Consider the following 144,179-nt stretch of genomic DNA (forward strand, 5'->3'; position numbering starts at 1 on the left):
TTTACTTTCCGCTCATGTTAATTATGAAGCATTCTTCATAATCCACTGACTACAGAAAGGCTTGAAGTCCTTTAACAGCACTGCTTTGGGCCTATATTAAGGTTTGGAATCATTGATCATGCCCTTAAAATATGAGACATAGCTCTGCATGACTAATGCAAATTTAATTGTTTATATACATGCACTGATTAGTACTTTAACCTATGTGAGAAATTTGGGATAGTAAAAATTTATTTTGTTACAACTCTTTTTTTAATTTTTGCTGTGTATGTATGTATGTACATGTATATGTGCCCAGCACAATGGGCCAATGGTGAAAAATTTCTGACTCACATGTTCAGTCCTTATCTCCAGTCACTGTCTATGTGAAGTGTTGCATGTTGCTCTTGTCTTTGTCTTGGTACTCCAGTTTCCTCCCAGTCAAGCAAGCTGACTGTTTATGTTAAAGAGCCCATATTTGTTGCATGTACCCTTATGAAATTTGCCTGAAAATAGTCCACAATAACAAATTCACTTAGTCTAGCCAACAACGGCATCACATGGTGAGTGACACTCTTAAAATATCTGCAAATGCAGAACTGTACTTGTTACAATATAGATGCCTAGAACATATGTGAATACATTACTGCTAAGCATAATTGCAGTTTATGAACATTTGAATGTATAAATATTTAAGCAGCTCAAGATATTTGCTGATGCCTGCTATAGCAATCTACTTTTGCTAGTTACTAATATCCATACTGCTAAGCTCTTAACATTCAAATTATCCTATGAAGGACCTGTGCTAATTATTCATAATGCTTCAAATAGCTATACTTATTTTTGTGTTTCACCTCACATGCCCCTTTAAAAGTGCTTCTGGCACAGTGGGACAACCTTATGGATCTCACTCTGAAATTAATTGTAATTATTTAAATTGAAGCTAAGAATGCAGTCTCATTTTGCTTGAAGTAGTTTTATTTTTTTATATAATCTGCACCCATATTATTTTTTGATTAGATTAGTATGAAGTAGATTATGTAGTTCCTTCAGAAATATCTTATTAATTTTCTGAATTTTAATGTCTACAAGTTTATGAAAATATAAAAATATCTTACCTATTTTAAGAGTTCAGTCTGAGTTTTGTTATGGTAAGCTGAAATACATTTGTTGAACAGATTCTGTTTTACATACCTGTATTATCTAGTAAAGAAATGGAATACAGTAAGGATGATTTTATTGATTACTAGCTACTGTAAGCATTTGGATTAAATATATTTAAACAGAAATTATTTTTTTTTTCATTCTCTAAAATGTGGTCATATGAAATGTGAGTGAATACCTTCTAGTAGAATGCCATTTTGAATGAGAAATGTTCAAAATGGCATGCAAAGTTTACAAGTCTTTTGTGTGTATATGTGTGTCTGTGTGTGTGTGTTTGTGTGTGTGTGTGAGAGGCAAGGTGTCCTCCATTCCCCCAAGGGGTGGTAGCACCAACTTTCCTTTTTTGCTGGGGCACAATAGGGGCACAGTAGCTAGCTGATGAGGCATGTAGAACAGCTGAAGACCCCAAAAAAATAAACACAAATAAATAAAGTATAGAATACATGGTAGCAATTCACCAAAAATCCATTGTTAAACATGAAAGACCAATGTCCCTCTGAAATCAATAAATGCCAAAGTTTAAAAACATTTTTAAATATCTTGTACATCCTGGCAATATGCACAACAGATAATAACTAAATTTGTTGTGCTCACAGATAATGGTTTGAATGAAGTGTTAGTGTACTACAGTTTAACAAATCAAGTCGACAGTAACAATACAACAGAAGTAGGGAAAGGGGACAAAGACATTTGTGTCTTAGTAAAAAGAGAAAAATAATCTGCATTGCTAATACTTTGATCTCTGACCTATACACAAACAAATACACGCACACATGTACATATACACACACACACACACACACACACATACACACAGACAGATGTGACTATTAGTTACAACCGCTTGTATGACTGAATACACTCAGGCATTTGTTTGTGATCAGATGAATGAAAAAATACATAAATAATAATGAAGTATATGTCAGCTCACTGCTGCAAGAATCATAGAGTATCCCCATGCCCACTCAACTCCTTACCTCAAGAATCAGAGACAAAGACTCAAAAATCACTAACATATTTTAAATATTTTTCTTATATATTTAGAAAGTTGCTTTGCATTAGTAAGCAATCAATAATTTTTGGAAGGATACAAAGACTGAAACATATATACCTGTCAATATTTGGTGAGTGCAAACCCCAACAAATTGCCTAAAGTGGCAAGGTTTGCAAGGAAGAGACCAAAATACATCTCATGTTGTTCTCTTAAGAATTTTTGGCAAAGTTAAAATAATGGGGGGGGGGGCAGAGGAGCTAAAAGGAACAATGAGGCAGTTTTTAAATATTATTTTCTTTTATCTAATTGTTAAACACATACACCCACTGAACAAAATGTCCCTTTTCAGGGGCAATCCAGACAAACTGTCTGAGTGACTTGCTCAAAGTCGCTATGATCAGGCTCGCTCTGCGCCCCACCCTGCCCCCTATTCTCACCTGCCCCTAGTACTGTGAAATTTATACTGTCCTAGCCACTCTGCTTCTTCCTCCCAACCAGTATCTCACACATCGTCAAGTGACCCTCCATCTCTACAACCCAACTTTTCTCCTTCCTTTCCTGCCAAATCCTGGTTGAAAACTGTGCCCTATAATGGCCAGGCCCCTGATGCTCATCCTTTATCTCCTCACCGCCTATGAAAACCAGTACCACCATGGATTCCACTACCCAGAATGTCAAACTACCACCCCAGACTTCTCTTACAAGTTAGCTTACCTAACTATCCCCCACACATCCAAACCTTCATCCGCTTTACCTCATCACCCAATTAAAACCTTAAAATCTAATCCAAGGGACAATCACTATCTAAGACTTATTCACAAGTTTCTAAAGCTTATAATCAGATTTCAATATAACTTCATTACAGATGGAGACATCCATCCCAACCCTGGCCCATCTCCACCTGGTGACAATAGCACCTACACCACCAACCCCATCAATAAACTACCCCTTAACAGTCCTGCAAATACTCTGCTGACATTTTACTTGAACATTCGAAGTATAAATAATAAAATCCCCAACCACCCTCTAGCAATTCATTCCCCACACATAATGTGTCTTACAGAAACCTGGCTTAAACTTACTCCTGCCAATAATGAGGTATTACCTCCGAGCTACATCATACACCGATTAGACTGAACAGCTAAGAAGGGAGGTGGGCTAGCAGTTCTTTACAAAAATACATTAAGTGTTAATAGAGATCCAGTTCAACTGCCTCCATTTAATAATGCAGAAATCCTCATTACTAAACTGCAAATTAACAATAATAAGAGTATAAATACTGTCTGTGTCTACATTCCCCCAGGCAATAAAATAAGCACTCTGGAAGATATCATCCAATGGCTATCCACTACCTACTCCCAAGAAACCATTGTTCTTGGTGACTTTAACACCGACTGGTGCACCTGCTCAGCTGAATCCCGTCACCCATATAAATCTGTTTGGGTTCATACATATAATAACCTCTCCCACTAGGATTAGTAAACCCATCAACAGGGAAAGTATGTTAGATTGGGTACTTAGCAATAGCCACCCAAGCTTGTATACAGCTGGGAGTCCATCTGATGACCTAAGTGATCATTCACTGACTTATACTATTAAGCATAAGGCAGAAACCCACCACAAGACTATGTACAAAACAATCAGAAATAATAAAAACTTCAATCCTACTAACTTTCTAAATAAACTTAAATCGGTCATCTGGTCAGTCCTAAAAAATCTACCACTAGATGAAGCCGTAACTTACTTTAACAATAAATTCCTGAGCATCCTTGACTCCCATGCTCCTGCACGTACTATAAAGACTAAATCTAATACTGCTCCATGGCTCACAAAGGAGGCTAAGATAAAAATCAAACTTAGAAATATAGCCTGGACCAAATGGCGAACAACTAAAGCCCCCCTCGACCAAGTGAGATATCTTCATTTTAAAAATTATACAAAAAAACTCATTTTGCCAGACAAAAACAACTACTACCAGAACCTCCAATTTAAACACCAAAACAATCCCCAAAAGTTTTGGGCAGGTATTAACTGACTTCTTCATCCAGGACAAACTACTATCCCAACTCCATCAAACTACACCCATAAATCCCCTGAAACTGTTGCCACTGCCTTTAATAACTTTTTCACTGAAACTATTCAGTCCTTAGCTAATCAACTTCCTCCCACCCACTCTAACTCTACCACTAACACACCCACTTCTCATCCCCCTTTAACGTCCAACCTGTCTCTACCACTTTTATCCGATCCCTTATCAAAAAACTAAAACCAACCACCCTTTCAGCTGACACCTTTCCTGCAGAGTACCTACAAAAAGCTGCCAATGCCATAGCATTCCCCATCTCTATCCTAATCAATAGAATACTAACTGATGGAACTAGCCCCTCAGTCTGGAAAATATCCCATGTTATCCCACTCCACAAAGGTGGAAGTTCAACAGAACTGTCCAACTATAGACCCATTGCTAATTCTCTCACCACTAGCCAAATTAATGGAGAAGTGCATTCATAAGCAGTTTATGGATTACCTCATTTAGAATGGTCTGCTTGCCAACTCTCAGCATGGCTTTAGGCCACATCATAGCACCTCCTCCACCCTCCTTTCTTTTACAAATACCATATTCCAAAATAGGAACAACAACAGGCTATCTTCAGCCCTATTTCTAGACCTGTCGAAGGCCTTTGGTATGGTCAGCCACAAATTACTCATCCATTCCCTAAAATCCATCTCCCTAGATAACCATGCTGTTCAGTGGATCATCTCCTATCTGAATGGCAGACAACAGGCTGTATTATGGCAGGGAAAACTATCCACCCTGCTACCTCGCACACTTGGTGTTCCTTAGGGCTCTATTCCAGGTCCTCTACTCTCTTCTATCTTAATCAACAATCTTCATGCTGCCATCCCTGATGCAACCTGCATTCAATATGCAGAAGATTCTACCCTGATCTGTATGGCCTCCTCCCATTTAGACCTGCAAACCTTAACACAAAACACATTTAACACAGTTGAAAACTGGCTCTCTAATCACTGTTTGTTATTAAATTCCAACAAAACTAAACTGCTCCTCTTTACCCCCACCAGTAGATCCACCCTAATTTCCTTCTCCATAACATCCAATAACAGTACCACTATCTCTCCAGATGACCATATTAAACTTTTAGGAGTAATAGTGGACAATAATCTCAAATTTGATCTCCATATCAATAAAACTATAAAAAGCATTAATAAGAAGCTTGGCTCATTATATAGAAGCAAACCTTTTCTAACTCCATTAGCTAGGACTGCAATCGTCCACTCCCACCTACTCTCTACCCTTCTATATGCCTCCCCCATACACTCCAATTTGAGCAAAACTGAACTTAGTAAGATCTCTCACTGTTACAACCATATTGCCAGATTTTCCATAGGCTCAACATATAATACACATCACTGTTAAAACCTCAGTCTTCTCGGGTGGCTAGAACTGCCTAGCCTACTTCTGTTCAATCAGCTTATAATAGCACACTAAATTCTGTACCATCCTGAAAATACCCTGGCACTCAAAAATATCATAAAGCCATACAGTAATTCAAGGCAACTATGATCATCCAAAAAACTGTTGGTCCAAACCCAGAAAGCCATTTACTCAGCTGGCAACTCCGTTTGCCAATGTAGTTGGTAAAACTTGGAATTCACTTCTGTCTAACCTTACCCTCAAACCTTCTTTAAGTCTCTACAAAATAGGTGTTGCATAGGCATGTATTTTCTAGACAAGTAAAACTATGAAACTTGTAGTATTATAACAATAGAGTTAACTACCAAGGCTGAATAAAATCGTAACAAACTTTAATATCAAAAAAAGGTAAGTGCTTTCATGATGATAACTGCTTCTTCAGACATAATACAAATACAGTCAAACAAAGAAACTTAAAATTAAGAATCTAAACCAATAAGAAATATTCTTCAAAACATGATTAAAATATAACATCAACAAATGTTCTATTGAGTCATAAAATCACATAAACCAATCAAATTACTACTATCTAAACACATGACCATTTAGAGAATGTTCTAAAAATGAAGAAGTTAATGAAACTCTGGCAATTTGTGCAGACAATTAATGCTCTAAGCTCTTAGTGAGTTGGTTCCTGTAGTCATGGATACAGGCTTTTATTTTTTTCTATCTCCATTTGCTTACTTTGTGACTTTGAGGAAGTCATTTAATCAGACAGTGCTCCTGCATTTCTCCTATAATTGGTTTAAAAAACAGAAAAAGAAAGATAGTGCATATGTATGAGGCACAATATTCATGTGCAGAGTCTGAGCAATAAGAGCAGAGTCAGATCATGGACAAATTATATCCTACATATGGTAATGGACCCGCTCCCCATACAGCCATACCAATATCCCATTACTTTGCTGTCTCTCCCCCAGTTACCATGAACCAATATTCAAGAATGTCAGAGTGCAAACTATTTTCCTCTTTAATTTTACAATGATTACACAGATTTGAATTTAAAACTTTTATGAAATTTTTTTTCAGGAAAAACACTGATTGTTCTTTGATGAACAAATCAGAACAGCCTCACAATGAAAACGGACTTGACTTGAGCAACAGTAAACTTGTCTTCCTTTTCAATTCATATTTATTGAAAATATGCCTGGCAATCCATTAAACCACAACAGATATGCCGGGAGTTCTAGTCAAACTACATATAGTGAAACACAAAGCTACCAGAAGATTGCAGGAATTCAAAAGAAAACTGTATATTGCATTTACCAGCACCTTGGGAAAGCCTACATGGTACAAGTTTCACTTTTCAGGGTAGCCCAGGACCACTGTCTGGCAAAGTGACTTGCCTTGACTCACACTAGGCCACTGAAGACTTAGGAAATCAAATGCTCCACTACAAGAAGCTGGTAATTAACAGCACCATAGCTCCACTCATCTACACTAAGCACCAGGCAGACCATTGTAGCTCAAAACAATGCATTTCACAACCATGTGCCTGCAAAAACAAGTTAAATTAGAAATGCATTCATATTTAATATTTTAAAATTACTTGTAGACTTCATGCTGTCCCATTTATTTACAGCCAAATAATAAACACACTGTCAACTGTCAGAAAAACAAGAAAACTAAGGATCATACCCAAAGACCATGACTCATATGATGAAGCTCATGTTTATTACAATCAGTCCCTTCCTTTATACCATAGCTACTTTGGGATGCAGGACACACACACACACACACACACACACACACACACACACACACACACACACACACACACACACACGTGAACATCAATTACAGTTCTTTGTATGGCTGTATACATTAAGATGTTTACTTTAAGCCTGCTACAGTGAGAACAATACAGTGCATCTCATTTGTATCCCCCAAGCCCTCTCAATCTCTTAAAATATAAAGGGTGACAGACTGTCCAGAACACAAATCCATGTTTATTTTAAATATTAAAACACACCATTAAGAGCTTTTGTCATCCAATCACGACTTCATCACAATAAAAAAGCAATACAAAGCCAAACTTAAATAGTTATGTGCTTTTTTTCATATTTTATTTTATATGAACAAGATGTTATTTTGTTATATAATAGTTATTATTGTTTGTGTTATTAGGAGGGTAGGTGATATACAACATTTATTAGCTTGTATGTTTTTTTCAAAAATGGTTAATCTATTATTTATATTGTATATAAGTACACTGCTAGTTCTATGTGAGTGAAATACTCCTGTCTTTTTAAAAATGTAAGTGGAATCTGTGTATGTGGGGGTTACTTGAATAGCTTAATCCATAACTATTTGTTTGGCTTTGTAATTTTTTTTATTCTGATGAAGTTGTGATTGGATGATGAAAGCGCTTAATGGTGTCTCTTAATATTTAAAATAAATGTGGATTTGTGTTCCGAACAGCCTGTTGCCATTTATGTTTTTTGAGCTTTAGTTTGTGTTTGTTTCCTGGCTGCTCAAGAATCAGACAGAAAGACCCAAATGTCAGGAACAGAGTTTAAATATTTCTCTTATTTACTTAGAAAGTTGCATTGACAATAATTTTCTGAAGGACATAAAGTCTAAAACTCACATGACATGACTGTCATTAATTTGTGACTGCTATCTGCAATCATTTGCCAGAAAAAAATAATTCTTTACTTCTTTGCTTAATAATTCTCGACAAAGTAAAACATAACTGAGAGTGGGGGTCAAAGGCTCTAAAAGGGACAACTTTTAAATGCTACTTTCTTTTATATATTTGTTAACTGCATAAACCCACTGGAGAACATGTTCCTTTTCAGTGGTGACCCATTAGCATTGTGTGCATAACTTGCTTGAAGTCAGAGTAGGGAAATGGAGGTGGAAGGATTCAAACTCTACTTTTTTTTTACTCCAGGAAGGAATTTGTTAACAGCTCAAAACCTTAAATGTCAGACAATTCTAATTCACTTAAAAAAGTTAACAAAACAACAATAGGTAATTTGTGAATAATAAGAACTATAAAATTCTGACTGACATTATTAACTGAACTTTAATCCTCACTAATTTATGAAAAGAAGTTAATGAAGGTCTAGCACTTTGTGTGGAAGATTAAGGCTCTGAGTTTCTAGAATTACAAAAACTTAAACTTTTACAGTGGGTAGGACAAATTGTAATCAATGTTCAATAGTAGGGAGCAGCAGGGACAGCAGTACTTAATATATCAGTAGGGCCTGGGAGGTCTGCAACAATATAGCAGATAAAAGAACAGGGGAAAACAGTATCAACAGTAGCAAATATAGCAAACATAAAGGAACTGGAAGGCAACTTTAATCAGGCAAATGATAAGAAGAATATTACTTTAGCAGCAAAGGTAAAATACAAAAAGCCATAGACGCACAGAAATAAAACTCCTGCATCAAATATTACAGTACTGCTACTACTGCAATCCTGACTACAGACTAAGGCATCAGACTAGGCAGAGATTTCCTGGTAACACTACTTATAAAAAAAATGTAGCAACAAATGACTAAATGAAGCTTAGATCCTATGAGAGTTCATAATTCCCCCACAGCTGTGAATGAAACTACAAGACTAAGATCCTATACTGACTTGAAATCCAAATGGTTAACTTTTACAAGTAATTCTACTTAAGGAGATAGAAGTCAGAATAATATATTATGTTCAATCATGCTCAGATCTTGCTGTAATTCACAATTCTCCCACAACTGCAAATGAAGCTAAAAAGAACAAAGTCCCATAACAAGTTACTTTTGATACAAAATAAGGCAAGAGGCAGAAAATGCAGAAATAAAAGTATCAAAATGTAGTCTACTGTAAGTACAATTTAAATATGTAATAAGAGCCTGCAAATGTATGAAACAGAGGCTAACTCAAACTAAGGGGAGGGCTTTCCTTGTCTGGTTTTTCAATGCTCAGTGAAATGACCAGAGGAGATGAGACTGGGAGGAGATTCCAAGGCCAAGTATACAGGAGATGAGACTGGGAGGAGCTTACAAGGTCAGATATACAGTAAGGGTGGACAGCTGAAAAACATACGAGTTTAAAAGTACAACAAGGAAAGGGTGGGTGGGAGGAAAACAGCAAACTGATTTAAATGGTAACATAAGTGCAGTAGTTTAAATGTGCTATTCTGGATGCAAAATGGAGTCCAAATGCTTTGTTTGGTTTTAGCTTCAAGAGAGCTTTCAGCTTCTAAGAGTTTTAAAGACAAAGGTGGCTGACTGCTCATGTAATTTAAAATATCAAGGGCAAATGAGGCTGGAAACAACTCAAAGCTTGAGGCAATAGTCCTTATTTTCCCAGAACTGCAGAAATACCCAATGTTAACTGTTTTAATGACCACACGCTCTAGATAAACCTCATACAGTTGGCCATAACTGGTCGTCTGTTCTAAGTTTGAAAAGTGATCATAGCAAAGTAATTAGATGCAACAATGGTGCACTTAAGAGATCAGAATTATAATAATGGAAACTGTATAACCCACATCAGTTTATAGTTTTAGCTTTGGATTCAGAGAAGAAATAATGAAACTACAGAAAAATGAGAAGCCCACTCAAAACTGATTTAAATACCTAAGCATAGCACAGATCCAACTCAAAAAAGCACAGCAAACTGTAAAACACCCTCAGTTAAAAGCTTTATCTACAGATTCACAACAAACACAAAATAGAAACCACACAAAACTAATTTAAATGGTAAGATACATGCAGTACTTTAAATGTACTTACTTGGATGCAAAATGAAGTCCAAATGCTTCGTTTGATTTTAGCTTCACAAAAATACCAGTCACTAGCCTTGGCAATGTAAGACATGCAGTATGTACCATTTTGCCTTTATCATGGACTAAAGCTAAATGCCAAAAAAAGTTTTAGAAAATCCATTCCCCCAAGAGAGCTACCACATTGACAACACACCGCTAAGAGCTAATCCAGTAGTTCAGGATTTCTGAGTGTATGTGGATAGAGACCTAATTTTTGACCATCTTGTGTCCACTGTGGTAAGAAGGTTCTTCCATATTGCTCAGCTCATAGACAAGAAGATTGTGTTGAGATTTATGGATGTTGTTTTCCCACTTTACTTAGCCTTCTTTAGACCAGTCATCAAGTATAATGTCTCTCTTAGCATGTATCTGCCCAGGCGCATGGAATAACTGAAATGCTTGCAGATATACCTCACAAAAAGGATACATGGCCTAAACAATTGTCTACATGGACTGTCTAAAAGCCCTATTGTTATATTTGGTCTCTTACAGACTTAGAGTATACCTTTGTCTATTATCCAAGACATCTTCTGACCCATTACTGATGGACGTACTTCATATCTACATGTCAAATGGTATCAGAAATACTTTATGTAGGGAACTTAACCTTTTCAGAAACATTAACAGAATGTTTTGGAGGGACAGGAATATCTCAGAGAGGATACCAGTGCTTAGGAACAGATTCGCCATTCATGTAAAACACACTCAAGCGTAACTTCGATCAATGGATGGGAAATATGGAATTTATCCAAGGACTCCTCCCTGTATTACTAATGGACAGAGGCAGATTCTTAATGCTTTACTCCAATGCATGGGTCCCCTCCAAATATCTATGTTTGGATCTACCAGTTATCACTAAAGTAATATATGAATATAGATCTTTGAAAGAGTTAAGTCAATATAAACTTTTATGGGGTAGGCTAATTGTAAGTGCCAAATAGGATAATTGGCTAGACTTAAAATGGCCGTCAAGGGCATGAGGCCTAGTACTAACCTATGAACCTATATAAACAATTTTCCTCCACACTTCCACTGTAAGAGTCCGTCTGCAAGAAGAGGTCTTTCACACTTAATTTAGACTTCCTCAGACCCCAGTCACCTGATGTAACCCTAGCCAATGGGAAAGGACAATTAACCTGAAATAGCAGGGCAATCTGTAAAAATGTGTAATCACTTTATTTTGTTCTGGGGAGTAAGTGTAAATGCTACAGTCCAGCCAAATAACCTAACTTTTTTTTCAGACAACGGAACTGTTCTCTGAGTCCCAGCAACTGAAAAGTTGATACGGATAAACCAAATAAAAATATATTGAAAACAAAAATGTTCATCTGCAGCTGAGTAACTCAGTACAACAATTTGGTCCTTGTTCATCAGTCAGGCTACACTAATAAATCTATTACACGTAAGTTAGTTAATTAGTCAGGCAGGCATGTATTCTGAAACATTCTTGACATTTAAATATGTTCACTTATAGAACTAATAGAAGTGAATGTATACTTCAGAAAACTGATACTAGTAATATTTATTAGCAGAATCTGACTGTGTGTCTACAGTTTATCTGCTAGACATTTTTCCCTATAGTTCTGCCATGATCTTTGAGGTTATCATCCTAGGCACTTTGCTGGTCTATTTACTCCATATGGTTGAAACTCCAGTGTTTCATTCGCTCCCTGGGGTAGGGGTTGAGCATACTTAAAGTAGGACTATCATTCTGGGGGGTGGGGGATTAATGTTTTTTATTACAGTTCTGACTTCCCAAACTTGTTCATTAGCATCCTATGAGTTAACATGCAATGTGCCTTTGCAGGGCTTGCCATGCCACCTTGTGGTATAACCAATTAGCCCCATAATCCTTGTGCAAAAGCCTATCATCCATCTAATCCCTGGTCTGTATTAGGGATTTTGCCATGAGGAGTGAGCCCATGAGAACAGGCTGTATTGTCATTCCTTCCACTACCAGCTGCACCTATTAGAGGTTTGCTTGATAAATTATTACATTAAAGTCTGATATTTTGCCTGCTTTTGGAGTAGAGTATGAGGCAAAATCAGTAAGCCATCAGTGTTACTGCAAAGATGTAGGTCTAAGTATGAGTTTTCAGGAAAAATGATGCAGAAAATCAAATTTTGTCTTCTAGATAATTTAACTTTGTAGCATTTATTAATTCTTATTTCAGGCCACTTAGAATGATGTATAAATGATCTTACAAAGAAGGTGCAAAATTTTATAACTGTACAAGGGCTCTGCCTAAGGAAAGTAACACTGCATCCTAGATATTCCACTGTGTGAAAATGTAGACGCTTAAAGAGAAAAGACATTTCCTAGTCAAGGCACTGTTCTTCAATGTTTAGTGCTTTGGAAAGATATTATTATGTGTCTAAAAATTCTGATTACTGGATTAAATTGTTTCCCTAATGTGGGCAAAGTAAAGTTGGTTGTCGTGAGGGACAATTAAAAAAAAAATAATGTTTGTACTGATCATATTGAAAAAGAATCTAAACTGTATAATATTACTAAGAAATTAGATCATAACAGTATGTCTGAGAAAGCTAAAAAATCTTATTTTAAATGAAAATGATGATGTACATCAACAATTGACTTTTTTGTCTGCATGATTCTGGTTTAGCAGATTCCATTAGAAAAGTATATCTGGGCTGTATCAACATATATTATAGACTGTGTATCGTGTTACATATTATTTTCTTTTAAATCAACTGCTATTTTCATAATGACTAGAAGGTTAGCATGGTTAAAGGGTCAAAGTCATTTGAAGAATATGATTTCTAAGATTAAACTGCTTCTTATTTCGGCTGACAGTCTCTCTTCTCTTGCTACAGCATTTTTGATTCTTGTTTAAATAGGAAAGGTATTTATTTTTATTAACCAGATAAGACCACTGCTTGGTTAAGTTATGATCTAAGAGTCACTCAGTTTGCAAATGGAAGCTGTGGAATCAACTCTTTAGCAAAGCTCATTAACATTTTGCAGTCTTAATCTGCTGAGCTACCATACCAGATAAGTGAAGCAATCTGTTTTATTTTTCAGTTAAGGTACCTATTTTGGTAAGGTCAGCTTGCATTCTGTTTGTCTCAAAGATTTTGTTAGATTCAGCTGTCTTGGTCTTTTAAGAGGAATGCCATTTCAGTCATTTCAGTCAGCTTAAAAATTCCTTTCTTCAAATACTCTCTTATCGGGGGCAAACAATTCAGTAAGAGGAATTTCAGAATTATAGGCTTTGCTGAAATGGAAGTTAGCACACAGGACTAAAGCTATGAGCTGTTAATAGACTTCATCTTGTAGTCTAGGGTTTGATTCCTTCTACCTCCAGCTATCTATTATGTGAGTCTCAGCAATTTTCTTGTGCTGAGTCTAAAAAAGGTCCATTGGGGATCAGTGCTCTAATAATAAGTAAATAAAATGTCTCCATGCAAATAGTTTCATGTAAGTAGTATAGCTCTCATAGCAAATTTATTTTTCATTCCTAAGATAGTGTCTTTAGTGTCCCTAACCTCATTAATTTAGCACCCACTGTTTCTTTATCCACAGCAGAACAACAAAGAAAAATATTGTCTCACTATCTGGCTATCCAGAGGAAACTCATCATATGTAATGAACACTTGGAGCATAAGGACACCTTCTCATCATCACCTTTAGCCTCGGTTTTCCTTGTATATCCTGATTATATAACTTGTATATAAGACAAGGTATATTATATACATTGTATATAATATTGGGCATATTTAGTGTTTCATTTACCAGTGTTTTGAACTTAAACATCATTACTGTTATTCTTTATATGAGTGTCTCCTTTGAAGAATTGAAGATGGCATGGGACAATGCCAGTTATGTTTGGAGCATGTACTAATCAGCACTAGTGAAGCAGTGCCCTGGGACTGATAATCCTTCTTGATGACAGAGATGTGGGAAAATGGGCCAGATGTTTGACTGATCTAAAGAAAAGCCCATTTGTTATCATACTGCAGCAAGATTCCCTTCCTCGATGATCTTAGACGTACAATTATACTTTTGAAGGCAGTTAAGGTTTTCCTAGTAGTCATTCTGCAAGATACAGATGCCTTTAAACATGCAAATATTTTTTATGCAAAGCCAGCTGAACTAGGTTCCTAAATTTACACTGATAAACAACAATCACTGGAGGTACAGGTTCTGAACTCAATGTAATTCCAGCTTAAGGAATAAGTTACCCCTGCAGGTTCAGAAAAGTGCTACTTTGGCTACTTTTAAGGATTGTCTTGATAACTTGATAAGTACACACAGATTTACACCAAGGGTTATTATGTATGCCCCCCCCCTTTGATTTAGGAGATGAGCACAAGTGAGTAATCATTATCAGTTGCAAGAACGTTTAAGAGTGTCTTCTGAAAGGGTCATATGTCAAGGCTTGTTATGCTCCTTGTGATCTCCTCCTAGCATTGCTTCTATGTACTTGTGTTTTCTGTAACAAAGGAGCTAAGGTATTTGAAGCATTTTCATTTTTCCAGTTCAGTAAGGATGACTCCAACATCCATATCCAATCCACAGCATGAACTATTACCCTCTGGTTACATACAGCACAGCACCAAGGAAATGCTATTATAATACCCAATCCATTTCTAACTCTGCACTGACTACACAGCTCAGTAAAGAACACAGTACTCATACTCAGAGCAGTCAGTTCACCTCCTCCAACAATCCATGTTATTTGTAAGACATTAAGTATAGACTGCCTGAAACTCACAGCCACCACCCTTCAGATCATCACAGCTATCCTTGCCACCTCAGGTCAACAAGAAATACCTTCTAGTGAATGGGTGCTTTTACAAATAAATATTTTAGTAATAACTTGTCAATGGTATCCAGTTCTTTTAAAGACTTTGCTGGTACTGACTGGGGCATCATCAAAAGACTATGAAATACCTTCTCAGTGAACTCATTTATAAGCCTATAAAATTTTATAATATCCATAATATATGCATTTTTATTATTATGACAGGTTGAAATGTCAGTCATCAAGCTTGGCTCCCATGCCTGCTAATCAGCAATCCTTTGAAGACCAGTTTGTAATAGACTGACTAGTGTCTGCCCCTACAATTCCATTACTTTCTTAAGCTGTCCCAGATTTGCTGTGGTTGCATCTATATCCTGTCTTGTTTGATTAACTGGTATTGCCTGCAGCAGTGCCAGGTTTAGATGTTTTTATGCAAACTAACTTACTTTAAAACATGGAGTTTGCTTCAATGCCGAAGTATTTTATTGAACTGTTTGTCTGTATTTTATATTAATTTATTCACAAGTGCTAACAATGTGCCCACTGCCATGGGAAGAGAAGAAATGGAGGCATAGCTGCAGTTTTGACAATTATTCACTTAACCAAACACAGACAAAGTGTATGTGTCTGTGTCTTTAACAAGAATAAATGCATTTGTGGAAAGTGACCATTTCGCTAAGTACTCCATGCTATTCTTAGATGCCTACTTTAAACTAAAATCAATCCTACTTAGTTATAACACTTCAGACTGCCGAGACTTTAGCTTTATGCAGCATCTGAAACATTTAATTGATTATCACTTTATGCATGACAAATCATGATGTGTCTCAAGATGCCTGGTGCAATGAGCTGGAAGTAGTGCAGAGAATTATCTCTTAATCTTCTAAAATGTCACTGAAAGTGTAGACAGGAAACCATGTTCTTTAGAAAACAGAATTAAAAGGATCTTGTGGTGCTCATCATTTCTTTACTTCACTGAGCTTTTTCCTTGCCATCATTTTTTGTTCTGTTGAGTTGCTTATCCTCATTATAGGTGCTCAGTAAAATTGCTTAAAATTGTTTGTTAATTTATTTGTCTGCATTAATTTTATTTATTTTACTTATTAAATGGCTCACGTGACTAACCAGCCATGTTAGTTCTTCACTACTATTTTACCTCCCTTCTTACTGTCTACAATTTTTTACCGTTGGTTTGGACAATATGATAAGAACAAGACTGGTATGACATTTACATGAAAAGTGGAATGAATTAGTGCTAGCAAATGAGAAAGCCACCATTTCAAACCCCTTTTCAGTTATCCTCTCTTCTGTCCAGGCAAGTTGTTATATCAAATGCACATCGGAAAGTGTATCAGAGAAAGTGATGCAAAGCTAGTGCAAATCATTGATTTCCAAGTGACCTTCTGACATCTATATTTCAAACCCATGTATAGAATCTGTTATTTTGTTGGCTCGTATTTCTATTTTGAGTCTAACTTGTAAAAGATCTCCTCACTCTGAGTCCAAAGTTTACATTCTGTTAAATGATTCTGCTGCATCAATATCTCTGTGGAGTGGTTCTGAGTAACCTATCAAATCATGGTGTGAGAAGGCCGTCTTCTGATATGGGAATGACTTGCGACACTGGACTGTTTATATACCATATTATTGTTAAGTTACCCGAGAAAAATCAAAATAGGCTTTGGCAAGGTGAAGCTATAAGATCCAATGCATGAACCACAACTCTGTGCTTTTTCTGTGTTTTTTTTAAGGTGGAAACATTGGTAATATTCAGTTACTTCTTACACTTTCAGTATGCATCCTTCTCTGAAGTCAGCATTTTCATGTGGCATTTTCAGCTCATTCCCTTCTGGGGCAGAGTGGGCAATCACTGCCTTGTAAGTGTGTTATCCCTTCTATCCCACCACTTTCACTCTGACCTGGCATTGAGTGGATTTATGTCTGGCCTCATGGTCTGAGATCGCTGCAGCCTTCCCCACTATTTTTTGAACCTGTCTTCTATCCTTAACTTTAAAACTTATGGGCAACATCAAAGGAGCTGTTGTAACTGTCTCACATTTTCAAGCTGTTCTAGCCTTATTGGCCTGCAATCCTCCCCACAAACTTCTTAAAACATTGGAAGTGAGGCAGGAAGTGACAAATAGCTCCTATGATGGCATCTGTTGAGCTTGTGAATAATTGTCTGTGTAAGACTCAGCTCTTAAACCATGCTTACTATTGCAGCATTTTGTTTTTACAGTCATTACTTTTTGATCAAGCAGCAGAAAAATCTAGACACCCGGCAGTGAAAAAACCTTGGCTCAAGATGATTGTCACTGCTGAAGTGATACCCCGACTCCATGTTCAGAGGTACAGGCAAGCACAGGAGGACTATGGCTGACCAAGTTCGCAGACGACTGCAAACTAGGGGCTATAATTGACTCTCCAGCTGACACACACATCCTCCAAAAGGGTCTCACTGAGACAGATACCTGGTGTCAAAACCATGGCCTCAAGCTAAATGCCAAAAAGTGCACAGTCATCCCCTTTGGAGAAAACAAAGTACCCACAAACTACCACATTGGTGGTAGCCCTCTAAATACAGAAGACATAATAAGGGATCTGGGGACCCAAGTAGATAGTAAACTCTCCTTTGATAATCACATTGCCAAAATGGTTAGAAAATCCATCTATGTGGCCCAGCTAATCACAAAAGGGTTTGCATCCAGATCGAAAGAGGTCATTGGGCCCCTCTATGCATCACTCATCAGATCCATCATAGAGTACAATGCCCCATTTGAGATGTACCTTACAAGACACCTGCAACAACTGGAAAGACCACAGAAGTACCTGACCAAGAGGATCACTGGCCTCAAACAGATGCCCTGTGCAGCTCGACTGAAGAAACTCCAGCTGTATTCGATTGCATACCGCCTACTCAGAGGTGATCTCTGCCTGACATACAAGACCATGGCCAACCCAGAATTGATAGACATGCTCCACCTAAAAAAAAAGCCATATCTCCTCGAGCCACATGCTCTAGGGATCTAAACCTCATCACAACAATAAATAGGACATGCTGGATGGATAGATTCCTGTCCCAGAGACTTCCCATGCTCTGGAACAAGATTCCAATCTACATTAGGCAGAGCTCCTCGCTAACCCTCTTCAAGAGAAACCTTGATGAGTGGATGGGAAACAGAAAGTTTACCCCAGGGATCACTTCAATGGCTCTGCTGGACAGAGGCACAGGGAACTAATCTAAGGGGGTGGTGAAAGCCAACACATTCCAGCTAGGCTTATAAATGCCTCCGGCAGATATCCTAGTACCCACCTATGAACCTATGTGCAAAACAGGAAAATGGGTTGAGAATGGATGGATGGAGAAAAATCTGAATGCTTGAAACACTGACTGGTTGTTAACTTTGCTACATAGCTATACAAAATCCTTCAAAGAGGCAGTTATATCATTAATGCCTTAATACTCAGCTACTGATTTGGACTTTATCTTACATTCTAGTGTTAGAGTTCCAGGTTCTTTCATGCCATTTCACTGGTCACTTAGTCACTGTAGCTTAATTTTTCTCCTTCTGGAAACATTGTTGACAAACATGCATTCCATGTTCATTTTCCCCACAGCTGCTTTCTTTCAGTTCCAGTTTTTGGTATTGTTACAGAACTTTCAGCTCAAGACTCCATAGTTCTAATGGAAGGCCGATCCATTCAGGTATCAAGGTATTGGATGTCCTATGTAGTTGTTGTTGCCCCCCAATACGCCTGTCCATTGTTGTACCATTTGTCCCACTAACTTTCAGCAGCTGGATCAGCTTAATCCATTTGTTCTTTCAGATTCAGTACTTTGGGTCTCTGTTATCCAACATGCCTTTAGAAGACACCCCGTGGTTTATCAATTACAATGGACTCTTTCCCAGATTCCATAGTAACAGAAATCTAGGGTGCTTATTTTTGATAATGAGTACAATAATCTTGCTAGTCTTGGGATTTATTACCAGGTGTCCCTCAAACCTTCACTGTGTACCAACTTTTAACTGGAAACCAAATTCATACTGATGAAAGAAGCGTGTAAAGCTGTAATCAGGGATTGGTAAAATGATCTTTATTAAACTCCCTTAAACTTTTAAGTTACTTTTCTCCTTGACATCTAATCCATTGTTTCACACATTTCCAGTGTTGTCCTTACATAGGTTGATAGGTGTTTACTAGGCTAACAACCACAAGGGCTTTTTAAGCCTAGCCATGCATCCCAAATCTCTGACAAGTTCTGCTACCCTTGATAAGTGTAAGCAGGGGCTTAGGAGATGATACCTTAACAAGCAGAGGCCTTGGAGATGAACCATTTACAGGTTGGCTGTGTCCATTAGAGACATAGGTGTCAAGGAAGGGATAGATTTCCTGTTCCCTATCCAATTGTCCAAGATCCATTTGAATTGAGTTAGGGAGGAACTCTGCTTCATCTAGATGGGTAGTCTGTTCCAGGGAAAGGGTACTCTCTGGGATACATACCTGTCTCTCTAGAAGGTCCTATTTATATCACAGGCAAGGTGTTAGTCTTTAGAAAGGGTAATTCTGGTGCTGTTTATTTTGCAGATATGCAGGAGTTCCATCAGAGTGGGGTCTGACAGTGTCCTGTATGCCAGGCATAGATTTCCCCTCAACAGCCTGTAGGAGACAAAATACAAGGATAGTGCCTTGATGTGGTCTGCATAGGACATTTTACTTATGCCCTATATTCTTTTAGTGAGGAACCTCTGTCGATGTTCCATTTGTTGGATGTGCCTGGCTAGGTACATACCAAAGGGGGCATTGTATTCAATGATAGGTCTGATGAATGCCAAATACAGTGGAACAATGAATTCCTTGGACCTAGATGCCATACCTTTGTTTATAAGTTGTGCAATATAGAGTGATTTCCTAACTACTGTAGACACATGATGGTCAAAGGCTAGATTACTATCTATGTGTGTCCCTAAGTCCCTGACTACTGGGACAACTCTGTGTGTGTTGTCAATATGATAGTTAGCAGGAGTGGATGACTTCCTAAAGGATACTATTATGCATTCGTTGGCCTTTAGTTTTAGTGCATGGCTCTGACACCAGTTGTTTATCTGTGTTAGCATTTCCTGGTGAGCATTTGTGTTGGTGTGGGATTCAATGACAGTATCTAATTTGCAATCATCTGCAGATTTAGTCATCCAGAGACCAATGACATTGACCTTAACTTCAGGGAAGTAAATGCCAAAAAGGAACTGTCCCAGGACTGATCCTTGAGGGACTCCACTTGTGACTGGCATCTTTCTAGAGGTGAACTCCCCAATTCTAACTTCTTGGGTCCTGTCTGTGAGCCAGTTGGCTATCCATTGGGTGACATAAGGATTTATACCAAATCTCTTGAGTTTGTCAACAATGCCTGAGTGGGTTATTATGTCAAATGCCTTGGCCAGGTCAAGGTAGGAAGTGTGAACCATTTTGCCCTCATCCATTGCTTTTGTGACCTTCTCAAATAAGTCCACCAGGTTAAGTAGGCATGACCGGCCATTAATGAAACCAAATTGGGTTGGGTTCAGAGTTTTGAGCTTTGCTATTTCATTATTGATAATTTCCATGATAATTCTTTCCGTGTCTTTGCATATAAGACTAGTGAGACTTATGTGTCTGTAGTTTCCATGGTCTGTAGATGGTCCACCTTTGTGCAGAGGAATGACCGTTGCTGTTCTCCATTCATGAGGCAAAATGCCTGTTTGGAGGCTACAGTTAAATAGCAATTCCAGAGGGCCTGATAGGCCATGTTTCATACTATTTAGAAGGCATCCTGGGATATTGTCTGGGCCCATTGATGCAGTGATCTTGGCCTTAGAGAGAGCATTAAGGACATGTTCCCTAGTGATAGCAGGGGGAGTTATATTTGATGGTATTTTCTGAGGAAAGGTTGAGGGGGAGAGAAGGAAAGTTGGAGCTGAATTTGTCGGCCTGTAGGTTTGTTATATCTTCTGGCTCAGTATAGGTGGCTCCATTTACAATAAGCTCTGCACACAATTGTATATTGCCTTTGAGGTTGTGGACATAGCTAAAGAATGCCTTGTGGATGTCCTTGGCCTGGGAGGCCAAATTTACCTAACATTTGGCTTTGGTAGAATTTATTTGTCCCCTGACTTGCTTTTTTACCTTGATGAGAGTGCTTTTATCCTGCTTGGTGCTGCACCTCCTAATTTTTGCCATGATGTTCTTCTTTCTGTTATACAGCCTATAGATTTTGTGATTCCACCAGGTTGGCTTGTTTTTTGAGTTAGTTCTGTACTTCTTCCTGGTGGGTACAATTGCCTCTATGCAGCTATTAACATGCTTGTATAGGGTTTCTGTGAACAGTTCTGTGCAGGCGGTATGTAGTGTTCTCAGACTCCCACCTTGTCAAACAATATAGTGACACCTCCATCTAAACAGGCAAGCTGATCTAAAGAGGGCAGTTAATACAGAAGAAAAGTTTCAGTGGAGTAATCAGGTTGTGAAAATATTAAAGTAAATAAAACAAGTACAGCTTATATATACACAAAGTATGCATTTAATAGAGAGCTGATCATAAAAGAACAGGACAAAATGCAAGACAGCTATACTCTTAGCTATCTAATTAATGTATGTTTTACACAGGCTACCTTTTTTTCCAGATAAAATAGATAAATATGCTAGTCTGTGCTTGAACAGAATGCTGATATAGGGAACAAAATCAAGCAGAATACATGAATCAGCCAGAAGCTTGACATTTGTCTTAATACCCATGGGCAGCACAACAAATAGTTCATACCTTTTGTCTCCCATTAAATGACAACTACAAGCCGAAACTGAAAAGAAAATATAGGTTTTTGATCCTATATCAATGTTCTGTGCAGTCCTATTATCCCGGCACGAATCTGAAAGGTTAGCAGTATTTTATAGTTTATGTTAAACTAAAAATGACACTGGTAATGGTGAAGTGTGGGAGTGTAGTTTGTGTGTGTGTGTGTGTGTGTGTGTGTGTGTGTGTGTGTGTGTGTGTGACTCACAGCTCTCCAACCTCAATCTTCCAAATGTTTTTTTTAATAAGGGCTTTAGCTAGGATGCTTACAGCACAGTTAAAAGTGTTACTTTCAGTTAGTTACCATGTACTTTTGCTGAAAAAACACTGAATATGTAGCAAATTTTTGTGTGGAGCAAAGCTTCTTAAAAGATAAACTAAGGAGGTGTTCCACAAAACAAGGTAGTTATGAAATATGGCCATATTTACCAACAGCACTCTTATAGCAGACATATAAAATCACAGCTCATAACTATAGCCTGGTACTGTCGGGCTATGGTCATACTGACACTATGTTTTTCATTCATGTCTTCTTCCCACAGTGCACTCTGAATTCCCACATATTACAGTATGCTGACTCTCTTCTTCCTTCATTTCCTCTGTCTGCTGAATTAAAATGACAATGGCCTGCATGTGACAAATCCTAAAGGAAAATAACATGAAATTTTAAGAAAACAAAATGGTATACAAATGTACTGCAGAATCAAAGGAAATGTCCACCCAAAAGCTGAAAAAAAAATATTTAGAATTATGTCTTAATATTCTGTGTAGTACTTATGCATCAGAATTGCTCTTTCTTATTATACTTTAATTTCAAATACTTCAAAATATCCATCAAGCCATTCTTATGTTGTTTTCGTTTGTAGACTTTTTATCCTCCTCCTCTGAGAATGGTGTTTGGGTCCCTATAATTTGATATGGCCTAGACATTATAAAGAAGGTTTTTTTCTTTCCATTTTATTCCATCAACAGTGCTGTGAGTCACTGGATTTTAGGTGGTCTGTGATTACTTCTTTCTTAAAGGAATTATGAACCAATCTTTTTTTAAAGGAATCATCCTGCCTTAGTCCCTGCTTAAAACACCCTATATAGAATCAAGCAGATAGAAGGGGAAGTATACTAATTACCAAGACTGGGTGGTACCTTAAAAACAACCTTTATTCCCCATGAGCACTGTAGAGCCAGAGCTGGTTATCAAGACAAAATTTGCAGGGAGACTGACTACATATATAATAGTGTAACTCAGCCAGTTTAACCTCTTAGATGCATTGGGACTGTAAAAGACAGTTGTGCTGTACCTAAATATTTTGTAGAATTGGCTGCAAAAGTACTGTGTTTCACAGATGCGCCTTAACTATATAGTATTTTGTGTTGGGATCCAAGGATAGAGCTTCTAAATTGTAGAGCATAAAATGTTTTGGAGATCCGAATGCATCCTACATAGCAGACATTAAGCCAAAGTCCCATTTGCTTAAGTTGGTGGTAGCTCATGTCTATGTAAAAGATTCCATAGCTCTTATCGAAAAGAGTAGGGGAATTTCACTAGTGCTATGGCCAAATTTCCCCTAGACAATATGAATAGACCATCAGGCCCCCCATGAAAAAAAGCCACAGTTTAGTGGGACTAGATTGTTAAGCAAAATATAAATAAATAAGTACAGAAGCATGCAATAACAAAGCCACCCCCCCCCCAAAACAAAATGACTGTCAGTTTATGTTTGACTAAGTTCACTTTAAATTTCTGAATTCCGTCTATCAAAACTCAGAGTTAAAAATATTACACCATATGCTTCACTATATATACTTTGCTGATGTAGGTCGTGCCATATTCCTAATGGCTGTTGTTCTTATGTGGGTAGGACAAACATATAACATTCTTTTATACTTAGCTAAAAAGCTAATAATGTTTCATGGTGTGCTTAATTCACCTCTTCTTTTTTCTGTATCTAGGGTTACTGAGCAGTTGCTAAGATAAAACTGGGAAGGGATTCATCATTCATTCATAGCTGAATACTAGGCTAACTACTCTGAAGGGTTATTTCAAGCCTAGCCAACATATTGAGGTCAGAATCAAACCCTGTACCATATGCCTGTGAGCTAAAGACCTTAATCATCATGCCAAACCCATCCCCTCATTACACTTTAAAGTACCATGGATCAGGAATGGCACATTAAAACGTGTTATTTAAGTTGGGCTGCTCCTGTCAAATGCAGAATGGCACATGGAGTTCACAGATTTGAAAGTATAATTCAGCATCTCAGTCAGGTAGCCATACATGCAGTGAAAGCCAATGGACAGAATGATAGTCTAAGGAATAAAGAGAACGCGTGACTGATCTGAAGGGAAAGCTTTCTAGTAATACTAAATAATGAGCAGTGTGTGTATGTATTTAGGATTAATGCAGGTATGTTTGAGTGACTCATGCTCTGAAAATGGGAGGTTTATGAATTGGTGTGCGAATGTATTTAAATCAGTGGAATAGCTAACAAATAATTGTCTAACAGCAATCCAGTTGATGTGCCAGTGACCAAGCTGAGCGGATTTGTCCTTAAAACATACTGTTATATTGCTTATAGTTTAATATCTACATGCTAAGTTTATGAAACCCTGGCAAAAGCATTCTATTTGCCTGTTGGTCATACCTCTCAACTGTCCAGATTTTCACCTCATATTTTAGGTCTGTTCTCATAAAATTTGTGATTTTCTGGCAAATCACTGGGATGATCTGAGGAGTAAAGTCACTAAATAATGACATACATTTGAGTTTCAGACTTCAAGTCCTTCAGCAAATACATGTTAAATCAAACCTTGTTACTCCAGCAACTTTCTAAGTTGACAAGAGCACTATTTAAAATATGTTGGGCTTTGTCCAGATTTCTTGCACTAAGAGGTTGAGAGGTATGCTATAGATGGACAGTTGTTTGTGAGTCACCTTCCATCTGAATAGCTCTAAGCTAGCTGGAAAAAACTAAAAGTGATGCCATACCATCTAATTTATGCTTCACATTAAAAATGATTTTGAATGCAGGCTTATTTTGGTACCAAATATACTGTAACTGTAATACAAAGAATTAAGATTTAAGTAAACTAACAGAAGAGAGGCAATGAAAAGAGGGTTGAACAAATATTATAAGAAACAAGATAAGAAAGGCACAATGCTATGACAAAGAAAAGGAGAAATAAATAAATAAATAAATAAAAATCAATACCTAGTGCAAAGCAATAATGTATTCATAGTATATATAAATCAAATTCATAAAATACATAACTAAAGAGACATAGTTAATGACAACTGTCAACTCATTAAAGCCTGTTCAGTTAAAACTAACAAATGCAAGGGCTAGTGTTTGGAAATGTTATATCTTACCCCAAGACTTAATGACCTCAGATGACAGTTATAGTAGCTGCGGTTAGTGAAAAGTGCTTTTCCATGCATGGGGAGTGTGGAAAGCATTCTTCAATGTAGGGATCTGTTCACATGGGCAGTTAAGACTGTTAGTTTTTTCTTAAGATTAAAAAAAAACTTTTATTCATAATTATATAAATGTGTTTTACACACCACATTTATTTTCATCACTGAAATAGGAAAAACACAACAGCAACAGAAAGATAATCATCGTCCTCAGCCATACTTTTTCAACATATAGTTTGGGCATTTAGACCACATATGTTACAAATGCATTTTACTTATATTGTGAGCCTGTTTGCTTATTTCTGCAGATGTGTAAAATTGTTCATTTGATAAGAATATGCACCATATTATCATGAAGTTTATTACTGTTTATAAATTGCATTTGTAAATTTTTACCGTACCCCAAAGATATGCTGTGCGGTATGCTGGCAAAATGAAATGGCTTAGTGTGAGTGTGTGTTTATGTGAGTGTGTGAGCGAGAGATAGAAAGAAATAGAGCATGGGTGGCCTGCAATGGACTGGCATTCCACTAGGGAATAATTCTAGACTTCTGACCATTGCTTCCATTGTTCTGTTTGCCTCCAAATCATATTGCAGATGGGTGAATTAGCCAGGGACTTAGTTGTTTGGTAGTTATTTGTTGTTTAATCTGCACTTGAAAGCTGCTTTTACTGTGCTTTACAAGATGAAATTCTAGTATAATCCATCTTGTGACAGAATACTTTTATCTGCTCTCATAGTTGGGAAGCACTCCAGGGCACTCAAAGTGTGGTTGTTTATAGGTTAGAGGGCATGGAAGTCAGTGTTCAAGCTTTTGTTCTCTGCTATAAATCAAGCAAGTTCGAAAGGCTTTGTGTCCACTTAGAGAGAACACTGCAGAACTTTTTAAGTGTTTCAACTGCATCCTTTGCCATCCAGGCTAAAATAAAAATATTTCCTGGTCTGTTTTTATTGGGCATTGCCTGAAAAAAAGGTTCTAAGGGGGTGGATACAATTTTGGCCAATATCTGAAAGCCTAAGGGGGGGCAGATGCAGCCCATCCTCTGCAAAGAAACGTGGTCTGTTGACCATGTTGCCCCATGCTGAGAGATATTGGATCCCCTCTGAGTCATACCAGAAACTAAGTTGATTATTAAAATCAATCATTTTGTGCTTATACTATGGCATCAACCTTGGTAAAGGTAAAATGTTGCTCAATGCAAGTCATGTACCTATCTTTGACACATAGACTGAGAGATCCATTATTTCTGTTTTCATATAGTTCAGTGAGGAATGTCTCAGGACATTTATACCCGTGTGGACTATGGTCGAATCATATTGGTACCTGGGGTACAGTGACTTGAGTGTATGCATGATATTGTGGATCCGGGTCCAGATAGGCAACTAACTCTTATCTTCTTGTCCAACCAATTACTACACTTTTCATTCCTAAGTATCTTTTACATGGGCTGTCTGATGATTCTCTACTACTTTTTGATAACCCCAAACATTCCCAGATGAAGTTATCTCTAATGGCCCTGCATACCTGAATCTTAAATATGTATATTAGACTCTGTAGAAGTTCAGATATTTTAATCTTTGATAATAAATTAAATTTTCCCATATATGGATGCCCTTGGTATATTTCCGCTGTACTCTTTCCAGTTTACTCATGCTTGTTTTCTTATAAGGTTTCCATATTGTTATTCCACACTCAAGTTTGAGTCTAATATAACTAACAGACAGTGACTTCATCATTTCTAATTTCCTAGGCTTTATACATTTTTTTATAGTTCTATAACTATCATTAACCAATTGGTTGGTCTTCTTCTTCTTCTTTCGGCTTTTAGGGGTAGCCACAGCGGATCACCTGTGATATGATAAGAAAAACTCAAAGACGGATCTACCCATTCACCCAGGTTCTTAAATGAATCTGCAGTTTAAATCACTGTGTTCTGTATTAAGTATTCACTTTTCAATTTATGTCCCCCAAAAGCCATATACTTAGTTCTTGATATATTTCTCAGCATATTTTTCTCCTGTGCCCAAATGATAAATTTAGTCAAATTCTTTTGCAGACATACCGTATCTGTAACACATGTAATCAGTTTACCCATTTTCAAATTATCTGCATACAAATTGTAGAGCATCTCATATGAAAAAGATAGATCTGAAAGATACAAGCTAAACAAGTAAGGGCTTAGGATAGAGCCCTGTGGGACACCCTGACTGTAACCTCAAATTTCTCCTGTCCAGTTGGTGCATAATACTTGCCATGATGTTTTGTAAGCCATGCAGCTATCCATCTTATCAAAGTGCATCAATACCTAGTTGTTCTAATTTATTGATCAGTGTTTTGTGTATGACCCTATCAAATGAAGTTAAATCTATATAAATTACACCATAGCACAATTTTTCTTTCATAGCTATTATATTGGTATAGAACATCATGTTAGAGGTGGTAATGATCTATTTTCAAGATATGCATGTTCGTATATGGTTTCAAGTCCCAACCTTTCCAGTTCTGACAATAATTTATCCAGTATAACCTTCTTCATTATTTTTCCACAACATAAAAGTAAATTTATGAGTCTATATGACTTTGGGTTTATCATATTTCCCTTTCCCTTAAAGACAGGTTTAACAAGTGCATGTCTCCAATCATGAGGACTCTCTCCATATTTATATGATCTAGTAAATAACAAATATAATGGCACTGTAAGTTCATGTAAAAGTGTTCTCAGGTAATTATTACTAATTCTGTCTCCTCCACATGCTTTGTTTGGATCCAGTTTGCATAGTTCTTTTTCAATATAATCTAATTTGATTTCAATATCTGAGGTTGCCTGGATGTCACTAGGACAGTTTATCATCCCCTTTGTGTAGCCAAACTGCTTTCCATAAGATTTTGTAAATATATCTATAATCTGTTATATATGAGAATACATTTTAGAATCTATACACAGTTTATAAATGTGCATATCATTACCCCTACCACATCTTATGTATATATAAAATGTTTCCTACTATACTCAATATGTTTATATACATTTTCTTCAATTTCTTTCATAATCTTGTCTCATACTGTGCTCAGTTTGTCTGTCCAGCATGCTTATTTCAGTTTATAAAGTTGTAGTTTGACCTCTTTTCTATTTCTTATATTTTTTCTCTCATCTTAAAAGTATCTTGCTCTTATGGAAATATATTTTCCAGACATTGTGTGCCTAGATCTTGATATTTCACATTTTTTACTTTTTGCACTCAATTTCTCTTTTAAAACTTTTTACATTCCTTCTGCAAATTTTCCACTAAATGCATCAATCCTTTAATTTTATATAGTGACTGTTTTGCTCCCATACATTTTCTGTGCATTGGTTTAGGTTTCATTTTGGCAGAATTATCTAGCAAGAAATGAACCATTATAACTCCATGATCACTGCACATCAACAGTGGTAAAACTTGATGTGAAATAACAACAATTTCTAGTATGTTCTCTTCCCTGATAGGCTTTTTTACAATCTGAAGCAATTATTGTTCCTGAACATTCGCTGTAAATAATTTCCTTGCTAATGTTGTTGAATCAATATTATTCCAGTCTGTTTCTGGTAAATTTAAGTACCCAGACACTAATATTCTTTCCTCCTGTGTTTCATGCAAGAAATATATGAATTACAGGTCTCATAAAAGTATCTAATCCCTTTCATAACACCTCTAGCTGATTTTTTGTTAGAATGTCTGTTACAGTAAAAACATTTATACTGACAGAAATGATTTCCAGTCATTGTTCTTTAACTGTGTTTCACAAACAGAAACATCGATATTATGGGATTTAGCAAACTCTCCCATAAAAAACACTTTATTATTAATGCTCCTAGCATTAACAACCATCAGAGCTGCATCAAAAGTTATCTGTGAACTGTTAAATTTTCAACTTGGCAAACATCTTCTCTTTTGTTTGTCAAATATTGCAAAATATCTGCTGCAAAAATTCGCCTCCCTGGTCTTGACAAATGCATGCCATCTTATTTAAACTTACATGTGCCCAAAATTAAGCTTGGATGCTCTACACAGTTCCATTTTGAAGAACAGGACATTTTTTAATAAACGTATTTACCCAAAATATCTTTTCATTCATGGTGACCTGACTCTCCTTTCTATATGTGATTTGTGAAAAATATATCCTAACATCAGTACAAGCTATGCTGTCTAAGATGGCTGTAAGATCCCTACTAACAGTCAGAGAGTCTTTGTAGATGAGATCATTTATACCAACAAGATAAAAAGAGATCTGTACTTCTTTACATTAAGGTACTAAGGCCTTTCTCACATCCTCCATTTTTTCTCCTGGCATGCAGAACACTATTCAGTATTTATTATCTTCTCTGCCAATGTAAGTAACAGTTCCTCTAAGGCCTTTCTCACATCCTCCATTTTTGCTCCAGACATGCATAACACTATTCAATATTTATTATCTTCCCTGCCAATATAAGTAACAGTTCCTCTAATAATTGAATCTTGAATTACAAAAATATCTTTTTTGACACCACAATAAACAGGACATGCTGGAGGGATAGATTCCTGTCCCAGAGACTTCCTATATTCTGGAACAAGCTACCCATCTATGTCAAGCAAAGTTCTTCATTAGCACTCTTCAAGAAAAATCTTGATGAGTGGATGGGAAATAGGAAATACACCCCGGGGATCACTTCTGTGTCTCTGCTGGACAGGGGCACAGGAAAATAACTTTCTTGGGTGGCGTAAGCTATGGAACCTTGCTGGCTAGGCTTACGTAGGCCCTTGGGACTATAGCCTAGTACCTACCTATGAACCTATGACCAGATAAGAATATTCAACTTCTAATTTAGTAATATCTGCCCTATCAGATGTTAGAAAGGAATGATCTTCATTACCGTTAGTCTTATTAATCCCACTAATTTCATTGCTTATGACATCTGTAAACATATAGTTCTCATCTAGCTGGTTTTGTATACCCACAGCTTCAGCCATGTTGGCAATGTCTTTCTTTCCCCTCTTTTTTCTTACGGTAATGTTCTTCAATCCTTCCATGTTCAGTATTCATTTCCTCCTTTTCGGCTGTTCCTTGCCACTTTTTCTATCTTCTCTTTTGGAAAAATGATGAGTTTTTTGTAGACTGATGGTTTTCTGGTAGAAAAAAACATTATCATTCCTTGCAATCTGTGTGTTACATAAAGTGGTGTCCATTTTAGTATGTGCTAAATTTGCTTTATAGGCATTAATTAGTTTCTTTTTCCTTCTTATCTGTTGTGAACTTATTTCTTTCTTTCTTTTTTTTTTTTTAATTTTCTTCTATATGCTCTGAATCCACAGATTGTTGAATGCTTTTATCCAGAATTCCAAAACTGTTAGTGATATTATCTTGTTCAATAGGGGTTGAATGATCTATACAGGCAATAGACACATCGTTTCCTGAATGTGTTCTATTTGTTGTTTGCCTAGCATTATTTATCTTATCAGCCTAGTCATTAATTCATGTAACAAGAGTTCTCCAAGCCATACCAATTGCACAAGTGAAATCAGCATCAGTAAGTCCAGCTTTGCTACTAATAATTGTAAGGAAATTATCCAACTTTTGATTTGAAGAACACAGTTCTCCAGTATTACCAAGTATGACATACAAATGCACATAGCATTTAGTACACTGCACAACATACTTGAACTTTAAGAAATCAGTAATAGCATACTCATTTTAAGGAATCCATTTTCAGCTGCAAATAAATAAAGAATACTAAAAGAAAAGGATAATTAAAATCAGTTGCCACAGAATTCACAGAGCTTTTAAATCAACTTCTGTGAGAATAAATCACACAAACAATATACAACTAAATAATAAAGTAGAATAAAATCATTGCTCTGACAGTGCCAGTTAAGAAGGTATACAAAAGCTGAAATTTCTTTGCCTCGTGAGCAAATACACACAGTAGCTTCTGCTCACTGTCACTTGCAGTTGCTCCTCTTTTTAACAGTAAAGATCAGGAAATTACAAACCAGCACTCTGGTATATCTTCTCACCAACAAGCTATCCCTTTCTTCCTACAAAAAGTGAAAAAACGGAGGTAAAAAATAATCTACAAATCAAAATAAATCTATTAGCAGACAACTGCACAATCAATCACAAACCAACACCGGATTGTTTAGATAAGCTCTGGATGAGTGAATGGATGGATTTGCTTTGCTGAGACTATCTTGTTCACACTATAATGATGACAGCTTTTAATATTTGCTTTTTGACCTAATAGATTAGTGCATTTGTTAAAGACCAGCTGCATTCTGGCTATTTGTTTTGTTATTCTATTGTGAGGTGTTCTATTGTGATGATTTGTACATTACAGATTTCTGTCATATGTTACTGTGGTGGTGGTGCTGTGGTAACGTTGTCGCCTCACAGCATGACATTGTCTTGTTCGATTCTCAGCTACAGCATCTTCTGTGTGGAGACATGCGTGAATGGGCGTACCTTCATTGAAGGTTGTGCGTCAGAGCTGGCAACTCGGCACGTAAAAATCTACTGCCAATCATTAGCGGACCAGAGTTCCACTGTGGCGACCCCTAACCGGGAAAAGCCGAAAGACACAACAACAACAGATTTCTGTCATATAATACATTTGTTTTAACTAAGATTATTAACATGTAGCTAAGCCATTATTATACCTAACTAAAATATATGTACCTTTCTGATGAGGAATAAGGTGACTCCAAAACTGTTGAGAAGTTATGTGTACGTAAGTTAGGCAAATTATATGTACGTAAGTTAGGTAGACTTTTGAGAATACAGGAACAAGCCCAAAGCTGAAAACTATGCATTGTGAAGGATATGGCAATGTGCTGTATACTGAAAAGCAAAACATATGCTTTGAGAATTACAGCTGTGATTCAAAGCACAGACATATTTTTTTATGCAAAATATATTGGCTTTTAAAGATTATACATTGGAGTTGTGAAATTCTGTAATGAGGTTTGTAAGAATAAACAATTCCCCAAGTAAATTACATGATAGAAAAAATAAACCCTTCTGGGAATGTTGTAGCCTTATCATTGTTCTGAGCTAGAACAGATGCTATTACTGCAACCACAGTTTCAACTATAAAAATAAACAGCTGCCATTTCAAAACTGTGACAAAATAGGCAGCAAAGATAACATCTGCATGCTACAAAAATTACATATTTTATTGCTAACGTACCAGATGTACAAAAGCTTGATTTATAAGTCACTATCATGTAAACAAACACACATTGGTACCCTAACCTTAGTACTGACCCTTACTCTCCTGTCTTCAACACCTTTAAGTATGGAAAGTTCAAAAACTGTACGTGACCTTCATCAATGCCCACTTTAGTAACTGCTGCCATTGGATCACCATTTTGAACTTCAGCAGCCTTGTATCATCGATCCACTGGAAGTATTACCCAAGCAACAGAAGCTTCCATGCATTAACATATTTATAAATATGTAAATGCTCATGGCATATGCTAATGAGTTTCTCATTTACATTTTCAAAATGGCATAGCTTTTCTAGTATGTTAGAGCTGAAGTAAACTGCCTATGTTCTGTAAGGTACATGGATGTTGTGTGAATAAAGTCAAATGTTGTACCATAAAAACTGAAACCACTACCTATGACCCTATAGGAAATTCACCCCAGAGATCAATTCTGTTGCTCTGCTTGACAGGGGCACAGGAAAATAATTTTCTTGGGTGATGAAAGCCAGGGTACCATCTGGCTAGGCTTATATAGGCCCTAGGGCCAATAGCCTAGTACCTACCTATGAACTAGGAGTAATGAATAAAATTAAATATTATCAATGCATCTTTGTTCATAGACCAAAGTCCAAAAGATAAATTCATGCCTTTGTACACATTTAAATATTTTAATAGCAATAATCTGTGGTAGTGATGTTCTAGGCTGTGCAGCTATACAAATGTATGTGATTAGGATGACGCTATTCATTGGTGCTGTTTGCAGACATGGACTGAAGTAATGAAGACTGATATACAGAGAACTAAGCCTATGTGAATGGTGCACAGGTTTGCATTGTGTAGCGAGATGTTTATATCAAACCAGATGGGGAGAAGTGGGGGTAGCACTGTGTTGCATGACAACACTACATAGTGCAGCAGAAAATAGCTTCTTACTAGAGTATATTATATCTTAATAATAGCGTTTCCATGTTGCACTGTGTGTCATCATGCCTAATCATGAATGACAATGGAGTTAAGGACATTGCTAAAGTAGTATGGGATACAGAGCTGCGGGATCTGCAGCATCACTTTGTCGGGGGGGGGGGCAAGGATAGGTGCTGTTATAGCAGATCTGCTTGCACTTCAGGGAACACCTATGCTGGCAGAGTTTTAATTTATACCACCAGCACATAGTTAACCTATTCTACCACATGCAATAGTCTGGATTTTGTTGGTTTAAGCTTTCTATTTTTTGCCTTTTTGGCATACACATCTTGATCATGTGAATTTCAATACTGCATTAATTCAATCTTCTATAGTAGACCCATATATATATATATATACACACACACACACACACACACACACACACACACACACACACACACACACACACACACACACACACACACACACACACACCAAGACCTGCTAAATGTAAATGCTGATTTTAGAAGGGGCAGTATGACCAGAGATCAAAATATCAAATTTTGCTGGATAAAACAGAAAGCAAGGGACCTGAAGGAAAAATAATATTTACTTTGGCTGTGCAGACTATAACAAACTGTGTCAAGTTCTTAAACAAATGTACATTCCAGGATTCATTATTTACCTCTTGAGGAATCTCTATGCAGAACAAGAAGAAACATTTCTAAACTAATATGGAATAACTAATTGGTTCATAGTGGGAAAGGAGCAGGACAATGCCAGATACTGTTAGCCCATTTATTTAATTTGTATGCTGAATATATCATGCAATATCCTGGGTTAGATGAATCCAATGATGGAATCAAAACTTAGATATACAGATGAGAAATTCTGATCTCAGAAAATAACATTTGAAGAGCTTGTTGATAAAGGTAAAAATTAAAGCAGAAAATCTGGCTTGCTGTTTGTTTATTCAACAATTCTTTGTACATATATTCAACAATTCTTTGTACATAAGAAGAGGAGTCAGTCATAGATTTTATTTTCCTGGGGTTAAAGTTTTCTGCAGATGCTGACTGAAGCAATGAACTTAAAAGATGCTTGCTTCTTGAGAGGAAAGTTGAGGCAAATCAGGATAAGACATTAATGAGCAAAGACATATCATTGTCACTAAAGATCCATATAATTATAAAAATAATCTTCCCTGCAACAACGTATGACTGTGACAGTTGACCTGTAAGTAAAGGCATGCGCCAGAAAATCAATACTTTTGAGTACTGGAGAAATATTTTGAGAATTATGTGAACTGTAAGAAGATCAAATCTGTCAACTCTTAAGGAAGTAAACCAGATAGTTCCCTGGAAGGTCTGACAGAAAACCTAAATGCTTTAACCACAAAATGATAAGATGGAATTCACTGGAGAAGATGCTGATGCTGGAAAAAATTAAAGGCAAAAGAAGAAGAGGAGTGTCAGAGACTGAGATAGATAGATGGCATTATAGAATATAATTTTGCAAGAAATTAAAAAATCAGTAGTTGATACACAGGCCTGGTGTGCTAAAGTCCTTGAGGTCACAATGTGGTGGAGTTGATTAATTGGCTAAACAACCATTAACAGCACAGTCAATAACTCTTAAGAATCTCAGCTGGCTCTGTGTTTTTCTTCCTGTTCATTCAGTGTGCTTTAACATTTGTGATGCACTAAGCCGCTTAACTATTGAAGTGGAATTCTGGAGGAAATGCAAGAGTTCATCTGAAATAATTTTAGAAACATACCAAGAACACCGTGCAACACAAGAAGGTCACTGGCGAATAGGTTTCTTTGGAAGATATTTTGCACTTTTTGGAAGTTATCTTTTAGTGGCATGTAAATATGATCGCCTGAGTATAATCCACCTGTGCATCTTTGCCATAATGTGTTATTTGAATCACAATCTGAATTTGCAGTAATGTGTTATTTGAATCACAGTAATTTCCCCTGCACATATCTATGACTGCACAATACCAGTCACCCACACAGAATGTTGAGAACATGGGTATAGTGCTGGAAGCCTTGGCATGAGTGGTCTGTATTTCTTGTAACTCTTCTCTTATGTTGCTGTGCCATTGTTGAGACCTCTTACGTTTACTTATGGAGCATTTCCCTTAAGGACCTTATACTGCCTGCAATTCTTCTGGTAATGGTCCAGTTTTTGGTTTCCTCTTTATCACACTATTGCAGTGTACTGTATCTGGGACTTCTTGACTCACAGCCAGAGCTCTTACCGCTTATGCAGATTTCTGCAGCTCAGTTGCTGAAGGGAATTTTTTAGTAACATAATGTGTAGGGTTAGGGGCAATGTTTGGGTTAGCACGTATGAGTAAAGTGGTGCAGAGGTACTACCTTAACCACTGACCATAATCCTAAAGCTAACCTTAACACTAACCCTATACTTTATGTTATTAAAAACCCTTTCCTTAACAGTACCAGTACCAAGATAACATTTTTGTAGATGGGGTTTATTATACAGGACGTTTTTTACTGGGTGTGAAGTGTTCAGTACTTTATGATTCACTCAGTAGTCTTTCAGTGTTTGATGGTTCTTTTTTCTACCATTTGTGGTTTTCTCTTTTGAGTATTCAACCTTTCATGACAGAAACTAGTAAACCACACAGAAAAACTAACTCAAAGCAAAATCCGCAGTGTACTAGCTATCTATGAACTGCCAAATTTAGCTCTGAACTGTATTACAGCAAATCCAAAAACATCAGGAGCACTTCACAAAAAAATAAGTTTATTAATTCAAACAAAGGCTTTCATCCCGTATGATAGCGGGACTTCATCAGAGTAAACAATCCTCAGTGAAACAAGCATTTAAATGCAAAAGCCCACAAAGTTACAATGTTGCACTTCCCATCCCCTGATTTAAAGTGACAGTACATGGTAACAATTTAAACAAGTAAATACCAAGTATGAGGATTCAATACAGTTCGGCGCTAACTACAGCAGTTCATACATTTCTGGTACACTGTGGATTTCCTCTCATAACAGAATCCAGTGGTTACATCTTAAGCACAAAATGATCATGAACATGAGCTATATATTGTGCTGTGTTTAATCTTATTTTCTTGTGCCCTCCATTTGCTGACCATCAAAGAAAGTAGGTTATGTTAATGGCTTGGTGTCAGCAAGGGTTGTACAACCCTAAAGATGTGTCATAAAAAGAAGATTCTGCAAGCATTGGGAATCAGCGAGCTCCAGAGCCATTATGCAAACCATTGACAAATGCAGTTATTGACAAACTGATAAATCAAGAAAAAGAAATATGCACTCTAATGTTCAGGGATCAGGTGACTAAGGAAGGGGTAATTAAAATTAATGTCTTTGTTATGAAAGAAAATAGCATTGCAAAATATCTTTTGGATCCTGAATGTTCATTTTGCTTGTACAACCTGGAAGACATTGAACAGATTATTTGTTTAAGGAAAATTTAATTCTTACAGCCCTGAAAATGGAATTTAATCCATGGACAATATACTTATCAGGTAAATGTGAAGCTCATAGAAGTGGGACTGGATGTTAACTTAATGTTTTTGCAGTAAGTGCTCTAGAAATTTCTAACAAAGTCTTTCAATTTTGTTGACCTTCTCTGAGCTTGACCATCTTTGTCTCACACATTTTTCCTCATCCTAGCTGTTTAGCAACCCTATCACCCCATGGGGTGTTCCTTTTTCCAGATGAGATTTGTTTTATCAATTTTTTTTTTTATTCAGGGGTCATTACTGGGGATTAAAAGTGCAAGTCACTGAGGCATCTATATTAGATGATCGAACTTTCAAAAGTTTGACTGTCTTATGGTCGACACTATATGATCGAATTTTTGAAAGTTCAAATATTTTAACGGAGATCCCCGTACAGCGCAGAATGAGAAGATTTCCCTTTTCTACACTGTAGTGCGATCTCGGAGTTGGTATATTTAAAGAGCGGGGGGGGTGTGTGGGGTGGCTTGCTCCTCTTATTAAAACATTCAGGTAGGTTATTTGTGCAGTTTATTTTTTTTTATTAGATTTTCGAACTTTTAAAAGGTTGATTATATGGTGTTGACCATATGACAGTCAAACCTTTGAAAGTTCAATTATCTAATATAGACCTGTGACTGAGTATGCAGTTAGGCCATTACTCCACTGAGCGTCAATGCTGTCTTATAAAGTTACTTAAATCTCTTTTCCTAAATCTTCTAACTAAAAACCCATTTTGGGAAACAATCTGTATGTTCTTGTTTTACTGACAAAGGGTGAAGAGACCAAACATGTTAGCCTACTTCAAACACCTTGATGTACCTGCTCTTGCCTAATAATATAAGTGATTGAACAATTGTACATAAGTTCACCTAACAATTCAAGTCTTTATTCCCCATGGTATAAATGCTTGCATAGCTTGTTTTTACACCTTGACTATTATTATTGCTAACCTGTTTGTATTGTCATTGTTTTTGCATAATAAAACATGCATATTGCATGCTTAACATGTTGAATTTATTTTTATTAATCATGGCTATGTATACAGATCTTCTGACTGTCTAGCTGAAGTGTTTTTGTCTCTGCCTTTGTTCAGGCTGTGAATGAAAATTGTCTTCAGACCAGCTCATTCACCTGGTATGAAATTCAAATAAATAAAGAAATGAATGAATTGATGAATGAAGTAAAGGTGTTTAGCACATGTGTCTTCACCATTATGTATACATTTCCCTGACAGGTCCTTTACAACTTATCAGTGTAGAAAGGTGTCTCAGCACAATCAGAGCAAAAGCGAGTTCGCTGGTAGCATCCCATTCTTTTTCCTGCTTGTTGTTTTGCAAAGGATATATGTTCTGAAGGCATGGACATTTTGCAAAGGATATATGTTCTGAAGGCATGGACGTTTTGCAAAGGATATATGTTCTGAAGGCATGGACATTTTGCAAAGGATATATGTTCTGAAGGCATGGACATTTTGCAAAGGATATATGTTCTGAAGGCATGGACATTTTGCAAAGGATATATGTTCTGAAGGCATGGACGTTTTGCAAAGGATATATGTTCTGAAGGCATGGACGTTTTGCAAAGGATATATGTTCTGAAGGCATGGACATTTTGCAAAGGATATATGTTCTGAAGGCATGGACATTTTGCAAAGGATATATGTTCTGAAGGCATGGACGTTTTGTAAAGGATATATGTTCTGAAGGCATGGACATTTGGCAAAGGATATATGTTCTGAAGGCATGGACATTTTGCAAAAGATATATGTTCTGAAGGCATGGATATTTTGAAAAGGATATATGTTCTGAAGGCATGGACATTTTGCAAAGGATATATGTTCTGAAGGCATGGACGTTTAGCAAAGGATATATGTTCTGAAGGCATGGACGTTTTGCAAAGGATATATGTTCTGAAGGCATGGACATTTTGCAAAGGATATATGTTCTGAAGTCATGGACATTTTGCAAAGGATATATGTTCTGAAGGCATGGACATTTGATCTGAATGATGCAAGCAAATGCATCATTACAGTTGAAGCTGACTTTGTGGCTAAACAGTAGAACATTAAGACCATGGAGAGTGACCGAAAGTTGTAATGACACACTAGTATAAGTAATTGTTTGGGATGGGGTATGATGTACCTCTTAGATGTGCTGTTACTTTTGGCTTTTCATCATGCATGTTGTTATGTAACACAGTAATACTTGCACTAGTGTCAGAGGTTTTTAGTGCTGAGACTTGGATGTAACATGGCTTTTGTTTTTTATATATATATATATATATATATATATATATATATATATATAAATATATATATAATGGTTTAAAAGCTGTGTTTTTATCCTACAGGTGTGCATGGTGCTTCTGAAATTCTCCTTAACAGCAAATATATTCTTTCTTTTCTGCAGTATTGTACAAAGTAAAATAAATTTCCTATAAACAGAGAATGATGAATGTCTAGACTGCACAGATAACTCAATCTGCTATGTGCTAATAATTTCTGTATTATGGACTATACTACAAGAAATGTCTTATGCGATATACCAAACTCTGTTGCAGTTCTTTTTTTTTTTGCCAATGTTTTTTTTTATGAATTCACATTTAGGTGGCATTGCATGAAAAGTATTTTCCAAAGTCAAAACCTGAAGTAATTTGATTAAAAAAAGATGTTTAACTTGCACTTTAAATATGACATTGTAGCTTGCAAAGTACGTATACACAACCACAATTTATTGGTTATATTAGCATGCATTGAATTAAAATCATTAAATCTCTCAGTCCTTTACTCCTGCTTGTAGAAGTTAGTCAGTATAAACCTTCCTAATCTTTGCATTCACTCTTTAGCAGAATATTAATGTGGTATTATATTCAGCACTATATGATTTCTTTAGATTAATGACTTACTGTGATTTGAAAATCAATAAACAGGAGATCATTTCAAGCTAATTGCTCCGCTACATGCAAAAATTTGTTGAATGTTTAATTTATAACACCCACTATACTGATAGCTTAATTATATTCTGGGGAAAGACATTCATATCAATTATGATGCTTGTAATAGCAGAACTGTAATTAATGGTAAATATGCAATGCTCAATTATCCCTCTTCACATTCCTGTTCCCAAAACAATACAGCAGAACCAGTTCTACTCAAATGATTGCATGACTTATTTTTGTTTTCATAGGTTCATAGATTCATAGGTTGGTGCTAGGCTATCAGCCCTAGGGCCTATACAAGCCTAGCAATAACTATTCCCTGGATATTTCTTCCCACAATATTTACTTCCCTGGACCCCTGTCTAGCAGGGTGACTGATGTGATCCCCCAGGTGAAATTCCTATCTCCCATCCAATCATTAAGGTTCCTTTGGAAGAGGGCCAAGGAGGCACTCTGCTTAACATGTATGGGCAGTCTATTCCAGAGTCTGGGGAGTCTCTGGATCAGGAACTTATCCCTCCAGCATGTTTTGTTCATTGTGATGACAAGGTTTAGATCCCTGGAGCGTGTGGCTCTGAGGGATTGGGATTTCTTTAAGTGGAGCATGTCCAACAGCTCAGGGTCTGACATGGCCTTGTGTGTTAAGCAGAGATCACCTCTGAGTAGACAATATGCCACAGACTTTAGCTGGAGTTTTTTTAGATGGTCAGCATAGGGCATCTGCTTTAGGCCTGTGATTCTTTTAGTGAGGTATTTCTGCGGCCTTTCCAGCTGTTGCAGATGTCTTGTGAGGTACATACCAAATGGGGCGTTGTATTCTAAAATGGGTCTAATGAGGGATGAGTACAGTGGGACAATGACTTCCTTTTTTCAGGATGAAAAGCCCTTAGTGATGAGGTGTGCCACATAGAAGGATTTCCTGACTGTTGTGGCGATGTGGTTATTGAAGGTGAGACCACTGTCTACCTGTGTCCCCAATGTTTATGATATCATAGTATTAATGTTATGAAGAGAATGTGATGTCATAACTACTTTGAGTGCATTTTACAGGTGGCATAGTTTTTTTGAATCATGCACAAAATAAATACTACAGTGCCATATTTACTAGACCAATAGCTTCTGGATAGTTTAATAAAATAGAAATATTTTCAAACTATTGACATTATGGAAATGTTCAACAGACAATGTTGTCTTGAGGTCTCTTTCACTCTCCGTCCTCTATTTCCAACCGACAGGGAGGAGATGGATCTAGGTGGGCAAGGTGTCCGTCACTAAGCAGGGGAGATGAAGTTGGGATCAGGGTGGGAGCAGGACTGGAAAAGGTAGGCAGATACTGCAGCCTGTATCTTGAGAGCCCACTCTCTTTGATTACGTGAAACAAGCAAATTAAGCAACTGCAGCTGTGAGCTTCAATCATTTCACTAGGCTAGTGTAGAGGTGAGGCCCATGCAGCTAAAGGTTGAGGTAGGACTAGTATCTAAGTTATGATATGGAATTTGCTGAGGTTGCTTTAGATGTGTGCAGTTGTACAGAGTTTGTTGATGAATATAAATATCGATGGCTGCAAACAGCAATGCACTCCTGTTTAGGAAGTTATAAGCATGCTATTAATTTTGTCAAGTAGTGTTTAAAGTGAACATTTTCTTAGCATTTAGTAGTTTATTTGGTATAGTAATGGTTAATGCTGGTGCTGATACATACTTATAGGATGCATACCTTGGTAAACATTTTTAAAAATGCATTTCACTGTTGTAAATTCCAGTCACTGAGTTTGCCTCTTTATGTCTTTCTCAAGGATGATATTATTTCATTAGCAGCTTTCTGAGATGCATAAGGTTTAAGGAGTTGTTTGATTTAACACTGCAGTGGTGGTATGATAAGCATTTTGAGTAGGCATTTCTTACATGGGGGTAGCAGAGTTGGTTTTGTGTTGGGTAATTCCTTAAGAAATTCTTTGGTGAAGTGGCTTTTGCATGTGACTAATGAGTTTGTTTTAGTGGCTAGTCTGAATTTTGGGTGTTTTGCAGTAGTTGGGGGCTTTTCTTGTTTCTCTTTGGGGGCACTTTTTGAGATAATTTAGGGATATTTTATATAGTAATATATAAAAACGGAAAACCTTTGAAGAATTGATAAAACATGGTTGGTAGAATTAGTAGAGAGAAGTTTAAAATGGGCAGGGACATTTGGTCTTGCCTCTCTTAAGATTCTTTACAATGGGATGTTTGCCATGAATTATCGAGTATTCATAGGTATATATGCCGGCCGTTATAAAACAACAGTAAGAAAAAAAGGTGATGGATTTAATTCCTAGTACATCAGAAAAAAATGTGTTTATGGATGCAATACAGTTGAATGGTTCAGATGGTAATAATTCTTATATGATATATTTAAATAAAAGTTGGCCCTGAATTGGTAACTTGCTCTGTGAACCACAAGAGCAGAAAGGTACTTGTATGTGACATAATATAAGTATCCTACTAGAATATGTACAGTCTGACAGTTGACTGACACAGAGGTGTATTTGGCTATTCTGCCAGTTTAACCAAGACAATTAAGATTATGATCTGCTAATGAACTTAATTATCTGCTAGAATATAGAGGTTGGAAGAGAATTAATCTGGGAAGTTAAAGATGCACACTTTGCATATAGGTGCCACCAAAATTTTTGATGTACAATAGACATACAAAAAGAAAGAGAAAATGGGGAATGTCCTGCTTTCTCTCCCCATCCTGTCTATCACTCCTTCCACCTTTTAGTCTCTGGGCGATTCCATGCTTGTTAGGATGTGTGGGGGCGTGAGTATGATGTGGATACATGCACCTTTTCACCAACTGTTACTCAGTAGGGAAATTTTTGTGATCAGGAGATACCCAATTTGATTGCGTTTTGTTGTAGTAGGGCAGCAACTAATAATTATCAGGAAAGATGGGAAGCTATAGCATCATATGTGATGGCTCTCCTGTAGGAAATATGTCTATATATAAGTATGGCACTAAATGTCAGACCAGAGCAAATACCTAAGACAGGCAGGACAGGAATTCATAGGAGAGTCCTGTGGTCTGGTCTTCAGTGATCAAATCAACAGAACAGACTCTACCAACCACAAGAGATGCAGGTAATGATCTGACTTGTCCACATAATGAGGGGGTAGTGCAAAATGAGTTTGGGGGCCTTGATGACTATGTTGTAGGTTTTCTGTATTCCTTGGGCTCAGGATGATTTCACAGACTTAAGCAGCTCATGTTAACAATATTTGGCATGGCAACTAAAGTTGGCCAAATACCATCTAATGTCATTGATTCTATGTGGGATGCATAGAGTAATCTAGCCCTTCATTTTCCCTCACTACCTTTGATGACATTATATTCATGTGGTGCAAATTCATCCATTATAGCATCAATAAGGGAGTGTTCATAAGCCTTTTTTGGGGTTAAGGAGATTTTTAACAATTGTTACAGATTCAGCATACTACAGTTTATATCACTCAAGCTGTAAAGGACGTAATTTGGAAGGGGGAATATGTGGACAGTTATTTGTCTACTTTAGACTTTGTTGCATATTTGAGAGATATACATATATCCTCCCATTGTCTCTTTGTGAATTGCTTATCCAGTTTCTCTAGCCAATCCTTTCCAAGCTCCTCTGATTGATTCTTATAATTATCATGCAGTATATTATATGCTTTACTAATCATTCCTTTTTAATGGCAGCTTCTTTTCTTGATTCTATTAAAAACTCTACCAGAGCTGGTCTTTCATTCAGGATCCCCCTATTTCTTTCTCTTTGCCTATACTCTAATATCAATCCTTAATAGGGAGGGCAATCTCTAACCTGCAGTCATAAATTCTTGGCCTCTTCCCATTCTATTACCTCTCCCTTTCTAGTAATTTGCTCCCAATTCCTTGGTTCCTTTGTCAGTTTTCTTCAATACATTCTAGCAGCCTCTTGCCTATTAACTCTATCCCTGACCTCAGTCATCCCTATTGGCAAAATCTCTTTTCTCCATTCTTGTGCTGGTTTGGTTCTTAGAATACTCCCTGCTATTTTATGAATATAATTCTCTGCATGATTTTTGTTTTTCTCCTTAAGAGTCTGTCTCCAAAATCCCAATCTCTCCTTATTTCTTGAGCTTCCTCCCCGTATCAGCATCATTCCTTTCCACTTTGAATTATAGATTTTTGCTTGTGCTATGTACTAGAGCCTTAACTGAGTTGCTCTAAAACATTCCCTCAAATTGCGTAATTCTAGTCTGCCTTGTTCTATTGGGAAGAATCAGCTTATCCCACTTGACCTTTGCTGTCTTCCCTTCCCAGATAAAATCCTTCAACTTGTTTTTAATTGCTATACACAGCTTCTCCTCTGGTTGATAAAAATATGACTGACCTGTGTATAAGATTAAAAGGACTAAAACATTAGGGTTCCTATTGTATTATCGACAGCTTAGGTTGTTGAATGCTTAAACATTGACACCTAAGCATCAAAAGCTTACAATAGTAAATGGCCACATAATCAAAATCTTTCCTTGGGAAAGAATTTGCATGGCCATCATCAGAGTTTTGCCCTTTCCCCAATATAGAGTGATCTCGGAGTTGGTATATTTAGTTGGGGGGTGTGGGGGGCACAGCCCACCACATCAGATGGTGTGGGGGGCAAAGCCCCCCACTATGTTTTGGTGTGTTTGTTTATTTTGTTTACGGATGGCTAGTTCCAACTTTTATGTTACATGTATATACTGTTCGGCAGGTTGGTCTTTTATACAGTTGTTTCTTGTCATACCCACTTGTGCCTATGCCACATCTAATATAACTTTTTTTTTGAAAGCCCTCAAACAGAACAAACAACCCCCAAAAAACCCTCTTAAAACCTATTAACTTAATAATAGCACACAAAACTATGTAGATCTTCAAATATTGAAGTTTTTGCTTCCTAATAAGAACATAAGTACTAAGTTGATAGCTACACAGACAGGCTAAAGTTAACCAAAAGGAAAGATTATTCAGACTAAGATGCATGGTACAGCCTGTGCTACTAATAAGTGCTATTTGATTTTGTATGTTTTTATAGCTTTCCCAGTTGAAAAAAAACATTTGATTGTTTTAGCAAGTACTTTCTCCAAGCCATTTCTCTTTATCAAAGTGTCTTTTAGTGACATGCAAACCAGACACAAAACCGCTATGGGCACCCTGTTTATCAGAAAAAAAAGCCTTACAATATTCAATATTATTTTCATTTACATGGTTTGTAATAAACTTGTTACTGAATAATGTCTAGGGTTTTAACCCAGTCACAAGCATGGGAAAAAAAGCACACTGATTTTTCTTTTGTCACACTCTCTTAACCAGAACCTTCCTTTATCCCCATCTCCTCCCTTCCTCCTTTTTCTTTTCTTTGTTTTCATTGCAGTGCCTACATTTCTTAAAACTGAACAAAGAAGAAGAAGAGACAAAGGTGAAAAAGAAAAAAAGCACCTGTTTATTATAATATCCCATTGCATTTTAAATGTATTGGTGCAGAGTCTGAAATAGTAATTGGGTGTGCTTCAAGACCTTCAATTAAGTGCACATGTTCCTGTGAGATATGAAATCTATCTAACCTAGCCCGGTTTTTGTATCTCGGTGAGTAATATATAAATTCACTTTGAACTCCTAGTACTAAATTCACATCTTCATGCCAAACATTTTCATAAATTTCTTCAAAAATCTACCCCCCTTATTATATTTTCCCTTCTAGTCCCACAGACACAGCTTCAAGGTTGCAAACCGAATTCCAGTCTCCACCCGTAAGTAATATTCTTTGCTGAAAACTGATTATTTTTTCCAGAATTTTCTTAAGCTCCATTATAGCAGTTTTAGGGAGGATGTAAATGCATACCAATGTAATCCTCCTCCCTAGCTAGTAGCCCCTTAGTGCTATGTATTTTCCATTATTATCTTTTTTTCCTCTTCTATCCCTATTGGAACCCATCTTGCAATTAATATAATCATCTTTTCATTTGCACCAGATATTCCACTGAATAACCATCCTGAAAACCTTTTTGTCAAATTCATATGTTCAGTTTTTTCCAGGTGTGTCTCCTGTAGTATAACTATTTGCACTCAACATTTTTTAATATAATTCACTACTCTTTCTTTTTGTATGTTTGTCTGTAAGACCATTCAGATTCAAAGACATTACAGAAAGCATCATTTTCTTATATAGTTATTATTACCACCTTTTACTTATAACTGCTTTTTTGTTAAATGTCTAGTTCCAACTTTTATGTTACATGTATATACTGTTCGGCAGGTTGGTCTTTTATACAATTGTTTCTTGTCATACCCACTTGTGACTATGCCACATCTAATATAACTTTTTGTTTTTTTCTGAAAGCCCTCAAACAGAACAAACAACCCCCCAAAACCCTCCTAAAACCTATTAACTTAGTAATAGCACACAAAACTATGTAGATCTTCAAATATTGAAGTTTTTGCTTCCTAATAAGAACATAAGTTCTAAGTTGATAGCTACACAGACAGGCTAAAGTTAGCCAAAATGAAAAGTTATTCAGACTAAGATGCATGGTACAGCCTGTGCTACTAATAAGTGCTATTTGATTTTGTATGTTTTTATAGCTTTCCCAGTTGAAAAAAAACATTTGATTGTTTTAGTAAGCACTTTCTCCAAGCCATTTCTCTTTACCAAATTGTCTTCTAGTGAAATGCAAACCAGACACAAAACTGCTATGGGTACCCTGTTTATCAGAAAAAAAAAACTTACAATATTCAATATTCTTTTTTCATTTACATGGTTTGTAATAAACTTGTTACTGGATAATGCCTAGGGTTTTAACCCAGTCAGAAGCATGGGAAAAAAGCCCACAGATTTTTCTTTTGTCACACTCTCTTAACCAGACCCTTCCTGTATCCCCATCTCCTCCCTTCCTCGTTTATCTTTTCTTTTTTTTTTTCATTGCAGTGCCTACATTTCTTAAAACTGAACAAAGAAGAAGAAGAGACAAAAGTGAAAAAATAAAAAAGCACCTGTTTATATTAATATCCCAATGCATTTTAAACCAAGAAAACTTTACTTCAGGTCTAATTGGTTCTGCATTATCTTTAAAGCTGTCACACCTGGGAAAACCCCTGATTGTTTTCAGAGAACATTATTTCCTAGCCAATTTCTCTGTTTTTTTTTCTTTTTCCTTAGCCAATCCCCTTCCACAAGGCTGACTCCAGTTTCTCTTTATCAGATTGTCTCCATGGAGACATGAAGACCATCTGCAGAAATGCTACTTAGTATACTTACATGCACCTGCTAGAAAAAAAGCCTCATATTATTCTATTCTTTTTCATTTACTTGCCCTCTCTCTTAAAACAAAGGCCCTTAATCAGTCATTTCCCCATACAAGAATGACAAAAGCACATTAATTTTGAACTTTGTCATGCATTTTAACCAAACTCCTTTTATTTCTCAAAACTGTACAAGGAGAAAAAGAGAGGAGGGAAGAAAAAGAAAAACAACACCCATTTACAGTCCCCATTACACTTACTATGGCATGCAAAGAAAACAATGCACCACAAATACAGTACTATTAAGACAAAAAAGTGTTTTTTTACTTACAGTTACTGTTCTTCACTCTCTTCCCCTCCCCAAAGCATATTTCTGAACACTAATGACATGAAGTAGGGCATATGCTTTAGAGTCTCCCACACATCAAACAAATTTTGAAAAAGTCCTCTGGTTCTGTCATGTCACAAATATAATTTTTGGATTGTAATCCCCCATTAAGTTACTGAATTTATTGCTGTTCTTCTCCATCACCCAAATCCTGTCTCTGGTTCATTAACAATGTACTCTCAATTCTTCTAGTCAACTCTCATGCTCCCTTCCTTCTCTCCAACATTTTCCATTGAAATGCTGGAAAATGTTTTACAGGTGCAGTCTCTCTCTGGTATTTATTACCTGAAGAACAAGAAGCAGAATCTCCTTCAGTTTCACAGCTCAATTTTTGTTGGACAAACGTTTGTATTTCCTTCTTACCATGCATTTCATCAAAAAATGATTTTGTCCCTCCAGGGAAGAATACCTTGAAGACAGCTGGATAAAGCAGTTTGAACCTCACACCTGTGTCTTGATATTTTCTGAATAGTGGAATGAATTTACTTCTCTTTTGCCTAGTGTACAATGAGTAATCATTCTCCACAAACATTCTGCTATCTCCCGCTTTTAGTATTTTTGTCCTTCCTATATAGTTTTGTTAGAATCATCTCCTTCTGCTGGTAGGATTGCATCTTTACTATTATAGGTCTAGGTTTCTTTCCTATGGCTGTGGAATATTCAGCCAACCTTTTCTTCTTTTCGACCTCTGATTTTTGTAGCTTTATCATCTCATCTGAATATCTGTTTAAAGTTTCCTCCATTTGTTCCAGCCTTTTGTTGCTCATGTTGATATACTCTACCAGTGTTTGGTTTATTTTAACCAGGTCTGTATGCAGTTGTCTTATATCTTCCTGTAGGTTATTGGAAGTCATGTCTGAAGGTTGCATTACGTTTTGCTGAACAGCTGCAGAACTCTCCCCTGGCAGTGTTTCTTCCTCACTTTTTATAGCTGATATTTTTCAGGTCTTCTGTATTTCTTTATTTCTGGCATCCAGGCAGTGTACTTTCTAGCCAGTTACTGAAATTTATCCATAAACACAAGTCTATTGACCTTCTCTGCTGAAATTCTGTTTTCACACTGGAAGAGCTAGAAACAAGCTGTTCATGTGCAGCCATCTTGGAAGTCCTACATCTGTTTAGTTTCTGTAATTTATTTTCTATCTGTCCTTTGTATAACATGGAGCTTTTCTCCCTGGGCCTCCACTAAAAATGGGCCTCTGGCTCAGTCAGACACTCCTGGTAAAGAAATGGAAATAAATAAATGCATACATACATACATACATACATACACACATACATACATACATGGCAACATAAAGGTACCATAGCAAACACTCCCTCTTTTTGACTTGTGTCATAACTATTCAAGAGGAGCAAAACGTAAGAAAGGATTATTATGACTATGGTATAACCACTATTTTCATAAGCTTCATGTCTTGGATGCTTCCTTTAAGTGGAAGACAAAGCATCTAGATACTTAACTAGATGTGATGGTAGAAAGATGATAATCCAGTGCAGGAGTTTGGAGGAAGTGGAAGACCTTGATGGGCATTTGACTTGGGTAAGTTCAATTGGTCAGTCTACCATTTTGGATATGTCTGTTCTTATTGCAGAGGAGTACATCCATTGCACAGCTATATCAATTTGGAAGGTTTGTCAAAGCAGAGAATGCTGGCTGACTCTTGGTCCAGAGCAATAGCTTTTTTATAGTAGAGGGTGTTTTGCCACAGTGATTGGGACAGTCCATCAGTTCTGAGGTCTATATCCCAATAAAGCATAAAGTTCTTCAGCACTTGATAGAATGTTGATGACAGGACTTATTGAGTAGTTTAGTGTAAAGTATTTGATAGGCTTAACTCTTAATGGCTGATCTACCATTACAGAGCAGATTATACAATAATTTTTGATTTGCTGAGGAAGAAAGAAGATTGCATGGTGGCTACTGAATAAAAAAGTACAGTTAGGGAGGATGGTGTGTGGGTTCTTTTGACATTCCTTTTGCTGCTCGTGTAAAGATTCCTTGAGAAGTTTGGTCTCCAAGAAAAGGATTAGGGAATTCAGACTAATCCATCACTTGTCATTTCTTGAAGGGGCTTCTGTGAATGAGAGCTTTGATAGAGCAGAGATGAGGGTGCAGTATGTGTTACTAGATGATGCAGTCCAGCTGATCAAATGTGCGCAGAAACACTGGTTAGCAAAGTTAAAGAGACAGCGTTCACATTTTGTCCATAAGAAAGTAAGATTGACATATATTAGGAATACATTTGTGTGGAAATTTTGTTTTTGATAAGGTAGTGCTCATTGGCTGTGCAGAGGCAACTGTGACCTTCATGAGGTACAGCACAGTCTTGCAGTGGATTTGGTTTATAGATTAATAGACAGATGCATAGATATTCCAAGGCCACCGAGTCTCATGAACATTCTCACCTTGTCAGTAACTTACCTGAGGCAGCAAGTCCTTTCTTCATGCAGGTACCAATTAGTCCTGGAGTAAACTTGCTGATACACATCCAGTTATCTAGTTTATGTTAAAGGAAAAGACTGAGTCACACTGCTTAACATGCAGGTACATTTATTCTAGAGGTTTGAAAGGTGCTGGGTATAAACCTCTCAATTCACTGTACTTATTTATCTATTGCTGAATATTTATTTCCTTGGTTCTGGTATTGATAAAGATATCATACTTGTAGAGAAACAAGAGATCCAGGATGATCGGGTCTCTGACTGCATGGTAAGTGAGAAAAAGATTGCCCCTGAAATATCTATAAGACAATGAATAGAATAAAGCTTATATCCTGTCTTGGTTGTTCAGGGACTTTAGGTCTGTGATCTTTTTGTTTAGGAAACTTTGGGGTCTTTCTAATTGTTTGATATGTTTAGAGAGATACATAACAAAGGGGGTATTGTACCCAATAACTGGCCTGATCAATGCTGACTACAAAGAAGTGATTTTCTCTTTGGATCTTGATGATGTATACTCTTTTGGCAAAGTAAATGAAAGGATTTCCTGACAACCATTGTTACATGATGGTCAAAAGAGAGGGAGCTGTCAACCCAAGTACCTAGGTCCCTAAATACATTTTCATTTAATAGACATGTGTTGCCTAGACAGTATGTTGAGAAGAAAGGTTGTCTTCCAAAAGTGATGATACTACAAGTTCTATCACTAATTTGAGCCCATTTTTGTACATCAAGAGTTTATTAGAGTGGGATCATTCTAGATAGTTTGGGTATCACATGGTGACTTAACTACAATCCCCAGTTTGTAATCATCTGCAAACATGTTCATCAGAGTTATTGGCTTTCTGCTTGGAGATACTTAAAAGGAGAAGTCCTATTACTGAGCACAGTGGAAAATCACTGGCCACTATCATACTTTTTGATAAGGCACATGAAACTCCCACTGTATAGGTTCTGTTTTTCAGCAAGTTTGCAATGCATCTTACCATGTATGAGTTAATTTTTAAAGCATTTAGCTTTTGCATGATGCCTATATGGAAAATGGCATTGAACGGCTTGGCTAGGTCAATATACACCACATGCAGAGCACGGCCACAGTTTACTGCATTTGTGACCATTTTGAAGAAGTTTACCAGATTAAGTAGACAGGATCTACCCTATAAAAAAACAAACTGTGTGTGGCGGGTGGGGGATGTCAAGTCTAATAAGATTCTTTAAACTGTAGTTTATGAGGTCAGTTATAAAACACTTTACTGCTTTGTGATGTGGCTTGTAAGGCTGATAGGTATTTAATTACCTGGTTATGTTATTGTTTGTGATCTCTTCTGGTATATTTTCAGTTTCAGCTTCATTTGTTTTGTACTATTTTGACTTTGATTGCAGCTCTGTGGCTTTCTGTTGGCACAGTTGTGATATTTATCACGTAAACCAATCACAATATTTGCTTTAAGCAGGACAATTATTATTAAGTAGAAGCTTTAGTTGACAGCTTCTGTATATAGAATTGCCATGTGGCTTTTGATTTCACTGTCTGCATTACTATGTGTATTTCTTTGCTGACTTGTTATATGGAATATAGGATTGCCCAGATATTTTTTAGCTTTTTTGCTGCTTTCTCTTTGGCTGTCTCTCTCTCTAAGAGCTCTAAGGTTTATCTATACTCCAGCAAGACTTTCGGTAACAGGTTCTGCTTCCATGAATGAGTGCATTTCTTCTTTGTTTAGTTGTCTGGCATCTTTGAATTATTTGTATCTTCATTCCACTACCTATGTCAGTGAAGCCATGTTTTTGGACAGTGTTGTCGATTGGGTTTCATAAATATTTTACATCATTGTACTTCACTGAATTATTTTAAATTTATAAACCTCAAGACATGTTATTTTCTTTGGCTCAGAATAATTTGTAAATCTGGTTTTAGTCTCTTCACATTTTCATAACTCTATCACCAATGTGCACAATGTGAGGAGGAACATTTATTATTATTTGTTTATCAGGTAAGTGGGATCGACTATTGACTCGCTTCAGCCATGACTTGAGCTCAAAGAGCTGAAATTGCATTAGAATCTTAGTAGTCAACAATATTATATACAGAATGAATAAATGGTAAAATGCCATACATAATGATAAGATTCAATGCACACAGTATACAATTAAGAATATTTTCTATTCCTTTTGAAGTATCATGGCTTTTAAAATTGAATTCCACTCATATCAATTGTAATCATGCTAGTTTCATTTCTCATACATTTTTGTGCATCTTTAAATCTCATGAATTTGCTACTTTTGATTTCCTCATCTTTGTCAGCATTTTATGTCAAAAATTGACAAGGCTAGTTTATGTTTTGAAAACTTTCAATAAATGCATACATATCAGTTGTGGCAGCTTGAAATATTACTGTGAACATTTTTGTCTGATATTTTCATCTGTCTAACACCAGAAGGGGAGAACAGAAGGTGACTATCCTGTATGTGTGCATACATGTGTGTGTGTGTGCGTGCATGTGAGTGTGTGTGTGTGTGTGTGTGTGTGTGTGTGTGTGTGTGTGTGTGTGTGTGTGTGTGTGTGTGTGTGTGTGTGTCTGACTGTGTAGGAGCAGCAAGTTGAAATACATTAAAGTGATCATCATTTTTTCAACTTCTTCACAATCCTTACTTATATTTCATATGGATTCAACTCTCTTCAGTCCTAACTTGCAGTGCACTTTTGTGCTCTTAATTCTAATCTACAGAATCAATGTTGAAATGCAGTATAACACTGTATATAGATGATTTATGGTTTATATGTAAAGAGAATACCCATTAATCACTGAATCTATACAAAATCTGTCAGCCAATGGTTTTATTTTCTGTTGTCCTCAGTTAGTATCCTTAGATCCCCTGAAAGCTTGATCAGGAAAATGTCTGTTGGATTATATAGAGCACCTGTTCCCACTATGCAGTTTTACAAGGGAGCCATTGCTGTTCCCTACAGTTACTGTCACCATTTCCTTATAAGTAAACCATTAAGAAACAGAAAGGTTTGTAGTATAGATATATTTTTCCAAAAGAAGCTGACAAAGCAGTAAAAACATTTCCAGGCAGTGGTTATAGACTTAATGATATAAAGCATTTAGTCTTTGTAGAGGAAAAATGCTAAGTATATGTATGTTTCTAGTTCCAGAGCATCACTATAATGAGAAATACATGTGCACTGACAATATGAGACAGGACTATTTTGTTACACATAGTTTAACTTCCTAAAAGCTAGAATAGTAGATATAGTTAAAAAATGTTAACTAGTTTTACCACAGGATGATTTCTTTAACAATTATTTATGCAAATCCACTGGAAACTCATAGTACTGGACTGTTGGGCTGCTGCCATCTCAAAGGAAGTAATTGTATTTCTTTATTTGTAACTAGTTTTTATTCCCTTTTTTTAAAAATGGTCAACTTTTTTCATAAGGACTTAGAACTCCAGGGTTATTTTTAAAACAGATCAGTATTTATGCATACACACAAATAGAAATAGAGAATGTGAAGATGTCTTATTCTGGGCCTCCCTGCCATTCCAGAGGCATAGGAGCAATGTTTCAATAGGGGTTGCTTGGACTGCTAAGTGAAGCAGCAAGCAGCAAGCAGCCTTTCCCCATTGGCCCAGGCTGTGTCAGATGCTTGAGTTGGCCTGAGCCAAAAGTGAAAAACATTTTCTTTAAATAGTATTCTAAGTGATCTGGTTGAACTTCCAAATAGCCTGTAAGATGATATTATTTAACTGCTTCTTTGTGCATGCATGCATGTGTGTGTGTGTTTGTGTGTGTGTGTGTGTGTGTGTGTGTGTGTGTGTGTGTGTGTGTGTGTGTGTGTGTGTGTGTGTGTTTGTGTGTCATATCGCTCAACCTCTTAGAGCATAAAATCTGGACAAAGCCTAAAATGATGGCGGGACAAACAGGGACAGATTTTAAATATTGCTCTTATAAACTTTGAAAGTTGATAGACTAATAGGTTTTGTACTAGCATGAATTTTCTGAAGGATGTTCAGTGTTAAACTGAAATGTTTGTCATTATTTAATGACTTCAATCCTCAGCTATTTTTCAGAAAAGTACAGATTTTAGGAGGAACACACCAAAAATATGAGGCAAAAATCTGGACATTCTGTGTAATTCCGTACATTTGAGAGGTATGTGTTGCAATAAATTCTGTGTTCATTTTTTATTTTATTATATTTAGATATCTGATTAATTTACATTTAACAAAGTGGATACAACTACTGGGTATAAATGAAAATGACTGACACTACTGTATTTTGCTCATAATAAGCAGTTATTGCTCTGGCTTTGCAGGAGTGTCTATTTGTTTAAACAAATTTTAATATGTTGTCTTCATTACTGTTTGTGTGAAACTAGTTCAATACTTTACAGTGTCTACTTTATTGCAATCAGACATCCAAGGTGTACACAGTCAAAGTGGCTACAATTGCTGAATACAGGGGCTGCCTCTGGAAGAATGTTACTGACTATGATGTCATTTACCCAGACTAAAGAGATGTTAATTTGTCTTAGCAGGATTACTGGTTTAGTGTACATTTGTGTAAAGCAAGTTTGAATACTTTAATGTGGCTACTGTGTCTGTGTGAAGCAAATATGAATCACATTACTATGGCTATTTTTTTATCTCATTCAGATATCTAGGGTATACATAGTCAACAAAGTGGCAATAATTGCTGGGCACAGGGGCTTACTCTGGATAAAAATGACTGCTCCTTCTGTTTGAATCAAACTAAACATTCTTTAATCAGGCTTTGCAGAACTAATGCACATCAATTTGAAGCAAGCTGGAATACTTTACTGTCACCATTTTTAAAAAAAAATAACAGACATCTGAAGTGTGCACAATGTTTAAGGTGTCTGTAACTGATGGGCGCAGAAACTGTCTATGGATAAAAGTGAATTACCTCTGCTGCTTAATCACAGTTAAACAGACACTGATCTGGTCCATAAGAGTCATCTCAAGCAATGTATTGTGTTTGCTAAAAGCAATGTATGACCACTATTACTATGGTTTGTGTGTGTGTGTGTGTGTGTGTGTGTGTGTGTGTATATGTGTGTGTGTGTGTGTGTGTGTGTGTGTTTATATGTGTATGTGTCTAGGAGCAACAAGCTGGAACAGATTACTGTCATTATCATTTTCCATCTTCCTCACAATCAAAAATCAGTCATGCATACAGGTGGCTATTTTTATGATAAGGGTAATTAGCATGCTGTGTATATACATACATAAGTTGAAATATTATTCTCTGCTCATTTGTTCTTTCACTTTCATGCCAGTCTAACATCTGAGGTATACATAAAAGTTGGCTGTCTTTTGGGGTCAAGGGTGTGGAGGTACCAGAATGTAGATGGCTCATCTAGTGCCTGGTGCCCATTCCAGATATTATGTCCCACTTGCTTAGCACTTCAAGAGTAAAGCAAAAAAAGGACAGAGGAAATAATGAAGAAAATGTACACCTGGACTTTTCAATCACAACCCTTAACATTTTATAATGGGAACCCACCCTTGTTACTCTATTGGGAGGCACGTTATGCATATATGGTAACAGCAGAAGCAACAACAGCAACATAATGAAATAAGACTATGGCTATTTTTGTCTGCTACTTTCATCTCAATCTAATACCAGAGATGGAGAACAGAAAGACTATTTTGAGATGGACAGGGGAATGTAGGCACTGCCTCCAGATAGAAATTAAGTATCCTCTCAAACATTTATCTTTTCAGTTTCTTATACACTACTATTATGTCTGCTTTGAATATCAAAGTTTGCAAACATCTTATTCCCCCTAGGAAAAAAAATAAAATTAAACTAAATTCCTTTCCTTACCTTTGATTTTTTTTGCTTAGGCCATTACTGGACCAAAGAGTTGGAAAACAATTGAGCCTCAAAGCCTCTAGAACATCATATTTTTGTGGCTTCCTGACCCTACCTATTATTGTTCATTCTTGGAAGTAAAATGCATTGAAAGTAATCTGTCTGGATGGTATAGGGAGGCCAGTACTGGATAAGCCTGAGAAGTACCAGAGCTGGCCAGACTGGTGGGCAGTAGGGCTTCCTTTCACCCAAGACTAGTCCTGATGATTATAATCATACATCTGAGATGTAAGTAATCAGTCAAGTGGCTAGAATGAGGGAATCTTGAGGCAGTCTATGAATGAAAGTAGCTGAACCCCAGCTGTTGGCTGATCCCAAGTAAATGGTGATTGACGTGCCCCAATATAGCTAAACCCTATTCTAGTTAGCCCTACCAATTCAGTTACTCCTTGCAGCAATTAAATAGTCATGTTGTTTCTTATCTTGGTGAAACTGTTAAAAAATGTAAAGCATGTTTTCAGCAACACATAAGCTATCAAGAACAAGAGACTGGAGAACAAATTACCTATTAATTTTTAAGACATATGTGGTAGTAATATAAACTGTCTTTTAAAGTATATGCTTTGGATTGAATAACCATGAGATACATAGATAGTGTTAAAGCTATCCAATTTAAGTACGTCTTTATCCTTAAGTGTAGATATTTAAAACACATTATTCATACTCCAGAGTGCAATAGAAAGTACTCAGTTGATTGCGTAATTAATGAATCATGTTTCTTTTAAAACAATGGATCTTTTTTTTAATTATTCCTTATTCTGCAAGGATTATAATGTTATTGCTATATTTCTCCATTTTAAGGACTAAGTCTGAGGAACAAAAAGTTATGATGTGATGAAAGAATACATTTACAATTTTTATCTGAAGCTGCTGTGTTGTCATGTTATTATTGTTCTAGTTATTTTGATATTTTTGGTTGTATACATAATATTGTATGCCCCTTGATACAAAGTGGAAAGCAACGTCATTCTTTATTTCTGAGTATTTCTAGGGTTGATTGCAGTGACTGTCAATATTGTACTTCAATAAAAGTCTATTATGCGTCTCTCCTTTTATGAAAAAAATTAACTCAGGATGAGAAGTCTTGTTTCTTTAGTCATTTTCAAATAGCCCCTTTTTCCTACTAGCTTTATTAGTACAAATCAGTTCAGTTAAAACTAATGAAAGATGCAAATTGTATTTATTTGAAACTATTTGTTTTATTTCTTTTATTTTACACTTTGTTAAATGAGACCCAAGCTGGTATTCAGACTGATTAGGTGTAAGTTTGGAAAGAACTCTTTTTTTGTAATTGCCATGGATCTTTTACATCCACCTGATTTATGATCAGCTCAAGCAGGTGGGGCCACACTTTAATATCCCATCCAAACCCTGCTTTTCTCTGGTATTTTATTCCTCACTCATCACCATTGTCACACTGAGTACTGAAACAGAGGACACATAAAATGAGTTTCACAAGACAACATTCAATGGTTCATTAAAAGATACAATGTTAGCAGTGGCAAAATGATTCTGAACATAAATCACTTGCAGCCTTCCTACATATATCGCACATTGTTCACAACTGCAGCAGAATGTGTGCTCATTGAGATGACAGATGTGACGTAGCACTGTTTTTCACATATCTTGGTCATATCAATACACTGGAATAATTTTAGGTCTCTTGCAGGAAACACCATGTATTCTTTGGTTTTCATGTAGTTTCAAAGCAGTGTAATACCTGAAATGTGCAGAAAATACAATGGTATAAATTGTAGCTTCTTGCTTCTATTGCCTTTTTTACTGATAATTGCAATCAGTAAAAATATGTCTGTATAAACTTATATAGTACTTAAACTACATTGCCTGTTTGTTCTGCCAAGCTGTGATGATATCCCTTAAATGACAAGAAGCCCTAATCCGCTGATCATATGCATACTCATACATTTTCCTGTTAGTTAAGTAGTTGATTTTGTTTAATCAAACATGGAATGTAATATCTATCAATTTTTTTAATTATTTTTAACTGGATAGACCCTACCCATAATTCAAATTTGAAAACACTATACCTTGAACATTTTAATACAAATAAAAGGAATATACTGAAATCAGTGATAAAATCAATGATAAGAAAAAATCCTGACTTCCGTTCAAGAGATGAGAAGAAGCAAAGATAAAAAAAGCAAGATATTTCCTCTAATATTTTCCAAGAATCCGTGGATAAAAGCTTTATCACTAATTACATTTTTTTCAAGACAATCTCACCTGTATATACCAGAAGAATATATAAGTAACTTAACAAGTTTTCGTTAAGCAACTTCAAACTCTCATTTCAATTTTTTATACTTGTTTAGTATTAATCCTACAACCTGTCCCTACAACCTATATCAAATCACTTCTTAGCAAACTTAAAACTTGGTTTCCATCAGCCGACATTCCAACTCAGTTCCTTAAAATGTCTGCAAATTCTATCACCTACCCCATCTCCATATTAGTAAACAGATCCATCAAGGAAAACATAGTACCCGACATCTGTAAGACGTTTTACATCATACCTCTTCACAAAGGTGGTATCTCAACTAATCCCTCAAATTTCAGGCCAATTGCTAGTCTATCTCCCCTGTAAAAAAAGTTCTGGAAAAATGCATCCACAAACAGTTCCTTGATCACCTTCTGCAAGAAAATCTCCTTACACCCACACAGTATAATCTTCACCCAAAACACAGTACAGCCACTGCTCTGACTGCTTTCACAAATTCTATCACTAACTTTTATGATAACAATAAGTTAGTTTCATGCCTGTTTCTTGACCTATCTAAAGGCTTTGACACAGTTTTCCACAAACTACTTCTATCCAAATTAATTACCTTTGATATCTCCAGCTCTGCTCTTTCTTGGTTCTCCAGCTATCTCACCAACAGATTCCAAGCAGTTAAATGGCAATCAGACTTTTCTACATTATTACTGGTACAAACAGGGGTACCCCAAGGCTCCATCCTTGGACCCCTGTTATTTATTATCATTATTAATGATCTCCACTCTTCCTCTTCACTCTCCTCTATTATACAATATGCTGATGATTCCACAATCATCTCCTGCTCTGACATCTCCAATCTTCACACCCTCACTCAAGAATCTCTGCACTCAATTGAAAAATGGCTTACTTCCAACCAACTTCTACAAATCTTGAGAAAACCAAACTTCTCCTATTCCTCCTTAAATCTCTCCAACACAATAAAGCTTCCTTTACTGTCTCCTCCCTAAACAACACTATCATCTCTGTTGAAACTCACACAAAACTCCTAGGAGTCATTATTGATGACCAGCTGAAGTTCGATCTCCACACTCAGCAGTGTATTAAAAAGACTCATCAAAAGTTAGGCATGCTCTGTAGGCATAAAAAATACCTCACAAATGCTGCTAGGTTCTCCCTTGCACAAGCTTTCTTACTCCCCACCCTACTCTATGCAGCCCATGTCCTTAGCTCCAATCCAACTTTCTGTCTGTATTAGAACTCACCTATAATAAAACTGCTAGATTTTTCCCAACCGTTCCTACTGCTCTCACCACTATCTTGCCTTGAAAAACCTGCAATGACTAGAATTTCATCACAGATCCTACTACCATAACTTCTTATGACTCATTCTGTCTTATATGAGCCATCCTTCTGCCTCTCTGTGTCTTCCCTCATACACACCTACTCTCACAACCATACCCTCTCTAGCTGTCAACAGCATCTCCTGCAGGTATATGCACAAAGTAAAAACATTGGCAAACTCCTTTACAGTTATTTAGTAGCAAACACTTGGAATAAACTGCCACTCTCTGTTAGTTTGATCACAAACCCTTACTCTTTTAAAACAGCTCTAAAGGATACCATTTGTAAATCATGGTCATGCCTATGCAATCACCCAACATAACACTATCTTCCCCTCCCTGTATGTTCTGCCAATACCTCTGTTGCAACCATCTCTGTTCTCTCTCTAATAGCATATCAATCCTAGTGCCCTGTAGACTAGGATGGTAAACTGTACCTTAGGATTACTTTCTGAACATAGTTTATATATATATATATATATATATATATATATATATATATATATATAAAATATTTTTTGCATGTGTGTGACCCTCTTTTTAGTTGATCTTTCTTTGCACAGTATATAACTTTTTGAACTCTAATATGTTTTAATTCACTGTACATGTCTAGCATGTATTTTTTCTCTGACTATATTGTATGCTTACAAACTCAAACATATTTATGTATACTCTGGGATTTGAATGTTATTGTTACTTGTCGCGGTTGGAGCTTTACTCCTCGGGCCTCCTCTAAAAAAGGGCTGCTGCCCAGTCGGATTAACCCAGTTAACAAATGTCAAATAAATAAATTAATTAATAACAACCTCATTCTTTATTTCAGATATGTGTATATACTATAAAAAGTTGACATGTTACTATTTGGATTTGTTATATTTTATATGTTCAACTGCATAAAATAAAAATATCGTACAGGTGGAAGATAATCTCGGATGCACTTTACAAAATCGGGTACACTCAAAACCACCTTAAACATGACTACACTTTATTAAAATATTAAAAGTAAAAAAACTGAGCACTTTCGTCCCTCTAAAACAGGGACTTCATCCGAATTAATCCAGTAACAGTTGGAACTTGCTTAAACTGTGTAGTTGTTCAATTATCGTACACCAACATTTTACTATATTTTATATGTTGAAAATGTTTGTGTTCTTTTATTAATATGCATATCCTTTATATGTTTTGAGCAAAAACAAAAAAAAAAAAGAAAAGTGGAATGTAATGCAGACATGAGTGTCTGTGTGTGTGTGTCCTGTATGAATAGAAATTACTGAACATGATACTGATATTACAACACAACATAAGGAAAAAAAGCCTAAGCATGTTATCCAATGAAGCAGCGTGTATGTGGTTATTGTTTTTCTGGGAGGCAAACCCCGAAACCTCTTATTACAACTGTTAATTCTGAGGTCACAAAATCTTGAAGATACATGACATACTTGTTTCATATTAAACTGAGTAGTGCTTGTTTGACTTGCTGTTCTCTGCCTATTACTGAGCTCTGTCTGCATTTGATTTTTCCCAACCTCCTGCCCTTCTGGTGTTGTTCTTTTAAATGTATTGTCTTTTGAGTTGCCCGCGCCTACTATAAATCTGATTACTTGCTGAGATTTTGGGATCTGAGAGTGAAAATATTTTATTAGGGAGTGTCTGGGTGTGGAGTAGAGTTTTCTGTATGACAGGTTATGGTAGACTTGGTTCCTGAGAAGTACTTATGTTATTTATCTGGCTTTGTATCAGCTTAGTGGACACTGATAGCCTAGGAGTTTTATGGCAGAACTTTGCATACAAATAAGCTGAGAACTATATGTATACTTAGATTTAAAAGCCAAAGATGTGATTACTGATATTTGTATTGTACCTAATTGTTTTATTTTCCTTCATAAAATACAAGACATTGCTTAATTTTCTAACATATACAATTATGTGTTACTACATCTCCTTGAGATCCATCTGCTTGAGCAGTATTCTGTTGCAGCCAGATTTCTATTGCATAGTCATCCAAATATATAGACACCTAGTGTATTTCAGTTCAAGCATACTTGAATTACACCTTTGTGCTGGGTGAACAAAAGCATTGAAACATCATGGAGTTACCACTGCTGTTGTATGTTTGGCTGTTAAGTTGCTGCGATATCATTTGCCCATCTGCACACATGAGTTATATGAGGTAGAATCCAAGCTGACCCCTACAGATGACACAATACAGTGGGAGATGTGCGACATCTGTTGTCTCATACCTTCAATATGAGGAATGTTCCTCATTTTCAGTCTTAAAAAGTTCATGTTCTACACTGTCTGATGCTGAAAAACTTGTCATATATTCATTGTTCAAAATTGTTTGAAATATATACTGTACAAAAATTGGCAGCTAGCATTGAATAATATGAAATCACATGAATGATTTTTCTAAGTATGAAGAAACTCTTAACTATACTATGAGATTCCTAGTGGACATTGATTGTAGGTGTTCCCCAGCAAAATTTGTTCTGCATTATGAAAAGCTGTGTTCTACGTTTCAAAGATGGAATGTTGAGAGCTATAGCTGGGGTATTAGGACCTGTGAATGTGTCCATTAGTGAAATCCTATCAATGTGAAAAGTACAGGGAAACCTAAGACAAGCTAACAAGTGCACACATAGTATGAGTTAAGCAGGCTGAAGCTCTTATAACTTCAGCAGTCTCCTCTAATAGAATACAAACATACACTGGACAGTACAAAAAAACAGTCAACTTCCTAATCCCTAGTGGGTGTGCATTGATTTTTTTCTTGTAATAGCGCGTATGGCTCTCCTATAGATGTTTTCATAGGAGGGGATCTTCTAATCTGCTTGATTCCCAAATGCTGCAAATGTGCCCAATACTGGAAAAAAGAGAGCACACAGAAATATGACAGAAGCAAGTGAATGCACATCTAATATGACCAAAGCAGACTGAAGCTCCTTATGACTGTGCAACACTCATCTGCTGGCTTCTTAATCTTGTGTACACAAAAGAAGTACATATTTATAGAAGCAGTCAGCCTATTTAGTCTATGTTGTGTGTACATAGATTTGTTTTTAATATGTTGAGTAGTTCTCAGTTTAATTTTTCCAAGTCTTTTGAGTTTCTAATACCATGATGGGAATGGACCCATTCCAAACTTGAAGTTTGATTAAAGTTCATGAAATTAGTATTGTTTCAATCTTTGATGTTAGCCAGAAGTGTTCTTCACAGCACCTGCAATGTGCCCAGAAATGACTCCTGCAATTCATAAGGAGCTACATGTATTAGTAACATATCTACTGTCAGTACGATTGTAAATTCTTCTTTATATAACTATTGCTCCTACTACTATTGGAACTATCTGGCTATCCTTCTTCCACACTGCCCTTGTTTCTGCCAGTAAATCCTGGTATTTTATGACTTTGTGTCTCTCTGTACATAAGACAGTATAGTCACTGGGTGCAGCAATTTCATTTAGCAATGCTACTTTTGTCTTCTTTTTATGGACTACTATATCTGGTTTTCTCACATCTTTTTTTTAATAATGCTTTGTAGCTCATGTTTCCAATGCTTCTTAGCTATTTCAATATTATGTTTGCACAATCCCCAATACAACCATCTTTCCACATTATTATGCCTTTCAGTATACAGTCCTTCTGCCATCAGTGTATCACACCTAGCAGCAAGATGTGTGACTGTTTCCAATTCTGCATTACAAAACCTACATTTGTCTGTTTCTCTCACATGTTCACTGAACTTTGTAAACCAACGCATGTGTAGTCCACTGTCCTGGGCTGCCAATATTAACCGTTCACCTTTTGGTTTAAATTCACCTCTCCTTAACCATTCCTGTGTTGGGTCCTGATCGGCATGAGGTTGTTCCAAGAGTTTTCTGTATTTGCAACTATATTTATGCATTTTCCACATTTTTTGCCTTCTCATCTGAGCCTTCACCTTATATTCTTTCTTTCACTTTTGGTCACATTCAGTTGCTGCCTGATGTTTATCTACTTCTGGTTTGATTTCCATTCCTGCTTGACACTGATGTGCTTCTGCTAAACTAAGCAGGGAAGTCATGTTAGACTTATTCTCCTCATGTTTTTAAACTTTCACTATGTTTGGATCTTGTGAGGTCAGCAGATATGCATGCAGCCATATGATTGTAATCAATTTCAAGGAGGCCCATACCTCCTTCAGAATGGGGACTATATAATCTTGGTATACATTAATTTTTATAAATCATTTAATAAGCATGAAGGATGTTTTTTGTTTTCCTGTCCAACTGATCCAATACCTTTTGGGGTTAGTCAGTCACTCCAAAACTGTAAGTTAGGACAGGAAGATAAAAGATCTGTTTTCAGTATTAATTTTAGTTTCCTAAAGTATTCATAAGTTTTATTTGCATTTGTTCATGTTTTATTGTTGATCCTTCATCATTTCCCATATATTTATGTATTCCCTCTTTCTCAAGTTCTTTGATATCATGTTCCTGTCCCAAACTGATATTTTCTTGGTACTGCAGTTTTCCTGCTTTAAAGGTTGCTTTTGCACATTTATCAAGACCAAATGACATTCTTATATTATCTGGGAAAGTTTTGACCACTTGTAGTTGTGGTTTTAGTTCATCATCTTTTGAACTATCCAGTTTTAAATCATCCACAAGAAGAAGATGAGAAGTCTTTAGACTTGGATTTTTTTTTCTGGGAGCCGAATTTTTGCCATAACCTAATCTGTTAAGTAGACAGCTTAGTCAGTTAAGGGCAAGATAAAAATGCAGCAGTGACAGAGTCACCCTGGAATATCCCCCTTCGTAGTTTTATCCCTGGAATAATAATTTGTCCTTTATCATGACTTAACTGCAAAGTGGTTTGCCACTGTTTCATGGTCGCTGTAACATAATCAATCAGTGTAAGGTGTATCTTATATATCTTTAAGCACTCTTATCCACAAATGTGGGATGCTGTCAAATGCTTTTTGTAGTCTATCCATGGCATACTTAACTTAGATTCTTCTCCTTTTTACAGTTCTCTATTATGACTTTATTTAACAACAAATGATCCTTTGTTCCATATGACTTTTTTGTTACCCTTTTGTTCTATTACCATGATTGAGTTTCTTCCAGATGATTAGAAACACTGTCATCATCATTTCCAGTGTATAGTTTATACATCATCAGAAGGCAAGTTACTGATCTATAGTTTTTAGGACAGCTTGCAGTTTCACTCTTAAAGAGAATTGTTTTTCCTGTTGTTAACCAGGTTGGCCTCTGTTCGGGGTGTGCATATAAATAGTTCTTGCTCACGGCTAAATCTTCATGTAAAGATGTTAATACTTTTAGACAGAAGTTACAGCTTCATGGCATGGGGTTTTCTAGATAGAAGCTTTTTTTAAATTTGTTTCAGTTTCTCTGGCTGTTACTTCATCCCATTTCATATCTTGTACATTTGAACCTCTTATTCATTCTTTCACTTTTTCTGTCCATTCAGCATCTTTGCTATGTTCCACAGGATCTTCATAGATGTTGCAGTTGTTTATCTTTTGTCTTTTCCCGGTTAAGGGTCGCCACAGCGGACCTCCGGTCTGCTAATAATTGGCAGTAGATTTTCACGAACGCCAAGGTGCCAGCACGACGTCCAACCTTCAATGAAGGCACGCCCATTTACACATGTCTTTCGAATGCCCACCCAACCATGAGGAGGACATGCAGACTCCACACAGAAGGCACTATTTCTGCAAAATGTGTCTATTTCTTCTTTTTTGGTGGTGTTTCTATTCTTTTTGCCTTGTTTTCCAATTCTCTATAAAACTTTTTTGAGTCATCAATAAATTGCTTATTTTGTACTTTTCCTTTTTATTTATCTGCGTATTTTGTAAATTTTTCTGTTTGTGCTGATATCTTTACTTTATTATTTGTAATACTATAAGATAGATCTTGATCTGTTCTGATACTGTGCGTTGCTTTTATCACATCTATCTTTCTGAGTATTTTTGTTGATCTGTTTCCTCTTCTATAGTCTTCTAACAGTGACGCTTCTTGTCTTAATTGCTTTATAGTTTTCTCTGTTCGATAATTCCATGATGGCATTTGTTTTCTCCTCTTCCTTGCCCTTAGTCCTGTGTTTTTGTGGTAAGGCTTTATCTTTATTAATTTAGCTGCACGTTAATATATCCTATTTACTTTTGTTATATCACATGGGTTTCTATGGACAGTTCCGATTACTTTGTTTATTTGTTGTATCAAACTTCTAACATTTTGGGTCTTATTGATTTTCTGTAGTCTATTTGTTTCATTGATCTTAATCTTTCTGTCCATCTCTATTAAATCAAGCAACTATTCCATGAGATCATTTTCTTCTAAACTGAGAGCACATTCTTTGTTCTCCATTTCCTGTGGGTATTCTACAGAAAATTCCAAGCATCTTCCTGTGCCATATTCTCTTCAGTTTCATCCTGTGTCATCTATTGCTCTTTCATATGGGAACTCACTGGCCTATCACTCCACAACATTGACTGTGTTAGAGTTGCCACACTTTCCTGTTTCTTCCCTAGCTGTGCAACTCCAACTGAATCTTTATACTGGTTTCTTACTAAAGGTTCCGAAGTATCTTCATATGTCAGCTGTTCAGATGTTTCCTGCCCCACTGGTTTCTTCTTAATTTGGGGACTCATTATTCAATCCTACTGTAGTTTATCAGAGTTAGATTTTCTACAAAAAATCCTTCACTTCACAGGTAATCCATAACTTCTGTTTCTTTAACGTCTCCATTATTAATTCTCCTATCTACTTTCTCCTTTTGTTTTCTTATTTTTTGTTTTGCAAACTTTTCCATTTCTGTATGCTTTTGCCTGTATTTCTTTTCAAATATCTTTGGTGCTGCTCTTTTGTATTGATTAGTTTTGCTTTCTCCTTTCCTTTTACCATATTACATCTCTTTTTTCTTTCTCATGTCCATATTTCTTCTTCAGATGTGTCCCGCTCCTCCTGTTTCTCTTTACACGGGGGACTCATCGTTTCATCATATTATGTCTACACTAAATCCTTCACTTCTCATGTTTTCCAAAACTTCAGCTTCTATTTTTTTAACTTCTACTTTAATAATCTTCTGTTCTGTGTTCTTATTTTTTTTTTGTATTGTGAAATTTTCTCCTCTGAAAAAATATTGCACCATATCAGATCTCTCTTTCTTTTCCATGTCCATATTTCTTTTTTTTTAATTTTCACAAGTCTCTAGATTTTGTTCTTTATATTTTTGCACTTCAGTCAATTCTTTTTTCCAAACTGCACAGTGTTTCCTGGTCTACATAATGCTTTTCATGAATCTGTTGTATTAATGAAACAAATTTGCATTTGAAGCTTTTGACAGTTTTTCTTGTGCAAGTATTTTTCTTTCCACAAATTTGTCTTGTAATCTTTTTCGATATCTTCTGTCTGGAAATTCTGGGCTTCTTGCATAATAGTAGTTACAATAATTAATTTCTTTCTTATACGCAATAGTCCAATCTATCATGTTATGGCTCTTTTTTGGCTTATCAGTTTTTGTGATTTTTGGGACTACTTCTTCCCTCTACAATGGGGGGGGCATCCTCCTCCCTGAGCCTGACCTAACCCCATTGAAGGAATGTTTCTGTGTCTTGAGAATTCTACACTGTCATTTTTTTCCAGTCCTGACACGAGTGTACCTACCAGGATTGGGCATTTTTTTATCTTGGGACTTGTGCACCCAGTTGTCTTTTTTATCTAACCTACTTCTGTCCATGATATGTAAATGATATGATACATGATATGTAAAATACAATCTATATATCAGTATTGTCTTGGTGAGATTTTGTAAAAAACAGCTCCTACCTCATGGGTTGGGAGGGTGGCCTAATCATTAAGGTGTTTGCCTTACAAGCACATGGTGCAGGGTTCGAGTCTCACAAGGGATAATTGGCTAGGCTTAAAATGGCTCACAAGGGCAATTAGCCTAGTACTAAATTATGAACCTATGAACCTATGAAAGTACTCACCAAGACTTCAGGATGAATTCAGTTCCAGCAATACTCTTCGTTGCTTGCTGATTTTATTATCTCTCCATTCAGACCCCAAATAGTTCTTCTATGTGACCCTGACACATGCAGATAAGGCTTCCTTAAGCTCAGTTGTGCAAATGAGCCTCTGGCAGCAGTTGCATTTCTGAGTATCTGACAGTAAGCAGGTGAGACTTTAGCACACAATCCCTGAGCTGATGTATTAGAACCTGAAATTATTATAAGCAAATGAAATGTTCTCTTGTCTTCATATCTACTTGTTTGTCTCATTTTTGGTCTTTTATATATTATGTCATTGTGCAAATATAGACACTGAAAGTTGAAGGTATAAAAAATGTCTCTCTTTTGGAATTAAATTCTTTGAAAATGTGCATTTTGGACGTTTGAGCCTCAGATGTTTTGTAGTCCGTTAATTGTGATTTTGACTTTCATTGCTTGATTTCCACCTTGCTTTTTTTTGTCCAATTAAAGGAAATATAAGTTAATGCAAGTATCTGGAAATGCAGGATTTCTCAGATATTTTCTGCATCTAACAGCATGCGAGTTGCCAGTCAAAGATGAACAGGTAGCTCAGGCATGAAGGAAAGGAAACTTGACAGATGTGCCTAACAGAGTGAAAGAATGAGGGAGGAGTTTCTTCAGCTAAGAAATTCTTAACTACTTCTTAAAGTGAGCCAGTTCAACAATTATTTGTAATTATAAAAAAGAAAGTGTCCATAAAAGCACATTTAAGAGATGGTAAAAATACTTATCTATAGCTGTCACTGAAAAAATGCATTAACACTCTGTTTGGAGATTCTAAATGAAAGAAATGACTTGGATGACCCTCACTATAAGTGGAGAAAAAATAAGGGAAAGGGCACATAATGACATATTCTGGGTACGTGAGTGCATTGTGGGAAGAAAAAAAAGCTTTACCTGAAAAACAGAATCCCCCTAGTATGATAACCACAACTATCCCATTTTGGAAGAATAAATGAAACAGTAATATAAATCAAGTGATGCAGGTACATTAATACTGACTGACAAAAAATCAAGATATGATTCAAAATATCACTAAATGATTCAAAATATATTTTAGTTTCAAATCATGGGGGTCCTTAATCTAGGCCAATAAAGAAAAATAGTCAGAAAATAATGTTCATCGTAGATAAGATGAACTCCAGATGTCATTAATGTAACCACTACATTCTCATTTACTAGATTCTTGCTTTATTTTATCTGATTATATAAAGGTTCTGTAAAGCTCTACAAAGCTAAAAAGAGAAGGTAACATTACAGAGTATACATGATAATATTATAACATGGATCTTAAAATCATGCAGCTGGATTCTTTATTATTATAAATGGCTAACATGACTCATCTTGGCAGGTGGTTCTTCGAAACAGCAAAACTCTGCAATAGCTTTGCACCCATTAACAAAGCCAGCTTAATTACCAATAAAGCAAAATTAATAGTGTTACTGAATGTGAATTAAACTGAATTCCTTTCATCTATTTGACTTTTTAAATAATTTAACAACAATTTAACTTGGAGCACCAAAGTAATGAAAAACAAAGATATTTCCTTCAATGGAAAGAACATGGTTTATTGTATATTCATTTAAGTCCCCCTGTCCTTTTAAACCATTCTGATAAAATGTCACTCTAACAATACAAAGCATTGTTGTGAATTAGTGTTGCAGAATGAATCACTCAAGTAACTTTTAACTAGGTACGTCATGTAATTACATATTTCATTTTGAATTATTTCATTTTGACTGGCCACTCAGGGACATGCTGGAGTGGAAACCCACACACCATTATAAATTCAGACCTTGTTGATAAAGACTTGTATAGATAGAACTGGTCAGTAGTTACTCTGAACAGAATACAGAAGTATACAGTATGATTTGTCCATGATATAAATTATAATTATGAAAGCTACTTGAATATATTTTTTCTGTATTCTCAAATGTCTTTCAGTGAAAAAATCACACAATACATTTCTATGAAACTCACTGTCTACATGGACACTGCATTGATAAGATGAGAAGCAATCCATTTTGACAATTTGGAATTTTACTGCTGAAGAAATATAAACTTTCATCTATTTTAGAAGTCTGTAGGGACTAAGAGTATTAACTATTGAATACAATGTAGTTGTACAATGAGTGTAGTTTTAATTAAAAAAAAGTATCATATCTGGTACAATACATTTTAGGTTGAAGTATGTGCAGGTATGTCATTACAGTTTAGTTTCTTCAATCATTAAAGGAACATTACAGTCAAAAGCTGATGAAATATTAGGGTGGGCAAGATAGATTCACAGACATTTTTCATGTGGAGTACCAAAAGAAGCATGAATGTCTTAGGGGTGACAGATGGTCATAAACAGAATCACATATGTATCACCCCCTACTTAATGCATGTCAGACAGAACTGAGAAGAACACCCATACCATGTTCTGTTTAGTCTGGCTATACTGTGTCAACCATAGTGGACATCTGTGACATGGGGATGCAATCCAGTTCTGAATGTTGGAGTGTGAGAATTCACAGAAATCTTCATGCATCCCAGTCATATTGGTGCATGAGCAAAGATTTTATTATTTATTTATTTTTCTTTGTTGACTGGGATAGTCTGGCTGGGCAAAGCCCTTTTCAGCAAAAGCTTGGGGAGAAAAGCTCTATCGGGATTACATACATAATTGCATTTAGATTATACATTTAAAGTTTCAGACATACAGTTGCTGCATAGCAGAATCACAGAAAGTACTGTTTACATTGATAAACTATTAGAAGTGTTTTTGTAACAGAAAGCAGACTATGAAGAGTTTATTTCACTAGAAATAGTCTAGATGTATTTTATTAACATACTGAACCTTAGCAGTGAACCATATACAATGAAGAGATGGGTATCAGGTATGGTAGTAGTTGAGATATGGCTTTGGTGTATCAGGACACAGGGCTATGATTATAGGTAGGAAAACATGATAGGATTAGTCCCAGAAAGCAGAAAGGCTAGTTGAGAGATAAAAATATGTTAAAGAAGCATGGCCAAGATGGTGAACTGTTAGCAGCACACAATGTTTGTTCTGCTTCTTTTCAGTTTTTCTGACATGATTTAATAATACAAACCTATTGAAAAAAATATTATATAACTGCAATTTGAAATATTTAAACAGGTTTACAAAAGTATTTGAAAGAAAAATCAAGTTTTGTGATTTTTCTTTATCATTTTCCTGTCAGAAGTTTTGGTAAAATGAATCACTCTAAAGTTAATTCTCAGGAGATCTTAATGAAGAAAGAATTACAATCTATTTTAAACAGCATTCAGGACTTTCTGCTAAAATGGACAAACTTAAGATTAAAATGGAGAATATAAAGAAAGACTGTAAGAAACAAATTGACTTGTTAAACAAAGGTATAAAACAACATTAATAAAAGGTATAAAACAACATTCTGTTAAGACCTCAACAATAGAAGAAGCTGTAATTGACTTGGAAAGAAGAATGTCGGAAAATAAAAAAAAACACAGAATTTGTCCTAAAACAGAATACTTTGCTTTTGGGGAAAAATAGAGGATTTGGAGAGTAGATCTAGAAGGAATAACATCACAATATATGCAATTCTAGAGAAGGAGGAAGGAGAAAATATGACACAATTTCTGAATAGCTGGCTACTTAAAACTTTGAACTTGCTTGAAGATCTGTCTTTTGGCATTGAAAGAGCTCATAGACCTGTTTTGGACACTTCACTGAAAAAAATATCCTTTTCCAGGTAAGTTATTGTTAACTTTCTTTCCAGTCAAGATAAGTACTTGGTTTTGAAGCCTGCTTGGGCAATTGCTCCAATAAGAATAAAATGGACTGGTCTCTGACTAATTTGAAGATTTGAAGAGACAAGCAACTAGAAATGGCTGGACATTAAAAAATAAATAAACAAATAAATAAACAATAAAAAACTTTGGGAGAAGTGATGATATAAATTGCTAACCTTTCCCTTATTTTATGTTATTGTTTTTGAAGTTCTTTTATCGTCTTTATAAGAATGTCATTCATCATAAGGTAATAATCTTGTTTCTAGTAGAAAGATTTTCTTCTTATAATTAGTAGTTGTACTTTGCAGTTTTATATTGATTTCTATCTGTCTCTCTAATGGAGGTGGTAAAAGTTTAACTGAATATTTTATAATTGTAATATTAGGTATATCTTTTGGGTTTATATAATAGAATATCTTACTTTGTTTTTATTATTATGATATAGCTATTATGTTATTCAGGATAGCTTCTGAGTAAATGTTAATTTTCTGGCAGTGAAACTTCACTTAATCTAATTACTGTAGTAGTAATAGCTAGTTCTGTGAAGGATGTGCCACATGATTGATTATTTTATTTTGCTTTTATTTGTTTTACTTTGGGGTGTTTGGTGTGTTCATTGACTATACCAGTACATTATTTAATTGAAAAAACTTGTTTACTATGAAAAGCCATAATTTTCTTTTTAATTCTGGCTCACTTAATGGAATCGTGAGCCTTTTTGTAGTATAAATGATTCTTTTTCCCACTCTGAACACTGTGAAGTTAAAATAATGCATTTTTAATATGTCTCAAGCTTATTTCATTCACTGCAGCTGGCTGGATTCATTCTTGAACTGCTCCATGAAGACAGAAGTGCTTCTTGACCTTTGCCTTCCTTGGAAACATGAATTAACTGAACAGAATGCTTAAATGAGCTGCAAAGAAGATCAAGCAAGTAGAATGAAACTATACATTTATTGTTTAGGGATTTGATTGGTTTCTAATGTCCTGTTAACTTTTGTCTTTACATTTCTTTTTTATAATGTATTCTGCATTAAGATGATTTTAGCTTTAGGCTTGTTAGTCCATTAGTAAATTGTTTTGCAACACCTTTTGTTATCTAAGAATGTTCTTTGTTTCTTCATTAGCACAGTTAAGCAAATAATAGCATTGATCTGTGTCATTTAATATTTATCTTTTGGGTTTTGTATGTAGATTTATGTTTTTTTAAGTGTTAATGCTTTTATTCACTTGGCTGTTAGTTTTTTTTAAGGTTTGCTTTACATGGACATATATTAGTTAAAAGATTTGGGTTTATGATAGATACTTATAAGAATACAAGCAATTCATTCATTGACTGTTAACCAAATGTCATCTTATTATGAGATTTCTCATATATTTACTAAAGGAATTTTGCTAATTATTTTTCCAGATATTTAAACTCACTCAACAAAGGAGAAACCAGTGCTAAATGAATCCTATGAAGCAGGAACACCAATAAAGCACCCAATAGCATTGTGGAATGAGCAGTCAGTCAAAATGAATCACCAGCCTTTAACATAAACATAATTAACTTTATCACCCAATTTTCATCCCTCAGAATAGGAACTTTATCAGATGCAAACAGAAAGAGACATATTCACAGCTTAAATACACAAAACTCCACCTCCAAATAAAAACCCATTGTTTAATTAACAATAATAGTTAATATCATCCAATTATTAAAAACAGTACAAAATTAACACTTAAAATATCAAAAAGTGTATATTTAAATGTACTAAAATCTGGCAAATTATTCTTCATTTAAATATAATTGCTAAATATTAAAACGTTCATTCTTACCCCACAATAAAATTGCCCAAAATGTACTGGAATGACCCATTGCTCAAATTGTTGGTTAATAATACTGAAAGTAACCTCAATACATGTAGAGAAAAGTGCACAAGGGAAATAAAAATATGCTTAATAATCTAAGAAGTTGTAATTTGTATTTTGGCAGCCTTCATCTTCAAAACCGGGGCTAAAGATACCCATTCATTAAGACCTGATGGTTTATTTGCTTGCAAAATGATCTGCCAATATAATTCTCTACAGTCTATTATGGTCTTCCATGGGCCACCCCTATTGTCCTTCGGTATTTCTCCTACCACAAAGAACTGGAATTTAGCCTGCCTACACGTACAAGTGTGCTTGTACAAGGCATTTTTTTTTCATTTTTATTTTTAACCTCATAAATATGGTCATAAATTGTTTTCCTGAACATTCGTTCTTTTTTCTCAACATAAAATGATTCACATATCACACATAGGGCAATGTAAATGACTCCCATGCTGTTGCAATTAGTATACGTCTTATCCCAAATGTGTATGTCCCTACTTTTACTATACACCCTTTCCCCTTGTAATATGCAGGAGCAATATCTACAGGCTCCACATTTATATGTTCCAGTCTTCTTATGGATTTTTATATTAGAAGTTATCTTATTACATTCCAGTATATCCTTTATGCACTGCCCCCTCTGAAAATAACTTTGTAAGGGTTTTTGAAAACATGTTCCAAATTAGAAAGACTAGCAATTTTTATCCACTCTGTCTGCATAATCCTTTTAATAATAGGAACATTACCATTAAAATTAGTAACAAAAGACTCCCTGAAGCTAGCCCCTTTCTCTTCCCCAATTACACAACGACAGACTTCTTTGTTATTAATACCAAGAATAGGTGCAATTCTACCTTTCCTACCACTCAGGACCTCTGTTCTAATTTATTCAATTAAATTGAGGGGATAACCTCTTTATAACCTCTTTCTAAAAACATATCCCTCAACACATCACACTCCTTCAAAAACTCCTGATTATCAGAAGTCATCCTACAGACTCTGACAAACTGTTCTTAAGTATACTTCTTTTTTGTTGGAATGGGTGGACACTTGTAAAATACAAGTATGAATTAGAATATGTGTTTTTCCGATATACATTTGATTTAAACTTCTTCACCCATGTTGTTTTATGGATGGTACATCTAAATAGTCCATCCTATGAAAAGAAGCATTCACTGTAAATTTCAAAAAATCTGTAGTACCATAAAAATAAGCAACTAATTCCCTGAGCCCCTCCTCTGTGTCACACCAAAAAATACAAATATCATCAAGGAAGAACTTATATAACTTCCAACAATCTTTAAAATGTGAATTTAAAATGTATTTTTGCTCCCATACAATAATATAATGTTGGCATATGTGGGGTCTTTGGTCTAAGTATCTATATATGATTTTAGGTCTCTTTATTTGTATCTTTTAAAATTCTACTGTTACTAGGCTTTTAGATTAATAGGTAAATAATAAATTTTCATATACACAATGGTTTATCACCCTTGGTTATTTGCTGTAAATACTTTCAGGACATTTGATGCTGATATTTTCTTATTCTAGTGGATAGTGAGAAATATTCATTGCTATAATAGAACATTAACTCTTAATATTTAAAGCTTTAACAACATTATATGATAAATAACCAAGAAGGAAGGGAACGGATGACATTTTATAAGGTAGGTATTTGAGTATAGGATGGTTCTGCCTGCATTTGTTTCTTCATTACACAATCTTATGATACATTAAAATGTTTATTGAGTGTGCTTTAATTATTTGGTTTATGATGATGTTATTTGGTTAGTTTTAAGAAGCACCAGCAAATGACTGAGTTTAAGTAGTGTAATACACTTGTTAGTGAGGGGTTTGTATGATAATATTATCAAACTAGGATTTTTTTATTCCATGTTGGGGGGTATGAATGTTTTTAAAATAAAAACTTCATTGTTAGTTTTAGTGTATTTGTCCATAGCAAGATATATTACAATGTGTTTTTTGCTCCTTGTACTAAACCACTGTATATTGTCTTCTATTGTATTTTAAATTATTAGTGTTGAATGTCAATTTATAAATGTATTTCATTAAATATTAATGGTCTAAATAATCCATTAAGGAGGGATAGTTTGTCTAAATACTTAAAGTTGCTTAAACCACATACAGAAGGTGCCGGAAGCTTTTGAAGGCCTGGAGGGTGAAGGGTGAGAGGGGCACTTAGTGATCTAAAAAGGGCAATTTTTAAAAAAATATTTACTCCCTCAACATAGGTTCACTTGGAGGACATTTTAAACTTAACCAATTTCCCTTTTGATAATTGAATTAACATTTCCTGATTGATCTTCCCCATCCCATGGCTGATAACTGTATATTAGTCCTAATGAGAATAACTGTGATCATACCATAAATAATTAAAGGGGACCTATGTAAGGGATGCAGCATTTAGGAACTGCCTCTATCCATTACTGGCATGAGGGGCAATCTTGGGGTGCAGTCTGTTTAGATACCTGGACTGAGTATTTCTGATGCTATTTGACTTGCTGATGTTCAGTAGGTCCATCAGTATTGGGTCAGAGGATGCCTTGTATGCCAGACACAGGTCACCTTTTAGTACTCTGTAGGATACCAAGTATAGTGATAAGGCTGTGAGGTGGTCCATGCAAGACCTATTGTTTAGGACTTGTACTTTTTATTAAGGTATCTCTGTAGGCATTCCAGTTGTTGCATGTGTTTGGACATACCAAAGTGGGCATTATACAAAATGATTGACCTAATGAGGGCTATGTAAAGGAGGACGATAACATCTCTAGATGTAGTCGCAATCAATTTGTTCATAAGCTGTGCAATATAGAAAAACTGTGTTATGACACATTCTGATCCAAAGTTAGGTCATTGTCCACACAAGTTCCCAAATGCCAAACAACTGGGTTGACTCTCAGGAGGGTATTGTCTGTTTGGTAGTTCCCTAGGGTAGATGACTTTGCAAAGGATATGATAATGTATTTTCAAATCATGATTCTGGCACTGATTACTGTTTGGGACAAACCTTGCTGCATGAAGGTCAAGTCATTTGAGGATTCAATAACTCCTCCTAACTTGCAGTCATTTCAAACTTAGTCAGCCAAAGCCCTTTGGTATTAGCTTGTACATTCAAGAAGTAGATGTCAAACAGGTAAAGTCTCAACACTGAAGCCTGGGGGACTCCATTACTGACTGGTCTTTTTCTAGAGGTAGTCTCCCCTATTTTGATCTCCTGGATCCTACCTACTCTCCCTCATAGCATCACACACACACACACACATACACACACACACACACACACACACACACACACACACACACACACACACACACACACACACACACACACACACACACACACACACTTTCTCTCTCATACATATATTAAATTACGCACAGACATGCACACACTTACCTTCTTTCTCACTGAGCTACTGCTCCTGCTCAAACTTAACTACATGTTTGGGTTAAGTGAGGAAGCCATGTGGAGAGAGTGGTGTTACCACACCTTGTCTTGTGAGGGGTTGGGAATGTGGCTTAACAGTTCTGGCAACAATGTGGATGAGGTGTTAGGTTTACAGAGTGAATGAGGGAGTTTAATGTTTGTGGAACATGAGGGGAGTTTTAGATTTAGGGAATGGGAGAGGAGCTTTAGTTTTAGGCAGTGATTAGGGACTTTAGGTTTAGGGAGAGGGGAGTAGAGTTTTAGATTTAGAATGAGATCAAGGACATTACATTTAGGAAAGGGGATTGAACTTTGAGGTTTAAGGATCGATCAGGGACTTAGGGAGGAGAGAGTGGAGTTTTAGGTTTAGGGAATACTTGGTACTTTAAAAAGTAGGAGCAGATTTTTAGGTCTAGGGAAGGATGGAGAACTTAGAGTTAGGGAGCAGAAGGGAATTGTTATGGTTAGGGTTAAGGAGAAAAGTTCAGATTAAGGTTAGAATTAGGAGTCTGGTAGGGCTAAGCAGTTCAATAGGGTTGGGTTGTGACAGGGCTAGGTAATTACACATCATATTACTAGCGGAGGTTAGGGCACTTTCATTCAGTGCACATGACCACTTGTGGTAGACCAGTAAATCAGCTACCATTCAGTGCTGGGGCATTCCCTGTTAGCACTTATATGAATTTGATGGTCTTTAGCCGGACAATTTACAGTATCTTACTGCACAATTAAAATCAATCCATTGGGCTTAAAAATAAGAGAATCTAGGTGGTCAGATTACACAATACAGCGCATCTTGTGGGAATACCAAACTCAAAGCAATGCACTACAGAATCAGCGCCACAAACTAGGGCATCCCTAGACAGCAATGCATAGAATTTATTGGTGTTCAGTGCACATTTTATAGCACTCCATGCTTGCTCTGTTATATCTTCACACCATGTTAACAATAATTTTTATCTATCTACCTGTGCATCTATATGTGTTTTGTTTACATGTAGCTTCCCCTGACTTGAAGGATATTTACAGTAGTGACCCAGAGAGAAATGATCCAAGACTGATGCATACTGTGATGACTGTATATCAATACAGCAGTTACCAACAGCCAAACATCAGGTCAGATAAAAGGCTAAGAGAAAAAAAAATAATATTGCAGCTATTTAAAACAAGATAGATGTGAAAAAATTAAATATTCCGACAACAGTTTACATGACAAGTTTAACTTGGTTATGTTTATCTTCTCTCTTGATGGAACTGCTAGCTTAAATTCCGCACATGAGCATGGAATGTATTTACATCTGCTTTGGCATGTGTGCATGCAACATAAGCAAGGTCTTCCTTAAAGGAGAAGACACTTGCACCACAGAGTGAAGACTTTTTTTTTTGTTTGTTTTGTCAACCTGCAGCTGTAAAAGTGGGAGGATGCTCACCCCGTTAGCCCTATGGTTCTGGTGCCTATGAGCACATATAAGTTTTTACAGGAAGCACATTTATTGACCCAAAGACTTAGATTGTTGTTGAAACACTATTCAGTCTTAGTGGGCTCTCATTTTAGATCAAAAAGAAGAGGCACACTTATTCTTTGGAAAAATACAGCAGCTATGCTTAAAGTAGCTGATACATACTCTGATAAGAATGGTATGTTGGGATTAGTGGTGGTAGAGATAAATAAAAAAACTTTATGCATTCATGAATACTTATTATGGATCCCTGGCATTGGTGCTAAAGTGGTTAAGAAATATCTAGACATTATTCCATTGTATGCAAATGGAGAAATGGTTATAGCTGGGGATTTTAACTGCACTTTATATAATAAAGATACTACTAATGCCAGAATTCCCACATTATCTACAGTTAATAAACACTTAAAATCATTTCATTAATTCATTGAATTTGAGACATATATGTGATTTAAAGTTAGTAAACTCTCTTAATTATACACATTATTCATATAGATTTGGTATCCAAACTAATATTGATAAAGTTTTTTTTTCTTCTAGTGGTCTATATTCCAAAAGAGAGGAAGTATTGATAACATCATGTCCTTTATCTGGCCACAATGCAATTACTTTACTCTTACTTTAACACCTAAAATTTTAATTTATTATCAGAGGCTTCCTGCATATATAATCAAAATTAATGGTTTTAGAGATTGTTTTTTCAATGAATTAAATCAATTTATAGATTTTAATAATAATGGTGAAGTTACAGAAGCTATTCTATGGGATGTGCTAAAGGCTTATTTATATGGTGGAATTAAAAATTGTTATAGGTTCATAGGTTCATAGGTAGATACTAGGCTATCTGCCCTAGGGCATTTATAAGCCTAGCCAGAGTGTATTTGGCTTCCGCCTCCCTATTAGATTAGCCTACTGTGCCTCTGTAATGTAGGTCACAGAAGGTACCCTTTTAAGATTAGTTTACTGTGCCTCTGTCTAGCAGGGACACAGGAGAGATCCCAGGGGTGAATTTGTGATTTCCCATCCACACGTCCAAATTTCGCTTGAAGAGGGTCAGCGAGGGGCTATTTCTAACATGAATTGGGATTCTATTCCAGAGTGAGGGGAGCCTCTGGGAAATGAATCTGCCCCTCCAGCATGTCCTATTTATTTTTGTGCTCAGGTTTAGGTCCCTGGAGCGTGTAGCTCTAAGGGACTTGGATTTTTTGAGGTGGAGCATGTCCATTAATTCTGGGTTTGACATGGCTTTGTACATCAGGCATAGATCGCCTCTGAGTAGGCGGTAAGCAACTGAGTAGAGCTGGAGTTTCTTTAGTCGAGCTGCATAGGACATCTGTTTATAGCCCATGATCCTCTTGGTGAGGTACTTTTGGGGTCTCTCCAGTTGCTGCAGGTGTCGGGTAAGGTACATCCCAAAAGGGGCATTGTATTCAATTATGGGCCTGATGAGTGACGAGTAGAGGGGCACAATGACCTCTCTTGATCTACATGCGAACCCTTTCGTAATAAGGTGGGCTATATAGAAGGTCTTTCTAACCACTTTGACAACGTGATTATCAAAGGAGAGATTACTATCTACGTTGGTCCCCAAATCTCTAATTATTTTTTCCGTACTTAATGGATTACCACCTATGTGGTAATTTGTGGGCACCTTGTTTTTCCCAAAGGGGATGACTATGCACTTTTTAGCATTTAGCTTGAGGCCGTGGCTCTGGCACCAAGAGAACCTTTTGGTGGATGCTTGTGTCAGCTGGAGATTCGATTATGGCCCCCAGTTTGCAGTCATCTGCGAACTTTGTCAGCCATAATCCCCCGTGTTAGCCTGAACCTCAGAGAAGTATATACCGAACAAGAGAGGTCCCAGAACTGAGCCCTGTGGGACGCCACTTGTAACTGGTTTGGATTCGGACATGGCACCTGCGATTCTGACCATGTGGGTTCTATCTCTGAGCCAGTTTGCAACCCATCTTGTGATATAGGGGTTGATATTTAAGCTGGTAAGCTTATTTATGATGCCCGAGTGGGGTATTTTGTCGAAGGCTTTTGCAAGTTCCAGGTAGGCTGTGTGGACTACCTTGCCCTCATCTATGGCTTTGGTAACTGTTTCAAAGAAATCAACTAGGTTTAAGAGGCAAGATCTGCCCTTAACAAAGCCAAATTGGGTAGGGTCCAGTGTCTGGAGGCTCCCAATGCTTTGTTTATGAGTTCCATGATAATACGCTCCATAGCTTTACAGACCAGACTAGTCAGGCTTATGGGGCGATAGTTTCCAGGGTCTGTTGTGGCACCACCTTTGTGGAGTGGGACCACCGTAGCTGTACGCCATTCTTTGGGTACATATCCTGTAGTAAGGCTAAGTTTGAACAGTGACTTAATGTGAGGGTTCAGTTCTTCTTGGAGGTCATGTAAGACACAGCCTGGGACACCGTCCGGTCCCATAGATGCTGTGTTTTTTGCTTTGGAGAGGGCAGCTTTCACCTGTGCATCTGTGATGTCAGGGAGGTTACATTCAGATGGGATAGGCATTTGCTCCTTTGGGGGGGAAGGGGGGGGGGAAGTTTGTGCTGAATCTGTCTGCCAGGATGTTGGCTATATCTGCAGGTTTCGTATATTTTGTACCGTTATGCAACAATTCAGAGCATATCTGGGAGTTTCCACCCATGTTCCTGACATAACTAAAGAAGGCCTTGTGATTATCTTTAGTGTCTAGGGCAATTTTTCTTTCGAAACTGGCCTTTGATGATTTTATGAGGGATCGAAGTTTCTTGCTAATACTGATCAGAGATGCCTTCCTTTTTGGGATTTTGCTCTGTCATGTAGCAGCTTCCTCCTTCTGTTGTATAGCTTATTTATGGCCAGGGTCCACCAGACCAGTCTCCTGTTTTTGGAGGAGTGAGTCTTGGTTTTATTTGGGATAGCACGATCCATGCATTCCTGCAGGTGCTCATAGAATGCATATATGTGTAAAAGGAAGGAGTGGGATAAAGAATTAAATTCTATAATCTGAAATAGATAAATTAAAGATAAATTTAAAAACTAATGATAAGTCTGCAAATTCTAAATTGAAAATTTTGAATCAGAAATATCTTGAAATTCTTCACCATAAAATCCCAATAAATTTGGAAAAAATAAAATTTCAATTGTATTCAGTAAACCCTAAAAGTTTACATAGATTAGCCATTAGATCAAAGTATATAACTCAAATCATATTAAAGAAATTTATTATAAACTTGGGAATACAAATAAAAACACAACTGATATAAAAGATATATTTGATTGTTTTAGGCATTATTATGAGCAAATAAATAACAATAAGATAATGTTTGATATAATACTTGACTAACGGGTAGCTTTTTGAAAGATAATATACATTATAAATGAACCAAAGAGCAAAAGCGTAGAATTGATAAGTCTTTTTCTTTTAAAGAATTAAAAGATCAAATTAAAAAAAAAATAAAACTGGTAAGGCCCCAGGTATAGATGGTATAATACCTGAGTTATATAAGTTAATTCCTGATAATGCATTAAAAAAATTGTTAGGAGCTTTTGAAGAGATTAAAACTAGTTCAAATGCTCTCCTTCTTGGAGATTTTCTTTTGTTTCTACCATTTTAAAACAAAACAAGGACCTAAGTTGTGTTCTTCATATCACCCCATTTCATTGATAAATATGGATTATAAAATATCTATGTCTATGTTAGCAAAACGAGCAAATCCTGTTTTGCCAGGTTTATTAAAGGATGATCAGACTGGTTTTATTTTGCATAGTAGGGTTCAAGATAAAAAGTTTAGTTATTTGGCCTTACTTGTTGAAAGTACTCAAAGAATATAATTTATCTCTAGATTTTATTAATCTTATAAGAAAATTATATAACAATGTGTTCTCTTTTGTTAAAATAGTTTCTTTTCTATCTAGTTCTTTTAAAAATTTTACTCTGCTTCTTTTCAGTTTTTCTGATAGGATTTAGTAATATTTTTTATAAGGGGATCTTACTTTTTGGTGATCTTTTAATGGTTTGTAATTTATGTTGTTCAAATTTGAGGTTATTATTTTTTATAATACCTAGTAGTTTATTACTAGTTACTACTTCAGTTTTGGCATTTGATGATATAATTGTGAATGGATTGTTTTTGGTTTTGATACTGTTTGTGTGTGAAGATCATAAGTTTAGTCTTTTTTGGATTAAGAAGCAAGTTTGAATTTTTAGTCAGGTTTTGACATGAGAAAGAATCTTGAGTTTTGACAGGGGAGAAAGAATAGCAATAGGGCATAGGTTCATAGGTGTTTACTAGGCTAATGATCATAAGGGCCTTTTAAGCCTAGCCATGCATCCCAAATCTCTGACAAGTTCTGATACCCTTGTTAAGTATAAGCATGGGCCTAGGAGATGAGCCATTTACAGGTTACCTCTGTCCATCAGAGACATAGATGCCAAACCAGGGATGAATTTCTGGTTTTGCATCCAATTGTCCAAGTTGCACTTTAATTGGGTTGGGGAAGAACTCTACTTTACATGGATGGGGAGCTTGTTTCATAGACTGGGTAGTCTCTGGGATACATACCTATCTCTCCAGCAGGTCCTATTTATACCACAGGCAAGGTTTAAGTCTTTAGAATGGGTAATTCTGGTGCTGTTTGTTTTGCAGATATGCAGGAGGTCCATTAGAGTGGGGTCTGACAATGCCTTGTATGCCAGGCATAGATCTTCCCTCAAAAGCCTTTAGGAAACAGAATACAGGGATAGGGCCTTGAGGCTGTCAGCACAGGACATTTTACTTACACCATGCATTCTTTTAGTGAGGAACCTCTATGGATGTCCCAATTGTTGGATATGCCTGGTTAGGCAGATACCAAAGGGAGGATTGTACTCAATGATAGGTCTGATGAATGCCAAATACAGTGGAACAATGACTTCCTTGGACTTGGATGCCATACCTTTGTTTATAAGTTGGGCAACATAGAATGATTTTCTCACCACTGTAGACATGTGATGGGCAAAGGCTAAATTACTATTATGTGTGTCCCTAAGTCCCTGATTACTGGGTTAAATCTAAGGGGTGTGTTGTCATTATGATAGTTACCAGGGATGGATGACTACCCAAAGGATATTATTATGCATTTCTTGGCATTTAGTTATAGTCCATGGCTCTGACATCGGTTGTTTATCTATGTCAGCCCCTCCTGGAGAACATTTGTGTCAGTGTGAGATCCAATGACAGCTCCTAATTTGCAATCATCTGCAAATTTAGTCAGCCAGGGACCACTGAAATTGGCCTTCACTTCTGAGAAGTAAATGCCAAAAAAGAGCGGTCCAAGGACTGATCCCTGAGGGACACCACTTGTGACTGGCCTCTTGTAGAGGTGGACTCCCCAATTCTAACTTCCTATGTCCTGTTTATGAGCCAGTTGGCTATCCACTGGGTGACATATGGGTTTGTACCTAACCTCTTGAGTTTGTCAATAGTGCCCAAGTGGGATATTGTGTCAGATGCCTTGGCCTGGTCAAAGTAGGCAGTGTGAATGATTTTGCTCTCATCCATTGCTTTGGTGATCTTCTCAAAGAAGTCCACCAGTTTGAGTAGGCATGATCTGATCTTGATGAAACCAAACTAGTGTCTGAAGGTTTACTATATCTCTATTGATCACCTCCGTGATAATTCATTCCATGGCTTTACATATAAGGCTAGTGAGGTCTATAGTTATTGAAATCTGTTGATGTGCCTCCTCTGTGTAAAGGTTTGATTTTGGCTGGAATTTATTTTTCAGGTATGAACCTATTTATAGAAATAGAAAAGGGAAACCTATGACATCTGCAGCCATTTTTAGATATTTAGAAGCAAGTTGGTCATCTGTTAAGGAGGTTGGTTTTATCTTAGGAGTTTTCTGATGGTGGAGGTAGATAGAAGGCTGAAGTCGAAAGAATGTGGGTGGTTAGGGCAGAATGAAGGTAGAAAAGGGGATAAATATATTGTTGTTTAAGAGATTGTACTGCTTGTATGAATTAGGAGTTGAACTGAGTGGGAATTGAATTAATATTGTTGGTAGTTGTTAAGAATGTAGCAGTTTGGCCTGGATGCAATAATTTATTTAAGGATGACTAAAACAGATTTGGGTTATTTTGTTGTTTGCAGTGTAGATTAGTGTAATAGGTTTATTTGTCCTTTTTGATATGATATTTTGTAAAGTTTCTAAGCTGTCTAAATAACTGATATCAATTTTGAGTTTTATTTTTGTGCTTCTCTTTCTAGGTTTTATCCTTTTGTAGCATCAACATTTTTGTTTCCTTTCTTGGCCATTGTGTGTGGGGTTGGATTTGACCCTTACTATGCACAGGGTAAAGTTTGTTAAAAGCTTTTTTAGGAAAATGTCATTGAAATATGATACAGTGGCATTTAGGGGCATGGACTTTAATATTCTCCAGTTATACTGTGTTAATGACTTGATAATGGTATCTTTATTTAATTTGGTTGAGTTATGAACTTGGTTGCATATGATTTGCATGTACTGAATTTTGTAACGTTTAATGGTGTAAGTTGGCAAATGGTCACTTAGGTTGTCTGAAAGACATTCTGCTATAATTATTTTGTTGGGTTTGTTAGTTAATGTCTCATCTAAAATTGTTTGCTGGCCTGTTTTATGAAGCTTCAAGCTGCAGCTGTGATTAGTTATGTGAATCCATACAGGTTTATAAACTCACATTTTCCAGTTATAAGCTGCCAGTCTATGTTTATGTCTGCTAGTATTAGGGTTTCATGGTGGATCTGATAGGCTAACCAGTGGAGAAAACTTTTACAGTTGCAATGCTTTTTCCTGGAGGGATATAAATAGCTGACATGCAAATTGTTTTTTCTGTTGTTTGATTTTGTGGAGAAGTATCAGGATTTCTGCATTATTAAAGTCTGATACTTCCTGTGAGAAAGGAATTAGCTTAAGGGAGTTTTTGTTGATGATTGCAAAGCTGCCTGCCTATTTATTTTCTCTATCCAGTCTGAGTATATTAAAACTAGGTGGAGTGATTTCAGTGTCAGCTATATTCTTTTTAAATCAGGTTTCTGTGCTTATGGATATAAAACTGAACACGACCACCACGAAACAGTAAAAAGCCAGTCTTTATTTAAAATAATGAGCACTTTCTCGTGCAAACCTAGCACGCTTCATCAGATCTTACTACAACTACCAAATCTCCACATCTAAATACTGAAGCTCAAAAACATTTAATTGAATAATTGCAACAATTAATCAAAAAAGGGAATAAAACCTTAAAGTAGTAAGCTCATGTAATACAGTGACAAAATAAAACAAAAACAAAACAAAAACTAAATGCTCATTAAAACATCAGTAATAATAAATATACAACATTCCACCTACCATAATGACTATATATTAAGAATAATTATTAAAAATGTGTTAACTAAATTAAAATTCAATATCTAATATTTACGAGCCTCCAGTATTGGCTTAATATTAATATGTTGGTTCAATCCCGGTTCAACGTGAGCCCTTAATTTGAAAATCCATGAAAGTTCAACATATTCCAAATAATTCATGTTTCTGTGCTTATGCCTGCATGCATATCTTGGATTTTGTTGCATATGCTTCTAAGTTTCATATTTAAGAAGAGAAGGTCTGATTTGATTGATGCATGGGTATAAGTAGTTTTCAAAATGCCTTACTGGTAGGGGGTGTTCTGATGTTTTGGAGAGCTGGCGTTTGGGTGAATGTCTCCACTGATTTCACTTGTTGACATATGTAGTATTGTTTTGGTGATGTGGTCTGTTTTCTGGTATCTGTAGTATTAGTGTGCAGTGAGGTGATAAGATAGCTGGTGTGAAGGGTAAGAATGGTAGGAGACAGATTAAGAAAGTCTGAGTGAGGGTTATTTTGTGTAGTTTTTAGGGCACATTATGTTACGGGTAGGTGTGGTTACTTTTACGGTAGGGGTTAGAAGTAGATGGTGTAAAATGAAAGAAGGTAGTAGGAGTGGTTATTGGTAGAGTAGGAAAAAGTGTCTATTTGGTAGAGTGATCAATTAAATCAATGCAGGGATTGGTTAATTTGGTTTGGGATGGAGCTTGGAGATTTTAACTGATCAACAAGTTAAATACAGAGATTGGTTAGTTTGGTTTGGAGTGAGATTTTGAAAGTTTAAGTGTAGTGTAGTAGCAGTGGCGGCTGGTGACTTCAAATCAAAGGGGGGCTGCAGGAGACAGCTGAATGGGTGGGGTCAATGGGGGTGGGGGTGGCCAACTAGAAAGGGGAGGAGCTATGCTCAAAACCACAAAAACTGTAACTTTAATTAAATACTCTGTCCTGGGTGCCAAACCATCATTATGAGAGTCCAATCAAGACAAAATGAAGTGTAGAAGAAAAAACATATTTCAATCCATTGGCTGCATGACAGCTTACTTGGAAACAAAAAGGTTGTGAGGCATGAAAAAATAAATTACTTCTTTTTAAATGCATTACTGGAATGCTAGTCAAAATCAAGTATAAGAAAAACAAGCAGCATTCAACTCAAATCACTTCTCCTTGTACTCCAGTTCTAATTATAATTTATATTCAGCTTTATTAAAGTATCAAGTAACATGCTGAAAGTAGCAATCTCTGTGATACCCCCACTTGTAAAAATGTTTCTTTTCCAAAAATGACCTACTGCCTGACAACTATCTACTTGTTTCATGGGGAAAACATGATCAAAGTAAAAAATGAAAAGCAAACAGGAAACAAGCTCAACATAAATTGCTTAAAGGATTACTGCACAGGATATTGACCACACATTATAGATTGGCATTCTGTTTAGTTTGCAGGTAAAGCCTGTAATGAGCTCTTAAAATAATGTAATCTTGTTCTTTATTACAAATACTGTCATATGCATTTCAATACCCAAGGTTTATATGTTATCTAGTTATGCAAGTATTCTCTGCATGGCAACAACAGAAAGGCTTTCAATGTTGGCAATTCTTTAACAGTTTGCTTATTAAAACTTACTTGCATCTTACAATCTCAGACAAGCTTACCAGATGGTCATTAAAGCACTGCTACTTAAACACAGAGCAACAGGCACTTTCTGAATAATAATAAGCATAAATCAACAGTATAAAAATATGACAGAAACCAGAACATTCTGCAAAATCAAGGACAGATGAAAAGCCATTGTAGTACTTGTGTCTACCTTAGATGGGGGGATAGTCTGCACATTTACACTGCATAACTGCTCCTTGCCTTGCTTGGACACATCCAGAGACACTACATGGGGGAGTGGTGTGCAACAAGTATGTCACAATTTGAAATGTCTCTGGCTGACTGTGATGACCCTGACACATTTGTCATACCTCTCAACCTCAGAGCAAGAAATCTGGACAAAGCCATACATAGAAGTGGGACAAAGGCCCAAAAATAAGGACAATTTTTAAATAATGCTCTTATAAACTTAGAAAGATAATAGAATAGTAGGTCTTGCATTAGTATGAATTTTCTGAAGCGTATGAAATCTGAAACTCAAATGTCTGTCATTATTTTCTAACTTCAGTCTTTAATGATTTGCCACCAATTTGCCAAAAAAAAAACACAATTTTATGAAAAATGGACCAAAAATGTGATTCAAAAATATAAAATAGCCAAACAATATAGCTGGGAACCTGTCAACGAAGGGACACTTTTTAATATTAGTACTGCTAACTTGAGCAGTTGACAAAATAAAAGAATCTACATGCATTTCTGAAATATAAGTAATCTATAACTGATTATTACAGTTATTTATTAATTGTAAACTCTCCATGGTTTCTTCCAAAATTGCCATTTTGTGGAGGGATTATTAGGGGAAGAGCAACATTTTGAGCCAAAATCGGGGACAGTTGAAAGGTTTAGATATGCCTAATTCTATAAAGCAATTTGCATGTACCTCTCAACCTGTTAATGCAGGAAATCTGGACAAGGCCAAAGATATAGTGGGGGGACATATAAACAGTACTAAAATTGCTCTTGTATAAAATGAGACAGTTGATTGAATAACAGTTCTTGCTTTAGCATGCATTTTACTGAAGGTTATGAAGTCTGAAACTCAGTGTCTGTCATTATTTAGTGACTTCATTCCTAAATGATTTGACAGAAAACCACAAATTTTATGAGGAACAAATGAAAAAAAAGAAGCAATAATCTATTCATTCTGCAAAAATTTGGACAGTTGAGAGGTATAGTTCAGCCGGGGCTGTCTTTGAGTTTGCTGCCCTTCCCCCCTAACAAAATCATGGTCAAATAGAGCTTCCCCCCTACAGCCATTCCAATGAGCCATTACTTGGCTATTTCACCCCATTTACCATAAACACTAATGTGCATACTGCTTTACTTCTGCGATGATTTGGACTTCATTTAAAAGTTTTATTTTGCATTTTACAGTGCAAACACTAATAGATATCATATCTGCTAAACAAACCAATGCAGTCTCGCAATGAGAACAGACTTAGCATTAAAACTTCTCTGCCCTTGAAAACTCACAATCACTGAAACAGCATTGAAACCCACATTCAAAGAAAATACATTTTGCCAGTGGCAGATTAACTTTGGGTTTGGACTGTTTTCAAATCACAGGCCCCTTGCACACGAAACATACACATGCTCTTTCATACACCTTCCTGATTGTATTAAATGATATTCCTTGTACATTACTCCCATCTACATGGTAGCAGAGTGACAGTGAGAAACTATTTTGGCAGATCCTTAGTCAAAGTGTAGTCAAAATGTTCACATTCTTCAACAATGTTAGCACTTCAAACACATCAGTGGCAGAGATGTTTGGAAACACAGGTTAATTAAAAGAAGAAAAATATCTCACTAGACATTTCAAAATAATGTTTCCAGAATTATATACAATATTTACTGTAACTTGTTTTATGATTACAGTCTATGAGGGTATCTACATCACACAGTTTTAGTTTCACCCAGAATCTCCAACAGATGGCCTATTTTAAAAAAATCTCGGCTGTAGGCCTTGATAGGCCTTTCTTTTAACTTGCAACAAAATCCTCACACTGCATCCACACAAAAAATAAATAATTAAATAAACAGGGCCAAATGGGCCATCCAACTTCAAAAAACACCATTCTTCACTTAGAGTCTCTACTAAACTCTCAATGATCCTCCAGCTAAGGAGCCATATTCTGGTCCTTAGCCCTTCAGCTTCAATTCTTCTAGTCTAGCTTAAGTAACAATCACATTTTCATTATTTTCAATAGCACAATTATTTTTTTTTAACTAGATTGTTGTGAGAACTTCACACAAAGACAAAAGGCACACTTGAAGAATATATCCTGGTGTCCAAACACAAGATGTTACAACACATGCATATGCTGCCATTCATGTTTGCAGTTACGTCTCTATGGTATACATTACATTTATTTCCAGTTTTTCTTTACTTACTTTTTACTTGAATGAAATTTAAAAAATAATTAATCCTTTGCCTCTCTGCAGTTGGTAGATGATTCAGATTCACAGAACTCCAGTCCCGACTCCTAACTTGCCTAGAATCTGGATGCCTCGCTCTGTGTAAGTTTTACACGTGTGATGCACAAGCCAAAATCAATCCCTAAACTAGCCGAAAACTGACTGACTGATTCTCGCTCTATTCCCAGCACATAAAGCCCGGGAAGAGAGCGACAACCAATCAGCAGCATTTGCCCAGCAAGCACATCATGACGTGCCTGCGGACGTCGCAGTCCGAGCCCCTTCCATGTCTATGCGGTTTGTGTCTCAACCGCATAGACTTCTGGGAGGTTCTCGGCATCACAATGATGCCTTCTTTGCTCCTCCGGGCTGCAATGAAAACATTGCAGCAAGAATTAGAAAAAAAAAAAAAAACTCTGTTGCGATTGAAGCGCGCAATGCGCATGCGCATAATTTCGAGTCGCGGACTCGAAATTTAAAAGTACAAAAACAGATTTTTTTTTTTTTTTTTTTTTACATAAAAAAAAAAAACAAAATAAACTACTCAGCTGTCTAGCTGAGGGGGCTGCAGTCCGGCAGCCCGATGCCACGAGCCTCCCCTGTGTAGTAGAGTGTGAGTGGGAACTGGGGGTAGGGTAGGAGAGAAAAGTGAGCTTCAGTGGTAATGAGGATAGATGAACTCTACAGGGCACAGCCAGAACAGGCTGTACATCCAGTATAGATTTAGTGCCACTGGTGGATTGAAAGACATAGAACACATTGTGTGGGCCCATATAAGTGTACCATACATCAGAGGAATACAGCTGTATATGCTATGTAGGTGCAGGCCATACACAACCCAGTAGGACAGCATTCACTGTCTGTGCACTGATTCTTTCAACAGAGCAGTCAGTGTCTATCCATAGGATAACAGCATTGTACCAAGTACAGAATACATGCATCTTATGAATATAGCAGAGGTGGGTACATAGGTGTGCATGGTATATTACTATACTACTATAGTAATATACCATGCATCTTATGAATACAGCAGAGGTGGGTACATAGGTGTGCATGGTATATTACTATAGTGGTATATGTTGTGTAGTGTGTGTTTGTTGTGCATACATCTTCCCTGAATTGGTGATTGCTAGGAAACTGGTCCAGCATAGCCAGGGGAGAAACAGGGTGCCTGCACTGGTTCACATTGTCACAGTATATGTCAGGATATGCTCCACTTTTGCACAAAATAAAATTCATTATTGTCCAAATGGCATGACAACTAGGGCTGATGCTATGTTATACAGTGGCACTGTGGATGTGACCTCCAGACATAAATATGCCCAAACTCTTATATATAGAAAGAAATGATCACACACAGGTGTGTGTGTGTGTGTGTGTGTGTGTGTGTGTGTGTGTGTGTGTGTGTGTGTGTGTGTGTGTGTGTGTGTGTGTGTGTGTGTGTGTGTGTGTGTGTGTGTGTGTGTGTGTGTGTGTGTGTGTGTGTGTGTGTGTGTGTGTGTGTGTGTGCGTGCGTTTGTTTTCTGTTCATGTTGATCAGGATGCAAAATATCGACAGATAATGAATACCTGCTACGCAGTGATGACAGGCACAGCTCAATAAATATGTTTACTGCATTATCCTCATTATCCATTCAACAGAAATCTTGCATATGCAACGCTGATGCATAACATAGTCACCATATGCATACAATTCAGTCAATGTTAGATCAATTTGTGTTCAACATCATACATGCTTTGTGACCCAGTCACTCTGCTGTCTATGGATCTCCTTTGAATTTTTGCAGGCCTTCTTTCTAAGCACTACATGTGTAGAGAGTAACATGTTTATGCATCCTGCTCCTTGAGTGTATGTGCATTGTTGATGTCCCTGTGTCACTCCAAGAAATTAACATTATATTATAATTTACTATACCTGTGAAATGGCATAGCTATGTCTACTACACTGATGACCGTTTCTTTTTTAAATAAAACGTAGTTATCTTGCAATGCATTTTGACTACCTCAACATGGTATTTATTACAATTCCTTTTCTTTTGAGATATTCTTTCCATTCACTTAGAATGTGAGTATGCAGTATAATATTTACAATTCGGACCTCAGAAAAAAGTGCCAGTGTATTTTTCAATGATTTTTCTATTTCTGTTTTGTATTCCCATTTCATATACAGACTTTTGTGTACATTTTATTTGCCAGTTGTAAGTTGTAAACAATGCATTTACTTTTGTAAAAAGGATGAATGTATTCCCCAGCTAAGTGGCAGCATTAGGCATCAAGTTTCCTGTTTTTCACATCTGAGTTGCCTATTCATTTGTGATTTGCACTTGACATTGTTAGAGATGGCTTGTCTGCGTGCATCATATTTTATGCTGTATGATCCAACAAAGGTTTGACTAAGCCTCTGTTACAGACATACTACTTGGACATACCTCAACTTGGATAGACAGAAAGAAGGTAGAGCCACTAGTTCCTTGCTGGGTAGTCCTTTTCTAGTTCAAAACTTTGTACAGTAAGTAAGCAATCAGTTGCATGAGTCAGTGACACACGTTCATAAAGAAGATGCAAAACTTCATCCAAGACTGATACAGTGTGCACCAAGGAAACTGAATAGCAAAGCGTTGAACATGAGGGGAGAAGCAGTGAAGTCTTTTTGTATGTGTGACAAAATGGGGATTATTTTGGAGGCAGGAAACTAAACTTAGGGATGAGGAAGAGTTGTTCTTAGTGTCCTTCTGCCCTTTAAAAAAATAATAATCTTTAGCAGCAGATATATTGCACTTCACAATGGTAATATAAAAGACTTAAAGTGAAGACACTGAAAAGCTGGTGAACAATAAAAGCTAACCTACAAGCGGTATATGAAAATCCTAGGTTTGTTACCAGGCATATGTCACAAATGCAGTACATGTAAGATAAGTGAATGTGGTCTGACAGGTGGTCATCACTTGATACTAGTCCAGATTTTGAACATGTTGTTGGATTTAGTATCGTTTTACTATAGTATCAGACTTCAGAAATGAGGAATACTGAACCAGAATCCATCTATCCATCTATCCATCATCCATGCATCCATCTAGCCTTCCAGCCAACCATCCTCAACTCCTTTTTCCCATTTTTGCACATGATGTTGGGGTGTCAGAATATCTGTACTTTATTGAAATTAACTTTTTTCCTAGGGGGGATTTCATCCCACTCTCCATATACAGAGGAGCTTTGTCATCTCTATAAGATTTACTGAATATTATTATTTTTGAAACTCATTGCACCTTAGATATGAGCCCTCTCCTATTATAATTCAGATGTAAGGTTTCAAAATGTTGTCATTCAGAATTCTGAGACAAGCCTAACTGCATGGCTCTCCTTTCTGGCAACCAATAAGACCCAGCTCTTCCATATTAAAATGTACTCATGCTACAGCATGAGTCTTAGAAAAAAAAAGAGTATAGATTTTCAGACCGCTACAATCTGGCTTTTATTTTAGGAATGTCACACATGGCCTTACAGCTCAGAGGTGTTCTGTAGTGTTAACATTTTAAAACAAATCATTTTGATACTGATGGCTGACAGAACAATTTACTTTCGGACTATGTATTGGCGTATCATCCCAGATGGATATAGTGACAATGGATAAGATTTATGGATTCTTACCAAGAATGTGATTTAAAAAATGGACTCTGTAAACTCAGGGATCATTGGCATGTGTGTTTTCACATCAAAATGTCTTTATATCACAGCTTTCAAACTTCTGTAAATAGACCATTTTATTAAGGAAAGTTTATCACTACCATTTCTATCATTCTAAGCTATGCATCGCTAATAAAGGTTCACATTCTGCTGTCTTACATCTGATGTCTTGAAAGCATTTGTAATAAACTGCACCAGAGATAGCCAGCATTCTGACAACATATGTGATTTACTACAACAGCCTGCTAGTTTTGCTTGATAGCTTTCTCTGGTAATCTATAACTGAACAAGATTTCCTTAACATTTACTTTTTAAGATGTAGTGTGCTAATAGCATAGTGATGAAAATGAATAAATGTATAACATTAAAAATAAATTACTGCAGGTAGAAAATGAAAACACAAGCTATTGTTTTCTTTAGCTGTGACTACTAATTTTCTGACCACAAATTTCATTGCAACATGCTAGCACAATGTAATGTTTTATGAAGATCAACCCCATTTTATGAGTTGTAGAAGACAAACAAAACAATTTGAAAAGGGAAATTATTGAAAATGTCAAGTGCCGTGTTTATTTGTTTGGGGCTGGATGAATGTTAATCTATTTTTTTGGCTTAGACATGAAATTATTGCAAAACATGGCTAATATCTAAAGTGCAATTTTCAAAACTTATTTTAAATTTCAACTACACATGTTCCAAAAACAAGTTAATGCATCATGTTGTGAGCATGATTTTCATCATTTAATTTTGTTACATAACTGTAAAACTGCTGTAACCAATGTGGTTCATGTTGGATATGAAATGCTTCTGTATGGCCTAAAAGAACAAAATATCAGTCATGTTAATTGCATAGTTATTACTTTTGTTCTGACTTAAACATTTTGATCTTGTGCATACAGATGTCTTATTTATTTGTCTTTATCCGAGCAGCATTTAGTTCCTCGAATAATTCTTAGGAAGCAAGAAAGGGTGCAAAAACATACTTATGTAGAAGGCCTTCAATAACATGTACATAAGACCAATTAAAACTTACCCTTGGTATCAGTGACAGCAGAATATAAAGGTAAAATGCAATGAAACAAGAAATCCAAAATGTTGAACTCAAATGTCTGAAATTCCTAAAGGGAAAAGTCTTCTGCAATAAGCTAGTTGTGTGTGTGCGGGGGTTGGGGGGGTGGAGGCAAGCTACGCTGCATCTTAAAGTTATATATACCAACTCCATTTCTGCTTAGACAAACATTCTCATAATTCCAGTGCTCAGTAGTTTGTGATTCTGGCATTTGATGCTTATGGAATTTCATCTCAGCAATATGTATATATCCCGTTAAAATTATGTAACTGCACTGATCATAGAACTGTTTTTAATCAGTACCTCCCCCCATTTTTTTATATGTGGACACGCAACAATTACAAGGTTTTATCCAGTAGTGTTCACTGTCTAAAAGAGTGTAGGCTACTAGTTTTAGTATTGTCCCATTTCAGATTTTCTGTCTTTGGGCCTGTTTGTTTTTGCAGTGATTGTTCTTAGCACATGGCCAGGCCATCTTAAATTAGCAGAAGCCTTTCTTTACCTTCATGGCAGGATTGTGTTGATTGACTCTTGGCTAGTAGGGGTTGTGTGGTCTAGGGCTTGGAGTAAGCACTCATTGGTTATTTTGAGCTTTTTTTTAAAAAAGTTGTCTAAGGTTGTATCGTTTGGTATTTAAGCCCTAACTTTGAGAGGATTTCTGTCTATACACACACTGAGCCGAGTGGAGGAGGGGCATTGACTACAACTCTGATCTGAGATATATAACAATAAGTATCCTGCTTTTTTGGCATATTTATACTGGTTATTGCTTCTAACAATTTATATATAGCACGTTTTACTGCCTGCTGCATACTTTTTACTGTATTTTATTGCTATTAACTAATCTGCATGGTTAAACTAAAATAGTCTGCCTTACAGTGCTTGAAAAATAAGTTTTTTACTGTCACACTGTTTGTAAAGCTTTATAGCTAGCTTCACAGTATTTCACTGTGCTCCTTTATCTGTTCAAAAACTTTCATTTTGTGGTATCACTACTGTGATAAACATTTCTGTAGTGTTTACTGTCGAAAAGAGTGTAGGCTACTAGCTTTAGCTTTGCAGTTGCCCCCCCCCCCCACTGTAAATTTGATCTTGGACACTCCTCCCAGTCTAGTGTCATTAGCTCATTTACCTAATACAGAGAGAACATCTGAGAAGGCCAACCCACTTAGTTTCTTTCCTTCTGTTCCTCCTTTCTCCCTTTCTTACAAAAAAAAACATTGCCTGAATCTCCTTGTGCTCTAAATGTGCTTCTCAAACATTTTGGAAATATAGAGTATATTTTAGTGCATTTATTAAAACTGTATTTGCCTTAATATTGCTACAACTTAAGTGCTCTAGGTTGCACTGCATCTGAATAGTTTTAGTGTATTTTAGCTGTTTTTCTGTATATATAGACATTTCTGTATATGTAGACTAGCTACTTATTCTACTGTATTACTGCCTCTTAAATTGTTTTTGAGTTGTGCACTTGCCTTGCTTCATTCAAAAAGTTTTAAACTGCTAATTTTGTAGAGTTTTAATTGCATTTACTGTTTAGGGCTACACACTTGAGTGTGTTAGCCTTTTCTGTGTTTGTTTACTGTATTATTGCATTGTTTAGCCTGTTTTAACAAAAAACCCCCCAAAAACATACTATCTTGTTTGCTCGTTTCCCGCCTTTCCTAGCTAGTATAGTCCAGATCCCAGGCTTTGCTGGTTTCAAGACTTTATTTTCTGTGTTCAGAGCTATCCAGACCTTGCTGTGGTAGAGGGAAGTCCTACTGTTTACCAGTGGGAGTGGTGAGCATTGTACTGCCTATCTAATACTAAAGGGGTAGTTTCCAGCTTTGAAATTGTAATTTTATTAGCCATTTTGGGCTGATTTCTATCCCTTTCAACTTTATGGCTTAAAAACATGTGTGTTTGTGCATTTTTCGCATCGTGCAGCACCGCGGGGCTACGGTTAAACTATTTCATGTGCCAGAAAGTCTGCTCTTCAAATTTTCCCTTAGAACTAGGTGGTTTCTCAGTAGTAGCACTAAAATCTGAATTCCTGTAACTAGCACTTGCTCTAGAACCTGCTGGAAAGCACTAGGAAGCCTTAAACTGATACAAGCACTCAGCTCTCCTTGTTAATAAGGAGAAATTAATAGTAGGCACTAAACAGCCTATAATTGCAAAGTACCTTGCAAAGGTAAGGGAAAACAGCTCTTGAACTTTACAAAAAAAGCTCCTAAACAGGCATGTCCAAGGGTCAACTTCTTGTGATTTCTCCTGTCCACCTGGTGAATCTGGGCATACTGGGGCAATGCAGCAACTGCCTCATGTACACAGACAATCCTCTCCTCCTACCACCCAACACTACAACCTGTGAATGATGCACTTACATAGCCAAACTGGAAGCAAAGCTCTCTCCAGCCAAGATTGTGCTAGACAGTCAAGAGGAGAAGGTTAACACCTGCACTACACCTCAAGCAACACAGAGCCCTTCAAAACCCACATCATCAACACCCACACATAGCAACACTAAACCCACATATGTGGAGGCTCTTAACATTAATGTGCCCAAGCAACAAGGACCTCCGAAGCTGAAATGCAAACAAACACCAGTCACAACCAAAGTGACACATAGCTCACAACACCAGTGTGCAACCCAACAACAGCCCCTAAGACAAGACAACATACCCAACACTTTAGTCAGAGGTGACTCTATAGTCAAGCACACTGATGCCCTACTCACCAGACTGAGCAAGGAGAAAATTGCAGTCAGCTGCCTGTTGGGTGCCAGGATCTGCCACATAACGCATGCACTCAAGTCACTCCACAACAATTACAAATAGGACTCTGTCATTGTACATGTTGGTGTGAAGGACATGAGATGTACCTCCCTGGACTACATGAAAAGAGACATGGAAGAGCTCTCGGATCATGTGGCCCAAGCAGGTATGGCCCCAGCCCTGAGTAGCATCCTGCCTTTACCCAGAATGATACCACAGTATAAGGACAAAATGATTGACTTCAACAATTGGCTAAGCTTCTGGTGTCATTCAAAGGGAATCCAGTATCTGTCTGCTTGGGATAACATGATTAACAAACCATGATGCTTTGCCAGAGATGTTCTGCACCTGTCTCCCCTGGATTCACATTACTGGCTAAAGCTCTTGCCACCCCTATAGAGTCTTTTTTAGGCAAGGTTCAAAGGACAAAACCACCACTGTAACAGATACAAGCATGCAAAATCTGAAGGTAATGCTACTCAATGCTAGAAGTCTAAACCTCAAAATGCACTCTGTCGAGGCACTACTAAAAATAGAGAACATTGATATCTGTGCAGTAACTGAGACCTGGTTCAAGACTCCAGAGTGCACTCCTGCAATACCAGGCTACAACTCTTATCATCCTTTTTGGCCACCAAATCAAGACTGAAACACTAAAGGTGGAGGAGTGTCCATATTCACCAAGGATATTCACACCTCCAGGCTACTTGCCCAATACAATGCATCTGAAATTCTCCAGGTGCAACTAACACTAGGTAAGACTGCAATCCAAACTATAGTTTGCTACAGATCCCCCACCATGCCGCAAGATTCTCACTACACCTTTCTAAACATACTGGAAAATATTAAGATACAACCAAACACCCTAATACTGGGTGATTTCAACTACCCTGCCATTAACTGGGAAAACTACTCTGGTACCAACACCTTTTCCCAACAGTTCTTGGAATTCATAAATTTCAACGCCCTGGATCAACTTATCCATTGTCCCACCAGGGGCTCCAATATCCTAGACCTGGTCATAACCAACATGGGAGATAGATGCTCCACACCACTGGTCACCCCCTCACTGGTCAGGTCTGGCCATAAGCAAATCACCCTTGACATCCACATCCCACCTCCACCCCCCAGTAAGGAAACCTCCATAAAAAACTTCTCCAAAGCCAACTTCATGCTACTTAAGTCAGAAATGACAAACTTCATGGCACCCATGCAGATGGGAGCTGAAAGTCTGACTGCTGAATCTTACACTAAGGCACTGTATGAGCACATCCACTCATGCATGAATCGTGCCATCCCAAATAGAACCAAGATGCTCTCTTCTAAAAAAAGTAAGCCAATCTGGTGGTCCCCTGCCATAAACAAACTATACAACAGAAGGAAGAAACTGCTGCAGAAAAGAGGAAAATCCCAGGATGCAAAAAACTCCCTTATCAGCCTCAGTAAGAAGCTGAAATCCCTCTTAAAATCCTCCAAAGCTAGTTACAAAAATAAAATTGCGAAAGATTCCAAAGACAGCCACAAAGCATTCTATAGTTATGTCAAGAATCTAAATGGCAATGCTCAGATCTGCTCTGAGCGACAACAGAATGGCATTAAATATACTGATCCCAAGGATATTGCCAATATCCTGGCAGATCGATTTAGTGCCAACTTCACCCCCCTCTCACGCCCTAAAGGGCCCATCTTAATACCAAATGATTCCCAAATTCTGGTAATCACGGCCACTCAGGTAGAAACCGCACTCTCCAAAGCTAAAAATACAGCATCCATGAGACCAGATGACATCCCAGGCTGTGTACTACATGAACTACAAAATGAACTGGCACCTCATCTAAGTGTCATGTTTAATCATAGCCTCACCTCAGGCTTTGTGCCCACTGAGTGGAGCACAGCTGCAGTTATCCCACTCCACAAGGGGGGGATCCACCTTGGATCCCGGGAACTACCGTCCCATCAGTCTGATGAGCCTGATCTGCAAGGGCATGGAATGCATTATCATGGAACTTATAAACAAAGACATTGGCAACCTTCAAACACTGGACCCCACCCAGTTTGGGTTCGTGAAGGGCCAATCTTATCTCCTGAACCTGATTGACTTCTTCGAATCAGTCTCCAGAGCTGTGGACGAGGGTAAGGCAGTCCACACAGCCTATCTGGACCTCGCCAAGGCCTTTGACACCATCCCCCACTCTGGAATCATAGATAAACTTACTAAGCTGGGCATAAATCCGTACATCACTCGATGGCTAGCCATCTGGCTTACTGACAGAACCCAGACTGTAAAAGTAGTCTACTCCAAATCCATCTCCAGACAAGTGACAAGTGGAGTACCTCAGGGTTCAGTCCTGGGACTGCTCTTGTTGGCATCTACTTCTCTGAAGTACAGGCCAACACTAAGGGACTCTGGCTAACAAAGTTCGCAGATGACTGCAAACTGGGAGCCATTACTAAATCCTCAAATGATGTGGATATTCTATGAAAGGGCCTTACAGAAATAGATGCTTGGTGCCAGAGACATGGGCTCAAGCTTAATGCCAAGAAATGTATAGTTATCCCCTTTGGGAAAAACCATGTACCCATGAATTGCCACATAGGTGGCAGTACACTAAACACCGAAAGTGTGATGACAGACTTAGGCACACAGGTGGACAGTGGTCTCACCTTCGATAACCACATCGCCACAATAATCAGGAAATCCTTCTATGTGGCACACCTCATCATTAAGGGCTTTTCATCTAGAAAAAAGGAGGTCATTGTTCCACTGTACTCATCTCTCATTAGTCCCATTATAGAGTACAATGCCCCATTTGGTATGTACCTCACAAGACATCTGCAACAGCTGGAAAGGCCACAGATATACCTCACTAAAAGAATCACAGGCCTAAAGCAGATGCCCTATGCTGACTGTCTAAAAAAACTCCAGCTATACTCTGTGGCATATCGTATACTCAGAGGCGATCTCTGCTTAATATACAAGGCCATGTCAAACCCTGAGCTGTTGGACATGCTCCACTTAAAGAAATCCCAATCCCTCAGAGCCACATGCTCCAGGGATCTAAACCTTGTCATCACAATGAACAAAACATGCTGGAGGGATAGGTTTCTGACCCAGAGACTCCCCATACTCTGGAATAGACTTGCCATACATGTCAAGCAGAGCGCCTCCTTGGCCTTCTTCAAAAGGAACCTTGACAATTGGATGGGAGATAAGAAATTCACCCCGGGGATCACATCAGTCACCCTGCTAGACAGGGGTCCAGGGAAGTAAATATTGTGGGAAGAAATATCCGGGGAATTGTTTTCTAGGCTTGTATAGGCCCTAGGGCCGATAGCCTAGTACCAGCCTATGAACCTATGAACATAGAAAACTTGCCTTATGTTTTTCACTCCAAATCTAGTCCTGAACTATTTTACCTACTTATCTGAAAATCCTTTCTATAGTTATTCAAGATATTAACTCTTGCAATTATTCACTATTTTGATGTTTCAAATGCAATTATACAACTGTTGTATTTTTTCACTGCTACCTTTTTTTTCCTTACCTTGTATGAGTATGTCTTAAAACATTTTTATATATTATTGTACTCTATCACTAGTAAGTTTTTAGGCTAAGGTTATGTGTACCCATTCTATATTATTTTATTTTTTGACATTTTTATTGTTTGTCAAGTTAATATTTGGAGCTTTTCTCCCTGGGCCTCCAGTGAAAAGAGGCTAACTATTCTTATCCCAGTGGACAATCCCGGTAAAGAAATGTAAAATAAATATAAATAGTAAATAAAATGTTTTTTATGCCAAAAATTATATTAAACTCATTAAAATACTGCCTCTACAGTTAAGTATTGTACATTAAATGTGAGTATATATATATATATATATATATATATATATATATATATATATATATATATATATATATATATATAAAATATTAATAAATATTTACTCAAAATATTAGCATATAGAAACTGTAGCATAACATTTACTCATCTCTTTTGGCAGGACACTTTTCCCTTGTCTTAACCACACCTTGTTTTGATTTCCAGGTCCTAAGCAGCACTCTTTAGAAATGAGAAGAATTCCACATGTACATACAGGGGGGCGAGTTTCTCACACAAAGCCATCAGTTGATGTAAACGCTGACCATGAATAAAGATAAAACTGACAATAGAACAGATTGCTCAGATGGCATCGGGCAGCCATGTTCATCTGCATAATTGGGTGTGCCCCACAGTGCCTTAACCTGGTATCTGTGTTGTATTCTCACTGCCAAATATCAGAGAATATCTTCAGTTACTCAAGGGAGGCATTTACCTGTGCTGAGAACAGGCATACTAGGTGATTATCTTTAAGGCCAGCACTGGCTTTATTATTTTAAACACTTATCTCTAACCAGACCATTTGCAAGTTTAGTCCTCAGTGCATTTATGATGGTAAAATCTTTAATACCCGGGGGTTGGGGTACTTACTGAGATCACTTCACTTTACTGAGAAAGGCACTCTGAAAGTATTACATTACAAGATGTGCATCATTAAATGTTCAGTCCTACCAACCTACTCCGCATCATTAAACTTTGAGAGAACTGGTAGCAGAACTCCATTTGCAGTATTACTGTTTGATCATTCTGATATGCAGATCCATAGTAAGGGAATGGAAGAACCTCACCTCCAAAGCTTGCATCAATCAGAGCAGGCTGCAGTTATTTAAGTGCTTGAAAAGTGATACACAAACTTTGAAATATTGTGATCACTGTGATTGCTTGCATAGTATTGGTGCTCTCTTTCTATGCTTTGCAACATTGTAAATGACAATGCAATCAGCTTAAAGATCCAGGAAATGCCATTGTTCTCTTACTGTACCTACCTTGATTTCTGAATTTCCATTTATTAATACATTTTTATCATGAATACACAATAATATATTTCCTAATACCTTTCCACTTGAAAACTCACATTTTACAATTATATTTCAGTAATGATGCAGTGAAAAAATATGATGGTCAATAAATGTTAAATCCCATCTCCCAGGGAAATAATGTTTATGTATATATGTTTCCATTAAGTCACATGAGAAATGTCTTCCTTTTGGACTGCATCTGCTTTGCTCTATAAAGAAAATTGAAATCTCTTAAGGCTCTGCTCCGGGCATCTCTAATTGCTATTGTCTCTAAGTTTGCTCTCATTATTTGGAGCATTCTTCTCTTAGCATGTGCTGATATAAACACTTAACATTTCTTTGTCTGATGGCTTACAGTCTTTGGGTTTTAGTAATTAAAAAAATGGCACAGCCATATTATATCACATTCCTAACTCTCAGGTACTCTTCTCATCTTTTGACGAACCTAGCTCAACCACTTCAGAAAAGAAAAACTTGAACAAGCATATAACAGAATTATCCAGTATACTTCTGTGCATAAACAGTCCTAGCCATTCATTTTGTGATCATAGCTGGTTAGAATTCAACCATCTTGTTACTTTTAAGTTTTTTTGTCTTTTCAGCTTTTCTCGGTTAGGGGTCGCCACAGCGGAACTCCGGTCTGCTAATGATTGGCAGTAGATTTTTTTATGGTGCCGAGTTGCCAGCCTGACGCCCAACCTTCAGCAGAGGCATGCCCATTCACGCATGTCTTTTGGAGGCCACTCGACCGCCGGGAGGACAGGCAGACTCCACACAGAAGGCACTCCAGCCGTGAATCGAACAGGAGAACCTCTTGCTGTGAGGCAACAACGCTACCGCTGTACCACCGTATAGTACCTTATAAATTCCTCCACAAGCTAGTCCATGTCTGTTTAGTACTATTACTTAGATTGCCCCTTTTTAGATCCTCATTCAGCCCATGCTTCACCTGGTACATATGCCAGCAGCAGTTAGTAAGGATGATGACCCAATGCCTTCTATTTGTAATAGTAAACTTTAGAGAAAGCTCCTTCAAAATGTTTGAACCACAGAAGACAGTAATACATTCAAATCTATCACATCCATCTGCCTTTGCAAAAAGTAATTCTGTAACTGTGACATTACCTTGATAGTTACATAAAACCCTTAGCAAGCAGTTACCATCTATGCTATCTTGAAATTGCCAGTAAACAACACAGATAAACTTGACTCTAATGCAGTAGTCTTCTTCTAAACTGCTTCCTGTTGTGTGCATAATTACAATGTAGTCCACGGACCACTGTGATTACTCTGTAATATCTGGAAAAAGGCAAACTAGTGAATCATTACTGCAGTGCAAGACCTGATCTTAAAGACACCTAGAAAGGTGCTTAATGATTGTTTAGCACCCCTAAGTGCTGTGAAGACTGGGTTCCACTTTAATGGGTAAGAACTGACAGTGCCAGCCAGCAAATGGCTGAGGCAGAACTTAAAACTGTTCAATTTTAACTTAATTTCTACTTGTTACCTAGAAGATCACAGTCGGTCACAAACAACAGAATTAGGGATCATTTGTTCACTGAAAACTAAGAAGTTGAATATTTGCATTGAAGTGATGTAAGGCTGGCAAATAGTTTAATGCTGTATACTGCTTAATGATGCTAAAATTGGTGACATCATAAATTCTTTCTTTGACCAGACTAGAAATAGTAGCATAGCTTGGGCAGGGTTTAGGGGGCAACTGTCCTGGGTGCTAAGTGTTAGGGGGCATGATTGGCGATTCAATTCATCAACCTGATCACTCTTTAGTGCATATTGGCTTTTAAAAGCCATTGTTGCATTTGCAGATAAACCACAACAATGTAGCACTCTGTGTGATATAAATTGTAGCAACTGCTTGCTACACTGTAGCTACAGTTTAAAGTAAAAAAAATGTCTAATGTTTAAATTGAAACCTGAGCATGGTAGTGCTCTGTGTGGGGTTTAAACTATAGCAACTACATGCTACATTTGTAGTAAGCAGTAAGCAAAAACAGGAAACAGGACCAGATTGGCTCCAGCATTTCAGACACCCCAGGTACCAGACTTTTTTTTGTTCTTCCACTGAAGAACTTGGACATGAGGGAGGAAGCAAATATTTGACCACCTATTTGGTATGTCAGTTGAAGTAGCATTTTATTTTTGCTCTTCAATTGAAGAGCTGGGACAGGGGAGAAGGGGCATGAATCTGGCCACCTAGTTGGTGTGCCAGTACAAGAAAGCTTTTTTTTGTACTCTTAACTTGACTGCATGTATGTATGTATGTATTAACATGTTGCTTGCAAAGTGCTTTATCAGATGTGAAAGCCAGCAAAACACATTGCACTTTTTTTCTGGAACTGGTAGTATATGGAGGAGATAAAGCTCCTTGCACTACAAAAAATTGTCAGGTACCACTGATCACTGATCACAACATGGATATTGACATTCATCTCTTGAGTGTTGATCTTGAGGCAAATTTATTGGCATCCATGTTTCAAACATATAATGATACAGTTATGATTGGAAAGATGATCATAATCTTCTATGTTATATACTCTTCTGAAAAAAAATACTGTTTTATTGATTAAATTGTCATGCCAAAGTCAGAAGGGGCTAGTACTGATTATAATGAATACAGTATATATACACATGCAAAGTGATGTAGTGGTAGTTTATTTTACTAATTAATTTGATAAATTAATCTTGTTTTTTTTTGTCATTATCTCTCTTGACCACCACTGAAAATGTAACCTCCCCAGTAGGGAATTCTCAGACAAAAATATAAACCAATCAATAAATAAATACATAAATAGGACTTTCCTCTGTTAGACCAGATCATTAGCTAAATCCTCACAAACTATTACTTTTGTTGAATTTTCACTGGACTTCATGTCACAGATTGCATGAGATTTAGTTCCCTGTGGTGAAACTTTGTAGTAGCAAAGACCCACACCTTCCTTATCACAACAGGATAATAGAGCTGTTCATTAGGTAGTTGGTCCCACTCAACCAGATTAGCCTTGCATTCCAGAGGGGACATACTAAATGCCATTTAACAGCTGTGCAGTCTGCACATGGAAATAATAGTAACAGGACACTAGACTAATGTTTTTCTTCATGTGAACTTTTTGCAGAAGCAGCGATATTTGGCATAACCTTTTCTACAAACCACTACACTTTAAAACTGACAAATTAATTCTCAGCATTAAAGTAGTCAAATGTATATTCCTTACAATGGCTGCTAACCTCTTAAATTTTATATAACAATCTGACAACCCATAAATTTAATATAATAATCTGACCAATGTGTACAGAACTTTAATTGTAAATATATCACCTACTTATTTTTAACTCACAGAGCAGTTGTTGCATTGTGGCTAATTTATGCTTTTGTCTTCTGAATACCTAGACTTCTTTGTTTATGAAAGTCTCCAATATTCAGTTAAATAATGATTATTTGCCTGTAATCAGCCACTTGATTTTTGACTATTTTTTGTTTCAACAAAACTGTGCCAAGTAAATGATAAAGACAGGACCATTCTACTTGGTTCTTTCTCTGTCATGCACACCAAAATCTGCTTTAGTGTGTTGTGGACCTAAGATTCCATTTCCAGTGACAAAGAAGCACACTGGGGTTGTTATGGAAGGTATTCACAATTAGTATAGGAGGACTACATGTGTGGGCCAGCACTCAGCTATTAAGCTCACATCTTATTTAATCATCTTAGTCTATCCCTACATTACAAAACCACTTAAGTTTGGGGAGGTAGCTTTGGGAGATAGCTCCTATTTTTCTGAATTCTTGTGATCTCTCAGTGTATCAGGACTAGAATCAACAGAATGAGGCTCGTTCCACTGGTTACAACAGGTAGAGTCAAAGGTTGAGAACTTTTTACAACACAAAAGAAATGACATATTTGAATTGATTAATGATATATTTTTAAATGGACAAATTTCAACTATGAGTACTGAGAGTTTTAAAGTTAGATTTTTTTTCAAAGAGGTTATTAATGTACATATATATTGTTATACTGCATATGGGGCTAGGTTTTATTCATTCTGGAAAAGCCACTGTTACTGATATGTTAACTGCTATAAGGTTATATACTAGGAAGGTGAACTTAGTTGTTTATTTTAAGACATACCATTTAAATAAAGTATAGAAGATGTCACACTGGTAAAACCAAACACTTTCTTCCTTCTAGTATCTAATGTAATAGACTCTTTTGAAAAGATACCAATAGTAAAATAGGGGATGTTTCACTGAGACCATGCAAATGATTTTTTTTTAATTTAACAAAGGAAGAAAGGGAAGCTCAGAGGAGTTTGTCAGTTTGTCTATTAGAATGATGAATTCTGATAAGGAGAGTGCAGTTGTAACAATGGATATTGAAGCATATGATAACATTTTTAATTTGTCAAAAGATAAAGTATTTTCTAAACAGATCAATTTGGATTTTACTAATATGGGTTATGCACAAATTGATGTATTTTTGACATAGTTCAACTGATTTGGGAACTGAAAGGTTCAAAAAATATCTCATTCAGCACAATAAGCTCACTGCCACAGAAGATGATTTTCTGAGCTTGTGTTTGGAATGGGTGTTGAAGCACATTTTTTTTTAAATCAAATCATATAACCAAACAAGAGGTGTGGCTATGGGGACAGAAATGGCCCCCAGTTATATTAATATTGTTTTGGAATATTGGGAAAAATTTGTACCTGTTTGACTGTATTTTTACATATTTTATTTATTCACGATGTTCTTTTGTGTGGGCCAGTTAACTGGATTTGTTACATGAATTTCAAAGTTACCTTAATAATAACACACACACGTTCTTTGAGATTTACATTCACTTCTAGTAAGTACAGTGTGATCTTTCTGGTTATTAAGTTACAAAAAAAGTTTAGAATACCAGCAGATTATTACCTCTATAACAAGAGAGGAGGTAGTTATTTAATTTCTAACCACATGCATTCCTGTTATCAAAAGAAAATATAATAAAGGGGCAGATGATAAAAATGAATAGGTTATATACTTATCAAGTGGATTTTGAAGGTGAAATACCATCACTTACCACTAAAGTTTTAGAGATGAGATATCCTGCACAAATGGTAAATAGATATAAAGTAGAAGGTAAAGAAAAAGGATAAGTGAATATAGACCTTTAACTAAAGCTAGACTTTTTGATAATAAGAAAATAAAACTACCCTTTTCCTTTATTGAATTTGTTTATTTAGTTAAGAGTATTTATAAAAAAAGAACTATTAACTGTAAAAATAAGAATTCCAAATATCAGTCATCAATATATAGCTTGACAAAATTTAAATGATTTACTTGAAAAGTTTTAATGGTTTAGCTTTAATAAGGAATTCCTGTTATGGACTTCTGTAAATAGTTAAACAATTGTTATGTTTTAAAAGTTTTTGATTTTATGTTTCTCTATCTTTAAAATTTAATAAAAATTATTTAAAAAAGAAAAGAAGTAATGACAGAGATTATATAATGTGGATGCTGCTTAATTATACCCAGGGGGTCCACTTTGTAATGTCGAGATTTCACAATCTCGAAGCTCTGAATACTGACACTCAGAACTTCGAAATTACGCAATCCCAAAAATTGTCAATGGAGATTGCTGTACAGTGCGGAATGGGAACTTTACCATTCTCTTCACTGTAGTGCGATCTCGGAGTTGGTACATTTAAGTTGCAGGGTGTGTGGGGTACACAGCCCTCCACTTGGAGGGTGCAAAAATGTGATTTCTGATGTTTTGCTGTTTTATTTTTATTTTTTTTTTCAGTTTCGAGATTCCGCAATCTTGAATTTCTAGACATCGGTATTCAGAGGTTCGAGATTGTGAAATCTTGATATTATGAAGTGGACCCATACCCAAGATATGCCTGAGTTTAAGAGTATTATTAACAACAACTGGCATATTCTAGGTATGGATATCCTTGGTTAAAGAAGTAGTAGGTAATGCACCTCTGTTTTTATTAATAAAAAATCAGAAGCATTAAGAAAATTTTGACAGAGAGTCTAATAAAAAATATGGTGGTTGTTTGAGTAATAAAGGTACTTTTTCCTACAACTGTTGTAATCAATAGCCCTTGTTTTTATTGCATCAATATTTAAAGGCATTATTCTGCTTCAAAATACTGTAACAGCATTACTAGTAATGTTGTTGCATATGGCTGAATGTTTGACATATCAGTCCTTTTATATAGGAAGAATGACTAGGAAACTAAATTCTAGGATTTCCAAACTCTATCATGCAATAATGAAGAAAAATGATAAGAATGCATTTTATAAACATTCCTTGAAGTACAGTAAATTTAAATATTTATTTTTTCACATTATCATTATAAAACCTGATATAAAGGGAGGTGACACTGAAAATGTTCTTGATACCAAATAATATGACTGGCAAATGGAACTTAATGCCATGAATATTGGTGGTTTGAATGAATATATTAATTTCAAATGTATTCTTAAGATTCAAAGACTAGAGCAAAAAAGATTTTACCTTTAAACATTGGTGGAGGTATTTTAGTGATACATTTATTTTATTTTTCTGTTTTTATTTTATTGTTTTGGGGATTGTGATGATGATGATGTTATGACCCTTTAAGCTATTTATATGTATGATTATTAAGTGATACCAAAGTCTGATGAAGCCATTGTGCTTTTTACGAAAGTGCTCACTGTGGTAAATAACATTTGTTTTGATATTAATTTGGTATATTAAAGTTCTTCAGAGGCTTTTTCCAATGTGGAACAAATTTTTTTTTTTTTAATTTTCATTTGAATGTTTAAGTTTTGAGCTGGTGTCCTGTCTACTTAGCGTGTTTCTGGTCTATAGAAGTTGCAAAATATACTCCAGGAGCCAAAGGTCTCCATAATTATAAGGTTAGAGGTGTATATGAAATCCATTTAGAAACGTTGAAGACACTGGCATGGTGGGAGTTGCAAGATTAACCCACTTCTTAAAATGCTGCATGGAAGGTAGGACTATAGATTTGCAATGGCAAATTGGAGTGGTGATCCTCATATTTAAAAAAGGCATCCAGAGGGTGCATTACACCTATGGGGGGACAGACTCCTTAGCCTTTTTATAAATGTTTATGTCACTGTGCTTGGAAAGAGACCAGCTGATAGTCAAATCTAAAATTCAGGAACAACTATATGGATTTTGTTCAGGACATGGAAGAGTGATTGAAGTGATGCAACTGAATAGCCTTGTAAAGTTATGTGAGAATTGCGGGAACTTGCTAAGTCAGTCTACAGCTCTTACATTGTGGGAGATTTCTACAGGAGTATGGCATGTTGCAGATCCATCTGTATGCTATCATATCCATGCAGGAATGCAGTGAGATCTATGTTAGAATTTTTGCATTACGATAAATTCATTAAAAGTGAGTTTCAGGCTCCACCAGAAGTGCATTTTGGCATGAATTCTGCCATAATATTCATGGACAGGCTATCAAAAAACAACCAAAGTTGAAACTGTGTACAGTATGCTGTCTAGAGATGCCAACATTATTGTTTGCAGATGGTATCCTTTTTGTTTCTTCTGGCAATGACCATCGATGTGCACGCTTAATTAATTTTTTGTAGAATGTGAAGAGGTTGGGATGAGCATCAGAATCTCCTAATTTTCTGCCACAGTGTTCTCACAAAAAATAGTAGACTCCTCTTCAGGAATGTGGTAATGAAGGTTGGGGTAGGACTGCTGCCCCTAGTGGAGTGTAAGTACTTCATGACTTGTTTATAAGTTACAGCATTTGGAGTATGAGACTTGCAAGCAGATTATGGCAGTGGCTGTAGTTCTGCAGGTACTAAATTGATTTCTGGTGGTGAAGCAAGAATTAAGCTCTTGGATAATGGCCTTGGTTAACCAATTTATCCATGATATCATCCTCGCCTACAATTTCAGACTGTAGACAGTGACTGAAAAAATATTATGGGTAACGTGGATGTAAATGAGGTTTCTTCCCAGAGTTGTTGGGCATACACATCAGGATAGGACTAGGAAGTATTTGACTCAGTAGTTCCACGGAGTAGATTCTCTGTGCCGTCAGACTGACAGTAGCCCGATGATGTGATCTGAGCATCTTAGAAGGATACTCAAAGGATTACTGCCATTGTAGGTGTTCTGAACATGTCTGAGAGGGAGGAGGCCTCTGCTAAGACCCAGAATAAACAGGAGATATCATACATCTTGGTTTGCATGGGAAGCAGAATGAGCTTATATGTATGCCTGAGGAAAAGAAAAGGTGATCTGCTGTGCTTTGTCTGGTGTGATTGCAACTCTCACTCAGAGAGATGGAGAAAAAAGTGAGGGAGGGATAACATGAATTTACAAGTAAGGGGACAGTCATGTCTTTTTTGCTGAATTTGTCCCATTTCTTCTGTAAACACTGTAACTGGTAATAATGCATTCATAGTTAATTTTTCTTTGTTTTAGTTTTCATTTAATTAAATTTCGTACATTTTTTACCTTCTGACAGAAATATTAGATGACTTTGAATAACATTTCCATGATTTAATTTAATTAAGGTTTACATTTTTTTTCATATTTTGGCAAAATGGCAGATGGCTTCTTATACATTATACAGTTTTCCAGGTTTATAACACTTCATCAAAGTGTCATAAACCTAAACCACATATAATCAAACCCAAATGGTTGATCATAGAAATAATAATAATAAAAAATGGGCATCCCTTGCTAAAAATATATATTCTAACTCTGAGATTGTACTACAGGGGGGAAAGGCAAATTAAATTTTGCAGTCACTGCTGTTCTGCAATCTGGCTTAGGAAAAAATGATAACGCTACATTATCTGACATTTCATTAGCTGTACTGACTTCTAAAAAACAAAATAGTTATGCAATCACACGTACGTAACCCAGGAGGCTTACCCCTGCAAAAACAATTTTTTTTTTAAGTTTATTTTTTCTTTCTTCAGGTATTCATAGTCAACTATTTGGGTTCGATCATTTGTACTTCTATATTCTGCAACCTCAAAGAAATATCATACACCCCAGTTGTCCATGGATTTACTTTAATTTTCCAACCTATCTTCTGCAGCCTCCATCCTACCACAGTCAATGATATTGCTACTTTCTTTATAGTCTGTGGTGTATGCCATGCAGGAGGAATGCACAATAATGCATTCATCCCCTTTTCTCCAACTTGGTGCAACCAAGGTAGCAGCTTTTGAGACTGGGGGTGTGGGAGCAGAGCTCCCACATCAAGGAAAGTCTCAAGCGAGTTTCTATTTCTTGTGCTCCTCTGGGGCAGTTGAATAGTGTGGTTACTAAGCTAGGTCTTGGGATATCAACGTAGATGTTTTTTCTTCAGTTATTCTTCTGAGTGGAGTAAAAATCCTTCAACTCTTTCAATACTTTTTGGAAGATAATTGTATAAATGGCAATTTCCCTGTTCAAGGCACAGGTCATAAAGCTAACAAAATAAATGCTGAGCAGTTTTAACATTGTTTGCAACAGTAATAAAATGACTGATTTTTGTTAACTATATTTTGGCATTTAGTTAAGGTCACAAATGAACAATTTAAATTCTAAGTGATAAATATCACGGCAATCACAGAAGGATGTTTTTCAGTTATGATATGAAAAAAGCACATTTTGGTAGGAAAAAAAAACTTGTAATAAAATATTAAAGAGTTAAATGACTAACCATTAATCAGGTCCGATGAATTTCAGTTTCTTGCATTTTGCTTTACTTTTATGGTCATTTCATTAGTTTGTATTGTGATCACGATAAGTAAATATGGTTGCAGAAAACTGAGCCATGATTTTGCTGAATGACTACAACATTACATTTTGGGATAAGGCGAGAATTGTATCTAGTGGTTCACAAGATGAGGTAAGACAAATATGTAGAAAATGTTGGATAAATTAAAACCTCAAGAAGCAGTGAAGACATTAAGAACATAAACTCAAAGAAAATTAAAGCTCAACTTGTGTTAAACTTTGTAGTATTATAAAGGTTAACTTAGTTTGGTTAAGGTAGGTGCAATGGCTTTACTCCAGGCATGCAGAGCTCAAAAATCAACTGTGACAAGTACTGGGAATTGAACCTGAGTCTTTAGTATTTTCTTTTATAACAAGTTTACATATACATCATGGTGAATCATTAAGATCTGTGAAGGTAAAACTGATGCTTTCTTTTTAGAAATGTCAAATACAGCTTGATGCAAGCTGTGCAAAGAGCATTACAAAACAACTAATACTGGAACAGAACTGGTATGAGCTGACTTACTAGATTTAATTTGTTGCCATTTTACAATCATCTTCATCATCATTTAGAGATAGGAAGCATGCAGACTTCACATGAACATTGTATTTGAGTTAGTTCTTGCCACTTTTTGCTTGCTTAAAATTTAAACATTTTGTACTTCAGTGATGAATATAAGACTTATCATATGTTATAGAAAAGAAAACTGTCAGCCTAAGCATTCATTTTCCATTTCACTCTTTATCCTGTAGAAAATTGTGGTGGACCTGTAGTCCATATCAGTGAGGAATGGATGTAAAGATGATAGGAATCCTGGATATGAAGCCAGTCCATTGCAGGAAGCACATGCATTGATGGACATTTAACAGTATCACTATTGTTTCAGAGGAAACAGGATACCCCAAGTGAAAATTAACAAGGGATATAAAGGGGGACTTGCAAACTCTAGACAGAAAGCAACCCATCCTGGCACTGACAACCGAACCAGAGAACTAAAAACATCAGGCAGCAACTCTAAGTTAATTATTACTAAGTCTATGCCCCTGGCCTAAGACCAAACATGCAATTACAAAATTCACAGAAACTGCCATGTCCAGCCAACAATCCAAAAACAAAACAAAACAACAACAAACATGAAATTTTCTGTAATGCGATATAATGTTTTATCTGTTCAATAAGAAATATATGGTGATATTCTGAATCTTTGATGATTGCAGAAGGATTTTGTAAATCATACAGAAACATTGTTTCATGATAAATAGGCCAATGTAAAATAATTTAAGTAAATATCGGTGAATGTTCATTATTGCAGTAACCTTAATGGCAAGTATCAAAGTATTCATACAGTTCCTTGTTCTAAAATAAACTAAGATGTAGCTATTTAAGGCTGTTGACTTTCTGCTGAACTAATGAATTCTTATTAGTTTTGTCAGGCGTATTATAACAGTGAAATGTAATTCCAGACACATTACCTGATAAATGTTCTTTGTGGGGCTGTTCAGAATACATCCATATATTGATAAATGTTGCTGTTTGGAGGATGGAATAAACTAATGAGTTCACTTTAATGTGCACTTTTGGCTTAACTGATCAAATGTACAGCTTAGTAGAAATGTCTTCAATTATTCACTTTTCTCTTACTCTATCTGTACTTCTGTGCTCTCAGAAGGGGGAGGGCACAGAGTAATATGACATTCGACAGGGATTTCTTTCTAGTGATTTTTGTAGAAAAGAGACATCTTGCTAAAACATTTTCATAGGTTCATTTAACTGTAACCTTTTAAAGCAATGTGGGATTGACAGCACATGCTTCTGCACGGAACAGTGGGATGAACCTTCATGCATTACTGAAAGTACACTTTTAACCAGCAGGGCTAGTTAAAGGAGCAGTATTATGGTGTCCCAAAGTGCTTGTCTTATAATCTGGAGTGCTGGTACATGCTACGATATTCTGAATTTTAATAGCACATCACAATCTTAACTTAGCTGTTTAGCCATTTAGAGTGAAAATAAATACCCAGTACGTTATCTGTGTATCTACACATTGATTATTATACTGTTGTTATTGTTTATCTTTTGGCTTTTTCCTGGTAAGGGGTCGCCACAGTGGAACTCTGGTCCGCTAATGATTGGAAGTAGATTTTTACGAAACGCCAAGGTGCCAGCTCGTCACCCAGCCTTCAACGAAGGCACGCCCATTTACGCACGCATGTCTTTCGAATGCTACCCAACCGTGGGGAGGACATGCAGAGTCCACACAAGAGGCACTCCCAAGCCAAGCCGAGAATCGAATGGGAGAACCTATTGCTGTGAGGTAACAATGCTACCGCCGTACCACTGCGGCATTACATTGATTATTGTGTGACCCTTATATTCTGGAAAATGCATTAATCCACTGCACATAATTTGCCTTTAGTTATAAGACCATTACATTCAACAGATGATTATACTACTCACAATAACAATAATAATAATAATAATCATAATAATAATAATAATAATAATAAATAGCCCAGTACATAAGTATTGAATTTCACAGTAACGTAATATATAGTGAACTGTCTGAGAAGTCCTGGGACATATTTAACACAACCTAGATGAAGTATTAGGTAATGAAGATATGGTGAAATAAAATAGTTAATCAGGAATGCTTTGGCAAGGTTCAAATGACAAATTCACCACCGTAACAGGTACAAGCAAGCAAAATCTGAGGGTAATGTTACTCAATGCTAGAAGTCTAAACCTCAAAATGCATTCACTCGAGGCACTTCTTAAAATGGAGAACATCGACCTCTGGGCAGTGGCAGAGACCTAGGTTTAAGGCTCCAGAGAGCACCCCTGCATTACTAGGCTATAATTCATAAATTATATACACCTTTCGGCCACCTAACCTGGACCAAAACACTAAAGGTGGAGGCGTGTCCATATTCATTAAGGATATCCACACCTCCAGGCTAGTTGCTCAGCATAATGAATCCGAGATTATCCAAGTGCAACTAACTCTGGGCAAGACTGCAATCCAAATTGTAACTTGCTACAGATCCCCCACCATGCCCCAGGATTCCCACTCCTCATTTACTGATACACTAGAAAATATTAGGGTACAACCCAACACCCTAATAATGGGTGATTTCAACTACCCCACCATTAAATGGGAAAACTGCTCATGTACCAACTCTTTTGCTCAACGTTTTCTGAAATTCATAAATTCCAATGCCTTGGATCAGCTTAACCACACCCCCACCAGGGGCAGCAATATCCTAGACCTGGTCATTACCAACATGGATGTCCGGTGTTCCACACCAGAGGTCAATTCCTCATTGGTCAGATCCGACCACATGATAATCAGCCTAGACATCCACATCCCACCCTCACCCACCCCCATTAGGGAAACTACCGTAAAAAATTTCTCCAAAGCCAACTTCATGCTTTTTAAGACAGAAGTGGCAAACTTCATGACACCCATGCAGATGGACAATAGAGGTACGACTGCTGAATCCTACACAAATGCACTTTATAAGCACTTACACGAGTGTATGGATTGTGCTATCCCTAACAGAACCTAGATGCTATCCTCAAAAAAAAGAAGCCAATCTGGTGGTCCCCTGCCATAAACAAACTCTACAACAGAAGAAAGAAACTGTTGCAAAAAAAGAGTAAAATCCCATAACTGGAAGAACTCCCTGGTCAGCCTCAGTAAGAAGCTGAGATCCCTCATAAAATCCTCCAAAGCTAGTTATGAAAAAAAATCCCCACTGATTCTAAAGACAACCACAAAGCATGCTATAGCTATGTCAAGAACCTCAATGGCAACACTCAGATCTGCTTTGAGTTACAGCACAATGGCACTAAATATACAGAACCAACTGATATTGCCAACATCCTGGCAGATAGGTTCAGTGCTAACTTTACCTTCCCCTCACCCCCTAAAGGGCCCATCTCTATACCAGAAGAATGCAAAGTTCCTGTAATCATGGCTGCACAGGTAAAAACCACACTCTCCAAAGCCAAGAACACAGCATCCGTGGGACCTGACAACATCCCAGGCTGCATTCTACATGAACTACAGAATGAACTGGCACCCCACCTAAGCACTATGCTCAATCATAGCCTAATCTCAGGCTTTGTGCCCACTGAATGGTGCACAGCAATGGTTATCCCACTCCACAAAAGGGGAGCCACCACAGACCCTGGGAACTACTGCCTCATTAGCCTAATGAGCCTGGTCTGCAAGGCCATGGAACATATCATCATGGAACTTATAAACAAAGACATTGGTAATCTCCAAACTCTGGACCCCACCCAGTTCAGGTTTATAAAAGGCAGATCATGCCTTCTAAACATTATTGACTTCTTTGATGCAGTCACCAAAGCCATAGACAAGGGTAAGATGGTTCACACAGCCTATCTAGATCTTGCCAAGGCTTTTGATATGATCCCCCACTTTGGAATTATAGATAAACTCACTAAACTAGATATAAATCCCTATGTCACAAGATGGGCTGCCAAATGGCTCACTGACAGAACCCACACTGTGAAAGTAGCAGACTCCAAATCCGACTTCAGACCAGTGATAAGTGGAGTACCACAGGGTTCAGTCCTGGGTCCTCTCCTATTTGTTATCTACTTTTCTGAAGTACAGGCTAACACAGAATGTCTTCGGCTAACGATGTTCACAGGTGACTGCAAACTAGGAGCCATAACTGAAACTCCTAATGATGTGGACATCCTACAAAAGGGCCTCACTGAGACAGATGCCAGGTGTCAAACCTCAAGCTCAATGCCAAAAAGTGCATTGTCATCCCCTTTGGCAAAAACTCTGTACCCATGAGCTACCACATAGGTGGTAATCTACTTAACACTGAAAGTGTGATAAGAGATCTTGGGACACAGGTGGGCAGTAGTCTTTCCTTTGATAATCACATTGCCACAGTAGTCAGGAAATCCTTCTACGTGGCACACCTCATCACATAAGGTTTCTCATTCAGGAAAAAGGAGGTCATTATTCCACTCTACTCATCACTCATTAGACCCATTATAGAGTACAACGCCCCTTTTGGTATGTACCTCACAAGACAGCTACAACAACTGGAAAGGCCACAGAAATACCTCACAAAGAGGATTACTGGCCTCAAACAGATGCCCTACGCAGACTGTCTCAAAAAACTCCAGCTTTACTCCATCGCATATCGCCTATTCAGATGCAGTCTCTGCCTAACATACAAAGCTATGTCAAACCCAGAGCTGTTGGACATGCTCCACTTAAAGAAATCCCAATCCCACCAAGCTACATGCTCTAGGGACATAAACCTTGTCACCACAATAAACAGAACATGCTGGAGGGATAGATTCCTATACCAGAGACTTCCCATACTCTGGAACAAACTACCTATCTATATCAAACAAAGCTCTTCATTATCACTCTTCGAAAAACAATTTTGATGATGGGATGAGAAATAGGAAATTCACCCCAGGGATCACCTCTGTGGCTTTGCTAGACAGGGGCACAGGAAAATTATTTTCTTGGGTGGCGAAAGCCAGGGTACCTTTTTGGCTAGGCTTGTATAGGCCCTAGGGCCGATAGCCTTGTACCTACCTATGAACCTATTTGTGGTTTGTACCTGGGAATACATATGTAGCGTCAGTAGCAATTGTTATGTTTATTAATTATTAGAATTACTTACACATCTATTCTCTTCAGAAATGTATCAATACATTTGAACTACTTCAGGTATTAAAAGATGTTATTAGATCTAAATTTTTTCTTAATGATTTAATGACTCAAGACATTAAATAGGAGTGTCATCCGTAACATTTGTAGCCCTTTTCTTTTGATACTTCTTGGTGATTGTAAAAGGAGCATTTATTACAGCTGTTATGAAATATTATTATCAGCACAGTTCATTTTCTGCTGATTGCCATAAGGGAGAATAAACTTTTACTGATTGCATATTTACTGAGTTCACATGTAATAGACAATGGAGAGAAAATGTAGTTTGTTTAGAAATGGGTAATTACCTTAAAACAAATAAACCATAAGGGATTCAAAGCAAAACAAAAGTAAGATTATATTTTTTCTATGTATGATTACAAGCATGTACGTAAACTTATGCAGATCATAATGACAGGAATTGTGCATTCCCCATTTACACTATACATTTCCCAGGATTACCTGCAAACCATGTCAAAACATCTCATCATACAGAATTGCCTTATGATTCCAGCATGCATCATTGAGACAACCTTGTGAACTAAAAAATTCTTCAAATGTTTGGTTACAATGACTTTGACAAAAGTGACAAAGGTAATTGTGACTACTGGACTCCTGCTACAACAAAATGTAGCATTTCTTTAAGGTAGAAAGCTAAATGGGTTCCCAGTGAAGGTTCAAAGATGGTGAGTGTGCACCACAAAATACTGAAAATTTAAGTTCAGTTAGGTGGAATCATATACTAAGCTTCTGTAACTTAGAGAATCCCTCTTCACTGAGGTACTATGATCTCAGACTTTGCACAAGGCTAGCTCCCTTAAAAACACTGTTTTATGTGTAACAGCAAGTTTTACACTTTACTGAACTTAGTGTAAATTTCATATTTAGATGTTTAGAAATTCAGAATTTCTAGCATGTTGTCTCAAACTGAAGTGCCCCTAAACTGACCCAAACATCACTGATTTTACTCATTGTAATGACATAAAACTATATTGATGGTTGTTCTCTTACTCACTACACTCTCCATTAGAAATACTTTTATAACATCTCCATCGTGTTCTATACTGTGCCCCCTTGTTTTGCATGTTTTTTCTGAAAGATGATAACTTTCTGTGCTATTTTTAGTTTCATAGTGTTTCTAAAAGAGACTCTGCTACTCTTATCTGATGTGCACGTAGCTTGTCTCCACAGTTTTAGTGGAGAAAACTATGTTGTTTTCATTATCGTAAGGGCCAAGGCTAATAAACTCAAGATGTCATTTGCAAGGCATGACATTGTTTCTGATAAACTATTTACCACTGTTGCAGTATATTCTCTTTTAAGGAATAAAATCTGAAAAGTCATTAATTTTCAAAGGCTCTATGATTGCCTTGCAAGAGTTGGAATGTTTTATGTACAATCAGATAATACCCACACCTCCAGAAATTATTTTAAGAAACTATATACATAAAGATTGTCATAGCCACTATAAATCTAATCTAAATAACAGATTTCATTTTTACCACGTTCTACCTCGCTTTCATAGTTGTTTTGTATATTACCACATATCACACAACAGATGGCAACTGAAGCAATAATTTCCAGAGTGAGAGATCCAGTAACTAATAGAATGCTTCACTAATTTACAGATGATCCATTAGACACATAAGTAAGTACAGCCAAAGGGATTTCTACCGATTAAAAATGCATAGCTAAGCTGCCATGGTAGGATGAAACATCAGACACCAGAGGATACAAGCAAAGTCTAAGAATTTTGCTCTGAAAAATGACTGAGTCAAATGTGAGGTTATATCGAGGGGCAACATGTTAAATTAGGTCTTCCAAATGGTAGAAAGCTAAAGTGTTTACATGAAAAAAGATGAAAATAATTGGGTTGTTAAAAGAGAATATCTGTGCAAATATTGTTATCAAAGCTATGACCCTAAAAGAAACACTGGTTCCTTAACATATCAAATATGCTGTGCTTAGATTTTTGCATTCTAAAACTAGGAACATTAATGGAGTTTAACCTATTAAGGAAGTCTGCAATAGGTCCTAAATTTTATTTCATACACATTTCTGGCTTGGCTCAGTATGCAATCTTTTAACATGTATCACAATAAGAATGTGACAGATGGAATGCTATGACCAGCTCTACATTTTTACGAAGAATGGAATGTTGAGAAGTGATAAAAACTTACAGTCCTTGCAATTTTGTTATCAATTATTTTTTCATGCATATGCTGCTCTAACTAGATCAGCCATGCAAATCCTGTGCTTTAGATTCTCATAGTAGTTTGAGCCAGTACAGGCACTGACCAGACGACCCCCATAAAAATAAAATGCTAACAAAATTGTATATCATGAAACTATGATACTATCTGAAACAATAAATGTTGAATTGTCTTTATAAAGCAAACCACAAAATTAGCTTTTATGAAATAAATTGCTATGATATAATTACTTATGACATACTGTGATAAGCACCTTACTACAACAGTCAGTGTGTTCATATGTATTTGTAATCCCTGACCTGTCTTGTACAGGAAGCTATAATATGGTATTAACCTAACTATGGAGAAGGCATTTTTTTTCCTGATAGTATTTTCACGATTAGGATAGACTCCACAAAAAGTCAGAGAGGGAGAGAGTGACTATGAGATTCAGTGATACCGTGTAAACTATAAAACACTACAAATCTCAAACTGCTTAGTGTACGAAACATATGCATTCTGGCAAGAATACCCAAACAAGGAATTTGCACTAAATCTATAAAGACTTCATACCTGGCAGCCTGTGTATGTGTGCCTCATACAAATGAGGCTGAAACTGATTGGAGACTGAAGAAATTCACAAACAGTTCCAGTAGCTCATTTGCCCTGGTGTTACTGGGCTGTAACGGTGCAGGTACACAATGTTAAATTCTAGCAAGCAGGATATTAACCTGCAAATCAAATGCAGTTCTGCAAATTTTGTATAGCAGTAAGGATTCCAAAAAGCTGAACTGTGCTTTGTAACAGGCTAAAATTGAGATGTAGGAATGCAAACAGATACCCAGTTGTGCACACATCTGTATCCATGAAATCTGACCTTAAGATTTAGCTGGCATTCTTAGATCCTGTATGAGAAATACCTCAATAAAATATTAGAATAATGCACTAAGAAAATGCTGTCCGTGAGTCAGGTGTCAGTCTTACATATTTTCTGTTTTAAAATGAGTCACTGTCTTGCATGTGGACGGTTGGACTTTTGGTGGCACTGTACTTGTGTAGATTTTAGAATTGCTCTTAACAGTATGAATCTGTACTAGGATAGGATTTGCAATGGTTGTACCTGTCAACCTTCTAGCATTAGAAATAATAAAGCAGAGAGTCTGAAAGAGGACTACTTTCTTATGTTTCAGAATATAATGTTTTTTATATAACTGAACCTACATAGATAATGGTAGGGATTCTTTACATAGGGTTAGTTTATTTATTTAATAAAATATGTACTTGTAAACAAATATGACCTTATTAAGAACATCAGGAAATCTTGGGGATACAAGGCTAAAGTTGTGGGCCAAAATCATAGCACTATGCCTAAATCATAATGTTATGCCTAATTCATAGTGTTATGCTGCTTAAATCACAGCATTATGCCTAAATCACAGCATTACACTTAAATCGTAGGGTTATGCTTCCTAAATCATAGTGTTATGGCTAAATTGTAGCACTATGCCTAAATTATAGCATTATGCCTAAATCACGGTGTTTTGTCTAAATCAAAGCATTCTGCCTAAATCATAACATTATGCTTAAATCGTAGGGTTATGCTTCCTAAATCATACTGTTATAACTAAATTGTACCACTATGCCTAAATCATAGCATTATGCCTAAATCATGCCATCATGACTAAATCATAGCAGCTGAGTAGTATGGCAATGGTATAGTGACTTACTCTAGTTACGAACACAAAATACACATTGAAACAGGAACCCTGGCATTTACAAAGCTACCTGGTATAGTTGCATCAGTTAATAGAGGTAAAGTTCCCTGTCCAGGGCTTCACCCATGGAAACCGTTCCATTTAATACATGAAGATATAAGCACACAAAGAAGCTGAATGAAGAAAACCCTGCGTCTATTATGTTTTCCTTAGAGTTATTGTCTCCTTCTGGAGTTCCACCTCTACTTCCTTCTCTTCCACTTTTAGCCAGCTCAGGCTCGCTTGAATCCATATTTGTACATCACTTCTATGCCCATCAAGTGATTACTGAACCCCGTTATCCTCTTCAAAATCAAATACCTCCTTACGTCTGAAATAAACCTTCCAGATGCCACCTGCACACCCCTCTTTTTCTCTTCAGTTCTTCTGAACTCCACTCCCTTCTAGCAGACCCCTGAATATATTGAGGTCATATCATACCCCCCATCTTCTTTGCTTTCTACAAACGTTCATACAACAGTGCCTGCACTGTGTCTTTGTAGACAAGTCCTTCCCTCACCCCCCCCCCATCATTTCAGTAGCTGCCCCCTTGCATATTTTGCATATTTTTGACAAAAAATCCTCACAAAATGGATTACCGGCCTCAAACAGATGCGCTATGCCGACCATCTCAAAAAACTCCAGCTTTACTCCGTCGCATATCGCCTACTCAGAGGTGATCTCTGCCTAACGTATAAAGCTATGTCAAACCCAGAGCTGTTGGACATGCTCCACTTAAAGAAATCCCAATCCCCCCGAGCTACACACTCTAGGGACCTTAACCTTGTCACCACAATAAACAGAACATTCCAGAGGGATAGATTCTTGTCCCAGAGACTTCCCATACTCTGGAATAAACTACCTATCTATATCAAACAAAGCTCCTCATTAGCACTCTTCAAGAAAAATCTTGATGATTGGATGGGAAATAGGAAATTCACCCCGGAGATCACCTCTGTGGCTCTGCTCGACAGTGGCACAGGAAAATAATTTTCTTGGGTGGCAAAAGCCAGGGTACGTTTTTGGCTGGGCTTGTATAGGCCCCAGGGCCGATAGCCTAGTACCTACCTATGAGCATAAAGATTTTGTCTCTAGATGTCCTCCAGAACTAGATGTGGTACTCCTTAGCCGGTACAGCAGAAGAATGGCATCTGATGACCATGTGTCCAACCCTCGCCAAGCAGACAACAGTCCATGAAACATTGTGACAACTCACACTGACTATGCTGCCTGCCTGACTGAAATTAAGGGTAAGGATTAATGCCAGCACTTTTTTGTCTCATTCTTTCTGGGGTAAACTCCACTTTGGCTTTTAATTTCCCCTAGGCCACTAACATTCATCAAAGTATATAACTTTACACTTCTTTGCATTAAATATTATCAGTCATCTGTCTTTCCACCTTGTTAGTTTTAGCAGGATTTAAAGGTTGCCCTTATTATATTATGTGTAAGTATATGTGTGTGTATGTGTTTATATATATATATATATATATATATATATATATATATATATATAATACACACACACACACACACACATATATATATATATATATATATATATATATATATATAAAATATACACACATATATATAAATATATATATATATATATATATATATATATATATATATATATATAAATGGTCCTAATACTGATCCCTGTGAAGCTGTGCTGATTACTTATTAACAAATCCCCTTTAATCACTTTCTCTCTCTCTCTCTCTCTCTCTGTGTTATCAGTAAGACAGTTCTTTCTCTATGCTACCAATAGTTGTGTTCCTCCCCATATCATTTAGTCTCCTTACTAGCCTCCCAACTGTACGGCACAATATTGAATACCTTGGTTCCATTTTTTGAGCTTTTCTATGACAATGTCAAAACAAGTGATTTGCTTAGATTGTGATGATATTTGCTGCCAGATAAATTATTTTAGTCATCTACTAGACTGCTTGAGCTCTGGAGTTTTGTCCTTCACTTTTTGAAATTTGATTCGGGCTGTAAGTGTTGGATGTCTTGACATATTTGTTTCCCATGTACCCATCTCCCAGAACCACCATGGATGAGCTTTGCTAGGTGACGTTTATCTTTGTGAAGCCAAAGTGTCCCCACCTGAGCAGAGCATACGACACTGACAGATAATCCTTATACTTTGTCTAATAAGGATGCACCATCCAGACTGCTGGGCCATTTTCTTCAGTGTGGTACATACATACCATGCACTGATAGCTTCATGGGCACCACATGTATCTACCCACTACTTTAAACCTAGCAGCAAGATAAATACCCTTACAGGTTTCATAGATCCTTCTCATTTATTAATTTTTCTCGTAGTAATAACAAACAATTGTAAAGCATATATCTATATCTATATATATGTATATATATATTTATATATATATATATATATATATATATATATATATATATATATATATATATACACACACATATATGGAGCTACTGTAGTTTTTTCTCTTATAACCTCCTGATATAGGTATATGCCCATTTAGTGGTTAGTATTTTGCTTGCTACTAAAATGTGGTCAGGGTCCTACTGGTCACAGCTCTTTCTGCTGATGAGCACAGTGTGGGGATTACAACAGCTACTAGTTTTGATCAGTAGAAGGCAGAAAACAGTGCTGTCTGTGTAATTTGTGTGTAATAGGATTAACTGCCAGACACTGAAAGGTTAACCAATTTTGGTTGATGCTTACTGTATACATTTTTGTACAGTCCACACATAGGAGCTTATAATATACAGGCATGATACATTTCTGCTGTATTTTCACAAGAACCCATTTGAAGGAGGATCTTTGTGAACTCAATAGTGTGGCTTTTAACTACTATTCTGTACTTTGACAGTTGCTATCTTGGACAGGGGTACCTCACTGTACAAAGCTGGCTGGACGCGTCAGTGTCCCCTTTCTGCTTATAAACCACAAGTACTAAATATTATCAATGTAGTCCTGATACTGTATACAACATGTACTACTGCTTAGTGGTAGTGTGATTCCAACCCTAGTTTCGTGATGAGACATTTCCACAACTTGCAAAGTCTCAGTTAAATAATTTAATCATCTAAACTTCAACTCTTCTAGAATTACATTTCCATTTGAAAGATTTTAATGCTTGGATGGAACACACTTCATTAGAAGTGAAACAGTGCATGTAGGAATGTCAAGAGCTGTAATAACATATTAAAAGTGGTCAGAATTATATTAAAAAAGGAAAGAAGAAAATGTAAAACAATAAACTTGTGTAATATGTCTGCTGTCACTCTTCATCTCACTAATCATGTAATAATATCTTTAGGCATCAATGCTTTGTCAGGGAGCAATAGGAAGAATTAAGTTGTAATAACTGATCTAATAGTGTCAGTGAGAAAAATGCATAGCAGATGTTAAAACATTTGCTGCAATTATCAAGTCAGCAATTCAGGTACTAGAGGGACCTGCTAAATAATGAGGCTTCTGTAAACTAATTAATTTTAATATAAACATAAGGTACCATCAGAGAAATACATTGTATTTTTTAGTATTATATACAACCTGACATAATGGCCAAAGTATTTATCTTACAGATATAAGGTGCAGGGTTTGATTCTCACATGGAGTAATTGACTAGGCTTGAAATGGCCCACAAAGGCAGTTAGCCTAGTACTAATCTATGAACCTATGAATCTAATTACACCAGTACATACTGATTCTTGTGGTAATAGTGTGGGGTGGGGGTGGGGGAGAGATTGATATGCTACCTAATCAGTACATAATAATCTGTTTGCCTATTCTGTTCCAAAGCCATTGGTATAAATCCTAAAGTCATCTCCTATAATTTCAATGAGCATCACAAACTGAACAAAGTATGAGAAATACATACAGTGTCTCTTTGTCTTCAACCAGTTGAGAGGTATATATTGTATAAGACTGCCATAGATGTCAGGTTAAAGAAAATGAATGTGTCTTTCCTTCCAGAAAAAAGTCAAATCATCATTGCTGAATAATGACAGGAGAATACAGGTCACTGTATCCTGGATGTGTGACAGTCTGTAACTGAAGCAGCTTCATCTGGTCAGAGGATTTGCCTAAACATCAGCTGCTCTTGCAAATGTCACAGGCAAGACAGAAAGCTGGATCATAAACACCTGGTTTCAGAATGATAGGATTATAAAATGTTAATGCTTGTAAAGTTGACTTCAAAAAAGTTAAACATATATAGATGGCAGCATGGAATACTGGATGTCACAAATAGAAAGTGCAGGACTTTTTGATCACCCATCAGTTAATTTTCAATAGTATATCCTTGAGTAGGAATTATGATACACGCATGAGTCACTACTGTGTTTAATTGTTTACCCTTTTGAGAGAAAACTGTTTTAGTCTGTAAATTTTGAAATGTGGGGTTTTCATATATTCTGCACTGATATTTCTACACAGAAACTTCTAGATCTGAAAATAGAAGATTTTTTTTCAATGAGTCATAGGCATACACACAAGTACAGACCAATAAGCTCTTATTGTTGATGGAAAATGAGCTGAAATCTATGGCTAGTCTGATATGTGTTTGCTTTGCATCAAAACACTTCCATGTTTTAGGAGACAGCTTATACAGACCGTCTGCTTAAACCTATATAAAATAATGTTTGCAACACTGAATCATTTATACTTGTGACAGTAAAGTTGTAATAATTGTTATAAAACAGGGGTGTTACTGTTTTAATATATAAGGCCATCCACCTGCAATGAAGTACAGAGCCATGCTTAACTGCAGGGAAGCCACACTATTATATTTATGAATTCTGGAAATTGCACTGCAAAATGTTTTTATCAGCAATGCTTAACAGTAGGGGAGATTTAATTTTTATTATTTATATGACACCCCTGTATGTTGTGCATATGTAATTAATGCTCAGAGGTTGATAATCTATACTTGAAGGAACCTGAGGAGGATCTGTTGCAAAACGGTGTGACATTTACAGTAACCTATAAAGTCTTGATTCACATTGATATGGCAATGCTGAAACAATTAGACATATATGGGAACAATTCACATGAGGTTACATACTAATATGAGGGGAGAATGGAAAAAACATCAGAAAGGATACATACTGGGTGGAGAGGTCTAAAAGGACAAAAGAACAGGTAGAGACAGCTGTTTTAAATCCGATAGGTATAGGAAAAGAGTTGGGGAGATAAATAGGGAATCAATATATAGGTAAAATGAAGGAAATTGTAATTAAATTGGGGTCAGGGGAATAAAAAGGTGATGGAGAAGGGGGTTGAAAGAATGGCAGGCAAAACAAGGGAGGAGGAGTTAGCAAACTGGTTTAGAAATTAGAATAAGTAGAGCAAAGCTAGAAGGAATACAGACAGACAACAAAAGTTGCATTAAGGAGAGTGGGAGTCAGAAAGATGGACCCTCACCTAGAAAATAGGGTGGGGGTAGGAGCCAGCGTCATGGCAGACTACCATAGCCAATCATGAATGAGCACAGACATGTATGTCTAAGGACTACTTTTGTTTGGTAAAGGGAGAAAATGGGGCAAACAGGATATTTAAAAAGAATGTGTGAAATAGGGATAGGGGACATGCAGAGATCCAAATATTAATGAGGAGACATGCAACATGGAGATTCATAATGGCATCAAGCAGAAATAGGTTATCGGCAGAACATGCAGGAAAGTGGCAGATACTGTCTTACTGAAAGATTCAAAAATGAAGTTAAGAAAGATTCCAAAACCTCGTATAGGTAGGAAAGACAGGAAAAAAAAGTATAGATTAGAAAATTTATTTGGCCCAAATGAAGAAGACAAGGGATTCAGTTCTATTTTATTATTATTATTATTATTATTATTATTATTATGGAATAGGAAATACAAGGGGCTACCTGATCTGGAAGTAATAGAGCTGACTTTAATTTTATATTACAGTCCAGAGAAGACAGAGCATATTGGACAAATGAATACAACTACAAATTACAAGAGGAACTCAAAGACGTAATAGCAAAATGTAAATGGAACAATATACATGCAGGAGGTTGGAATTTACCTTTTCCAATATAAACATTTTATATGCATGCACAATTGATTACTTTTTTTTAATGAATAACTCCAATTAGAGGGATAGATAAGGAAATGCAAGTGACAAGGATATCAGATCATTTTAATGCCTCCTTGAAATGAAGCATGGAGTTGAGAGGAAAAAGGCAGAATATATATATATGGGTCACTGTTGTATTATCGAAAACACAATCCATCGAATTGTGTTTCCGATAATACATTTTAGCGAAAGTGCATATTGTTGACAATATGCACTCTCACTAAAGAAATCAAAATAAAAAAAAGTAAAAAAAAAAAACTTTAAACAGTGTTATGCAGGGGGCCAAGCTCCCCTGCACCCCCCTACTTTATTATTCTCACTCCGAGATCACACTACAGCGAGTAAAAGGGAATATTCCCTTGTCCCCCCACTGTAGCACGATGTCAGCGATAGCTTCATTAGTTGTAAATCAACACTATACGTTGATTTACAACTAACAGTGCATGCAAACTGCATGCCTTCTTTAATTTCCCACTGCCCATTTAGCGAAAGTGCATTTTCGATAAAATGCACTTTTGCTAAATTGTGTCCGCTGAAACACGGTTTTGATAAACCATGTTTCGACATTCTAACAGTGACCCATATATATATATACCAATAAGCCTCTTAAAATTAAATTTTGTCTGTGTTTTTTCCAATTACAATTTTACAGCTTTCTGTTTTAGTACTGTGTGTGTGTGTGTGTGTGTGTGTGTGTGTGTGTGTGTGTGTGTGTGTGTGTGTGTGTGTGTGTGTGTGTATATATGTATACATATATATATATATATATATATATGTATATGTATATATATATATATATATATATATATATATATATGTATATATATATATGTATATGTATATGTATATATATATATATATATATGTATATGTATATGTATATATATATATATATATATATATGTATATGTATATGTATATATATATATATATATATATATGTATATGTATATATATATATATATATATATATATATATATGTATATATATATATATATATATATATATATGTATATATATATATATATATATATGTATATATATGTATATATATATATATATCGAGATTTAGATTTAGATATATATTTATATAGAGAGTATATATGGATCCCGGAAAAAGATCTAGATCTAAAATAGTTAACAAAGTAATACTGACAGCAGTATTCCCATTCATACACACAAGGTCTGTAACCATACAAAGCATACATACATACACACACTTATGTTCTTGTATTTTGGGAAAAAGTAGGAGATCCTTGTGTGTGTGTGTGTGTGTGTGTGTGTGTGTGTGTGTGTGTGTGTGTGTGTGTGTATATGTATATATATATATATATATATATATATATATATATATATATATATACATATACGAGATGACTGGACATGGGGAACAAAAGAAAAAAAATGTTTACAATTACAGGATTGCTCTGAAGAGTAGAAATTGTAAATGAAACATACAAACGGTCCAGGGTGAGTTTGCTTGGATGAGATTAAGGTTGTGCTGAGAGAAGGTTCAATTGATATGTCAGAACAAGAAAGAAGGATTTAAGGTGATGCTGAGGAAGACACAGAAGAAATTAGATAGTCAGGGAGAGACAGCACAAGTATAAGAAAAAACGATGAGGTGTGTAACAGAACATATGGACAAAAGAGGAACACAAGAAGAGGTACAGGTGAGTAAGGACTTTTGATGTGGCTGGTGAGTAAACATAGGTAAGCATTTGGCATAAAATATAAACAGAGTAAAAAGTTAATGGCAATTTATGGCACTGTAAATAAGGGAGGATACTGGTTAAACCAACATGTGAATATACAAGAGATCTAACGAAGGAATTTTATAGAGATTATGTAATAGAATTCAGGTGGATTTGGTGGTTGGGGAAGGCAGGACTGGCCTTAGGTAAAAAACAGCCCTAGTAAAAGGGCTCAGCAGTGTGCCCTAATGAGCCCCCTGGCTTTTTGAACCTTCTTATTCCTCACTCCCTAAATTACACTCTTACCTCTATTTTGACTAGTTATGATTTATCTTCTCTCAGCATAAAATGGTTTATGATATCATCTTGTCTTTTTTGAGTATCTTGGGCAGATAGCAAATGCTTTTTATGACAGAATTATGTCTGACACCCCCACCCTGTCATACAAAAGTGTTTTTCCTCCTACATGCCCTAAAATTTTAAAATTAACTCCAAGTTCAAAAACCTAACTTGTTAAAACTTTTGTCAGTTTTAAGTTAATTGAAATAGGCTTGATTGTCTATGACTCATTATTGAAAGGTGAGTCAAGGAAAAAAAAAACATAAACCCTCCCACCCACCTCATTTAAGTTGTTCCTTTATTGTTCCACAGGGGTACTTCTTGCCCAAAGTTTTCATGTCAAGGTCAAGATCAGTCACTTACCTGAGAATATTTTGCCAACCAAAATCAGCAAAACTATTGGCAATGTAGTATAGATAAGTTAAAACATCAAAAAACAGCATAGGCAGGCAGGCAGGCAAACAGGCTTCTGCAATCCATTAAAAAAAAAAAACTAGTTTCCTTTCTTCTTTCTTTCAGCTTGTCAAGTTACCAACTCTTTCCTCTGACTGAAAATCAGGAATGAACCTGATACACACAATCTACAAATAGTTATTTTATAGCTTCTATGAAGTGGTAGGAAGAGAATACAAGCTGACATTGGTTTGATTTAAACACAAACTGTTGTATAGTCCCTGAATAAGCTATTGGAAACTGGCAGCTATCATCCAGTGTGTGTGTGTGTGTGGTGCGTGGGGTGAAAGAAGAAAATTGCACACCCAGTCTGCTGCTTGGCAGTATCAATTCCTGTCTCAGTCCTGGGGCTAAACTCAACTAAATAACACAGTGGTGATATAGCTTTATTATCACACATTATGTGGTATGCCACTGATATTATCTCTTAGAAATCTCTGTATTATGAGAGATAAGTTTTCATATCACCCAATAGTACACATTTTAAACATTTATACTAATTTCTTAACCTGAATAATATGCAGAAAACCAGGTAAAAGTGGATAATGGGATATAAGTGGGTTTGGTTTTATTGGCCCGAATCTCTCCATTAACAGATTTAAAAAGAAAAAAGTCATGGGCATTCAGAATTGTCATATAGCTGAAACACCTGATATCCTTAAAGGGAGAGTGTCAGGATTCTCGCTTGTCTGATTGTTTTGATTAGGATGGTAGGTCATGTGATCATATTGTTTACATTCAGGCAGCTTTTAGTCTATGAGCTCAGGTTTCAGTACTTTGGGGGAAGGGTAACTAACACTTCAGGAAATGGCAACAGTTTCCTCTGTGTGCTCTTTTTATCTGAAGCCCATGCTGATAGGAAAGCTTTAGCAGTCTTTGAAATCTAGTGAAGTAGTGCTTATTTGAGCTACTTTTTTTTCAGGCAGACACAGCAGTGGACTTTTTAAATATTTTCTGCAACATAGTTTCTTTTTGTTTTGATTTAATGATGATGGAAACAGATGCACTGGATGTGTTTTATTGTAGTGTCTGGAGCAGTTCTGTGCATTTCTAATGTAACTGCTCACTGAGGTGCTTTTTACAAACATGCCTCTTTCAGTTTCTGGAAGGAAAATGGCACAACAATTATGGGATCTGTCCAAAGGTGAATAATCTAGCTTTGTTTATATGCTTGTTGTTTGTTTGCTTGTTATTTCCCTGGAAGCTAATTCCACCTAATACGCAACTTCTCAGCGCTTCTGTGGATCACTAGTGATATCTGCATTGCTTACTGTACTTATTTCCTTGTTTCACTTGAAAGAAAGTTACTGTTTGTCGTTTTTGCATTTAGTTACTTGTAACACATTGCACTCAAGTTACCTGGCACTTGCTCACTAAAGCAATTATATAAGTCAGCACTAAAAATTAAAAGCACTACATCATCACTCCCCACTGGCCCTTGTTTTCAATTAAGGATTTCCCAATATTATTCTAGCATGTCCAAAGGTCAGTTGTCAATCTCCTCTCCGGTCCAGCTGGTGAATCTGGGAATCTTGAGGCAATATTATAACTGCCTCATGTACACAGACAACCCTCTCCTCCTCCCACATAACACAAATACTTGCGAGAGATGCAGCTATTTAGCCAAACTGGAGGCTGAGCTCTCTCAACTCAGGACTGGCAAGACCAGACAGGAGGAGAGGGCAACTACACACACCACAAAACCAGCCTCACATAATGCTACCACTCCACTGAATCAAACACATAAACACACAAAGACATACTCGGAGGCTCTGAGTAAAATTTACCTAAACAGCAGAGGCCTCCAAAGCAGACACCCAAACAACTGCTACCTCAAGACACCCCACAAGCAACACATAAACCACAAAAGCAGTGTGCAAAGCAGTCACAGCCCTTAAGGCCAAATACAACACCAAACATACTTGTCATAGGTGACTCCATAGTCAGACACACTGACGTCCCACTCACCAGGCTGAACAAGGAGAGGGTCACAGTAAGCTGCCTATCGGGCGCTAGAATCCGCCACATAACACAAGCACTCGGGTCACTCCATGGCAAGTACAAATATGACACAGTCATTGTCCATGCTGGTGTGAACGACCTGAGATGTGCCTCCCTGGACTACATGAAAAGAGACATAGAGGAGCTCTCTGATTATGTAGCCCAGGCAGGTATGACCCTAACCCTGAGCAGTATCCTTCCTTCACCAAGAATGATGCCACAATATAGAGACAAGATGATCAGCTTTAACAATTGGCTTAATGTCTGGTGTCATTCAAAGGGGATCCAGTGTCTGTCTGCCTGGGATGACTTGCTTGACAAGCCACGCTGCTTCGCAAGGGACGGCTTGCACCTGTCACCCCTGGGATTCCGGATATTGGCTAAGGCTCTTGCCACCCCATAGTGCCTTTTTAGGCAAGGCTCAAATTCTAAACCTACCACCCTAGAAAACAAAAATGGGAAGAAACTGAGGGTAATGCTGCTCAATGCCAGAAGTCTAAATCTCAAAATGCATGCACTCGAGGCCCTTCTCAGTATGGAGAACATCGATGTCTGTGCTGTAACTGAAACCTGGTTCAAGGCTCCTGAGAGCACACCGGCACTATTAGGTCTTACCTCATATCATGCGTACCGGCGCCAAAACCCGGACCACACCACAAAAGGAGGGGGTGTATGCATATTCATAAAGGATACTCACACCTCCAGGTTGGTGGCAACGCACAAGCTCGGAAACCATCCAGGTGCAACTAACCATAGGCAAAACTGCTCTACAAATTGTAGCATGCTACAGGCCACCCTCTCAAACTCAGGAACCCCACACAGCCTTCCTGAAGACACTGGAGGGTATAAATGTATCTCCAAACACCATCATATTGGGTGACTTCAACTACCCGAATATAGACTGGGAACATTACTCAAGCCCTAACTTTCTAGCCCAACGGTTCCTGGAGTTCATAAATTCAAATGCCATGGAACAGCTAGTAACTGTTCCCACGAGAGGAGAAAATATACTAGATCTCATTGTCACAAACATGGGGACAAAATGCTCCACACCGGAAGTATATCCCTCATTGGTGAGATCTGATCATAAACTAATCTCACTGGAAATCCACATCCCGCCCCAACCCCAAGCAAAAAAGACCATAGTGAAGAACTTCTCTAAAGCAAACTTCACACTACTCAAGACTGGTGTGGTATCCTTCAAGGCCCCTGAGCCAGAGGAAACCACAACCCAAGCTGCGGAAGCCCTTACAAATGCCTTCTATGAACACCTCCAGGACTGCATGGATCAGGCAATCCCAAATAAAACCAAGACTCTTTCCACAAAGGGCAAACGTCCAGTCTGGTGGACCCCAGCCATTAACAAACTTTACAATAAAAGGAGAAAGCTATTACATGATAGAACAAAATCCATAAAAGGGAAGTCACCCCTGATCATTATTAGTAAAAATACGAGCACTCATAAAATCAACTAAGGCCAATTTTGAGAGAAAAATTGCCATGGATTCAAAGGACAATCATAAGGCCTTTTTCAGCTATGTTAGGAACCTGGGTGGAAACTCCCAGATATGCTCAGAATTAGTCCAAAATGATACAAAAATCACTGAACCCACAGACATTGCCAACATACTGGCAGACAGGTTCAGTGCAAACTTCACCCTCTCCCCCTAAAGGAGAGATAACTATCCCAGCCGAGTGTAGCCTCCCGGACATCTCAAATGCGCAGGTGAAAGCTGCTCTCTCTAAAGCTAAAAACACAGCATCAATGTGACCGGATGGTGTCCCCGGCTGTGTGCTACACGAGCTAAATGAGGAATTAAACCCGCACATAAGGCAGCTGTTTAATCTCAGCCTTACCACAGGATACGTGCCCAAGGAGTGGCGTACGGCAACTGTGGTCCCACTCCACAAAGGCGGTGCCTCTACGGACCCTGGTAATTACCGCCCATAAGCTTAACAAGTCTAGTCTGCAAAGCTATGGAGAGGATCATAATGGAGCTCATAAACAAAGATATAGGGGACTTGCAGACATTGGACCCGACCCAGTTTGGCTTTGTCAAGGGAAGATCATGCCTTTTGAACTTGGTTGACTTTTTCGAAACAGTCACCAAGGCCATTGATGAGGAAAGGCAGTCCATACAGCCTACCTTGACCTTGCAAAGGCTTTCGACACAATACCCCACTCGGGTATTGTAGAAAAACTTACCAGCTTAAATGTAAACCCATATGTCACAAGATGGGTTGCAAACTGGCTTAAGGACAGAACCCACAGGGTTAGAGTTGCTGGTGCTGTGTCAGACTCCAAGCCGGTCACAAGTGGTGTCCCACAGGGCTCGGTCCTTGGCCCCTATTGTTTGGCATCTACTTCTCAGAAGTACAGGCCAACATGGGAGGACTTTGGCTGACAAAGTTTGCAGACGACTGCAAACTGGGCCATAGTGGAAAGTGCATCGGACACGGATATCCTTCAGAAGGGACTCACGGAAACAGATAGCTGGTGCCAGAGCCATGGCCTGAAGTTAAACGCCAAAAATGTATAGTCATACCCTTCGGGAAAAACAAGGTAACCCCAAGCTACCATATAGGTGGCAATCCACTAAGCACAGAAGAGGTTATCAGGGACCTGGGGACCCAGGTTGACAGTGGCCTTTCTTTTGACACTCACATTGCTAAAGTGGTTAGAAAGACCTTCTACATTGCCCACCTGATCATGAAGGGATTCACATCCAGATCTAGTGAGGTCATTGTTCCCTGTACTCTTCACTTATCAGACCAATGATCGAGTACAATGCCCCATTCGGGATGTATCTCACCCGACATCTGCAGCAATTGGAGAGACCCCAAAAGTTCCTCACCAAAAGGATAAAGGGACTCCAAAATCTGTCATATGCTGCCAGATTGAAGAAACTCCAGCTCTATTCAGTCGCATACCATCTGCTCAGAGGTGACATGTGCCTGACATACAAGGCCATGTCCAACCCGGAATTAATGGACATGCTCCACCTCAAAAATCCAAATCCACCAAAACCACTAGAGCAAGCGACTTAAACCTTAGCACGGATATAAATAGGACGTGCTGGAGGGATAGATTTATCACTCAGAGACTCCCTATGCTGTGGAATAAAATCCCGGTCCATGTGAGGCAGAGCACCTCGCTGACTCTGTTCAAGAGAAATCTAGACCTGTGGATGGGAGATCGTAGGTTTACCCCAGGAATCAACTCTGTGTCACTGCTGGACAGAGGCACAACAAACTAATGGGCACAGTATTTTTTCATATAAGGGGTGGCGTAAGCCACAATAATTTGGGCTAGGCTTATAAATGCCTTAGGGCAGATAGCCTAGTATAAACCTATGAACCTATGAATAGTACAGGAAGCATTACTGCTTATGGAGGGGGGGATAATCAGAATGCGTCAGGAAAAGGAACAGAAAGTACAGCACCTTCAACTGGGATAATCTGTTGTAGATGTCACAGCAGTAAGCAAAACAGTTACAAGTAATGAACCAAAAACAGCCAGAAGAGCTGGTTCAAATGTAGACAGAATTAACTTTCCAGTACAAAGTACAGATTCCCAAAAGGTGTCACCTGTTTACTAGTCAGCCTTATATGCAAATTACTTCTTTGTATAGTAACTTGAGTAAGGTCTGCAGTGGAAACTTAGGAAACAATCATCTCAGAACCAGAGTCATGTGCTTGTGATGTAGATATGGGAGAATCCCTGTCCTTGTCATTATCAGACTCCTCTGATAAAACATCCTCACAATTTCAAAGGCTGCAAGCTAAGTCATTCATTTTTATTAACATACCCACTGTCTTTAAATGAAATACGCTTAACCTTTTCTTTTTTCTAGGGACAACCATAGAAGGAGACCAACTGAATGGACAACATTTCAAACCAGAAAACAGATCTCTTACTCTGGCCACCCTGGAAAAAACCTCCAGGAGAAACATCCATGCCCAAAGTTGATGGTTCTCCCATACCCAGTATGGACACTGGAACAGCCACAAAAGGTATGTCTTAACCCTGGTCCATAATGCCAAAAAGAGCTATACTAAAATGTCCTGGTGAAACTAGTCTATGGCTACTGCAGAGTCATCCATCAATACCTGAGGAGCAGACTGAGTCTACAGCGCAGGCAAGGGCTCTTTATTTATTTATTTTTTCTTTTAGATACATGAGGAGGAAGAACCATAGGACCAGTAAGTGTGTCCATGTTCCTGCCAAAGGAGAAATCTGTCATAGCATGATGTAACAACTTGTTGAACAGACATGAATTTGACAAGGGTCAAGCCATGGTTTTGGCAACTGTATACCAGTTTTCAGAAGGTTTCCACCCCATCAAAGAAAGTGTGAACCTGGCAAAAAATAATAATAATTGTGTAGATAAGTAAGTAGATGAATAAGTAAATAAAAATATTTACACAGCCAAGCATTTTGAAAGGAAAGAAAAAATAAAACTGAGGTCATATTTTAAAACAGTTGCTTTCAAAGTAACTCTGCCTTGATGCTGTAAGGCTTGTTCTCATTGTAAGTGACTTCTTTTGGTCTAAGGCCTATCTATAAACAGGCTTACACCAGGGGCCAGATTCCAATTGTCATCCCGCTAAACTGGGAGTCAGTATTCTGGGATTCCGCTAATGTGAAGTAGATCTGTATATATATATATATATATATATATATATATATATATATATATATATATATATATATGTATACAGATATATGTATATATATATATATATATATATATATATATATATATATATATATATATAGATATATATAGATATATATAATATATATATATATATATATATATATATATATATATATATGTATATATGTGTGTGTATGTGTGTAACTATAAATCATTATAAATTTACTTATTTAAAAAAATAGTCAAATTTCAGCACCTGCACAGTATAATTGTAAAACTGTATGCAGTGACATGCATGCCATTTATCTGGATGTGTGTGTGTAGATATATAGGTTTATAGGTGATTATTAGGCTAATTGCACAAGAGCCTTTACAAGCCAAGCAAATAATACCCAAGATGTGGCAGTATTATATCTTAATTTACCAGATATGGGATGGGGTAGTATCAGGGTTGTGGGTCTTTGGGTGTTGGAGCCCTGAGTCATTTTCAGACTGCCTCTGTCCATAAGGGATATGGGAAGTACCCCGGGAGTGAATTTATAGTTCCCCATCCATTTTTCCAAATTATTTTTCAAGAGAGTGAGGAACGGGCTTGGTTTTACAAATGTGAGAAGTCTGTATCATAGATGAGGTAGCCTTTGGGATATGAATCTGTCTCTCCAGAAAGTTCCATTAGATCCCCAAATAAGGTTCATGTCCATGGAATGTACAACCCTTGTATAATTTTCTTGCAAATATGTAACATTTTCATAAGGGCTGGATCATGCCTTGTTAGGTCAGGTATAAGTCACCTCTCAATAAATGATGTGAGATGATGTAATAACCCTATGGTCTTTAGTCAGTCAGCATAAGATGTGTCTTATGCTTTGTGTTTTTTAAGTGAGAAACCTCTGGGGCTGTTCCAGTTTCTGTGAGTGCCTAGTTAGGTATATGCAGAAGGGAGCAATGTACTCGATTATGAGCCTGATGAGGACTGAGTACAATGGCATTATGACTTCCTTTAATCTTGATGCAATGCCTTTACTTATACGTTGAGCCACACAGAAGGCATTCCTCACTACCGTAGCTATTTGGTTGCCAAAGTGTAGGTTACTATCTGTGTTCCTAGGTACCTCACCACTGGGTCTACATTTAGGGGTGTGCTGTCAATGCTATAATTTGCAGGGGTATCTGATTTACCAAAGGGTATGATTATGCATTTTTTTTAGTATTTAATCAAAGACCATGGTTTTGGCACTAGCTGTTTGTCATTTTTAGACCTATTTGTAGGATGTCAACATTGTTTGGGGATTCAGTGATTGCTTCCGGCTTAAAGTCGATGAAATTGGTGAGCCAGAGGCCTTCAGCAGTGGCTTTCCCTTCAGTGAAGTATATACCAACCAGGAGGGGTCCCAACACTGACCCTTGTGGGACAGCACTAGTAACAGGTTCCTTATCAGAGGTAGATTCACCTATCTGAACAACATGTGTCCTGTCAGTGAGCCAGCTTGCTATCCATCTGACAATGTAAAGGTTTATGCCTAACTCAGTAAGTTTATTTATGATCCCTGAGTGGGGGATTGTGTCAAAAACTTTGGTCAGGTCTAGATAAGCGGTGTGTACTGTTTTACTCTAATCCATGGCCCTGGTGACCTTCTCAAAGAAGTCCATCAGATTGAGGAGGCAAGTTCTCCCTTTAACAAAGCCGATTGGGTCTGGTCCAGTGTTTGGCGAGTTCTTATGTTATTATTGATTAGGTCCACAATAACTCTCTCCATGGCCTTACAAATAAGACTGGTCAAGCTTATGGGCCTGTAGTTGCCTGAGTCAGTTGATGGGCCTCCTTGTGCAGAGTGACAAGTGTTGCAGACTCCTATTCCTCTGGGACAAAGCCCATGCAGAGGCTGTGGTTAAAGAGGGTTTCTATTGGCCCTGATAGGTTCTGTTTTAAGCTATTTAAGAAGCATCCTGGAATGTTGTCAGGGCCCTTGAAGTCTATATTTTTGGCTTTAGTGAGTGCAGCAATGACTTGTTTCCTCATAATGACTGGAATGGGCATGGTTGTGGGTAATTCTTTGGCTGTGGAAGGAGTTGGGAACCTTGAACTGACCTTGTATGCCAGCAGGTGTGCTATAATTTCAGGTTAGGTGTAAGAGTTGCCATTCATGATTAACTTGGCACATTGCTGAGCATTTCCCCTGAGGTTACGAAAATAATAAAAAAAATTATTATGGTTATCTTTCACCTGGGAGGCTATCTTTGCCTCATAGTTTGCTTTGGCAGATTTCACCAGCTCTCTAATTTGTTTGTTTAGAAAGGAGTACCTTTTTGCACTGTTTTGTCTGATCTTTCTTCCTGTTTATGCTATGGGTCCACCAGGGTGGTTTATTTTTGCCAGTAATCATAGGTTTTACTCAGACAGGTACTGCTTTCTCTATGCAGCTATAAATGTGGTTGTGCGGTGCTTTTGTGTATAGCTCATAGAAGGCCTCAGTGGCATCTGGGTTTGAAGGGGCTTGGAATTTTAATAAGCTGTCACTTAGTTTGAGGTATTTGGCCTTAACAAGGTTCTTAACAGGTTTGGAGTTTGATGGGGGTTCTAAGTTAGTTTTAATACTAAAGGAGATCATTTTATGGTCTGATCTTAGCAGGGAGGAGTTATTGCATGAGAGGGAACAGCATCCCCCCATGTTCATCAGTACTAGGTGTAGGATATTTGCACCTCTATTTGAGGAGCTAATTAGTTGCTCCAGGGTGTTTGCATTGACACAGTCAAAAACCCTCTGAGCAGCTGACTTATTTTTTATTTTATTTATTTTACATTTGTTGACCAGGCTAGTCCAACTGGATATATGTCCATTTTCAGCAGATGCCCGGGGATTAAAGCTCCACATGCAAACAGTAAGAGCAGGTATAAATTAAGCATATATATAGTGTATACATAAAAACACACTAGATTTTAACTACAAAAACAGAAGATGAGAAATAAAAAGTGTGTTTTGTTAAGAGTTTCTTAAAGCTAAAAAGGTGAGAGTACCTAGATACACAAGGAAAGCTAGTTAGTTAATGCAGAAAAGTTGAGAGTACCTAGATACCCAAGGTAAGCTAGTCAGGGTTGCTACAGGGGCAGAGCCAGTGGGTTTTGAGGTGAGTTCTGAGTTGGGATTTAAAGCAGGGAAGAGAGGAGATTGCTGTGAGATTGTGAGGAAGAGTGTTCCAAGTTTTTCCTACTGTGTTGGAGAACAAGGATTTGCCGGCTGTGTTATTGGGTTTACTAGTGGATATAAGTAGTTTGTCGGAGGAACGAAGGCTTTTAAGATTGCAGTAAGGAGTGATAAGTGAAGTGAGAATGGGAGTGTTTGTGGGTTTGTAAAGGATTTTGTGGGTTAAGGAGAGCTGGTGAAATAGGATTAGGTTTTGTAGTTCGAGCCATCGTAGTTGCTTTAAGTTTTGGCAGTGATGTGTTCTAAAAGTAGAGTTAGAGGCAAATCTGGCAATATTGTTGTAGGCAACAGACAATTTGCTGAGGTTAGTTTTGGACACTGAAGTCTAGATAGGGGAGGCATACAGGAAGGTGGAAATAAGATGGGACTGAGCAATGGAAGTTCTGGCAAGTGGAGTAAGGAATGGTTTAATTCTATAGAGGGAGCCTAGTTTTCTGTTAACTAATTTTATAGTATTGTTGATGTGCGTGTCAAAGGTCAGATAGTTGTCTATCTCAACTCCGTGTATCCCAGTTTTTGGAGGGGTAGGTGAAGTCACCCATAAGTATGGTGTTAGGCTGAATGTTCATAGGTTCATAGATTAGTACTAGGCTAGCTGCCCTTGTGGACTGTTTTAAACCTAGCCAATTACCCCATGTGAGAATTAAACCCTGCACCTTGTGTCTGTAAGGTAAACACCTTAACCATTATGCCAATCTCCCACTGGGATTCCAGTAGATTTATGGAGGTGTTTTTCCAGACTCATGTTAGAGGATCTATAGCTAGCAAGGATATGATAAAGGGTCACACCTATGGTTAGTTGGGCATGGAGCAGCTCAAGTGAGTCATTTTGTTGGTCCAGTCTATCAGTGCACTTCTCCTTTATGTACACTGAGACACCTCCTCCCTTTGTTTTATCTTGATCTCTGGGGGATCAAAATGTATGAGAGTCATTGTAGCCTTTGAAAGCCGGGGTGCTGTCTATGGTTCTAAAGCATGTTTCTGTAATTTCACATATGTCTGCATTCTCCAGGGTGAGGAGTGCCTCCTAGCACTGAGCAGCAGTACCTTTGGGACATCATGAGTGATTTTTGTTATGTTGGAAGGCTTAACAACTTGGCCTGGCCTAAAAAAGGCACTATGAGGATTGATAAAGTTTTTGCCAGTACCTGGAAGCTAAGTGGCAACAAGTGCAAACTATCTCTGGCAACACAGTCAGTCGTGTCTCCCCAGGCTGACAGACATTGGATCCCCTTGTTGCGACAGCACAAACTAAGCCATTTGTTGAATTCAATCATTTTTGCTGGTACTGTGGCATCATCATTGATGAAGGTAGGATCCTACTCAAGGCTAGATTCATACCCACCTGGGATGCATATTCAGAGAGCTCCATCATGTCTTTTCATATAGTCCAGTGAGGCATTAGGGCATTTACTCCCACATGGACTATTACCTTGTCATACTGGTATTTGTGGTTTAAAGATCTAAGTACATGAGTGACCTGGTGAAACCTGGCTCCAGACAGCTCACTGTGATCTTCTCCTTGTTTAGCCTGTTAAGGGGGACATCAGTATATCTTACAATGTAATCCTCAGTAACTACAGTGTTTGGCAGTGTGGTGTGTTGTATTATGGGCTTGGAAGGGGGACTACTTTGATTTTCAGAATTATGCGCTGTGTAAGGTACTGTCTTTTTTTAAATGCACACAGGACCAATGAGAGATTATTTTAGGAGGTCTTGCAGGTTTGGGTAGATTAGAGTGAGTACCTTTGCCTATGTGGGTCTATATGTTTGTTCCTTAGTGTTGGTAGTGAATGCTTTGAGTGTAATTCTGATGACCTGGTTTGCATTTTTCATGTCTGTATGTTATGGCTTTGCCTCCAATGACATTGTGTATCTACATCTCTCACATACTGTATTTGTTCTGTAATTAAATGGTTGTCAGTGTATATGAAGCAGTTACTACACTGCCACCAGATGTATAAATCGGTTACATTCCTTTGATCTAAAGTCAAAATATCTAAAAGACAAATTATCTAAAAGTCAGACTATTAAAAATGTAGAATTTGCCCTTTCTTTGCTTTTATGCAATCCCAGACTTGGTATATATATTTTGACATGGTGTGGCAGTTTTGGGGGGTTTCCCCTGCATAAAATAAGTTTTACTCATCAATGTTATAATTTTCAATATGTTGAGTCTAAGATTTTATATATAAATGTATAAAAAAGATACATATATGTTCACACATGAACGTGCACACCTACACTATGCAATCTGACAAATGGGTGCTTAAAACATTACTCTGATTAAGAGTTAAGATATTTGATTGCCAGTGTGCCCTTACCAAGCATGTATTTACATTCTCCTTTCATCTTTACCCAGTTTTTGCCATCCTCAATACATTGCCTGTTTCATCAGTCATAATCTGTGCAACTAATGAACTGAATGCGAACCAAGGGAAGAAAAGTAAGCAATTTAGTATAATAAAGCATTAACTCAACAGCACATTAGGTTAAAAAACACACATAATACAAAAAATACACATGCATACAAAGGCATATACTTAGCACACAAACAGATAAATGCACACATATCCATATATTTATATGGTCTGTGTTGTTTGATCGAAATCTCACAATCTTGATCAAGCAACACTAAAACCCATTAAAGCGAAAGTGCACTTTCGCAGAATCTGGTTCTCTGAACCGGGAAAAAACAAAACAAAACTGCTTTAAACAGTATTTTGCCAGGGGGCAAGCCCCCCTACTTAAATATACTAACTCCGATATCGCACTACAGTGGGGAAGAGTATATATTTCCTTATCTCCACTGTAATGCGCTTCAGAGTACCGGCTTTTGCAAAAGTGCACTTTTGATTTAGTGAGTGAGTTTTCAACAATCAGAAGTAGAACCATTTCTATACATATTTCTATGCATATATTTATAGACAAACCCAAATGCTCACATAATCTTTATAAAAGGTCACACAGAAAGACTGGTTGCCAAATTACCACAAAGCTTAAAGCAAAAACCCCATGTAAGAAAGAAATATCCCACATTAGTATAGTGAACAAATAGAACTAAAGAAAAATAGTTTAATGTGTGAGAAAATATTAAAATAACTCATCACACAAAGTGCAGTAAAACTGGCAATGATAAAATATGAAACATGGAGTATAGTAATTTAAAGAATACACCACTGAAACAAAAAGTGCATTAAATATATAATTCCAGCTTATTTGCTCCTCCATTAGTTACACCTTATGCAAGAGACAACAGAAGGGATTCATCACAGTTTAAATAAGACTCGCCCTGTGATGACCGTGCCCTGGCTCAGCAATCAAGGAGCCTCAATCTTCACCAGTAACACCAGGGAGGTTGTCTCCTCGAAGAGGAAAGGACAACTAATACACACAGTAAAGTACAATTTCCCTTAAGTGCACACAGAGATCACAGTCAGTCTGGGGCTGGTTGCTCCCTTGCTCACCAGGTTCCCAATAAGACTCCCCACTGGCACAGCTATAGAGTCCAGGTCTCAGCCTAGCTGGGCAAGCTAAAACCTCCAGTACCTTCTCTGTCCAACCAGTGCTTCCTGTCCCTGCCCAAGTAGCTGACACAACACACATACACACTTTGAGAAGAGGTTATACAACCACACAGACCCTCCTGGGAAAAGGCTGGCACAGGTTCTCCAGCTGTGACTCTGTTACCCAGACCATGTGGTAGTAATTCCTGCCACCACCCAGCTAATATTATCAGCTACTAGAAGGCCCTTAAAAGGGTGTCCAATTATTACTGTGCAATATTATTATCCAATTGGTAATGTGACTATTCAGTCTAAGGCTTATTTTAGAGTGGCCTATTACAATGAACTCTATAAATATGCAATGTAATCCAGAGTTTACTTCTCTACACATACCAGTCACAGGCAAAGGTTTTTAAAATATTTAATAATAAATAATTAAAACACAAGACAATACTACTACACCATAGAGATATCTAAGAGTTCAGAGATCAAACAGAAACTTAAAATAATACAGCAGGACAGGTCTGAAGTCAAAGAAAAACACTTAATCTAACTTTCTAATCTTTAGCTAATCTTAAGAGAAAACACAGTACTATAATCCTACTTACATACATAAAGCATAAGCAGTGCTGGGTTAGATATCTAAGATCAAAGTGCTTCCAGTCTCTCACTCAACAATAGTTTTTAAACACTAACCAACATGTCTCTAAGGCCCTCCCAAATTACATCATTTTTGACAGTCTGGAGTTCCCAGGCCACAAACTGCATTATTTAGCAAGCTAACACCTGCTCAGGAGACTACAACAATAAAAGGCATTTCACATATACACT

The sequence above is a fragment of the Protopterus annectens genome, chromosome 9.part0 (genome assembly GCF_019279795.1).
Source record: "Protopterus annectens isolate FY-2018-M chromosome 9.part0, PAN1.0, whole genome shotgun sequence".
In the NCBI taxonomy this organism is placed as follows: domain Eukaryota; kingdom Metazoa; phylum Chordata; order Ceratodontiformes; family Protopteridae; genus Protopterus; species Protopterus annectens.